At 44.7% G+C, this 143,699-nt stretch overlaps 2 protein-coding genes and 2 long non-coding RNA genes across 4 annotated transcripts; 2 read left to right on the top strand and 2 right to left on the bottom strand.

Annotated features, from left to right (window-relative positions):
• The first annotated feature begins 17,888 nt into the window (after positions 1-17,888).
• LOC143676666 (olfactory receptor 6B2) lies at positions 17,889-18,815 on the top strand. The gene has a single exon (XM_077152086.1). The coding sequence runs from the start codon at positions 17,889-17,891 to the stop codon at positions 18,813-18,815; it is 927 nt and encodes a 308-aa protein (XP_077008201.1).
• Positions 18,816-49,417: 30,602 nt separating this feature from the next.
• On the top strand, positions 49,418-107,925 carry NDUFA10 (NADH:ubiquinone oxidoreductase subunit A10). The gene is made up of 10 exons (XM_077155617.1): positions 49,418-49,581; positions 55,073-55,241; positions 56,104-56,319; positions 58,284-58,370; positions 59,791-59,912; positions 62,207-62,286; positions 65,552-65,606; positions 67,466-67,551; positions 70,947-71,055; positions 107,495-107,925. Exons 1-10 carry the CDS (start codon positions 49,507-49,509, stop codon positions 107,561-107,563), a joined length of 1,068 nt encoding a protein of 355 aa, XP_077011732.1. The 5' UTR covers positions 49,418-49,506; the 3' UTR covers positions 107,564-107,925.
• On the bottom strand, positions 65,510-69,062 carry LOC143678323 (uncharacterized). Its single transcript, XR_013173149.1, has 3 exons — positions 68,156-69,062; positions 65,983-66,032; positions 65,510-65,890 (listed from the first exon to the last, which is right to left on the bottom strand). It is a non-coding gene; the product is annotated as an uncharacterized LOC143678323 (long non-coding RNA).
• Positions 107,926-111,995: 4,070 nt separating the features above from the next.
• On the bottom strand, positions 111,996-125,701 carry LOC143678321 (uncharacterized). Its single transcript, XR_013173148.1, has 3 exons — positions 125,617-125,701; positions 115,204-115,388; positions 111,996-113,995 (listed from the first exon to the last, which is right to left on the bottom strand). It is a non-coding gene; the product is annotated as an uncharacterized LOC143678321 (long non-coding RNA).
• Between the last annotated feature and the right edge of the window lie 17,998 nt (positions 125,702-143,699).

Below are 143,699 nucleotides of genomic sequence, written 5' to 3'. Positions count from 1 at the left end.
TGCATGTGGAAATCCAGTTCTCCAAGCACCATTTAATGAAGAGGCTGCTCTGTCCCTGGAGAGTTGGCTTGACTTCCTTAGCAAAGATTAATTGTCCATAGATGAGAGGGTTTACATCTGAACACACTGTTCGATTCCATTGGTAAGTATATCTGTCTTTATGGCAATACCATGCTATTTTGACCTCTATAGCTTCATAATATGCTTTAAAGTTAGGTAGTGTGAGACTTCCCACTTTACTTTTCTTTCTTAAGATATTTTTAGCTATTTGGGGCATACTGCCCTTCAAAATAAACTTGTTTATGGTTTTTCCATTTCTGCAAAATAAGTTCTTGGGATTCTAATTGGTATTGCATTGAGTCTATAAATCAATTTGGTTAGAATTGACATTTTAACATATTTAGTCTTCCAATCCATAAGCAAGGTATGCTCTTCCATTTATTTAGGTCTTCAATGATTTCTTTTAGCAATTTCTTATGGTTTTCTGTCTATAGGTCTTTTGTAACCTTAGCTAAGTTTATTCCTGAATATTTTCTTCTTTTGGTTGTTATTGTATGTAGAATTTTTTACTTGATTTCCTCCTCAGATTGCTCATTACTAGTTTATAGAAACCGTACTGATTTTGGGGTGTTTATCTTGTACCCTTCCACTTTATTGTACTCATTTGTTAGCTCTAGTAGCTTTGCTGTAGATTATTTGGGATTTTTCAACATATAGCATCATATCATCTGCAAAGGGTGAGTTTTATCTCTTCCTTTCAATTTGGATGTCTTCTATCTCTTTTTCTTGTCTAATTGCTCTGGCTAGATCTCCCAGCACAATGTTGAATAGCAGTGGTGACAGTGGGTGTCATGGTCAGGTTCATGTGTCAACTTGGCCAAGTTGTGGTACCTGTTCATCTGATTGGGCAAGCGCTGGCCTGTCTGCTGCAATGAGGACATTTCATAGAATTAAATCATGATCACACCAGCTGCATCCACAGCTGATTCCATTTGTAATCAGCAAAGGGAAGTGTCTTCTGCAATGTGATGCTTAATCTAATCACCAGAAGCCTTTTAAGGAGATTCAGAAGAGACAGGCTCTTTTTCTGCTTCAGCTGGCAAGCCTCTCCTGTGGAGCTTGTTCAGACTCTCTATCAGAATCATTGGTTTCACAGCGTGCTGTGTAGATTTTGGACTCTGCGTTCCCATGGTCACGTGAGACACTTTTATAAATTTTATATTTGTGAGTGTTCCTGTTGATTCTGTTTCTCTAGAGAATCCTAACTAATACAGTGGGCAATCTTGTCTTGTCCCTGCTCTTAGGGGGAAAGCTTTCAGTCTTTCCCCATTGATGGTAGCTTTGGATTTTTCATATATTCCCTTTGTCATGTTGAGGAAGTCCCTTTCTATTCTTATCCTTTGAAGCGTTTTCATCAATAAAGGATATTGAACTTTGTCAAATGCCTTTTCTGCACAAATTGAGGTGATTATGTGTTTTTTCTGCTTTGACTAGTTGATATGATGTTACATTAATTGATTTTCTTATGTTGAACCATCCTGGCATACCTGGAATATATCCCACTTGGTCATGGTGTATAATTATTTTAATGTGCTGTTGGATTTGATTTGCAAGCATTTTGTTGAGGAATTTGGCATCTTTATTCATTAAAGAGATTGTAGTGTACTATTTTTTTTTCTTGTAGTGTCTTTGTCTGGCTTTGGTATTATGGTGTTGTTGGCTTCATAGATTGTCTTAGGTAGATTTCCCTCCTATTCAATTTTTTTTTTGAAGAGTTTGGGCAGGAGTCACTAATTCTTTCTTGAATGCTTGGTAGAATTTACATGGGAAGCCATTCTGGGCTTTTTTTTTTGGTGTGGGAGTTTCTTGATGATTGATTCTATCTCTGTACTTATGATTGGCTTGTTGAGGTCATTTATTCTTCTCAAATCAACATAGGTTGTTCATGCCTTCCTAGGAATTTGTCCATTTCATCTATGTTGTCTAGCATATTAGCATATAGTTGCTCATGGTATCTTCTCATTACCTCCTTTATTTCTGTGGGGTCACAGAGGTTATATCTCCTCTTCCATTTCCATTTTATTTATTTGTGTTCTAATTTGGTAGCTGCCAGAATGCATAAACCAGAAATGGAATGGCTTTTAAAAGGGGGAATTTAATAAGTCGCAAGTTTACAGTTCTAAGGCCAAGATAATATCTCAATTACAGCAAGTCTATAGAAATGTCCAATCAAAGGCATCCATCCAGGGAAAGATACCTTGGTTCAAGAAGGCCAATGAAGTTCAGGGGTTCTCTCTCAAGTGAGAAGGCACATGGCAAACAGTCAGGGCTTCTTTCTCATCTGGAAGAGCACATGGTGAACACAGCGTCATCTGCTAGCTTTCTCACATGGCTTCCTGTTTCATGAAGTTCCCCGGGAGGCATTTTCCTTCTTCATTGCCAAAGGTCACTGGCTCGTGGACTCTCTGCTTTGTGGTGTTACATCATTCTCTACTCTCTCCGAATCTCCTTCATTCTCCAAAATGTTTCCTCTTTTATAGGATTCCAGAAACTTATCAAGATCCGCCCAAATGGATGGAGACACGTCGTCACCTAATCCAGCTTAATAACCAGTCTTGAGTAAATCACATCTCCAGGGAGATGATCTGATTACAGTTTAAAACATACAGTTATTGAATAGGGAATGGGATTTTGATTAAAACATGGCTTTCCTAGGGGACATGCATCCTTTCAAACCAGCACATTCCACCCTCTGGACCCTAAAAAAGACATGTTTTCCCCATATACAAAATACATTCATTCCATAACAATATCAGAGAACCTTAAACCATTTCAGTAGCAATACAAATGAAATACAAAGTTAGAAACAGTACAAACTACTATCAAAGTTAGTTACAGGCATGATCTGTTCTAAAGCGAAGTTATCTTGTCTTTGGATCTATAAAAACTCAAAACAAATTACTTGCTGCCAAAATACAAAGGAGGGACAGTCATAGGATACATACACACATTTCCATAGGGAAGAAGAAACATAGGGGTCACAGGACCCAAGCAGTTTTGAAAACCTGCAGGGCAAAATCTATTAGATTTTAAAGTCTGAGAGTCATTTATCTTCGGGGCTTTTGAAAGCAGCAGTCCCACCCTTTCCAAGGGCCTACACAGAGGCCTGCCTCTCTCCAAATACAACCTTGGAGGACATTGGGGAGACCACCTTTTTCTCACCTCCACCCTCTCCAAGCATTGGGGCTGCAAATGGGCTCTCTGCCATCTCTGGGGCATATGCTCAACCCCTCTATGTGGTGGCAGCCAGGCTCTCCCCAAGCCCTAAGGAATGTGCTTCAGTGTCTCCAAGGCCTGAGGTGGCATGACTCTTCCACTACAATAAGGTGGAAGGACTGTCCTCTTCCTTCGGGGCAATCTCACTCTCTCCATGGGCTTGGGTGGGTCTGCTCTCCTGGCCTGAGTCTTCTTGACTTCAGACCTCAGCCTCCATGGTTTTTGCCTCTGAAGTTATTTTTCCTCCAATGTGTCCCTTCTCTGAACCCCCCAGTACAGACTGGCAGTGGCTCTGTTTATACACGCCCATAGCACTCTTGTTGGCTTTCTGTGCAGTAGCTTCAGATCATGCCCATCAGACATAAGGAGTTTCCACAAATCCTTCCTGGATAACTCCATGTCTGATCCCCACTTCTCTGAAATGGCTGGCTGGTTCCACAGTTGGTTAAATCCTCATGCAGGGCACTATTCTCTGCAGTCTTTCTTTCTGGTGGCCCAGAATTTTCCAGGACATCAATTTCTGGTTTCTTTGTACTCAAGAGTTCAGTTTTCAACTTATCTCTTTCTTGTCACATTTCACTATAAGCTGTGAGTAGAAACCAGGCTGCGCTTTCCACATTTAATTTGAAGATCTCATCTCCTAAATATCCAAGTTCATGGCTTTTAAAATCTGCCTTCCAGCCAAAGCCAGTAGTCAACTTTGCCAGATTATCTGCCATTTTAAAACAAGGGCCACCTTCCTTTGAGTCTATAACATGTGCCTCATTTCTATCTAGAATCTGGTCAGAGGTATCTTTAGAGTTCACGTTTCTACCAACAGTTTCTTCAAAGCATTCTTGGCCTTCTCTATCAGGCTTCTCACAACTCCTCCAGATTCTTCCCCTTATCCATTTAAAAAGCCGTTTCAACATGTTTGGTATCTGCAAACCACAGCAGCACTCCATTCCTCTGATAAAATCTGTTCTAGTTTGCTAGCTGCTGGAATGCAATATACCAGAAACAGAATGGTTTTTAAAAAGGGGAATTTAATACATTGCTAGTTTGCACTTCTAAGTTTGAGAAATAGTCCCAATTAAAACAAGTCTATAGAAATGTCCAATCAAAGGCATCCCTCCAGGGAAAGATACCTTGGTTTATGAAGGCCGATGAACTTCAGGGTTTCTTTCTCAACTGAGAAGGCACAGGGCAAACACAGCCAGGGCTTCTCTCTCAGCTGAAAGGGCACATGGCAAACATGGTGTCATCTGCTAGCTTTCTCTCCTGGCTTCTGGTTTCATGAAGCTCCCCAGGAGGTATTTCCTTCTTCATCGTGGACTCTCTGCTTTGTGGTGCTGCATCATTCTCTACTCTCTCCGAATCTCTTCCATTCTCTAAAATGTTTCCTCTTTTATAGGACTCCAGAAACTTATCAAGACCCACCTAAATGGGTGAAGACATGTCATCACTTAATCCAGCTTAACAACCACTCTTAACTAAATCACATCATCCAGGGAGATGATCTGATTACAGTTTCAAACATACAGTATTGAATAGGGAATGGGATTTTGATTAAAACATGGCTTTTCTAGGAAACATATATCCTTTCAAACCAGCACAATTTGCAACTTGTCTCTTTTTTTCTCAGCCTAGCTAAGGTCCCATTGATTTTATTGATTTTCTCAAAGAAACAATATCAGGTTTTGTTGATTTTCTCAATTGTTTCATGTTCTCAATTTCATTTATTTCTGCTTTAATCTTTATTATTTCTTTCCTTTTGCTTGCTTTGATGTTAGTTCATTGTTCTTTCTCTAGTTTTCTAGGTGAACAGGTAATTCCTCAATTTTTGCTCTTTCTTCTTCTTTTTAAACTTCTTTTATTGTATAGTATAGCATATGTGCAAAGCAAAGAAATAAAAAACAGTAATTGTCAAAGTACTCTTCAACAAGAAGTTACAGGACAGATCCCACAGTTTGTCATGGACTACCATACAATCCTCTCAGATTTTTCCTTCTAGCTGCTCCAAAATATAGGAGGCTAGAAGGCTTAAGTACTTTTTAATCATCACAATTGACTTTTTTCTTCTGTTTTTCATGAAAAATAACACATATACAAAAAAAGTTACAAATTTCAAAGCACAACACCACAATTAGTTGTAGAATATATTTCTGAGTTTGACGGAGGTTACAATTCCACAATTTTAGGTTTTTACTTCTTGCTGCTCTAAAATACTGTAGACTAATGGATATGAATTTAGTGATTCATCATTCACATTCATTTGTTAAATCTTATCTTCTCTGTATAACTCCACCATCACCTTTGATATTTCCATCCCTCTCTTTAGGAGTGTTTAGGCTTTGTCAATACTAAATTTGTCATAATGGAAGGATCTGTCACTAATATGGGGTAGGGAGATGGAATTATCTGATGGGATGGAATTATTGATCCCTTGGTGCCAGGTCTAGATTCATCCCTGAGAGTCATCTCTCACATCGCCAGGGAGACTTTCACCCCAGATGTCATGGCCCACATGGGGGGAGGGCAATGATTTTACTTGCAGAGTTGGGCTTAGAGAGAGTGAGGCCACATCCGAACAACAAAAATAGTCCTCCAGAAGTAACTCTTAGACATGCCTACAGGTAGTCTAAGCTTCTCTGCTACCTACATAAGCTTCACAAGAGTAATCCTCATGATCAAGGGCATGGCCTATTGATTTGGGTGTCCCTAAAGTTTGACACAGTATCAGGGGATTCCCTGATGGTAAGGTTTAATAGTTCCATATTCTTTCTCCCATTCCTCAGGGGACTTTGCCAGTACTTTTCTATTATATGCTTAATATACTCTAGAGTGTATCCAGACATTACAATAATCTATACAGGATTAAAGGACCTGTTTCTTATTCTGAGCTTCCTGTGTTTCAGTTGTTCAAATGAGCTATACAGATAGGTTGAGTTAGATTATGCAATACAGAAAATTTCTGTTCCAGACCAAATAAACCTTTCTTCCATTGGTCTCAAGGAGTATGTGTGGTTCTAAAACATAGATACTGTCTTCCTTACCCTGATGTTCTGAATTACGTTAACTCCAACCTGTTCAGCTTCCTTCTTATCTCTAAATATCAGGTTATATAAATAAAACAGCCTCTCAAATCCCAGAAATAATAATCACCACTCTTGACTTAATGTGTCTGCTCTAAAAACTTACATCTAGGCCCCTGTTTTCTTATAAGAATTTTCTAAAGGTGACCATACCATTCTTGTTCTTTTGTTTCTGGCTGATTTTATCTCACCGAATGTCCTCCATGTTCATTTGCATCGTTGCATGCCTCACGACTTTGTTCCTTCTTGTAGCAGCACAACCTTCGTTCCTAAGTATACACCATCATTCGCCAATCTACTTCTTGTAAGTGCAGCCTTCAGCCACCTACATTCATGGGGCATCATGTAGAGGGCCCAAAGTCCACAGTCCATCAACATTCTCAATTTTAGATAATTCCATTGTTCCCAAGAGAAAGAAAACCAATAAACACACCCTCATCAAATAGGAAATCAAAACCTCCTCTTAACTCTTGTCCCTCCCCCCATTATTTGCATCTGCTGTTGCTGTGGTAGTGCTGATGGTTTCCTTTTAGACAAAGCTCATAGCATGCAATAGCAGTTTCCCCCCTGTACCCTGGACTTAAACACTCTGTACAGGAATCATATCTTTGAAGTAATTCTTGTAAGAAGTAATTCATATTTCTAGTGTTAATCAGTGGAACATAGGTCTATGCAACCCTTTTCAATCTTGTTCATCTTCAATGTGGTAATATTACTTATAGACCCACTAGGGAACCACCTTCAATCCTATCTTTTCCCTTACATTGGAGTTCAATGTCATTAGCTAATGGTTCACCCATCTCTAGCTTCTATGTATCTCTAAGTCCCCTATATTCCGTATTATAAGCCTCTGATTATACTTTTATGCTGATAATAAAGGTGGAATCATACAGTATCTACCCTTTTGTGTTTGGCTAATTTCACTCAGCATTATGTCCTCAAGGCTCATCTATCTTGTCATGTGCTTCAGGATGTCAATTTGTCTTACTGCTGCATAATATTCCATCATATGTATACACATTTTGTTGATCCACTTGTCTGTGATTGGGCATTTGGTTTGTTTTCAACTTTTGATGATTGTGAATAATGCTGCTATGAATACCAGTGTGCAAATGTCTGTTTGTATCATTGCTTTCAGCTCTTCTGGGTATATACCAAGTAGTGCTATTGCTGGGTCATAGGGAAACTCAATATTTAGTTTCCTAAGGAATGCCAAACAGTCTTCCATAGCAGCTGCACCATTATACTCCTACCAGTAGTGCAGAAGTGTCCCAGTTTCTCCGCATCCTCTCCAACATTTATAGTTTCCTGTTTGCTTAATAACAGCCATTCTTATAGGTGTGAGGTAGTAGCTCATTGTAGGCTTGATCTGCATTTCCCTTATATCCAGTGAAAGTGAGCATCTCTTCATGTGCTTTTGAGTCATCTGTATTTGCTCTTCAGAAAAATCCCTATCCTATCTTTAGCCCATTTTGTAATTAGATTGTTTGTTCTTTTGTTGTTGAATTGAGTTGTATGATTTCTTTGTATATACAGGAAATCAAACCTTTGTCTGATATGTGATTTCCAAATATTTGCTCCCATTTTGAGTTGGCTTCATCTTCATCTTTTTGACAGAGTCTTTTGAGGTGCAGAAGTGTTTGATTTTGAGGAGTTCCCATTTATCTATTTTTTGTTTTGTTGCTTGTGCTTTGGGTATAAAGTTTAGGAAGCTACCTCCTGTTGCTAGGTCTTGAAGATGTTTCCCTACATTTTCTTCTAGAAGTTTTATGGTGCTAGCTCTTATATTTAGGTGTCTGATCCACTTTGAGTTAATTTTTGTGCAGAGTATAAGATAGGGGTCCTTTTTCATTCTCTTGGCTTTTGATATCCAGTTCTTCCATGCCCAATTATTGAAAAGACTATTTTGTACCAGTTCAGAGAATTTGGGGGCCTTGTCAAAATTCAGTTGGCCATAGATTTGGTGGTCTATTTCTGCACTCTCGATTTGATTCCATTGGTCAATGCTTCTATTTTTGTGCTGGTACCATGCTGTTTTGACCATTGTGGATTTATAATAAGTTTTAAAGTCAGAAAGTGTTAATCCTCCCACTTTGTTCTTCTTTTTTTAGGATGCTTTTAGCTATTCGGGGTCTCTTTCCCTTTCCAGATGAACTTGGTAGTTAGCTTTTCCAAATTGTCAAAGTAGGTTGTTGGAATTTTGATTGGTACTGTGTTGAACCTGTAGATCAATTTGAGGAGAATTGACATCTTAACTATATTTAGCCTTCCTGTCCTTGAACAGGGAATGTCTTTCCACCTATTTAGATCTCCGTTGATTTCTTTTAGCAATGTTATGTAGTTTTCTGTGTACAAGTCTTTTACATCCCTAGTTAATTTCATTCCTAAGTGCTTGATTCTTTTAGTTGCTATTTTGAATGGAATTTTTTCCTTAACTGACCCCTCAACTAGCTCATTGCTTGTGTATAGAAATATTACTGATATTTGCACATTAATTTTGTGTCCCACCACGTTGCTGAATTTGTTTATTAGCTCATGTAACTTTGCTGTAGATTTCTAAGGATCTTCCAAGTATAGTATCATATCATCAGCAAATAATGAGAGTTTTACTTCTTCCTTTCCTATTTGGATGCCTTTTATTTCTTTGTCCTGCCTGATTGCTCTAGATAGAACTTCTAGCACAATGTTGAATAATAGTTGTGACAGTGGGCATCCTTGTCTGGTACTTGATCTTAGGGAGAAGGCTTTCTGTCTCTCTCCATTGAGTATGATGCTGGCTATTGGTTTTTCATATATTCCTTTATCATATTGAGGTAGTTACCTTTGATTCCTATCTTTTGGAGTGTTTTTATCAAAAAAAAGGATGATAAATTTTGTTGAATGCTTTTTCAGCATCAATCAAGAGATGGTCATGTGATTGTTCCCTTTCAATTTGTTAATGTGCTATTTACATTAATTGAGTTTCTTGCATTGAATCATCCTTGCATTCCTGGTATAAGCCCCACTTGGTCATGATGTATAATTCTTTTAATGTGTTGTTGGATTCAATTTGCTAACATTTTATTGAGAATTTTTGCATCTGTGTTCAGTAAGGAAATTGGCCTATAGTTTTCCTTTCTTATGGCATCTTTACCTGGTTTCAGTATTAAAAAGATAATAGCTTCATAAAATGAGTTAGGTCAAGTTCCTTTTTCCTTAATTTTTTGGAAAAGTTTGAGCAGGATTCGTATTAGTTCTTTTTTTGAATGTTTGATAAAATTCTCCCGTGAAGCCATATAGCCCTGGGCTTTTCTTTGTAGGAAGATTTTTCATGACTGGTTGAATCTATTTACTTGTGATTGGTTTGTGAGATCTTATATTTCTTCCTGAGTCAGTGTAGCTTGTTTGTGTGTTTCCAGGAATCTGTCTGTTTTATCTTGGTTGTCTAGTTAGTTGATGTACAGTTGTTCATAGTATCCTCTTATGATTTCTTTTATTTCTTCAGGGTCTGTGGTAATACATCCCTTCTCATTTCCAATTTTGTTTATTTGCATCCTCTCTCTTTTCTTCTTTGTCAGTCTTGCTAGTGGCCTATAACTTTTATTGATTTTCTCAAAGAACCTACTTTTGATTTCACTGATTCTTTCTATTGTTCTTTTGCTCTCCCATTCATTTATCTCTGCTTTAATCTTTGTTATTTCTCTTCCTCTATTTGCTTTGGGGTTAGTTTGCTGTTTTTTCTCAAGTTCCTCCGGACCTACTATTAAGTCCTTGATTTTTGCTCTTTCTGTTTTTCAGTATAGGCATTTAGGGCAACATATTTCCCACTCAGCACAGCCTTTGCCACATCCCATAAGTTCTGAGAAGTTGTATTCTCATTTTAGTCATCTCCAGATAGCTACTGATTTCTCTAGCAATTTTTTCTCTGACTCACTGGTTGTTTAAGAGTGTGTTATATTTGCGAATGTTGTCATTCTTTGGTGGCTATTGAGACCCAGCCTCATCCCATTGTGATCAGAGAAAATGCTTTGAATAATTTAAATGTTTTTAAATTTATAAAGATCTGTTTTGTGCCCCAGCATATGATCTATCCTGGAGAATGTTCCATGAACACTAGGGAAGAATGTATGTCCATGTGCTTTAGGGTGCAATGACCTTAGATCTGTTAGGTCTAATGCATTTATGAAGTTATTTAACTTCTCTATTTCCTTGTTGATCTTCTGTCTGGTTGTTCTATCTATAGAGGAGAGTGGTGTATTGAAGTATCCTATCAGTATTGTTGAAACATCTATTGCTCCCTTCAGTTTTGCCAATATCTGTCTCATGTACTTTGGAGCTCCTTGATGGGAGCATAAACATTTATGATTGTTGTATCTTCTTAGTGAATTCGTCCCTTAATTAGTATATAGTGTCTTTCTTTGTCTCTTATGATGTCTTTACATTCAAAGTCTATTTTATCCAATATTAGTATTGCTACTCCTGCTTTTTTTTAGTTACAACTTGTGTGGAAATTTTTTTCCATCCTTTCGTTTTCAGTCTACTTCTATCCTGTGTCTAAGATGAGTCTCTTATAAGCAGCTGGATTATGTTTTTTAATCCATATTGCCAATCTGCATCCTTTAATTGATAAATTTAGTCCATTAACATTCAGAGTTATGACTGAAAAGGTGTTTCTTGAATCCACCATCTCATTTTTTTTGTCAGATCTGTATACTATTTTTCCTCTTTCTCTTTGTATTCTTTAAATTACCCTTAGTGCTACTCTTCAATTCCGTGCCCTCCTCCAGACCTCCCTCTCCTATCTTTTATTTTTTTTTCAGCTGGCAGAACTCCTTTTAGTATTCCTCGTAGAGCCAGTCTCTTGTTGACAAATTCTTTCAGGACATTTTTCCTGTGAAAGCTTTAATCTCTCCCTCAGTTTTGAAGGAGAATTTGGCTGGGTACAGAATTCTTGGCTGGAAGTCTTTCTGTTTCAGGATCTTGAATGTATCTTGCCATTACCTTCTCGTCTCCATGGGACCAGTTGAGTAGTCTGAACTTGGTCTTATTTGGTTTCCCTTGTATGTAGTAGATTGTTTTTCTCTTGCCACTTTCAGAATTTTCTGCTTCTCTTCAACATTTGACAGACTGATTAGTAGGTGTCTTGGGGAAGGCCTATTTGGATTTATTCTGTTTGAAGTTTGATGGGCTTCTTTGACTTGTTTCCCCCATTATATCCTCAAATACTTTTTTCTAGCCCTTTACTCCTCTCTTCTTCTGGGACACCAGTGATTCTTATATTTGTGTGCTTTGCTTTGTTTATCATTTCCCTGAGATCCAATTCAAATTTTTCCATCTGTTTTGCCATTTACTGTTTTGAGTCTTGAAAGTCAGTTATCCTGTCCTCTATATTACTTATTCTTTCTTTTGTCCCTTCAAATATGGTGTTGTGTGCCTCTACTATGTTTTTTATTTGGTCAACAGAGTCTTTAATCTCTGTGATATCTGCTATTTTTCTATTTATTCTTTCAAATTCTTCTTTATGCTCCTCTACTGTCTTCTTGATCTCCTTTGTGTCATTTGCTATCACACTTATTTTATAAAGTAGAGTTATATGAACATCTTTGATTAGTTGTTCCAATGTCTGTGTTTCTTCTGGTGTTTTAGTTTGGTCATTAGACAGGCCTATATCTGTCTGCATTGTGATATGCTTAGTGATCTTCTGCTGTCTTCATGGCATGAAAATATCTTGATTGATTTACTTTGGGAGTTGATTTCTTTCAGTAGTCTAAGACCTTGTGTTTGCAAGATGGTTGTACAGCAGGGAGCATAACCCTGATCTGCACTGGTCTGAGGCATGGGGCCTTTTGTGTACATGTGTAGAGCTGTGGCAGCAGGTGGGTGTTATGCCTTTGTGGATTGGGGGTACATGTGACCCAGCTGCACAGGTCAATACTTTCTCAGAGCTGGGAAGTGAGGTTGAGGGCTGTGTGCCTGCGTAGTTCTAGGTCTGCTGTAAACTCAGGTTCCCAGAGCTGAATGATATGATTGGGGGCCTGTGTGAATGCATGGGCCTGGGAGTGCTGTAAAGGGATGCACTGAGCTCAGGGAGGGCAGGGTGAGGCTGTGCAACACTATGGGGGTGGGGGTAGCTCAGGTATAGAGGTTAATGCTTGCAGCCTTTATGCATTGGCAACAGCCTACAGAAAGGGGGAGGTAGTGCTTGGGAGGGGTGCAGGAGAGGTGGGTTGGGCTGCAATTGGGGTGAGGGTGTGGGGAAGGTATGTGCACTGGGGGATGGTGGGTTGAGGGCACCTGCAGTGTGGGGAATGGGAGCTGGTGATGGGGTTTGTGTGCTTGGGGTATGGGGTGAGTCACCAGTCATGGAGCTGCACTGGTGAGGGTAGTGTGCCTAAGGAACATGGCCTGGCTTACTTCCTAGTCCCCAGCCCTCGTCCATGCACTTCTGTGGGCTCTGCACCTCTGTGTCAGGCTCCAGCTTTCTGCCTCTCAGTTTCTTGGCTTCTGCAACTAGGGACACCCTATGTGGTACAGAAGGCTCTCCCAGGTCAGCTGCACTCCTAAATCACCACCTCAGTAGCCCTCCTGTCCCTTTTTTAACTTTTCCTTGGAGCTGAAATAATCTCGAGCTATTCTATTCAGCCATCTTCCTGGAAGTCTCTTTCTTCTTTTTTAATATATGCATTTCAGGCAATAAATTTTCCTCTTAGTACGTGCTTGCTGCATCCCATAAATTTTGATATGTTTTATTCTCATTTTCATTTACCTCAAGATATTTACTCTTTTCTCTTGTAATTTCTTCCTTGACCGTTTAAGAGTGTGTTGTTTAGCCTCCACATATTTGTGAATTATCTGGCCTTCTGCCTGTTATTGATGTCCAACTTCATTCTGTTATGATCTAAGAAAGTGTTTTGTATGATTTCAATCATTTTAACTTATTGAGACTTGCTTTGTGATCCAGTATATGGTCTATCCTTGAGAATGATCCATGAGCATTTGAGAAAAATGTGTATCCTGTTATTGTGGGTGTAATGTTCTGTAAATGGCTGTAAATTCTAGTTCATTTATTGTATTATTCAAATTCTGTTTCTCTACTAATCCTCTGTCTAGATGTTTTATCCATTGATGACGACTGGGAATTGAAATCCCCAAGTATTATGGAAAGGTTGTCTGTTTCTTCCTTCAGTGTTATCAGTGTTTGCCTCATATATTTTGGAGCATTCTGGGTTGGTGCATAAATTTTTATGATTGTTATGTCTTCTTGTTGAGTAGTTCCTTTTATTAATGCATACTGTGCTGGTTTGGAAGGATTTATGGACCTTAGAAAAACCATGTTTTAATCCTAATCAATCCTGTGGAACAACCATTGCTCTTAATCCCTATTCAGTACTATAGGTTGGAAACTTGATTGAGTTGTCTCCACGGAGACTGATTCAATTAACTGTGGGTATTAAACTTGATTAGATGGAGATGTGTCTCCACCCATTATAAGTGGGTCTTGATTAGTTTACTGGAATCCTATAAAAGAAAAAGCATTTTGGAGAAAGCTTCAGAATGCTGCAGAGCCAGAGTCCACCAGCCAATGACTTTAGGAGATGAAGAAGAAAAAGGCCTCCTGGGGAGCTTCATGAAATAAGAAATCAGAAGAGAAAGCTAGCAGACTTCACCATGTGTCCTTCCAGCTAAGAGAGAAACCCTGAATGTCATTGGCCTTCTTGAATCTAGGTATCTTTCCCTGGATGCCTAGGATGGACATTTCTATAGACTTGTTTTATTTGGGACATTTTCTCAGCCTTAAAATAGTAAACTAGCAACTTATTAAATTCCCCATTTCAAAATCCGTTCTGTTTCTGCTATATTGCATTCCAGCAGCTAGCAAGCTAGAACACATGGTGTCCTTCTTGGTCTCTTTTAATTGTTCTACATTTGAAGTCTAATTTGTCAGATATTTGGATAGCTACTCCTGCTCTTTTCTGATTGTTGTTTGCTTGAAATATCTTTTCCTAATCTTTTACTTTCGATGTATTTTTTGTCCTTGTTCTAAAATGAGTCTCCTATATACAGCATATAGATGGTTCCTATTTTTAAATATATTCAGCCAGACTGTGTCTTTAGATTGGGGAGTTTAATCCATTAACATATAATGTTATTACTGTAAAGGCAGTACTTTTGTTTACCATTTTGCCTTTTGCATTTTCTATGTCGTATCTAATTTTTTTCTCTTTTTGACTTTACTGATGGTCTTCATTTCTCCATTCTTCTCCAGACCTCTCTCTCCTGCCTATTCTTATTTGCCTGTAGTGGTCTCTTTAGTTTTTCTTGAAGAGCTGGTCTCTTAGTCACAAATCTCTCAGTGATTGTTTGTCTGAAAATATTTTAATCTCCTCCTCATTTTTGAAAGACAGTTTTTCTGGATATAGAATTATTGGTTGATTATTGAAAAAAAAAAACAGAAAATGCCAATATTGGAGAGGATGTGGGGAAAGAGGCACAGTTATCCACCGTTGGTGGGAATGTGAAATGGTACAACTGCTATGGAAGGCAGTTTGACAGTTCTTCAGGAAGCTAAGTATAGAATCACCATATGATCCAGCAATACCACTACTAGGTATCTATTCAGATGACACAAGGGCAAGGACACAAATGGACATTTGCACACCAATGTTTATAGCATCATTATTTACAATTGCCAAGAAATATAAACATCCCAAATGTCCATCAACAGATGAGTGGCTAAACAAGATCTGGCATATACATACAATGGACTTTACGAAGCTGTAAGACAGAATAAAGTCATGAAGCATGTAACAACGTGGATGGGCCTTTACATTATGCTGAGTGAAATTAGCCAGAAACAAAAGGACAAATACTGTATGGTCTCACTGATATGAAGTAATATTACTGAATAAACTTGGGCAATTTCAGTTAAGAACACAAGTTATCAAGAGATAATAATAAGATAAAGATTGGATAATTGGTCCTGAAGGGATACAGATTGAGCAACAGGACTGATTGTAAAAATTCATAAATGGATAGCACAATTCTGCCTGATTGTAGCACAATAATGTAAGTAAGCTAAATGAAGCTGAATGTGGGAATGATAGAGGGAGAAAAGCTGGGGGCACATATGAAACCAGAAGGAAAGGTAGATGATAAAGACTGAAATTGTATAATTTAGGAATGCCTAGAGTATACTATGATAGTGGTTAAATGTACAAATTTAAAATGTTTTTTCCATGAGGAAAATAAAAGAATTCTTGGCTGACAGTTTTTCTCTTTTAGAATCTTAAATATATCATACCACTGCCTTCTCACCTCCATGGTTTCTGCTGAGACATCCACACATACTCTTATTGGGCTTCCCTTGTGTATGATGGATGTCTTTTCTCTTGCTGCTTTCAAAATCCTCTCCTTCCCTTTCTGTTTGGGGTATGCTGCATTTTGTGGATCTGTAATTTTATGACTTTCATAAGAGATGAGAAATTTTCAGTGCAATTTCCTACATTTGTCTTTCTCCTCCTTTTCCCTTCTCTTCTCCTTCTTAGACACACATAACACATATATTCATGCACTTCACATTGTCATTCAATTCCCTGAGACCCTGCTCATATTTTTGCATTTATTTCCCTACATTTTCATTTGTGTGTTGGATTTTAGGTGTCCAATCCTCTAGTTCACTAATCCTTTCTTCTGCCTCTTCAAATCTATTGTAGGTTTCCATTTTTTTCATCTCTTCTATTGTGCCTTTCATTCCCATAGTTCTGTGATTTGTTTTTTCAAACTTTTGATGTCTTCTTTTAGTTTGTCCAGTGTCTTCTTTATATCCCCATTCAACTCATTGATTTGATTTTTGATGATATTTTCCACATTTGTTTTAATGTCCTGAATTAGTTGTTTAAACTCCTGTACCTCCTTTGAATTGTTGGTTTGTTCCTTCCACTAGGCCATATCTTGTTTTCCTAGTATGACTCATTATTTTTTTGCTGGTGTCTAGGCATTTGATATCCTTAATTAGTTTATTCTAGAGGTTGTTTTCACTCTTTTACCTAAGGTTTTCTTATTCGAGGACGTTGTTCTTTATCAATTCTTTCACATTCAGTTCAACTTATTCTAGACCTCTAGCGTAGGTTCTGTTTCACTGATCAGAATTTTTCAGTTCTTGTTTCTCTTTTTCTTTCCCTGCTTATATGGAGCCTTTTTTTCTTCTTTGAGGAGGGCCTCCTCAGATATTATAGACCCCAGTCAGATTTTCCCAGAACAGACTGGCCTATGTCTCCGGAGGAAAGAGTCACCAGCATCAGCTTTCCCTGAGGTTGAGACCCAACAGATGGTCAGACTTTCCTATGAAGCCTCTAGATTCTGTGCCATTCCTGCCCTGCCCAGCATGTGACACTTCTCTGCCTATGACTTCCTACCAATGTAAAGTGATGTGGTGCCTTTAGTTTCAGCAGACTCTCCCTGCTGGGGCATGGTTGGGACAGAGGAGGGGCTGTAAGTTGTCATTAATTGCTTCAGTTTTCCAGTCCCTGGGGCCTGAATTCCTTGAAGGAGGGATTCCACTTGAGCTGGGCCCCACCTTTCCTTAGGGAAGATACACCTTTAGGGAATTAACTCCTTTCACCTACTAGTTACTGTGTCTCTCAGACAAGCTTCATTCCACCCTTGCCTGGGGCAGAGCTGGAGCCTGAGGAGCCTTCCAGTTCTATTTGATGAGCTGTTTAGGAGCAGAAAAAAAAAAGGAAACCCCCCCAAAAAAGTCTTTTCAGAGTCAGATTCTTGTTCCTCGGATTTGTCAATCAAAAGCTTAATTGGTACATGGCTCTCTATATATCCAGGCTCTATGTGCCCCATTTTCTTGTAGTCCAGCCCTTTTTCAGCATTTTGTGCTATCCAACTCAAAAAGCTTCTGTTTGTTTGTTTCCATCAGCCCCACCCCCTCTCTGCCAGGGTAAAAACTCCTGGTTCCTTTATTGCTTAGTCCATGTTTATCTGTGCTGGGGGCCTATTTTCAGAAGTCAGACTTTGTTAATGAATTTCGCAAGTGGAGCTAGGATGATCTAAGCCCTTTCTACTAGTAAAGTCTGTTTCCCTTGCCTCAGGGAACCAGTCTGCCATGCCCATGGGAGAGGGATGACAGCCTCCATGGCTTTGGGGTTAGAGTTCTCTGTAGGGTCTCAGCCAGTCCACCTGGTCTAGACTGGTGTACACTGTGTATCCAGTCACTGATGTCCCCCAGCAGTTGTTCTGTACTATTCCTGGTTATTTACTACCTACTCTGGAGGGTGAACTAAATTCCATACTCACTAAGCCTCCATCTTACCCTGCTTCCTTCTTTTTTACCACTTTGAAGATGCCTTGATCTTGTTCAATGTTAGCTTGATTACCATAAATATTTGCTGTTTCTCCGAGTTCTGAGAAAGATGCTTCTTACAGCTTTTGCTTGAGTTTTCAAAGGGTCAGGCCTTGGAGCTCCTACACCACCATTTTCACCGCTGTCACTCAAGCTTTTTCTCTTGGGCAATAATATTTTGCAGACCTGCAGCTTCCAAAGAACAAAGAATGAGGGGAGAGAATATCACCAAGGTCAGCACCTTCATCCTGGTAGGCTTCCCCACGGCCCCCAGGCTGCAGTACGTGCTCTTCCTCCTCTTCCTGCTCATGTACCTCTTTGTTCTGGTGGAGAACCTGGCCATCATCCTGACCATCTGGACCAGCCACGCCCTCCATCGGCCAATGTACTACTTTCTATGCTCCCTGTCTTTCTTGGAGATCTGGTATGTATCTGACATCCTCCCCAAGATGCTGGACGGGCTCCTCCTGCAGTGGAAACGCATCTCCTTTGTAGGATGCATGACTCAGCTCTACTTCTTTAGCTCCCTGGTGTGCACTGAGTGTGTGCTCTTGGCTTCCATGGCCTACGACCGCTACGTGGCCATCTGCCATCCCCTGCGCTATGCCATCATCATGTCCACTGGCCTCTGTGTTCAGCTTGTGAGTTTTTCCTTTGTGAGTGGCTTCACTATCTCTATGATCAAGGTCTACTTTATTTCCAGTGCCAAGTTCTGTGGCTCCAACGTCCTGAACCACTTCTTCTGTGACATCTCCCCCATCCTCAAGCTGGCCTGCACAGACTTCTCAACTGCGGAACTGGTGGATTTCATCCTGGGCTTCATCATCCTGGTTTTCCCTCTCGTGGCCACTATGCTGTCCTATGTACACATCGTGCTGGCCGTCCTGCACATCCCCTCTGCCACTGGCCGCTGGAGAGCCTTCTCCACCTGCGCATCCCACCTCACAGTGGTCACCATCTTCTACACGGCCATGATCTTCATGTATGTCCGACCCCAGGCCATCGATTCCCGCAGCTCTAACAAGCTCATCTCCGCTGTTTACACTGTGCTCACTCCAGTCATAAACCCTCTGATCTACTGCCTGAGGAACAAAGAATTTAAGGATGCCTTGAAAAAGGCTTTGGGCTTAAGTTGAGCTCCTCAGTAGAACAATTGACTGTTCTAGAATCTAGTTTGTGATGATGATAAAATGGCATCATACATGGTAACTTAAACTTTTAAAGGTAGTTAACATACATACAGAACTGTGCCCTAGTAATAAACATTCATCTGCATATGTTTTCCCAAAAAGACTTCGTGTGACCAGCACCAGCTGCTCCCCTCACTTGCCCTCCAGTCACCATCCTGATCCCCTGCTCACCACTCTCCTGATTTCTAATAGGAGTTTACTAGTTTTCTTGTTTTGAGGATTTTATATGTGGAAGCATAATGTATTCATGCTTTCATGTTCAGCTTCTTTTATTTAACATCATGCTTGGATGTTATTAATGTTTCTACTTATAGCAATAATCCATGCAGTCTCATTAGTGTATAATAATCTGTTGCATAAATATATCACTTTCAGTTATATAACATACTGGTGATATATGATTTTTCAGGCTTTGTACTTAAGTATAGCATCACTGTAGCAGGTTTGTATATGGTCAGCTTTAGTACAAATTGCAAAACCATTTTCCAAAGTGGAATGCCTATGGGCAGTGTGTGAGAATTCCAGTAGCTTTGTATCCTTACCAACACTTGGTATTATCAGTGGTTTTCCATTTAGCCATCCTACTGAGGTTGAAAAGGAATCTCAGTGTGACTTTACTCTGCATTCTCTGGATGACAAATTGAGGTTGAGCATCTTTTAAAAATAGTATTTAGTGGCTCATTGTCTGCTTGGAATTGTCTACCGTCTTTTTCTAAATTGCTCATTCAAGTCTTTTGCCCTTTTTATATTGGTTCTCTTTCTCTTTTTGAGTCCTTATATCTTTGTGGTTATATTTGAAAATGTTCTCCTGTTTCATGGGCTTGCCCTTTCTTTCTCTCAGATTTGTCTTCTTGATGAAGGGAAGTTCTTTACTGTAATGATGTCCAATTTGACCATATTTTCACTTATAGTTAGTTTTTAATTTTTTCTATTTAAGAAAAGTTTGTCTACACCAAGGAGACAAAGACACTCTCCTGCTTCATTCTAGAAGCTTTAATGTTTTACCTTTTATATTCCAGTTTACAATGATCTGAAATAATTTTTATTCATAGTTTGTAATATGGGTCAGAATTCATTCTTTTCTATATGGATATCATATTGGCCCAGTGTCATTTATTGAAATGAACATATTCTCCTTTCTGCAACATCAGCTTCTTCATAAACCAAATGGTGGTATATACCTGTATATCTCTTCTTGGGCTCATATTCTTTTTCATTGTCTATTCCTGTACCAACATGACCCTAATGTAATTATTATAGTTTAGTCATAAATCTTGATATTTGTTTCTCCACCCTGTTCCTTTTTTCATGATTGCCTTGCTTATTCTTATGCCTTTGTATTTTCATATATATTTTAGTATCAACTCATTAATCTGAAAATGAAAACAGAAAAACTTGTTGGGATTTATATTATAGATTGCATTAAATCTATAGAAACATTTGGGGTAACTACAATATTTTCCACTTTTGAACCTTTAAATCTAAGAAAAGTTATACCCAACTATTCATTTCTGACTTCTTCAATAGGTCAATGCTGTTTCATAGTTTTCAAAGTGAGATCTTTCACATTTGTCTGAGGTTTTTAATTTTTTGAATTCTAACACAATTGTATCTTAAATATTTTTTTTTGAATTTTAACATTTTTTATTGTGAGATGAACATATATACAAAAAAGCAATATGATTTTAACAAGTAGCTATAGAAAAGATTTCAAAGTTTGTTATCGGTTACAGTGCCACAATTTCAGGTTTTACCTTCTAGCTGCTCCAAGACACTGGAGACTAAACAAAATAACAAAATAGTGATAGTCATAGACATTAATTAAATCCTAAATTCTCTGTTATATCTCCTCCTTCTCCTTTGATCCTTCTCCCAATCTTTAGGGATCTTTGTGCTATGCTTATTCTAAATTTTCATGTTCAAAAGGGGTGTCAACAGTATGGGTTGGGGGATGGAATTGGTCGATTTTCTTGGAGAGACTGGCACTTCTGGCTTTCAGGAATTATCTGGCCTGGGAACAAATGAATGTTTTAGGTTTCTGAAAAGTAAACAGTGCATGAAACTTTTGTAGAATCATAAATAGAGCCCTGGGTCTTTGTTCTAGTTTGTTAGCTGCTGGAATGCAATATACCAGAAACAGAATGGCTTTTAAAATGGGGAATTTAATAAGTTGCAAGTTTACATGTTCTAAACTGTGAAAACGTCCAAATTAAAACAAAGCTATAGAACTGTCCAAACTAAGGCATCAGGGAAAAATACCTTGGTTCAAGAAGGCCGAGAAGTTCAGGGTTTCTCTCTTAAGTGGAAAGGCACATGGTGAACACATTCAGGGTTTCTCTCTTGGCTGGAAGGGTGCATGGTGAACACAGCATCATCTGCTAGCTTCCTCTCCAGCTCCCCAGGAGGCGTTTTCCTTCTTCATCTCCCAAACTCACTGGCTGGTGGGCTCTCTTCTTTGTGATGCTGTGGTGTTCTCTGCTCTCTCGGAATCTCCAGCTTTCTCCAAAATGTTTCCTCTTTTGTAGGATTTCAGTAAACTAATCAAGACCCACCTGGATGAGGTGGAGACCCGTCTCCACCTCATCCAGTTACAACCACTCTTGATTGAGTCACATCTCCAAGGAGATGATCTAATTGTAGTTTCAAACATACAGTACTGAATAGGGATTAGAAGAAATGGCTGGATTTATAAAATGGGATTAGGATTAAAACATGGCTTTTCTAGGAAACATACATCCTTTCAAACTTGCACAGTCTTCTTTAGGATTAACAAGAATGATATTGATTTGGGTTTGGCAAACCATAGCAATTAGGAATATCTAGTTGAAGCTTGCAAAGAGTAGCCTCCAGAATAGCCTCTTGACTCCATTTGAACTCTCTTAGCCAATAATACATTATTTTGTTATGTTTCTTTTCCCCATTTTGTTCTGGAGGACATTGTTGATCCCATGGTGCCAGGGCCAGGCTCATCTCTGGGAGTCATACCTCCCTTTGTCAGGGACTTTCACACCTGGATGTCATGCCCCATGTGGTGGGAGGGCAATGATTTTCTTTGCAGAGTTGGGCTTAGAGAGAAAGACTGCATTTGAGCTACAAAAGAGGTTTCCTAGAAGTAGCTCTTTAAAATGATTATAGGTAGTCTTATTTTCTCCACTACAAAAATAAGCTTCATAAGGGTAAGCCTCACAATCAAGGGCTTGGCTTATGTTCTTCGGAGTCCTTAATGTTTGAGAGAGTACTAGGGGTTTCCCCTTTATCTCCAGTTCTTCAAGAAACTCTACCAGTACTTTAAAAATATATATTTTTATTAAGTAAAACAAATAATGCACTTAGAAGCACCAAAAATGGATATCTTAGTTTATTTAACCTTAGGCATATTTAAATAAAGTATCCAAATAATCATTGTAAGACCTGTGTTTGCATAGTAAGTTTCATAAAGCAATTTAAAATTAAGGCTGTTGCCTTAATTTTTGTTGCTGAATTCTACAAATTCAGATGGCAGAGTTCTTAAATTCTAAATAGTAATCACTAACTTAAATACTACTTGATTAACTATCAAAACTGTGAATGTTCTTGTCATGGTTAGGTTCATGTGTCAACTTGGCCAAGTGGTGGTACCTGTTTGTCTGGTTGGGCAAGTGCTGGCCTGTCTGTTGCTATAAGAACGTTTCATAGAATTAAATCATGATCACATCGGCTACATCCATAGCTGATTCCATTTGTAATCAGCCAAGGGGAGTGTCTTCTGCAATGAGTGATGCTCAGTCTAATCACTGGATGCCTTTTAAGGAGGATTCAGAAGAGACAGCTTCTATTCCTGCTTTGGCTGGTGAGCCTCACCTGTGGAGTTCATCCAGACCCTCCATCGGAGTGGTCAGCTTCACAGCCTGCCCTGTGGAATTTGGACTCTGCATTCCTGCAGTCACGTGACATGCTTTTATACATTTTATATTTGTGAGTGTTCTCTGTTGATTCTGTTCCTCTAGAGAACCCTGACTAATACATCTTGGTACCAGGAGTGGTTCTTAAGAAACAGAATCTTAAAAATGGGTTTTTATGAATGGTTTTCTACTTGTACTGAACTCAAAGACACTAAAGACTCTGATTCCCATAATCAGACACTCCCAATCCATGGAGTGAGTTGGCAAAAGAGAAAGTCAAAATATCACTCTTTGATTCTCCTAATGCTTCACTTGTATGAAGTCAGGCTCTCGGGGATAATGTTTTTGACACCTTTACAGAGTTTTGTAGGAATAAGAGATATAGAGATGTTGGTTGGTTGTTGTTAGATACACTGGCTACATTAAGGAGTGAAAGGGATGGGCTTAAGCCTTCAAATGAGAAGCTTAAGCACCGTCTGACAGATGCAGACGTTTCTGAGTATCCTGAAGGAAAATCTTCTTTCCTGTAGCTGTAGACTTGAGATCTCTGAAAATCAGACTCAGAATCTAATTGTTAGAGTAGCAACTTTACAATGTAAACTGAAATCTCAATCTTAAATGGTGTCTGCCATTAAAATGAGGGCATTGATTGGAAAGGAGTGGGACCCTGAAAAATGGGATGGTAACATATGGATTGATAGTGATGTCAGGGGTGAGGTTGAAACCCTAGATTATGCTGAGTTTTCGCTAGAAAACCCTGTAATAGTCTGCCTTGAGGACATAACTGCCCCACCTCCAGCCTGCCTTGAGGAGTTGACCACCCAACCTCCTCCTGAAGGGATTAGCCCTAGAGTGATTAATCCTGTTTCACCAGATGAAACTGCAAATGAAGGCCCTGAAGCAAATGGCTTGGAAGATATTTCTAATTCTTATCATGACCCACCCCCACCACCCCTCGTTTCTTCCAGACCTATAACTAGACTAAAGTCCTAACAGGCCCCTAAAGGTGAGGTACAAAGTATCACACATGAGGAGGTGTGTTATACTCCAAAAGAACTGTGTGAGTTTTCCAATTTATATAGACAGAAATCAGGGGAATATGTGTGGCAATGGATTTTAAGGGTGTGGGATAATGGTAGAAGGAATATAAGGCTGGATCAGGCTGAATTTATTGATATGGGCCCGCTAAGCAGAGATTCTGAATTCAATGTTATAACTCGAGGGGTTAGAAAAGGTATTAACAGTTTGCTTGGATGGTTGGTTGAAACATGGATCAAAAGGTGGCTGATATTACCTGAGGTTGAAATTCCAGAACTGCCCTGGTATAATCTAGATGAGGGGATCCAGAGGCTTAGAGAGATTGGAATGTTAGAGTGGATTTATCATGCAAAGCCTGCTCTTACACACCAGGAATGTCTGGAGGATGCACCTTTTACCAGAACAGTGAGAAATAAATTTGTGAGACTAGCACCATCATCCATGAAGAGCTCTGTAGTTGCACTTCTCTGTAGGTCAGATATTACTGTAGGAACTGCTGTCACTGAGCTGGAATCCTTAAACACAATTGGCAGAAATGGTCAGCAGAAAACAGATGGGTCTTGGAGGATGACAGTGGATTATCATAAGCTCAGCCAGGCGGTAATTCCAATTGTAGCTGCTGTTCCAGATGTGATATCATTGCTTGAGCAAATCAATACATTCCCTGGTACCTCGTATGCAGCTGTTGATCTGGCAAATGCTTTTTTCTCAATAACTGTTAGTAAGGACTACCAGAAACAGTTTGCTTTCAGCTGGCAAGGTCAGCAGTATACTTTCACTGTCCTACCTCAGGGGTATATCAACTCTCCAGCCCCATCTCATAATCTTATCCACAGGGACCTTGGTCTCTTGTCCCTCCCACAAGATATCACACTGGTCCATTATATTGATGATATCATGTTGATTGGACCTAGTGAGCAAGAAGTAGCAACTACTCTAGATTTACTGGTAAGGCATTTGCATGTCAGAGGATGGGAGATAAATCCAAAAAAAAATACAGGGGACTTCCACCTCAGTAAAATTTCTAGGTGTCCAGTGGTGTGGGGCATGTTGAGATATAGCTTCTAAGGTGAAGGATAAGTTGCTGCATCTGGCCCCTCCTATGACCAAAAATGAGGCACAATGCCTAGTTGGTCTTCTTGGATTTTGGCAACAACATATTCCTCATTTGGGTCTGCTGGCCCATTTATTGAGTGACCAGAAAAGTTGCTGATTTTGAGTGGGTACCTGAACAAGAGGAGGCTCTGCGACAGGTCCAGGCTGCTGTACAAGCTGCTCTGCCACCTGGGCCGTATGATCCAGCAGATCCAATGGTGCTGGAAGTGTCAGTGGCAAATAGAGATGCTGTCTAGAGCCTTTAGCAGGCCCTTATAGGAGAATCACAATGCAGACCCTTAGGATTTTGGAACAAAGCCTTACTGTTCTAGTTTGCTAGCTGCTGGAATGCAATATACCAGAAATGGAATGGCTTTTAAAAAGGGGAATTTAATGAGTTGCTAGTTTATAGTTCTAAGGCCGAGAAAACGTCCCAATTATAACAAGTCTATAGAAATGTCCAATCAAAGGCATCTAGGGAAAGATACCTTGGTTCAAGAAGGCTGATGAAGTTCAAGGTTTCTCTCTCAAGTGAGAAGGCACATGGCGAACACAGTCAGGGCTTCTCTCTCAGCTGGAAGGGCACATAGCAAACATGGCATCATCTGCTAGCTTACTCTCCTGGCTTCCTGTTTCATGAAGCTCCCCGGGAGGCGTTTTCCTTCTTCATCTCCAAAGGTTGCTGGTTCGTGGACTCTCTGCATCTCATGGCTACATCATTCTGCTCTCTCCAAATCTCTCATTCTCCTTTTATAGGACTTCAGAAACTAATCAAGACCCACTCAAATGGGTGGAGACATGTCATCCCCTAATCCAGTTTAACAACCATTCTTAACTAAATCACATCAACCAGGGAGATGACCTCATTACAGTTTCAAATATACAGTATTGCATAGGAAGTATTCTACCTTTAAGAAATGGGATTTATATTAAAACATGGCTTTTCTTAGGGGGCATACTTGCTTTCAAACCAGCACATTTACCATCTGCTGCAGATACTCCCCTTTTGAGAAACAGCTTCTGGCCTGCTACTGGACCTTAGTGGGGTCTGAACACTTAACCTAGGGCCACCAAGTTACCATGAGACCTGAGTTGTCTATTATGAGCTGGGTGTTGTCTGACCCACCAAGCCATAAAGTTGAGCATATGTAGCAACACTCCATCATAAACTGGAACTGGTGTATACAAGATAGAGGCAGAGCAGGTCCTGAAGGCACAAGTAAGTTACATGAGGGAGTGACCCAAATGCCCATGGTCTCCACTCCTGCCACATTACCTTCTCTTTCCCAGACCAAAGCTGTGGACTCTTGGGGATTTCCTTACAGTGAATTGACTGACAAGAGAAAACTTGGGCCTGGTTTACAGATGGTTCAGTGCAATATGCAGGTACCACCCAAAAGTGGACAGCTGCAGCACTAAAACCCCTTTCTGGGGTGTCCTTGAAGGACAGTGGGAAGGGGAAATCTCCCAGTGGGCAGAACTTTGAGCAGTGCACCTGGTTGTTCATTTTACTTGGAAGGAGAACTGGCCAGAGGTGCATTTGTATACTGACTCATAGGCTGTTGCTACTGGGTTGGAGGTATGGTCAGCGACTCAGAAGGAGCATGACTGGAAAATTGGTGACAAAGAGATCTGGGGAAGAAGTATGTGGATAGACCTTTCTGAGTGGGCTAAAAACTTGAAAATATTTGTATCCCATGTGAATGCACACCAGAGGATGACTTCAGCAGAGGAAGGTTTTAATAATCAAGTGGATAAGATGACCCGTTCTGTGGATACCAGTCAGCCTCTTTCCCCAGCAACTCCTGTCATTGCCCAATGGGCTCATGAACAACGTGGCCATGGTGGTAGGGATGGAGGTTATGCATGGGCTCAGCAACATGGACTTCCACTCACCAAGACTGACCTGGCTACAACCACTTCTGAGTGCCCAATCTGCCAGCAGCAGAGACCCACACTTAGCCCCCGATATGACACCATTCCCTGAGGTGACCAGCTGGCTACATGGTGGCTGATTGATTACATTGGACCATTCCCTTCATGGAAAGGGCAGCGATTTGTTCTAACTGGAATACACACATACTCTGGATATGGGTTTGCTTTCCCTGCATGCAATGCTTCTGCCAAAACTACCATCTGTGGGCTTACAGAATGCCTTATCATCATGGTATTCCACACAGCATTGCTTCTGATCAGGGAACACACTTACCAGCAAATGAAGTGTGGGAATGGGCACATGTTCATGGAACTCTCTGGTCTTACCATGTTCCCCATCATCCAGAAGCAGCTGGATTGATAGAACAGTGGAATGGTCTTTTGAAAACTCAATTTCGGTGCCAACTAGGTGGCAATGCCTTGAAGGGCTTAGGTGATGTTCTCCAGGAAGCTGTGTATGCTCTGAATCAGCATCCGCTGTATGGTGCTGTTTCTCCCATACCAGGATTCATCGGTCCAGGAACAAAGAGGTAGAAATGGGAGTGGCCCCACTCACTATTACCCCTAGTAATCCACTAGGAAAATTTTGCTTCCTGTCCCTGCCACCCTGAGCTCTGCTGGTCTACAGGTTTTAGTTCCAAAGGGGGAGTGCTTCCACCAGGAGAAACAATGATTCCATTGAACTGGAATCTAAGACTGCCACCTGGTCACTCTGAGCTACTCATGCCCCTGGATCAACAAGCCAAGAAGGGGATTACATTATTGTCTGGGGTGATTGACCCTGGCCATCAGGGGGAAATAGGACTGCAACTACACAATGGAAGTAAAGAAGAGTTTTCCTGGAATATAGGAGATCCCCTAGGGCGTCTTTTAGTACTACCATGCCCTGTGATTAAAATCAATGGAAACCTCCTGCAACCCAATCCAGGCAGGGCTACCAATGGCTCTGAAACTTCAGGACTGAAGGTTTGGGTCACTCCACCAGGCAAAGAACCACAGCCAGCTGAAGTGCTTGCTGAGGGTAAAGGGAACATGGAATGGGTAGTGGAAGAAGGTAGTGATAAATATGAACTACGACCACGTGATCAGTTACAGAAATGAGGACTGTAATGCCGTTTTGTTCATGTTATACTATTTAAGTTGTAAGATATCAAGTTTAAGAATGAATATTACCCAAGGACTTTGCACCATATTCTGGAGAGATTTAATGTGTTTCCAGTTATATGCAGGACAGTTGAGTATTGTTAGGTGAAAAAAAATGTCTTTTTTGTTTTCTATTTCGAAATTAGGTATGGTTTAATGTGATGAATATAGCTGTCAAGCTGACAAGGGGTGGACTGTCATGATCAAGTTCATGTGTCAACTTGGGCAGGTAATGGTACCTGTTTGTCTGGTTGGGCAAGTGCTGGCCTCTCTGTTGCTATGAGGACATTTCACAGAATTGTATCATGATCATATTGGCTGCATCCACAGCTAATTCCATTTGTAATCAGCCAAGGGGAGTATCATCTTTAATGAGTGATGCTTAATCTAATGACTGGAAGCCTTTTAAGGAGGAGTTTGAACAGGACTGGTGATAGTTCTTTTTGGAATGTTTGATAAAATTCCCCTGTGAAGCAGTCTGGCCCTGGGTTTAATTTAAATTTTTTTTGTAGGAGGATTTTTGATGACTGATTGAATCTCTTTACTTGTAATTGGTTTGTTGAGAACTTCTATTTCGTCTTGCATGAATGTGGATTTTTCATGTTTCTAGGAATTTATCCATTTCATCTAGGTTGTCTAGTTCATTGGTGTATTATTGCCCATAATAATCTCTTATGATTTTTAAAATTTCTTCAGGATGCACAGGAATGGCCTCCTCTCATTTCTGATTTTGTTTATTTGCATCCTGTCTTTATCAGCCTCGCAGGGGGTCCATCAATTTTATTCATTTTCTCAAAAACCCAGTTTTTGGTTTCACTGATTCTTTCTGTTATTTTTGTTGTTGTTGTTGCTCTCCAGTTCATTTATTTTTGCTTTAGTCTTTGTTATTTCTCTTCATCTATTTGCTTTGAGGCTAGTTTGTTGTTCTTTCTCTAGTTCTTCTAGGTGAGCAGTTAAGTCCTTGATTTTTACTTGTTATTCTTTTTAAATGTAGGCATTTAGCAAGCACAATAACTTTCTGTCTCAGCATTGTCTTTGCCACACCCCATAAGTCCTAATATGTTTTATTCTCATTTTTATTCATCTCCAGATATTTACCAACTTTTCTAGCAATTTCTTCTTTGACCCACTGATTATTTAAGAGTGTGTTGTTTAATCTCTGTGTATTTGTGAGAGTTCTGGTTCTTTGGTGGTAAAATTTAAATTAAACCCAGGGCCAGCTTCATTCTTTTGTGGTCAGAGAAAGTGCCTGGAATAATTTCAATTTTATTAAATTTCTAAAGACCTGTTTTGTATCCCAGCATAGGATCTATCCTGGAGAATGTTCCATAAGCACTAGAGAAGAATGTATATTCTGTTGTTTTGGAGTGTAACAATCTATATATGTTTATTATGTCTGAATTCTTTATCACATTAAGTTCTCTATTTCCTTGTTGGTCCTCTGTCTGGTTTTCTATCTATAAAAGAGAGTGGTGTATTGAAGTCACCCACTATTATTGTTGAAACATCTATTGCTCCCCCCAGTTTTGCCAATGTTTGCCTCGTACACTTTGGAGCTCTGTGATTGGGAGCATAAACATTTATAATTTTTATTTCCGCTTGGTGAATTGTCCCTTTTATTAATATGTAGTGTCCTTTCTTGTCTCTTATGACATCTTTACATTTAAAGTCTTTTTATCTGTTGTTAGTATAGCTAACCTGCTTTTGTTGGTTACAGCTTGCATAGAGAAACTATTTCCATCCTTTCATATTCAATTCATTTTATCCTTGGGTCTAAGATGTGTCTTTAGTAAGCAGCATATAGATAGATCATGTTTTTTTAATCCATTCTGCAAATATGTACCTTTAAATTGGTGAGTTTAGTTCATTAACATTCAAAGTTATTACTGTAAGAGCAATTCTTGAGTCTACCACCTTATCCTTTAATTTTGTTTGTCAGATCTATATATTCCTTTCCCTCTCTCAAATTTATTCTGATACTCTTCAATTCTGTGCCCTCCTCCAGACCTTCCTCTCCTTACTCTTTTGACCTGACAGAACTCCCTTTAGTATTTCTTGTAGGGCAGGCCTCTTGTTGACAAATTCTCTTAGCCTTTGTTTGTCTGAGAAGATTTTAATCACTACAGAATTTTTGGTGGGAAGTCCTTCTCATTCAGGACCTTAAATCTATCATACCACTGCCTTCTCACCTACATGGTACCTGTTGAGTAGTTCAAACTCAGTCTTATAAGGTTTCCGTTGTTTGTAATGAACTGCTTTTCTCTTGCTGCTTTCAAGAATTTCTGTTCTCGTCAACACTTGACAATCTGATTAGTATGTATCTTGGCATAGACCTGTGCCATTTTGAAAGGATTATGTACCCTAGAAAGGCCATATTTTAATCCTGATTCATCTCATGGAGGCAGCCATTTCTTTTAATCCCTGTACAGCACAAAGTTGGGGACAGGATTAGTGTATCTCCACGGAGATATGACACACCCAATTGTGGGTATTAACCTTTGATTGGAGGGAAATGTGACTCCACCCACTCCAGGAGGGTCTTGATTAGTTTACCAGAATCCTTTAAAAGAGGAAACATTTTGGAGAGAGCCACAAGAACCACAAGAGCCCATGCAGCCAGAGACCTTTGGAGATGAAAAAGGAAAACGTCCCTGGGGAAGCGTCATGAAAGAAAAAGCCTGGAGAGAAAGCTAATAGATGTTGCCATGCTCACTATGTGCCTTTCCAGTTGAGAGAGAAACCCTGAACTTCATCAGCCTTCTTAAACCAAGGTATCTTTCCTTGGATGCCTTAGATTGAATGTTTCCATAGCTTTGCTTTAATTTGGACATTTTCACAGGCTTAGAATAGTAAACTTGTAACTTAATAAATTCCCCCTTTTAAAAGCTGTTCAGTTTCTGGTATATCACATTCTGGCAGTTGGCAAACTAGGACAAGGCCTATTTGGATTTATTCTATTTGGGGTTCATTGGGTTCCTTATTTATTTTATTATGGTTGCAACTAACCCCATTATCTCTTCAACCAACCTTCCTATCCCTTTGCTCTTCTCTCCTCCTTCTGAGACACCAATGATTCTTATATTTGTGTTCTTTATGTTGTCAATCATTTCCTTGAAATCCCATTCCACATGTTCCATCTTTCTTGCCATTTGTTCTTTTTTGCACTCGACTCCTGTCTTCTAGCTCACTTATTCTTTCTTCCAGTTTTTCAAATCTGCTGCAGCATATGTCTAATATATTTTTTATTTGGCCTACAGTATTTGTCTCAGTGAGATCTTCTATTTTTCTATTTATTCTTTCAAGTTCTTCTTTATGCTCTACTAGTGTCTTATTGATCTCCTTTATGTACCAATAAGACACGTATCCTTTATTCATATCCTTATGAACATCTTTGATTAGTTGCTCCAAATTCTGTCTCCCCTCTGGTGTTTCAATTTTGTCATTTGCAGGGGCCATATCTGCCTGAATCTTCGAATCTTCATGTGCTTTGTGATTTTCTGTGGCATTTTGGGCATTTGATTATCTTGATAAAATTATTTTGCAAGTTGGTTTCCTTTGCTCATCCAAGGTTTTGTATTTGCCTAGGTTTTGACTGACTTTCCTATTTTCCACTTGGTTTGTCAGTAATTTCCAACCAAACCAAGGCCTGGATCTCACGGAGGGGATGTACCTCTGCATGAGACTTCCTGATAGATTGTGCTTTTGAACCACCTCTTCCCCCAGGCCTGCTTATCCCTGACCTTGGCAGCAGCTGGCTGAGCAAGATGGAAACATGGAATTCCAGCCAGGGCCACTGATCTCTGTGTGTGCTGAGAGCCACCAGCCCAGGGCTGGGAGGTGAGCAGTGTGTACCTCAGCAGAGAATCCACTTATGGGTCTGATGGGCCTGGAGTCCTCTAGGCTCCCATTTTGGATGAATTTGGGCCATGGGGCTGGCTATATCTGTTCCCCCTGCCTACAGCCAGCCTAGAATTGCTGGTGTGTGGTCCCAGTGCTGGGAGGGGCAACTGATCCTGGTGCTGGAAAGGGCAGCTGTTTATGGCACCTGGGGGGTGACTTGCTGGGAAGTCTGGTGTGGGCAACTGTTTGTGGCTCCAAGAGTGGGCAGCTGTTCATGGCTCTTGGGGGGGAGGTGGTGGTGGTAGGTGATCAAGGTGCCTTGGGGATAGGAGGTTGTTCATGGTGCCCAGTGTGATGGCTGGTTATGGCAGATGGCTGGGGGCTTTTCCAGGTTCCCCACTGGAGCTCCCAGCTACAGAAGTGTGTGGGAAGTTCTCCCCAGCTAGCTGCAGTGATAGGCAGGAATGGAGGGGTGGTCCATGCCTTTGGACCCATACTTCCACACGTGCTGCCTTTTGCCCCCGGTGGGGTCATACCCAAACTCACTCTCTCCATTCTGTCCATCTTAATTTCTCCACTATTTTGTCCTGGACCTTCCCATATAATGTGGAAGAACTACTCTGGTCACTCACACTCTGGAGCTGCAGTCCCAATCTTTTTTCTTTGTCCATTCTCTCATTTTTCCATGGAGTAAGGAAGAACTCAGCCTCTTCTAGTTTGCAATCTTCTTGGAAGCTCCCACCCAAAAGCTCTATTTAAAAATTTTTCTTAGTCTCTATTTCTTGTTGTTGGTATGCAGAATGTATATTTGATACATCCTTTTGAAATAACTATAGATTTACAGGAAATTGCAAACAAATATACAGAGAGATTTCATGCACCCTTAATTCAGTTTTCCCCAATGATAACATCTTACATAACTATGATATAATATCAATACCAGGAAATTGACATTGGTACAATCCACAGAGCTTATGCAGATTTACTTGCACTCACTTATGTATGTGTGTGTGTGAGTGTGAGTAGCTCTATACAAATCATGAGCAGCTTCATGAAGTGCCCCATAATCTGGAGAATATTTCATCACTACAAGACTTCCTTATGGTGCCCTTTATAGCCACACCCACCCATTTCCCCCTCTTTCCTACCTCTGGCAACCATTAATTGGTTTTCTATCTCTCTTTTTCTTTATTTCAAGAATACTATACAAGTGGAATCAAATAGTATGTAATCTTTGACATGCTTTTTTTTTTTTGCACTCAGCATAATTCCCTTGAGGTCCGTCCAAGTTGCTGTTGTGTGTTTCAATAGTTCATTCATTTTTATTGCTGAGTAGTATCCATGGCAGGATATATCACAGTTTATTTAAACATTCAGCTGTTGAATGACAATTGGGTAGTTTCTACCTTTTAGATATTGGAAATGAAGCTACTATGAACATTCATGTACATGTTTTGTGTGAACTTAAGTTTTCATTTCTCTGAGTTAAAAACTCATTAGTACAATTGCTGGGTTTTTTGGTGTTTTACTTTCTGAGGCTGTTTAAAGCAGATATCAAGAAATAGGTTGGCTTAAACAATAGGAATTTATTGGCGTATAGCTTAAGGCCAAGAAAATGTCCAAATCAAGGTATCATCAAGGTTATGCCTTCTTCCAAGGAATAGCTACCAGTGACCACTGGCTCCTCAGTCCTGGCTCATGGTGGCATCTGCTGGTCTTTCCTTTCTCTTCTGGGTTCCATTGTTTTCAGCTTCTTTCTTCTTCTCCTCCCCCTCCTCCCCCTTCTTCCTCTCTCTCTCTCTCCCATTCATAAAGGACTCCATAATAGGGTTAGTACTCATTCTGAATGAGGTGGGCCATGCCTTAACTAAAATAAGCTCATCAAAAGTCCTATTTACAATGGGTATAAACACACAGGGATAGATTAGATTTAAGAACATCTTTCTCTAGGGTACGTTCAGCTTCAAATCATCAACTGAACACCCCAGGGAAAAAACGGACATTGACATAAGTCTCACACCTTATATAAAATATTAACTCAAACTAGATCACTGACTTAAATGTGAAAAATATAACTACAAACTTTCAGGGAAAAAAAAACATAGGAGAAAAACTTCAGGACCTAGAACTAAGAAAAAAAATATTTACACTTGACATCAAAAGTGCAATCCATAAAAGGAACAATTTACACTTCTAGTCAATAAAATAAAAAACTTTCACTTATGAGAGCCCCTCTAAGGGGATTAAAAAAACAAGCTATAGACTGGAAGACAATATTTGCAAATCACAAATCTAGCTTATATCTACAATGTATACAGAACTCTAGAGCTGAATATTAGAATTAAACAATCCAATTAGAAAACGTACAAAAATAAACAAATATATCACTGAAAAGATTAAACAGATGGCAAATAAGCACAAGAATGAATACTCAACATTGTTAGCCATTGTAGAACCAAAATGAAATATTTATATGCATCATTAGAAAAGATAAATGAAAAACTATGACAGTGCAAAATGCTGGAAAGGTTGCAGGGAAATAGATTGCTTGAATACTGCTGGTAGGAATGTCAAATTGTATAGCCACTCTGGAAAAGAGTTTTGCAGCTTCTTTTTACACTAAAAATTGACTTACCATATGTGATGGTTTGACACTGTATGTACCCCATTTATTTGTTGAAAGGGCGATACTTCTCTTCCTTTGATCAATTGTATGTGCATCTTCATCAAATATCAGTTTTTTTATCTGGATCCTCTGTTCTGTCCAATTATTCATGTGTCTATCCATCCACCAACACCTGTCTTGATTAACACACTTGTGTAATAGGCATTAATATTAGAAAACCATTTCTTACACCTTACTATTCTTTTTCAAGCTTACTTTGGATATTCTGGGGTCTTTCCATTTCCACGTAAATTTTACAATAAGTTTATCTATGTCTACAAAAAAATTTGTGGGTATTTTGGAAGGAATTGTATTAAATGTACCAATAAGTTTGGAGGGAATTGACACCATTATTAAATTGAGTCTTCCAATCCATGAATATGGTATGTCTCTCCAAATATTGAGGTCTTCTCTGATTTCTTTCATCAGTGTTTCTAGTTTTCAGCATACAGACTCTAAATATGTATTTTTAGGTATATTGTATTTTCTTTGAAACAATTGTAAATGGTATTGTATTTTTTATTTTGGTTTCCACATGTTAGTTGATAGTATAGCATATAGAAAGGTGTTGCTTTTTTTTTTTTTTGCATGATGTATGGCGGAGGTCACATTTCATTCTTTTTCCATGTGAGTATCCCCTTATTGCAACACCATTTATTGAATTTTCGTTTGCTTGGGTTTTTTTTTGGAAGTGCATGGGCTGGGAATTGAACCCAGGTCTCCCACATGGCAGGTGAGAATTCTAACCCTAACTACCCCAGAAAGGTGGTTGCTTTTTGTGTGTTGATCTTGTACCCTGCAACCTTGCTGAATGCACTAAATAGTTCTAGTTTTTTTTTTAATTTTATATTTATTTAATGGGAATTTATGTTTCTTGTTCTTTTATTTTTAATTGAGAAATATGCATACATGTATAGTCCAAACATATTATACAATCAATGGCTCACAATATCATCACATAGTTATGTATTGTTCACCATGATCACTTTTAGAACATTTGTATCACATAAGTCAAATATCTTTGCTTTCTCCTTTATTTTATCCCCTTTATCATATGACATAAGCTGTTTCATTCATGATATAGTATTTAAGTTGTAATATATCAAGTTTAAGAGTGATTATTACCCAAGAACTTGGACCCTATCTGCAGAGATTTAATGCATTTCTGGTTGTACATGGGACCACTGAGCATTACTAGGTGTTCTAGTTTGCTAGCTGCTGGAATGCAAAACACCAGAGATGGACTGTCTTTCAATAAAAGGGGATTTATTTAGTTAACATATAGTTCTTCAGAGGAAAGGCAGCTAACTTTCAACTGTGGTTCTTTCTTATGTGGGAAGGCACAAAGCAATCTCTGCTGGCCTTCTCTCCGGGCCTCTGGGTTCCAACAATTTTCCCCGGGGTGATTCCTTTCTGCATTTCCAAAGGCCTGGGCTGAGCTGCGAGTACTGAGATGAGGTATGCTTAGCTGTTTGGGCTGTGCTACATTGAGCTCTCCCATTTAAGCACCAGCCAGTTAAATCAAACATCATTCATTGCAGCAGGTATGCCTCCTAGCTGACTTCAGGTGTAATCAGCAACAGATGAGGTTCACATACCATTGGCTCAAGTCCACAGCAATAGAACTAGGCACCTTCACCTAGCCAAGTTGACATCTGAACCTAACTACCACATTAGGTGAGGAAAATAATGTGTCTGTTATTGTTTTGTATTTAGAAATTAAGTATGGTTTAAAGTGATGTGTATAGCTGCAAATTTGACAAGGTGTGGTGTATTAGTTAGGGTTCTCTAGAGAAACAGAATCAACAGGGAACACTTGCAAATATAAAATTTATAAAAGTGTCTCACGTGACCGCAGGAACGCAGAGTCCAAAATCCACAGGGCAGGCTGTGAAGCCGACGACTCCGATGGAGGGTCTGGATGAACTCTGCAGGAGAGGCTCACCAGCTGAAGCAGGAATGGGGGTCTGTCTCCTCTGAGTTCTCCTTAAAAGGCTTCTGGTGATTAGATTTATCATCACTAATTGTAGAAGACACTCCCCTTTGGCTGATTACAAATGGAATCAGCTGTGGATGCAGCTGATGTGATCATGACCTAATCCTATGAAATGTCCTCATTGCAACAGAGAGACCAGTACTTGCCCAATTAGATAAACAGCTACCACAACTTGGCCAAGTTGACACATGCCCCTAACCATGACAGATGGGCTGTCATGGTCAAGTTCATGTGTCAATTTGGCCAGGTGGTGGTGCCCAGTTGTCTGGTCTGTTGCTATGAGAACATTTCATGGACTTAAATCATGACCATATTGACTGCATCCACAGCTAAGGAGGGAGTGTCTTCTGCAATAAGTGATGCTTAATCTAATCACCAGAAGATAATCACTCTTCTTGCTTCAGGCAGCCAGCATCTCCTGAGAGTTCATTGAGGACTTTCATTGGAGCTGCCAGCTCATGGCCTTCCCTACAGATCTTGAATTCTTACATCCCGATGGTTGCCCAGCCAACCTCTCCTGTCAGTTCATTGAGGATCTTTATTGGAGCTGCCAGCTCATGGCCTGCCCTACAGACCTTGGACTATACTTCCCCATGGTTATGTGAGATACTTTTATACATTTTATATTTACAGCTAACTTCTGCTGATTCTGTTTTTCTAGAGACCTCCAGCTAATACAGGGACTCGCAGTTCTGTGTGGGATCTCAGCCCTTCTACCTGGTCCAGGCTGGTGTACACTGTGTGTCCAGTCACTCATGTTCCCCCAGCAGTTATGCTGTACCATTCCTGGCTATTTACTAAGTGCTCTTGAGGATGAACTAAATTCCACAACTCACTATGCCACTATCTGCCATGCCCTGTTTTCTCTAGGAGATTTTAAAAAATAAATTTTGGGTGATTTCAGATAGATAATAATTGTGTCATGTGCAAATAGAGACACTATTATATTTTCCTTTCCAACCTGAAAGCTGTATATATATATATATATATATATATATATATTGATCAGGCTAGATGTTCTTGCACTAAGTTGAATAAGATTGGTGAAAGCACATATTTTGCTTTGTCTCTGATTGCAAGGGGAAAGCATTCAGATTTGCACCATTAAGTATTATGTTAGCTGTAGGATTTTTGTACTTGCTCACTATCATTTTAAGCTAGTTCCCCAATATTGTTTTCTGAACATTTTTATCATCAGTGAGTGTTGGATTTCATCAGATGCTTCTTCTGCAACTAGTGATAAGATCATTAATTTTTCTTCTTTAGCCTCTTCATAAGGTGGATTACATTAATTGATTATTTTTGAATGTAGAACTAGCCTGTCATCCCTCAAATAAATCTCATTTGAATATGGCCTATTATCCATTTTATATGTTTCTGGATTCTATTTGCCAATACTTTGTTGATGATTTTTGTGTCCAAGTTGATGACAGATATTTTTCTATAATTTCCTATTTTTAATACTGCCTTTGATTTTGGTTTTGGGAAGTGTTCCTTCCTTTTCCATAATCTTGAGGAGATTGTGTAAAATTGGTGTTAAATTTCCTCTTTAAATGTTTGGCAAAATTTCCCAGTGAAACTATCTGGATGTGAACTACCTTTTGGAGGTCTTAATTACATATCCAACTGCTTTAATGGTTATAAGACCATTCAGTTTATCAAGTAATTATTTATATTAAGGTTTAAGTCTTCTCTTTTATTATTTCCTTTTATTTGTTTCCTCTGGTTTTTGTTCCTTTGTTTCTTTTTTCTTGCTTTTGGGTGGATACCTTGTATGTTTTCATAATTCCATGGCTCAGTCAAGGGAACTCATGAAAACTTTGGAGAACACAGGGAATTTGGATCCACTGATCAAATAAATACCCTAAATCAATTCAAGGAGATGAAGGAAATGTGGCTAAAGAGATAAAGGTTATTTAGAAGACACTGGGTGATCATAAATAAGAATTTAAAAGTATGAAAAAAACTTATAGGAATGAAAGACACAATAGAAGATATTATAAATACACTAGAGGGCATACCACAGCACATTTGAACAGGTAGAAGAAAGAATCAGCGAACTGGAAAATAATACAGTCAAAATATTACTGACAGAATAATAGATAGAAAAGAAGAATGGAAAAAACTTAGCAGTCTCGGGAAATTGAATGACAGCATGATGCACACATCATATATATCATGGGTGTCTCAGAAGGAGAACAGAGAAGAAAAAGGGCAGAAAGAATATTTGAGGTAATAACTGCTGAAAATTTCCCAAGTGTTATGAAAGACATAAATATACATGTCCAAGAAGTACAATGTACTCCAAACAGAATCTATCATAATAGACCTACATCAAGACACTTATGAATCAGAATGTCAAATGCCAAAGATAAGGAGAGAATCTTGAAAGCAGCAAGAGAGAAATGATTTGTAATACACAAGGAAATCACAATTTGTAACACACACCATGTAAAAAAAAAATTATCTAGCAATAAATTTAACCAAGGACATAAAGGACTTGTGCACAGAAAACTACAAAACATTGCTAAAAGACATGGAAAAATAATGAAATGTGACACCACCATACAGCATACAAAAAAAAAATTGCTAAAAGAAATAAAAGAAGACCTAAATAAATGGAAGGACATTCTATGTTCATTGATTGGAAGGCTAAATATCATAAAGATGTCAATTCTACCCAAATTGATTTTCAGATTCAACACAATTCCCATCAAGATTCCAAAACCCTACTTTGCAGACATGGAAAAGCTAATTATCAAATTTATTTGGAAGGGTAGGGTATTCCAACTAGCAAAAACATCTTGAGAAAGAAGAATGAAATGGGAGGACTCATGCTTCAAACTTTAAAACATATTTTAAAATCACATTGGTCAAAATATCATTGTACTGGCATAAAGATAGATATGTTGATCAGTGGAATTGAACTGAGAGTTCAGAAATGTACCCTAAGATCTATAGTCAATTGTTATTTGACATGGTTTCCATGTCCACTCAACTGGGACAGAATAGTTTCTGTTGAAAATAGTTTCTTCAACAAATGGAGCTGGGATAACTGAATATCCACATCCAAAAGAATGAAAGAGGACCACTATCTCACACCATATAGAACAATTAACTCAAAGTGGATCAAAGACCTAAATTATAAGAGCTAGGACCATAAAACTCCTAGAAGAAAATATAGGGAAGCATCTTCAAGATCTTGTGATAGGAAATGTTTCCTTATACTCTACACCAAAGCACAACCAACAAAATTAAAAATAGATAAAATGAGGCCTCCTCAAAATTGAATATTTTTGTGCTTCAAAGGACTGTTAAGAAAGTGAAAAGGCAGCTTACTCAATGAGAGAAAATATTTGGAAACCGCATATCCAATCAGAGTTTAACATCCAGAATATATAAAGAAACACTACAACTCAACAATAAAAGAAAACAAGCAACACAATGAAAAAATGGGCAAAAGACATGAACAGACATTTTTCCTAAGAGGAAATACAAATGTCTAAAAAGCACATAAAAAGATGCTCAACATCACTAGCTATTAGGGAAGCAGAAATGAAAACCATGAGATATCATTTCGCCCTCATTTGAATGGCTGATATTAACAAAAGGAAAATAAAATGTTTTGGCGAGGATGCAGAGGAATGCTCATTTCCTGCTGGTGGGAATTTGAAATGGTGCAGCCACTGTGGAAGACAATTTAGCATTCCTCAGGAAGCTAGGTACAGAACCGCCATATGAGCCTGCTATTCTGCTACCAGATATACCCAGAAGATCTGAAAGCAGGGAAGTGGAACAGACATTTGCACAGAGACGTTCACGGCAGCATTACTCACAATTACCAAAGCAACCCAAGTGTCCATCACCCGATGAATGGATAACAAATGTGGTGTATACATACAACGGAGTGTTATTCAGGTCTAAGAAGGAATGAAGTCCTGATTCATGCAACAGCCTGGATTAACCTTGAGGCATTATGTTTTGTGAAATAAGACAGACACAAAAGGATAAATATTATATGACCTCACTGATATGAACTCATTATAATAAGCAAACAGATAAAATCTAGAATAAAAGCAAAGAAATAGAATGAGGGTAGAGAATGGGGGCTGATGCTTAATTTGTGTAGAATTTCTCATTAGGTTGATTGCAAATGTTTGGAAATGGACAGTGGGACAGTAGCACATTATTGAGAGTGTAATTAACAGCACTGAATTATACGTGTGAATGTGGTTGAAAAGGGAAGTTTGGGGTCATGTATATGACTTGAAGAAAAGCTAGAGGATAAACTATGGAACCGTGTAGCACAGTGAATGCTGTGGTGGATGATGACTATACATAATAGTACAAATGTAAGAATATTCATTCACGAGCTAGAACGAATGTGCATCACTATTACCAAGTGTTAAAAATAGGGTGGTGTGATGGTTCAGTTCTGGTGTCAACTTGGCCAAATGATTATGCCCAGTTGTCTGGTCAGGCAAGCACTGACCTGACCATTGCTACAAGGATATTTCATGGCTGGTTGATAAACTGGAAGGCTGTTGCATTTAGTCATCATTCAGTTGATTGAATCTGTGACTGACTATATCTGCAATCAACTAAGGTGTGCCCCCGCAATGAGATAATCCAATCAGTTAAAAGCTTTTAAGAAGAAGAGAGACTCTTTTACTGCTTCTTCAGCCAGCAGTAAAAGCCACTCCCGTGGAGGTCGTCCAGACCCTTCATCTGAGCCACTAGCTTCATAGCCTGCCATACAAATTTTGGACTCCTCCATTCCCACAGTTATATGAGACCCCTTTAAAAATCTCATATTCACAGACCTCTCCTGTTGGTTGTTTCTCTAGAGAACCCTAACACATCTTGTTACTAGGAGTGGTTCTTAAGAAACAGAATATTAAAAATGGTTTTTACAATAGGTTTTCTACTCTGACTATACTCAGAGGCACCATGACTCTGTTTCCAACAGTCAAGTTGGCACTGACAGTTTATGGGTTCGTTGATAAAAGAGATATTCAAAATGTCACCATTAGGAAGTGGGGGAGTTCCAGGAAGATGGCAGAATAGGACAGGTCAAGTTCACCCCGCCTCCAAGGAGCAGCTAGAGAAGGGATGAGGTGACTGAGATGGCAACTCCAGGGTGTAAGTGACCCGGGAGGGTCTTTACACCTCACAGGGAGGCCCTGGTGGCAAAAGCCAAAGAAATGAGAAGCAGAGAACTGTCCTGTTGGTGCAAACAACCCAATGTGCCCCTTTCCAAACAGAAGCCAGGAGCCCTCAGAAGTGTATGCACAGGGAGACGGGTACCAGGAGTTAAGCCAAGCTGCATTCCTTGAATGCACTACCCTCACCAGCACAGCCCTGCGATCTGTAACCCCTGACTCACTGTAGGAGCCAATTAAAACAAGACCTGCAGAATTTGTTGGGAGCAGCTGGCCTCAGGATGGCAGCAGTAAACTGTGGAGATTGTTATGTAGAGCAGTCTGGGAGGAAGAGAATGTTTACCCCAAATGGTTATGTTAAGTATGAAGGAAGAGAGCACTGAAAAATAAGCTCTCTGTTCTTTCAAGAAATGCATGCATGCCTTTTGTCACCCTGCAGTATATAACCAGGATCTAATTAAGAATAAAATTGTCTGATGTCTGTTGTTTGTTAAAGTTAAGCTTCAGACCCCCTCAACCCATCTGTCTCCTTCCTTCCTCCCTTCCTCCCTCCCTCCCTCCCTCCCTCCCTCCCTTCCTTCCTTCCTTTCTTTCTCGTCACTCCTTAATATCCTTCCAGCTCCGTTTCATAGGAAGCAAAAACTCACCCCACACCCCACACACCTGGACCCTTTCACCTGATGCCCATCCCCCCTCCAAGTGCCTCTGCAAGCCATCAACACCACCCCTAGCATACCCACCCCACACCCCCTCCCCAAGCATGCACACATCTGCAGAGCCCAACCCACCTCTCCCGTGCAAGAGCACTCTCATCTCGCCCTGCCCCTCCGGAGACACCCTTCCCCCTCCCCGCACCCTGAAGGCTGTCCACAGTGCAGAAAGGCTGCGGGCACTTACCTCCATACTCAGGTCACACCCGCCCCCACCCCAGACAGTTGTGCAACCCCACCCCACCGCCGCTGAGCTCTGCACGTGTGTACATCAGTTTACAGCACTCCTACATCCACGCATGTGCATGCCCCCTGTCATGCGCCCAGCTCTGGGAAAGCACTGACTTGCACAGCTGGACCACATCTGCCCCCAGCCCATGCAGTTGCAACTCTGGCCCGCTGCCCTGAGCTCTGAGCAAGTGCACACCGGGGCCCACTCTCAAGACCAGCGCTCTCCAGGGCCCCGCCCCCAGACCCCTGCACCCACATAGCCACATCCTCCCCAGCATTGGTGCACCGACCTCTTGACCTCTAACCCCAACACCCTGCCTCACATATATACACACTTGCCCCACCCTCTGGCACAATCGCCCTGCTCCCACACCTGGCAGCTGCTCACGGGCGAATCTGTGCTACGTAGGCCTCGCCCTGCACATGAGTGACCACTTCCTCCAACCCTCTCCACATCTGGCACCCGTGCCAGGGCACCACCCACCAGCACCACACCCCCACCCCACATCCTGCAACCCCTGTGATCTGTGCCCACCCCATACCCTCCCACTGCCACACCCAAGGGCTCTGCGCCTTCCCCTTGCACAAGGACACACCGCACCCTGCACCCTCCCTCGTGCCCCGGCCTCTGTGCCACCTACCCGACAGGCTGATACCCACGACCCCACACCCTGATACCCACGACCCCACAGGCTGAGACCCACGACCCCACACCCTGATACCCACGACCCCACAGGCTGATACCCACGACCCCACAGGCTGAGACCCACGACCCCCACACCCTGATATCCACGACCCCACAGGCTGAGATCCACGATCCCACATGCTGATACCCACCCCACACCCTTATACCCACGACCCCACACCCTGATACCCATGACCCCACGACCCTGAAACCCACGACCCCACACCCTGATACCCACGACCCCACACGCTGATACCCATGACCGCACGCTCCACACTCCCACCCACATCCTGTCCGCACACCAGCCACCGTGCGTCCACACAGCCTCCCCATCCGCCTCCCGCCTTCTCTACCCGTATTCCCCGCTCTGCACCTGCCTCTGTGCCCAGCGCCCGCCTGACCTGCACGTGTAGGGAGCTGCACGCGCAGGGAGCTGCATGCATAGGCCGTCCGCTGCACCGCCGCAGTCGGTCCTCCCGGGAGCACGGAGAGCGGGGCCTGTGGCCTGGGGCTCCCGGCACGGCGGCAGCGCAGTCATCTTTGGTCCGTCCCTCCCACGGGAACATGTGCGGCACCCAGGGCTCACCTCGCCTTGTCCCTCGTCAGACGTCAGGGCTTCCACGGCAGCGTCCGCGAGAAGACCCCGTCCCCCTCCCAAGGCCAGAAAGTGCAGAGGCCCTGCCAGGAGCTTCCAGGCCCCCCCGGCCACCAGTGAGGACCCCCGGCGCCGGGCCACGGAGCTGATCCCCAAGACCCGGGGCAAGGCTCGTTCCGCCTGCAGTAATAGTTGAGGTTTTTCTCGTTTCCTTTTTCTCTGCTATAGAGTGATTAATCAATGGCTCAAACGGAAATCCGATAGATTATAAATCTTAATGTTCTATGGGTGTCCATTCCTTAAATGTAACTCAAACGTCGTGATTCCATTTTATTGTAATTATGGTATTTTTGCTGTTAATAAATCTAAAATAAAAAGAAATCAATAATTTTGTCATTTCTTATAACTTTTTTTTCTCTTTTGGTTTTATTGCTATTATTTCAGGGATTATGCAGTATCTCAAATGGAGACTTGGTGGGATTATGATTTTGAGGATATGGTTTATAAATGTACATTATACAAACGTGAATCTTATTATTGAATTGTTTACACTTTAGGTGATTTCAGGATAGTGCGAGTATAAAATTCTTGTCACTGCAGTTTAAAGTGGCTCTGTTGATCCAGAAACACCAGTTTTTGTTTCTCTCATAAAGCACTTTTGAATTTATGCTCATTTGGTTTCACAGCTGTAGCTAAGCAATTGTACCATTGCTTGAATTGAAGCTTGATAGAATTTCTGATTCTCAGGATAGAAATTTATGGCTGGAGCTCATCTGGAAGCACATTCCCCAAATTCACTGTTTTTCCTTCCCGGTTTCTGACAGCGTAAGGACAGGATTGGGGTGGCGGCCTCAGCACCTTCACAGAACCTGCAGGAGTCCAGCTGACAGCCTCACAGCGAAGAGACCTGAAATGCAGTTCACTGCTGGTTTAATACGTTTTTGGTGTTAAAAGAAGCAATTTGGGAAATATTACATATGGCAAAGCATTTCTTCACTGTTTCTCATGAATGTTAGGGTGCTGACGGCTCCAAGACCACCCTGCCTGTGGCCCTGCCTCTCTGCCGCAGAGCTGGACAAGGACCCCTGGGGCAGAGGGGATGTGGAAGCGCAGGGCAGGCAGCTCCTAGCTACAGCGGTAGAGGAAGGGCCAGGAGAGAGAACGCCCATGGTTCCAAATGCCGGGAATATTCAAGAAACTAGAGCAGTGATGTCTAATATTTCATTTAGTGTTAATATTTTTCCTACAGTAATCTCTCTCCTGCTTTCATAAAGTTGTTAAAATCAAGACCTTTGTTTTCAGACCTGAGATAAAGGACTGCATCTTCACCAGGGTACAGTTGGGAAAGACAACTGCAGCATGGAGGTAAGATGCAAATGATGGGGATTAAGCGAGATGAGAAAAGTAGACAGGGAATCACCCTCACCTCTGTGCTGCGCTACCTGGAAGCCTTCTCAGACACAATGGAAAGGACTCTGGGCTTCCTAAAGATGCGGAATTATTTAGGTATTAAAGTAGCGATTCCACAGGGCTGGAGGACTCAGGGCATTCTGGTGACACCTGCTGCTGAAGGTACGGTCACCGGACTCAGTACACAGCTGTGGTGCGCCTGTGGCCGCAGGCGCCAGGCGTGGGTCTGTGGATTCCGCAGTGAAGGACACGGACATGGTTCCTGCCCCCAGGAAATGAAGGGCCTCGAGCAGTATATCTGGACCAGGTATACCTAAATAGCAGGAAACTCGTTAAGCAGATTCCAGGGCACATCTCAGATGGACAAAATCAGATCTGTTGGCCTTGGGGACAGGAAGCTGCATACTCGACAAGCTGTAATTCTCATAAACAACTGAAATTTGATAACATTTGTTGCATGACCACTGCTTCACAATTCCATGGTAATTCTGGAAAGTTGAAAACCAAACGAGAGTTCAATGAAAAGAAAATTTAAGGATTTAAGCAAAGAAAGGAAGAAAATAAACTCCTGAAGAACATGACCTTCCCCAAACCTTTCTAAATGGCAGGCACAGGTGAAAGGAATCTTGCAATAGAGTGTGACCAGAGCTAACTTAAGAGGCCGGGAAGGCACTGAATGGTTTTGACATATGGAATATTATGTTTTTGTTTTCAAGATTTTTAAGTTTAATGTTGTCTTTCTCTGATTTTTTCCCCCCAGGACAGGGCACACATAAAATCTACATATGTGTAGCTTCCAAAGAAGTTTTGCAGGTTCTTAAGTCATTTTAAAAAGGTGAACCCCAGAAACGTCAAAATAAGGGACCCTGTGGTACCCAGGCAAAACTAGCCAAGCTGCATCTGCCCAGCCTCCCACGCGGGCTGTGAACAACCCGTCTGCCCTGCACCATGACACCGGCTAGAATGGGGAGCCTGTGTGATCCTGAGACCAGAAATTGAACTTGGAAAGGGTGATCCTGGGACGGGAGACAGGACTCAGGAGAGGGACCCTGGACAGAAAAGGCACCTGGACAGGGGTGGGGACTTGTGGTGGGAGCCTGGGCAGGTGGATGGGACTCGGTGCGGGTGGCCTGAACGGGGAGGCGGGTTGACTGACAGGGAAGGGGACCCTGGACAGGGAGAGGGGACTCGGGGAGAGAACCCTGGACCAGGGGTGGGCCTTGTTGGGTGTGCTGGTTTGAAAGGAAATATGCCCCCTAGAAAAGCCATGTTTTAATCAAAATCCCATTTCATGAAGGTAGAATAATCCCTATTCAATACTGTATGTTTGAAACTGTAATCAGATCATCTCCCTGGATGATGTGATTTAGTCAAGAGTGGCTGTTAAACTGGATTAGGTGACGACATGTCTTCACCCATTTGGATGGATATTGATTGGTTTATGGAACCTATAAAAGAGGAAACAGTTTGGAGAATGAGATTCAGAGAGAGCAGAGAATGCTGCAGCACCACGAAGCAGAGAGTCCACCAGCCAGAGACCTTTGAAGATGAAGAAGGAAAATGCCTTCCGGGGAGCTTCTTGAAACAGGAAACCAGGAGAAACTAGCAGATGATGCCGTGTTTGCCACGTGCCCTTCCAGATGAGAGAGGAACCCTGACTGTGTTCACCACATGCCTTCTCACTTGAGAGAAAAACCCTTGAACTTCATCGGCCTCCCTGAACCACAGCATCTTTCCTTGGATGCCTTAGATTGGACATTTCTCTAGACTTGCTTTAACTGGGACATTTTCTTGGCCTTTGAACTGTAAACTAGCAACTTATTAAATTCCGCTTTTTAAAGCCATTCCATTTCTGATATATTGCATCCCGGCAGCTAGCCCAAACTAGAGCAGTGGGTGTGACTGTAACCACTTCCGCTCTGGCAATGGTGCCAGCTGAGCCCGCATCCAAGTGTGACAGTCTCGGAACCAACAGAATTTAGACAAGAGGGCCAGTAGGAATAAGCAATAAAGTTTATTTAAAGGGAAGTTTACCAAAAAGACAGTACCCTTGGAGAGGTTAACCTGGACATGCCCAAAGGAGGGGCACACTGAGTGGAATGGGCCAGCTCCTTCTATAGGAAAGTTTTACCACTGGCAGGTTTCCATAGCAACCTTTGAATACTACCTGCCTTCTTTGTTCTAGGAAATCGGAGGGTCAGTGGGGTCCCCAGAAAGGGAGACAGCTATCAGAACTCATTGTTTGTTGTCACATACCTAAAATTTGTCCTTGGGCAAATGATTAACAACCTTTAAGACCCTATGTTTCCTTTTATTAGTTAGCTCTGGGCTCAGACCTTGACAAGTTTTTCTGGTTTGGTGACATTTGGGGGCTTTAGGGAACTTTCTGTCCGAAGTTTGCAACTCTGTATTAGTTCCTTTGCCACTAGATAAGAAGTAAAGGTCTTGGAGTTGTGTTAAGGCTTTCAGGGCTGTTCTAGTTTGCTAGCTGCCGGAATGCAACACACCAGAGACGGATTGGCTTTTAATAAAGGGGATTTATTTTGTTAGTTCTTCAGAGGAAAGGCAGCTAACTTTCCACTGAGGTTCTTTCTTACATGGGAAGGATCAGGGTGATCTCTGCTGGTCTTCTCTCCAGGCCCCTGGGTTCCAACAACTTTCCCCGGGATGACTTCTTTCTGCATCTCCAAAGGCCTGGGCTGAGCTGCAAGTGCTGAGATGAGGAATGCCGAGCTGCTTGGGCTGTACTACGTTGTGTTCTCTCATTTAAGCACCAGCCAATTAAGTCAAACATCATTCATTGCAGCAGGCCCACCTCCTAGCCGACTGCAGATGTAAATCAGCAACAGATGAGGTTCACGTACCATTGGCTCATGTTCACAACAACAGAACTAGGTGCCGTCACCTGGCCAAGTTGACAACTGAATCTAACTACAAGGGCTGACTAGAAACCCGGGAGCTCCAGGACCCTTTCATCTCACTTACAGCGCTGGGCAGAGTGAATGTTATGGGGCGCACCGAAAGAGAAACCACACAATTCAAAACTGCAAGCCAATTTGGAGTCCTCGTTAGCCAGCTGGGGACTGCCTCAGAAACCTCCAAGAAGGACGATTCAGAGGGCAGCCCCCAGAGGTTTTCAAGGTGAGGTTATAAAGCCTAAAATCATGCTGTGGTTTGCAACTGCTAGCAAGCAAGTGAAATCACAGAAGCAGAAAAATGCCCTTAGGTGTTGCCAAAATACATCTCCTTCCCTCAGTTCCTTAACATTGGTAATTGTTTAACTCTTGGGGACATTCTGCCCCAATCCTGTGTGGACTTCCCCTGCTTGGGCCTGATTGATTGCTCCTGGCCCTCCACAGTGAAGAGACAGTGAGGGCTACCAGGCGGGGTGCAGGGATGGTTGGAAGGGACTGCGAGCACGGGCGTGGCGGGCACGCTGGGCCAAGGGCTGGGACTCAAAGGTGACCCCGCGCAGGGAGAGCAGAAGTGAGGACCCCTGGGCTGGGCGATGGGTTCGGCCAGGGTGAGGATGTGCGTCCCGCGGCCAGGCCGGCCCCCACCTGGGCGCTCACCGCAGCCCGCGAAGGAAGGGTCTCCGCCCCGTGGCCCGGCCCGCACTCCGCCCGCGCCCAGCAGGACACGGCGCCTCCCTCCCGGGTGCTTCTTCCTCCCGCCCAGTCCCAGGCCACCTTCCCGGCTCCGACGGCTCAGCAGGAGAAGACGCGCTCCCAGCGCGGCACTTCGGAGAGCGGTTCCGGCCGGCTGGGGACACGGGGCCGGGAGCGCCACGGTCACACGCGGTCGGCATCACGCCCGCCACGAGCGCGGCTGCCGGGTGTCCCGCGGGCGGCCTCGGAACTCGGGCGGCGAGAGGGCCGTCCTCCCACGGCGGTGAGCGTCGCCAGCGCTTTTCCCGCCGCCACGGGGGCCAGGCCGGGGCTGGGTGCCGGCGCGCGGAAGACGAGGTAGACCGACCTGCGGTCCCCGAGCAGCTGGCGCCTGGGCCAGGACCTCACCCGGCCTCTCGGGAGACACGCAGGCCCCAAGCCCCACACAGGCGCCGCGCGGGCAACCGGACGTGACGTCACGGCGGCGCGCCGACCTTTCGTGAGGGACGCCGTCCCGAAGGTCCCGACAGGCGCCGCGCGGGCACCCCCAGCCGTGACGTCACAGAGGCGCGCCGGCCGCAGGAGAGGTCCCCGTCGCTAGCGCGTCCCCTCGGGTCCTTGAGCCGCTGTGGCCCGCATAACCATGGCCCTGAGGCTCCTGAGACTGGGCTCCGCCGCCGCGTCGGCGCGGGGCCTCGCTCCGGGCATCCAGCGCGTGGTGAGGGGCAGAGGGCGGGGGCCTGTGGACTAACGTGGGTGGGGTGTGGGCCTGTCCTCCTTTGGGCACGGCGCCTTCTTCAGGCCCCCGGGTCTCTGGTCGGCTGTCCCCAGGGTCTCTTTCTGGGGACCCCACTGAGCGCCGATGTCTTTAGGCATGGATAGATCTCAGGGTGGCCGGGGTCTTCTCCAGGCCCTTTAATCGCAGCTCCAACGAGAGCGCTAGGGCGCGGCGGTGGATCGGTCAGATCTTGTCCTGGTGTGGGAGGCCAACTGCAGGTACCATGCCCTAGTGCTGTTGTTGCAGAGACGTGCCAGCAGGTGTGGCAGGAGCTCTCAAGAGGCGGGAGGCACGCGTGCTCATTCAGTAATGTATGCAGCAGCTCTGTCAAACGTCGGCTAAGGGCCAGGCGCTGAGAGGATGTAATGTTGAGTACCTTGGAAGAGAAGGCGTTTGGGTTAGATTAGGAATTGGGAGACCCCTCTCCCCCACCATGGTGGAGAGCAGTGGGATGATGTTGCATGAGGAGGGAACAGGAGATGAAAGCACTATGTCTAGAAACATTAAGAAGTAGTTCATAAGATTGTAGCTGGATCGTAGTGCTTTTGCTTGCTAGTGGCCAGAAGTACATTGGTGTTAGATTGTAAAGGGACTTGACCTCCCAGCTAAGAATTTTCGTCAGCAAAGAAGTAGTCATGTTCTTAACAAAAAGTCATATAACTGGTTTAAGAATACAAGCTGAAAAAGAGGAGAGAGAATGAAAAAACTCATTTTCAAGTATGTGTTAGTGACAGTGAGATTCTGTAAGAGACATGGTGATATTTTGCTGTAATCCACACACTGTATAGACTCACCTAGAACTGTGTTCACTTCTGGGTGCTATGCTCTAAAGGGGATGTAGATCAGAGGAAAATGAGTACGATGCTGAAAGAAATAAAAATTATTGCCTAACAGTTCTTAAGGCTATTAGTTCAAAAGCAAGGTGTAGGCAGGGCTGTGCCCCCTCTGAAGGCTTTAGGGAAGGGTCCTTGCTTGCCTTTTCTTGAGTTTTTAGTGACTGTCTTCTCTGTCTTTGTCTTTATTTCCTTCTATAAAGACACCAGTCATATTGGATTAGGGCCCAGACTAAACCATTTTGACTCATATTAACTAATCACATCTTCAAAGACCTTATTTCCAAATAAGGACACATTCGTGGGACCAGGAGTTAGGACTTAGACATATTTTGGGGGACACCATTCAACCCATAACAATTATGGAAAGTTAGTTATTTTGTGCAAGTCCAGAGAGCCAAAGAACATGATTAATGTGGGAAATTGTAGGAAAGACTTTTTGATGAATAAGCACTTTGTAAAGATTTGGAAGTGGGGAAATGGTTGATTGCTTGCTTCAAACATTTATGGTGCATCTGCTTTGTACCAGAGCAGAGCTTGTTGTGAATACAGATGGGGAAAGATGTGACACATGGGTCAGAGGTAGCTTACAGGAAAAAGTGATTATTTTCTGGGGTGCAGGTTACCTATGTGATTTACACCCCTTACTGTCCTGACCTCATCTCCTATTCTTCCCAGGTCCACTCTCTCAGCCACACTGGCCATCTTCCTGATCCCTGAAGGCACCAGGCTTGTCCTGTCTCAGAGCATTTGCATGCCCCTTTGCTGTGCTTGAAAGACCTTCCTCCAGTTGTCCATTTGGCCAGTCTCACCACCTTTCAGTTTTTGTCAAATGTCACCCTCTTGGCAAGGAAACCACTTCCACTCATTTTAACATTACGAGTCATCCCATTTGCCTTGCTTCCCTCTGCTTTTTCTCCACAGCACTCATATAGTATACTATATAATTTACTTACTTAGTTTTTGTCTGTCTTTTTTTGTTGAACTCAATGTGAATTTTGTCTGTTTAACTCACTGCAATATTTCTGTGTCTAGGTAGGTGTCTAGCATATAGCAGACCCTTAATAAATGCCTTAAAAATGAATGACACAAAAGTAAACTAAGGATTCAGGAACTGAGTTTGTTCTCATGGGGGTGTATAGAGGATGTACTGTCATTTACTAGCCTGTTCTCCTGTTGATGGGTCTTTGGATGATTACCATTTGCTACTGCAGGCATTAAACCTGTGAGTATTTCGATAAATACCTTTTCCTTTGTATTTTTTCATGAATGTGTGTAGGTGGTTTTATTGGCAAAAATGGGATCATAGGATGCATTCCTTCTCCCTCTCTTTAGCACCTGAAGTCTGTACTTTATGTGGTTGTCCTGACTTTTTCCTTAAGGTCCTTTTTCTGTTCCAGGACTCCAGCCAGGGCACCAATCACACTTAGAACTCATGTCTCTTTAGGCACCCCTGGCTGTGACAATTTTTCACACTTTCCTTGTTTTTAATGACCCTGATGGTTTTGAGGGGAACTGGTTAGGTGCTTTGTAAAGTGTCCTTTAATAAGATTTGTTGGCTACTTTTTTCGTTATTAAACTTGGATAATATGTTTTTGGAGGAAGGCCTCAGAGGGAAAGTACCTTTTGCATCACATCATATCACGGTTCATACTATAAATATGACAACGCTATCCATGGGACTTTGATTTCCTGTCTGAGATAGTGTTAAGTTTTTTCACTGTAAAGCCACTTTTTTTTCCCTCCCTTTCCGTGTTATACTCTTTGGAAAGAAGTTAGTAAGCACAGCTTACACTTAAGGAGTAGGGAGTTTTGCTCCACTACCTTGAGGGTGGAGTGTCTAAATTGTTTGTGCTGGAAATAAATCTGTTTCTCATTTATTTATATGAACATCCAGTTATTATTTACATTAGTATGGACTCATGGATATTTATTTTATACTTTGGGATAATCCAATACTACTTCATTTTATTGCTCAATTGTTCCAGCTTTGGCCATTGGGAGCTCTTTTATTTGGCTCCTGAATCCCTTTGTATTTTGTTTAATTTTCTGGAGCACTTCCTTAACTTTCTGGCACTATAGGATGCTCCACTTTCATATTGTATATATTCTGCTTGAGTCCTAGAATCAGCCATTTCTCCAAAGAGCTCTGGTTTCTTTCTGGGAGAATGGTATTAGAAACCAAGATCTGGCTGCAAGATGCGTTTATGGCTACTGGGGTGTTATTGCTTTGAGGCCCTTTCACCTGACAGCAAGAAGATATGTTAACTTGTATATATTCTCGTATCTGTAGATATTTATGTGTGTAACCATGTGCAGGTATATTAAGCGAAACATGAATTCATACTGACATCTACATCTCCAATCTATTATCACATGGATTATTCCAACCTCCTGCCCTTGCTTATCTGTAACCTCCCACTCTGACAGTGAGAAACCTGGCTCATATTGTCTGCCATCCACTTGCTTAATTGTTCACTTCCAGTAGCATATACAGTGGTATCACAACTGTTAACCTGTACCCCTGTGGGAGACATCTTTATCAGCTAAAGTGCTTATGTAAAGTTCCTTTTTCCTTGAGTCTTACAGACTCCACTCATTTCCCAAAGTTAGTCTCTACCTGTGCCCTTCAGGAAAGTTGTTTCATACATTTGTAACACAGTTTGATTGTTTTTTTCACATTTTGCATTGCATCCTAGGATCTCACGCCCTCCTAAATGATTTTTTTTTAATTGCATACATTAAGTTTCACTTTTTGGGTAAAGTTTTATGGGTTTCGACAAATGCATAATACAGTATCATGTAGTGTAGTTTCACTACCCTAATAAGTCTTCCACACTTCACTTATTCATCTCTCCTCCCTTACCCCAGAAACCACTTTTTTTTTTATGTTTTTATATTTTTGCCTTTTCTAAACTGTCATATAACTGGACTCATACAATATGTGCCTTTTTTAGACTATCTTCTTTTTACTTAGCAATATGCGTTTAAGATACATACTTATCTTTTCCTAGCCTGATAGCTCATTTCTTTTTATCACCAAATAATCCATTGAATAGATGTTTGCTTATCCATTTGCCTATTGCTTTCAGTTTTTGGTGATTGTAAATGAAGCTGCTATAACCATTTGTGTGCAGGTCGTTTTTGTGGATATAAGTTTTCATATCAGTTGGCTAGTACCTAGGAGCATGAATGCTGGCTCATATGGTAAGACTTGTTTAGCTTAATCTATGAAACCAGTCGTCCAGAGGGGCTGTACCGTTTTGCATTCCCAGCAGCCAACAGTGAGAGTTTCTGTTGCTCTCAGTCCTTGTTAGGACTGGTGTTGTTAGGACTCTGCATTTTAGCCGGTCGAAAGGTATGTGGTCGTTTCTCACTATTTTAATTTGTAATTCTCTACTGACAAATGATGTTGAGCATCTTTTCAATTGTTTGCCATCTGTATATCATCTTTGATGAGATTTGTTCTTAGTTTTTGCCTATTCTTTAAACTTGGATTGTTGTTTGCACAGATCCATGCATGTTCCCTGGATTCCTGATGTGGATAGGCCGAGTATCTTTAGATTTACATTGCTGTTAGCTTCTGTTCCAACATGCGCATGTGCATTTTAAAAAATATTTGAATCTTGAAGAAGTCTTTTCTCCTGTTAATTGTTTTTGTGACAAAGTTGAACATTTTTCATATGGTTATTGGTTATTAATACTTTTTCAGTAAACTGAGCATTCCTATTCTTTGTCTTATTGATTTGTTTGAACTTTGTACACATTAAGGTTCCTTTTCCATTATATATGTTGAAAAGGTTTATCTCAATTGTTTGCCTCTTTTTATTTTTATTTTTGCCATTATGGCTTATCCCAAGAAAGACATGACCAGATGAGTTCTGGCTTCAGTGCAGACTGGATCAGGGATGCAAGGAGACATTAGGGTGTTACAGAATCAGTGCGGTGGGGTAGGGACATGATCTTGTGCTCCCGAGATACCTAGGAGTTAGCTCATAGGGTTTTTGAGTGATTATGGACTTGGAGCAAGGAGGAGAAGATCAAAGATGACCCATGTTTGCTTTATTTTGTTTGGTGGATTGCACACAGGGAACATGTAAGAGAGAGCAGATTCGGGGTCAGGATACAGATGTTAAATTTCAGTTTTAGGCCTGTTAACTTTCAGGCATCTTTAGGACATCCAGATAGAGCTGTTTATTAGGCAGTAGGATAGCTTGGTCAAGTCAGGGGAAATCCTGGATAAAAGAAATGATTTTCATTCCTCTCCTTCCTACCAGCACCTGCCCTTCTACTCCTGCTTCCTTCTACTCATCCTTTTCTTTCTTTTTTTTTTTTTTTGACATAGTAGAGATATTGTGTTTCAAGGGCAGTTCCAGGTTCTGGGGACTTATCAGTGAACAAAACAAATGGTACACATGCCCTCATGGAGCTTACACTGGGGATGGGGAGGTGGGAGATGGACAATTAAAGAAATAGGGGTCATAGTATGTAGATACTATGTCAATGGTATTATCACCAAGGTTTCTCAGAGTTTTTAGCTAGGATGTGTGAACACCTGTGGTAACAGGAATGCTTACATACAGCCATTGTTTTTTCAGGACGGAATTCATACAAGCCTACAGAGCAACCTGCAGTACGGTCCTTTGTCCTTCATACTTGGAGAAAGAACATCTAAAAAATTGACAGAACGCAGCAAAGTAATAACTGTAGATGGCAATATTTGTTCTGGGAAAGGCAAACTTGCAAAAGAATTAGCAGAAAAACTAGGTATGAACTTACATCATGCAGAATTTGTTCTCAGATATGTGATTGATTATTATAATTTGATTTTGTTTACTCTTTTTTTATTTTTATTTATTAATTAAAAAAATTAACAATAAACAAACAAAAACATTAACATATCATTCCATTCTAGATTTTGTTTTACTCTTGGCCTGGTAGAACTGGGCCTGATGGTGAGTTGTTTAAATTGATTAAATATTTATTGAAAGGCTGTTTTTAATCTTTCAGCTTAGGAATTTTTTTTTTTTTTTTTTGAGTAATCCATGCTGCTTGTCATCTTGGACTTTTATCTTGATGGTGTCTACAGAGCACTTGCACATGAGTGGTCTTATTTGGTCTTTGTAACAGCCCTCTTTATTATTATTGTTGTCATCTTATAGGTGGGCAAACTTAGAGAAGCTGATGTCACACAGCTAGTTAGTGACAAGGCTGGAATTAGAATTGTGTTTCCTAAGTCCTAGTGCAGATGTTTGTCCACTGCTCCCTCCAGTGGTCCTTAACAGACCAGTACTCACCTCTGAGGACGAGGCCTCCAGGGCTGTGGGCAGCTCCCCTTCTCAAGGAGGCATTCCTGCAAGGGCACAGTGGGACAAGGTACAGTGTGGCCCTTGTGGCTCCATGTCCACTCCCTCCAGGTGCATTATGCCTACCAGTTCCCTTTGTAGGTGATGGACATGGCAATAGGGCACCTTTCTCCAGGTCACTGATCAGACAGCACTTGTGGTAGTGTCAGATGGAGTTTTGTGTGACTGCCCAGCATCTCCATGTTTTTCCTCTAGTCTGTGCTGCTTGCTGATGGGAAATGAGTGGTCCACATCACACTTCCTCTGGTTATTTCTCTTCTCAGGTTTAAAGCACTTTCCTGAAGCAGGTATACACTATGTAGACAGTACCACAGGAGATGGAAAGCAACTGGACATAGAGCTTAGTGGCAACTGCAGTTTGGAGAAATTTTATGATGATCCAAAAAGTAATGATGGAAACAGTTACCGCCTGCAGTCTTGGTTGTATGCCAGCCGCCTGCTGCAGTACGCGGATGCCTTGGAGCACCTGCTGAGCACAGGTCAGTACTTGTGGAGCATGGCCGTAAGGCGCCTTCTGCATTTGAACCCTGCTCTGGAGTTCAGCCATTTAGCAAGAGACCATATAGCAAGGGACCATATAGCAAGAGAGGGTGTGTCCCGAGAAGTTGTCTGAGGTGGGAAGAAATGGGCAGGGACTGTTCTTGGACAGCCAACTGCAGAGTCCGTGGGTTCAGGCAGGAGGGTTGAGGAAGCGGCTAGGGGAGGTGAAGCAGGAGGGCACTGGGTAGGAGCACAGGACATGATGCAGAGCAAGGTCAGAGTCCAGATGGGCCGCTTTGTCCTTTGGGAACCAGCAGTGTGTGAAACTTGGTCCTCTCCTCAAAGTTTCCTTGGAGGTCACCAAGTATCCTGCCAGTTTTTCGCCAAAGCCAAGCTGTGCCATGGAGGTCCTGAATTCACGGATGGAAGCAAAGAGCATGCATGTGTGTGTGGGAGAGGGGACAACTGATTTATTTTGGGGGCTTCTTGTCCACCATCTGTGCCAGTGTTGCCTCTCCTGGTTGACCAGCAGAGCTCCCTAGACCGCTTAGTCACAAGCAAGCTCCGCTGCCACTGGGGAGTCTCCTCCTGGAGTCTGAGTGTGATCTCTGTATGCCCCTTACAGGGGGTTCTGGTTATCATCTCTCATTTCTGGCACTTTACTAATGATGCTTTTGTTCTTACATTCATGTAAACTCTGATTTTGGCTAGTATTGCTCCTAAGAAAAAATACGTTGTACTTTTCACTGTACTGGGATCCAATTCAAAGGAACCAATTTCCACCAAAAAAGCTGAGTGCCTATGGTAGCTTGTAGTTCACACTGCCATTTGGGCTTGTTCCAGATTACTTTTGGACAGGACCTCCACCATATCTTATGCCTCTCCATTTCTTAAAATTAAAAAGATACATTGTACTTGCTAAATGAAAACTTATTTGTCCCTTCTGTAACACTGATTTATTCTTAGATACCGATTGAGCACCCGCTGGATGCGGGCACTTTTCTTGCAGCAAGGGGTCACACTGTAGGCGGGGCATGAGCCCTCACGGAACTCACATTGTAGTAGGGGAGAGGAAGTTTCTGCATGGAAATCAGGTAGATGGCATGGCAGGCAATGAGTGTTAGGCACTGTGAAGAGTAGGGAAGGGGTAGGTTGGGGCCACTGTCCTTGACAGGGTAGTCTGGGAAAACCTCTGTGGAGGAAGTCTGACTGCAGTGAGACCAGCTGGGAAACATGGGGGGCCAGGTGGGCCCAGCACGCAGGAGTGTGCTTCGTGTGGGTCTGTGACCATCTGTGGTCAGCACAGCAAGCTGACGAGCAGACGGAGCAGGGTTGGGGAAGTGGTCTGGGCAGGACAGGAGGGCTTTGAAGGCCACAGGAGGGACTTCAGTATTTCCCTGAAGGAGAATGGCCATATGTTTGCCCAGAGGAGTAGCACCACCTGACTCGAGTTTTGAAAATGTCACTCCCTGTTGTATGAGAATGGACTGGGGCAGGGGTGGAAGCAGGGGGTGTCAGTGGCTATTGCATGATCCAGACCTGAGTGGCCACACTGGGCACTAAGAAGGTCAGGGTGGCAGTGGAGTGATGTGGTTGGAGACAGAACTGGTGGGATTTGTTGGTGAGTGGGGGAGTGGAGGGTGACTGAGCGCAGCAGCTGGCGAAGAGCAGGATTGGGGCAGGCATGGCAGGGTGTCGCATCTGTGGCTTCCAGAGAAACATGCTCTCAACTAACTGGACACTCTGGTTGTGCTACCTGAATGAAACTGTTATATTGTTAAAAAGTATCATAATTTTTGAAAAAGATTTCCCACTTATAAGTGTATATCTGTTCTCTTGAACATATTGGTATAATACAGAATTGTAAATAACTTTTTTCACCCTTTCTAAACTGAAATGACTACTTTCCAGTGCTTCTGTGCTGTGTCTGATTCTTCATTTCTGCTCACCTGTTTTCATACAGGACAGGGAGTCGTCCTGGAACGCTCCATCTTTAGTGACTTTGTTTTCTTGGAGGCAATGTACAGCCAGGGATTCATCCGAAAGCCGTGTAAGTTACTGTCTCAGACACGCACTCCTGGGTGTGCCATGCACTTTGTAAAGTCTCTCGTAAAGACTCGTACTGCTTCATAAAGTGACTGTTAGATAGATGAATGAGTGCCATTGTTTCTGAATTTCCGCAGAACAAATCATCTTAAAGAATTTAATGAGGGCTTTCCCTTTTTAAGGTGTGTTTCTTGGTCTCACATCCACCTGTGAGAGCAGACGTCCTGGGTCCTTCAACACACCTGGCTTAACCGATAACTCCCGCACAACCTTCCCTCAGGAAGCTTCGCCTGCCACTCTGCCCAATACTTAAACTGTTTTTCTTTGCTATCTGGATTTAATTTTACTGAAGTATTCTATTTCTAGTTTATTGTTTTTTTATGTGATCAGAATGTTTTATTTTTTTCGTCCCTGCACCTGCATCACTGCCAACATTATCTCCTTTCTTTCTTCGGAACCCATGTTGCTGTGCTCATGTTTTCAGGGGCATTAGCATTGTGTTGGAATGTTACTGAAAGTCTAAGTGGCAAACAGAAAATATTGAAAACTTCTCTGGTTACAAGTAGACTGACCCTGGGAGTAATGAAAGTCCTGTCCAGATGGAGTCGGCTGGTCTGTGGCTGAATGGATTAGTGTTCCCTACTTCTGTTGGTTCCCGAGGGTGGTTCCCACCTGTGGGCTTGGGCAGGTGAAGCAGTGGGAAGGTGAGGTCTGGAGAGAAGAGTGAGAACTGTTGGGTAATGAATGGGGAGCGTGAGGCCAATCAAGTGATTCTGAGGCTGAGGCTAGCTGCCCCTTGCTCATGTGACCTGCTCCTTAGGGAGTGGTCCCTCTGTGTGCCTGCAGCCAAAGCATGTGGTCAGAGCCCTTGCTTCTGACTGAGATACTGAGCATCTCCAGACGTTAAAGTTAGATACTCTGAGGGTAGTTTAGATCAGTCATCCAGCATTTCCAGAGTGCCAGCTGTGCCAGGCTCTGTCTGAGGTCAGGGATATAAAGATACGTAACACAAGGTTACCCAGTCCTGGGGTGGCAGCACAGGGGCTTTAAACAATTTAGGTGGTTAGTTACACTCCATTTCTGGCCCTTTGAGTGCTATGAAGGCCAGGGTTTCAATTCTAGTGTTTCATTTTATGTAAGTTGCCTGATTTCTCAGAACCTGATACTTTTGGTCTGTAAGAATGGGGCTGAGAAGCACTGTTTGCAACATTGCCATGGATATTAAAATGCTTGCTGTGTGTGAAATACCCATGGCACCCAGCATGCAGTGGCAGGGCATGTGTGCAGTCGGTGCCAACACCGTTAACTGTTGCATGAGCTGCTACTGGTTTGTGGGCCTGAGAGCAGCCGCTACCTTGTGCCCTCGTTTGGGGCCTGCTGGGCCTCTCAGGGATACCGGATGACCTGCGCACTTCTGTTGTCAGGTGTGGACCACTACTACGAGGTGAAGAGGATCACGAGCTGCGAGTACTTACCTCCCCACGTGGTCATCTTCGTCGATGTGCCTGTTCCAGAGATTCAGAGTCGAATTCAGAAGAAGGGAGATGTAATTCAGCTCTTAAATCCAAGGATGGTCTTCTTTGCATGTGTCTCCATTACCTTTTAAACATCAGTCAGCACGTAGAGGTCATCTTTACACTAGGGAACTGATTCCTGCCCGTCTTCTCCGGAAGGGCAGTGCCCATGGGGGCCAGCTGCGTGGGAGCCCCTGGGAGCCTGGGTTGAAGGAGGGTCCATGGGTCAGTCCAGTGCTGCCCCTAGTGAGTAGCTGCCCTGCTTTCTGCCAGCAGCCCCCCTTCTCCTGCAGCCGTCCCACCTTGTCCCCTGTCCTGTAACCCGAACCACTTTTGTGAAGATGGGTAGGATCTTCTTACAGGACTTCCCTCTGCCATGTTTGCGTTTATTCTCTAGGGGAATTTTCATATCTTATTATTTTCCTACAAATTAGCTAAAAAATGATTTCTTATATCCTCTCAGTTCTCCATTCCCCATCTTTTTAACTCAAATTGTGCCTCTCTCTTCCTCTCTTTCCTACTTGATTCTGGAACTGTAGAGCTGTGGTCTTGATGGGAATCCATTTAATCCTCTTGTTGTTTTAGCTGAGACTTAATGAGGTGGCGTAGAAACCCCACACCTTGTGGGGGCCACAGTATGGCCCTCAGCGGCCGTGCAGGTGGAGGCACTGGGGACGAGGGTAACAAGGTCCTACTCTTTATAATTTTTTCAAGAAAAGTATTAGAATACTGTCACCAGGTAAAATTACTGCTTCGTGTAAGAAAAGAGATTTTTAACGTCAAAAAGATGTTATGTTGTCAGTAAGTGTGTGCTCTCACTTTGGCTGTTGTCTCGGTGCGGGCTGATGCCTGTGCCTCTGCGGCTCGGCCTTCCGGGATGACCGACATCGTTATCGGAAATATCCAAGAAACATTTTTTCTAAAGGCAAAATTATTGATTGCTAAATACTTTAACGTTTGTGGGTAAGAGTTCTGAGACTTGATGTTTTTGTGTTGCATGTTGTATGTTCGTAGTGTGAAGGAGTCCCTTTTTGATCAGTGAGCATTTGATCTCGTTTTACTTGGACTGCATCTCATGATAGAGATTTCTACTCTTATCACCTATTTTGGTTGCACTTTGCTGATTTATTCCTCATTGTCTCCATACCAGGCATTTTGGGGAAAACAAAGATTAAGAGAGATGAGTTCTGCCCTTAGGCCAAGTCCCGGTTAGAGTTTTTCCCCCATGGAAAAATGTGACCCATTTTTTGACACAGTGGCCTGTATATTACTTTCCTGGGTGCCTGTTCTTATTGTTGGAATTTTTGTAGGCGTTTAGTAATTCTTTTTTGAGTAATTTTTTAACTTTTGAGATATAATTTATGCTCCATAAAATTCACCCATTTTGAATGTAATGCAATGATTTTTAGTGAATTTACCAAGTTCTACAAAATCATCATCCAGTTTTTAAATATTTTCATCAACTTTTAGTTAAAACAATAGGCATAATCATTTCCTTTTCTCTTTCTTACCTGCTTTCCTCACAAATATTTATTGAGTGTCCACTTTGCCAGATACTGGTGGTGCTTGGAACATCTGAATGAGCGAAGGGGCTGAAGTCCTTGCCCTTTTTTTTTTTAACATGGGCAGGCACCAGGAATCAAACCCGGGTCCTCTGGCATGGCAGGCAAGCATTCTTGCCTGCTGAGCCACCGTGGCCTGCCCTCCTTGCCCTTTTGAACTTGTAATCCAGTGGAGGAGGCATATTGTGAGCAAGGGACTAACTAAGAAATACACCACATAGAGGTCAATGTCAGGAAAACAGTAAATTAGGGTAAGAAGGTAGCTTAGTCAACTTCTGGTGATAAGGGAGGTGAGAGACGGAGAGAGTAGGAGAGGTGGTTGGGGAAGAGGCTGGCAGAGCAGGGGAGTGGGGAAGTTGGAGGGAACTGGGCAGTAGGTGGAGCAGCATGCGAGAGCCGGGCCACTTCTTTTCCCTGTCCTCCTTAATAGTTGTTCATGCCCACATTTGAGCCCATGCCAGGCACAGGCCAGACAGGTGACGCAGCTTTACGAAAAGGTGTTCTTTCTTGCTTATTCTAAAATTGTGTCTTAGATGTAGCTGGAAAAAAAGTCATGCCACGGGTTGTCCCGGCATTATGGCAGAATGTGAGTAATTCTAACAGAAATGGAGGCCCCTTTGTTTCACTCTCAAGTGTCCACAATGCCCAGCATGAGCGGTCCTAAGAAAATAGTGTTTATGGACTTTTTTCATGTTTGTACACTAAGCACAGGTAAAAGGAAAAGAAGTCTTAAGTTTCATAGTTACTTTTCTGTTTCTTTTCAGCCACACGAAATGAAGATCACATCTGCCTATCTCCAGGACATTGAGAATGCATACAAGAAAACTTTCCTTCCTGAAATGAGGTGAGCCAAGCACCAGCTTTATTTGTGTGAGTGTAACTTGTGGAGCATTGTGATTGCACACCGGTTTAGATCTAGGTCCCTGTGTCCCAGCAGGCCAGAGTTTGCTCTCTCTTTTCCTGGGTGGGTATTGCCTGGGATGATTCCATCTGCTATTTCAAGCAAGTGCCACAGCAGACACTGAATTTTGATTTGTGTTTTTTTGTTTGTTTGTTTGTTTGCTTATTTTGTTAGTCCTTTTTTTTAATTAAAAATTTTTTTGATGTTAAAAGTAACTCCAGCTAGATTCTATGGCAGGCTTTAGCATTAGAGAACTCATATTTTTTGCTTCAGGTGACAATTAACATTCGTGTTATTTAGAGGAATTGCTTGATAGTGCTCAGTGTATCCTTAGAGAAAGCTCCTGAAGGATTAAGTGCATTTAATTGATATCCCTGAAAGGTGTTTGGATGAGTTGTAAACAATATGCAGACCTTTTTTCTTTCTTCCCTCCCTTTCCTTTCTCTCTCCTTTCTTTACTGAATACTGGTGTTTGAGGCAGTGCAGATTTACTTGACAGGATTGATGGCTGCGGTTGGATAAGTTCTGAAGGTCTCATTCTTGTTTGTTGATTTCTCTTGAGTGTCTTTGTGCTGCTTATGAATGCAAAAAGAGCATTGCAGCCTTTTGTAAAATATTTATTATTCTAGTTTACTAGCTGCTGGAATGCAAGACACCAGAGACGCACTGGCTTTTCATAAAAGGGGGTTCATTTTGTTAGTTCTTCAGAGGAAAGGCAGCTAACTTTCATCTGAGGTTCTTTCTTACGTGGGAAGGCACAGGATGGTCTCTGCTGGCCTTCTCTCCAGGCCTCTGGGTTCCAACAGCTTTCCCCGGGGGGATTCCTTTCTGTATCTCCAAAGGCCTGGGCTGAGCTGTGAGTGCTGAGATGAGGTATGCTGAGCTGCTTGGGCTGTGCTACGTTGAGCTCTCTCATTTAAGCACCAGCCAGTTAAATCAAACATCATTCATTGCAGCAGGCACGCCTCCTAGCCGACCGCAGATGTAATCAGCAACAGATGAGGTTCACAAGCCATTGGCTCATGTCCACAGCAACAGAACTAGGTGCCTTCACCTGGCCAAGTTGACAACTGAATCTAAGTACCACATTTATATTGTGAGATTTTAAGAGGTGAAGTAAATAAACTTTCATAGGAATATGTATTTTCTGACTTTGTTAGTATTTATGACCAGAATCCTAGGGGTGCACATTATTTATCCTCATTATCTTGATTATGAAAGTATCGTAGAGAAATATGAACTATGAGAAATATAAACTATAGTGTGGGTTATCAGACATTAATCTGTTCATTTATTCAACAAATATTTATATTCAGTTCAGTAAATACTGACTGTCAGTGTTAGCTGGAGATGCCTTAGTTGCTAAGACAGGACTGGTAGGGTAGACCTCTGAGGAAGGGACTGAGACAGAAGTGTGCAGGAGAGCACTGGTGAAGATAAGGTGGTTATGTAGTAACTCAACATTTAGTGCAGTTTTTTAAGTCTCTTAAGTATCTGCTTGTTAAGATTATTCTAAGGCAGATGAGGGCCTGGGAAAGGCTCTCAAGTTGGGTCTGTAGGTGGCTTTTGGCAGTGATGGGGCCTGGAGCTCCTTGAGGGCAGGAGCCATCGCTCTATCATTTCCCGCTCCCCTCCCCCCAAGGCAGCCACACAGGGCGGTGCTGCCAACGCCTGCTCAGTTGTGTGTGTTCCAAGTGCCTGTCACACATTTTCCTGATCTCTTATGACCGCTCTTGTGGGTTTTCATCTCTTAGCATCCTCTGTGAAGTAATTACTGTCATTTGCCTCTGCCCTTCGTCGAAATGTCAAATCGTTTGGGACTTTTCATGTTGCTGTGTGAGGTAGAGGTGTTTCAGTGCTTTCCCCATTCCCTTAATCTGCAAGGAGTGTTTAAAACCTTTGTCTGCTCTATACTTTAGTTTTGTACTGACTTGTGAGACTTGGCAAAGAAAATTTATCTCCCTTTGCCACTTTGTATCTATGGAGGCAGAGGATTTTCTTTTCATGACAAGAAGCAATAAAGACAGACCTGTAATTGGTGTTACTTTTTACTTCCAACTATAGTGGCAAATGCAATAAGTTTATTTTTCCTAACTTTATGGAGTAATCATTCATTGCTCTTACAGTTTTGCACCACTTACATTTACCTTGATAGTGAATGAGAAATACAGGGATCTAGTTGCAGAAGGAAACTTGTTATTCAGTTGGAAGACTTTGAATTACATAGTATAGGCTTATGTAGAACAGAGGGATTGTCAAATAATTATAGTGCTGAAAACTTTTTTCTTTTTTTACACTTGGACATTAGTAGAAGCTAGTAGTCATGACACTAACTCAGTCTCTTGAAGATGAGTAGCAGAATTGGTAAAGTTAATGCCATTTGTAGTAGGTCATGTTGAATTTCAGATAGCTTACTCCATGCAGATGGCCTCTGGAGAGCATTGTGGGTGCAGGTAGCTCCCCCTGGGTGATTTGGGGGTGATGGCAAAGGCAGCCTCCTTCATCTGATAAGATAGAGACTTACTGGCCTGCTGCCCTCCAGTCATCTCCTGGCTGGGCAGCCGGGTCTCTAAATGGTCAGTGTGTACATGGGGAGAAAATTGGCAAAAGTTTGAAAAGTGTAATTTGTTGCACTTCTTTTAGGGTCTAAGTCACAGTTTTTCTGTGTCTGGAGTAAGGACCGAGGGAACTGAGTTGCTGCTCCAATGTTGCATAGCTCAGATGGTTAATTTGAGGGTTTCGCTAGTCTCCCAGATTCTAAATTCTGGCAGCTTAAGTCATGTGTGCGCCCTATCCTGCCCCACCACATGTCTCAGTAGGCCTCGGTTTCGCTGGTACTTTGTGGTGAAGAGAGATGCAGATGCTGGTGATTTTTGTGGTATCAGCGGGATATGACCTGTATGCCTTTTCCCCCTTGGACTCTGGTCATTGTGAGCTCCCATGCCCTTGGGGTTGGGGGACCAGTGTAATCAGAGAAGTAGAAATTAGGAAACAAAGTACTAGAGTTGGCATCAAGCCAGGAGCACATTCCACTCCTTTTCACATTTCCCCTCAAGAAGTGAAGCTGTAATGAGTCATTATGTGCCCGTCACAGAGCACCAGTTTTAACATTTACAGCAGGAGATGCTTAATGTCATATTCATTTGTATATTAACTTTAAGTTTGGAAAAGTTTGTATTGAATTTCATCTTGCTTTTTCTTCTTACAGAGAAAAATGTGAGATTTTACAGTACAGTGCAAGGGACGCTCAAGATGCAGAAAAGGTAATGAGAGTAGTTGAAAAGTTTATAATTATTGTTGAATTTGATTCACTTTTAAAGTTCTTGCAAATCACATCATCCATTCAGTGTCCATGGTTCTCAGAAATAATCTGTATTTTGTTATTTGAAGGCAGCTCCAAGTGAACCTGCCAGCCGCATACCCCACTGGGTAGGTCTGTCTGGTCATGAGTCCTTGATTTTCTTCTGAATAATTCAGTTTCTGTGATCTCTAAATAATAGAATGGTGGAGCTGCAAAACAGCCTTGGGATCTTCTCTTCCAGCCTTTCTGTATAACAGACGGCAAATTGAAAGTTGGATTAACTTTAACTAATGGGAAAAACTTAGTATTGTAAAGATGTCAGTTTACCCCATAATCACCTGAGCATTTTGTGAAATTCCAATCCAGCTCACTGGGATTTTCAGGAGACCTTAGTGAGTAATAGTAAAAAAAAAAATTGAAAAAGAATAATGAAGGAACATAAGCCCTCACAGAACCATAAACATACTACAAATGTATAGTCAAAATGAAAAAAAATTTGATGTTAATACAAGAATTAATAAATAGCTTAATGAAACTAAATACAGAGTTGAGAAACAGGTGTGTGTGTGTGTGTGCATTGGCGGGAGCTGGGGCGCCTCACAGATTCATAAACATACTGCAAATGTATAGTAATGAAAAAAAATGTGATGCTAATACAGGAATTAGTAAATAGCTTAATGAAACTAGAGAGTCCAGAAGCAGGAATGTGTGTGGGCATCTGTGGGGGCTGGGCAGGTATGACTTAGAGTCAGTGCTTCAGAGGGTATTACAAGAATGAAATAGAGGGAAATGGATTATTTTTTACATGCTTTTGAGAGAATTGACCATCATTTGGTTAAAAAAAGGTAGTTTCCTATTTATTTTCTGTATAAACATAAACTACAAGGTATTACTAAAAAACAAAAGAATGGCAGAATGTGTAAAAATTCTGTAAGAAAATCTGGGTCTTGTGACCTGAGGTGAGGTTAGGTACTGTCGTGTCAGGACAAGCATTGCGGTTTTGGCCCTGTTAGTAAATAGGGGCTTCAGCCGGCAGTGCGGGGTGGGGTGGGGGCACACAGCGCGTTCACAGCTGCAGGCCCCATTAAGTAGAGTAACACTCCAGACCCCGTTCTCCCAGTCTGTAGGATTCCAGGTAGACTTGGTCCATTCTACTCTGATTAAGTAAATTGCATCTCATTTCCTTCCCTACCTGCGGTTTCTGTGATGTTAATTTGTTTTGTTTTTAGATTTTTGTACCCTTTGACAGAATGTTTGGATAGCACACATCTTAGAAAAAAACAATGTATTTTATCTCTAAGATTACGTAGTTATTTGAGTATATTATTGAAGGTACTAAAATTCTTGAAACTTAAAGAGGTCCCCCAGTTTGGCATATGTTTTTGAGAGAAAATGAGTATGAAAAAAGACCACCAGCATGGAAGGCATGACTGAACAGATGGTGGTCTTTGGGGCTAGGAAAGTTAGATGTGTTGGGACTCTCAGGAACTGTTTATTTTCTTCTTCTTTTGTTCTTTGCAGAGCCAGGTCTTGCCTTCTAGAATGAATTGACTTGGGAAGAAATGAGTAATCTGTGATAAGTGCTGGCTTTTGCCCTCTGGTCTTGATCTTGCAAAGTCATTTCAGTACCACTGTGACCTCAGGGGAGTAGGTGGGCAGGGAATTATCATGTTGAAGGATAAACATGAGTCCCATCATATTCATTGAATTCTGGCATGATTATTCCTACCAAGTAATTGTAGTTCATAACATATTAAAGTGTTGTTTCATTTAAACATCTAAAATGAAGCTCCATTTATGTGGGGATGTTTTCTGTTTTAGGTGGTAGAAGACATTGAATACCTCAAGTACGACAAAGGGCCTTGGCTTGAGCAAGACGATCGTACCCTCCACAACCTGCGCATGCTGTGAGCTGGGGGGGCACTGCCGAGGGAGGCGGGGGGCGGGGGGGGGGAGCTGGGGGTTAAGTATCCTACATGGGTCTACACACTTGCTGTAGAAACTTTCTTATTTTTTTTTTTCACTTTTTGAAATGTAACCTTTTATTACTTAGTTTGATGCAGAACAGTTTTTCTTTTCAACTTACATAATTTTTTAAAATAATTACGTTTCAAGTTAGCTGTTAATAGTGCAAAACAATACTTAGGTGTATTTACTTTTCCCTTCTAATGAGGTCTTTTGGTCTGAGAGTTAATTAGTTGATTTTAATTGACATCTTAAATTAAATCCTGATTTTAGTAGTTATTTAGTTATGTGATTAACAGTGTGAGAGAAGTATCCTATGATTTCCCCCCAAAGTATACAAATTATACCATTTAAGTATGTTAATTTAGTTTACTATCAATAGTCTTCTCTTTATTTGCTACTCTGTCCAACTGCCCCCACGCATCTTTCATAGCAGTAATAATGGTAATTATATTTGTTTTCATTTCAATACCATTTCTTAACCTGGGAGACTCAAGTGAAAATTATGCAATTTTCTCAGATAATTATTTGAAACATGTCACTTACCAGTTCACTTCATTTTGTCCAGGACCTGATCAAATTACTGGTTTCCCGCATTTTTGTACCATCTCAGTTTTGTGTTTCTTGTATGATTTTCTGTGTCTGTTTAAACTAAGTAAGTCATTGTATTTTTCAGTCTTGGTAGCATCTCCTGCCAAGGCCCCTGCCCTGTTAGCCTGTCTGATTTCAGCTCTGCCTCCCAGGGCTGGGCTCCTACTCTGCCCTCCTGGTCCTGCTTCTCCAGAGTCTGCCCTCCTGACCATCCTTGCTTTGCATCATCACAGACAATTCTTTTTTGGGGATTCCTGGAAAATGTCTTTTAATGTAAAATTCCTGTCTTTTAATGATAAAAACTAAGCACTGTGAGTTTGGTATCAAAATTATAGTACCGCAAACAAAACTTTGTAATTTTGTAGAAACTAAAAAATACGCTTTTGAACATAATTTGAGGAGAGAGTACAAACATTCTTGTAATTGGGAAACAGTTTGAGCCATAAAACGTAGGTTACTATTTTATTTTCCTTTCCCACTCTTGTTATAAAACGCGGACATAGCGCCTCATTGTAAGAATATTTGCAAATCAAATGATTGTATGTTTTTAGCTTCTACTTTGGGCCTTTTGGCTTATAATGTTAAAGGGCATATATTCTTAGTCAGTTTTTAAATTATCCTTAATAACACTAAATGCTCTGTGACCAGACTGTTTTCCTTTATCACTCTTCATTTCCTGAGTCATAAAAGGCTTCCTGTTGTCTCCATTCTCTTATCTTCAATCAGATTGTATCTGCTGTTTATTAGAGGGCAAGACTTTTGGGTTTTACTAGCTAAGCCCATGGTGCTGGACTGAAAGAGAAGTTTAGCTAAGTTTAAACACATTATAGAGCACTGGCAGTACATCATCTTTCAATCTTCAAAGAAGTTTGAAGCATGTTTACCTGTTAAGTAATTGGTCCTTTGTGCGGTCACGTGTACACTGCGTTTCCGCCGGTCAGACGCAGGTGGCGCCGCTGCTCTATCTGCCCCGCGGTGGCTCTGGCTCAGGCCGGGAAGGCCGTTCATTTCCCAGCATTGTCTCCTGCGTTCACATTACAGAAGAGCGCAGATCAATCTCTCCACCCCCCACCGCCTTAATGTTTGTTCAACACTTAAACTATGACCTTATTTTTCATTGGTTGTTCATTGTGGGATCACTTTAAGAAATTAGCCTTTTGTTTTATAATAGGTATAGTCTAATTCTGTTTGTATTAAAAATAAAAAGGTGTGCGCTTTGGTAGTGACAAACGCGTAGACTACAGGTGAAGGGTACCTAAGGAAAGTTGGTGGCGTTTACCTCTGAAGAGGGACTTCTATGGAGAGGAGATGTGGCTGGGAGAGGGGCGAAATGTTGAAGATTTGCTTCGGTACTGTTTGAAAGTTTTTAAAACACCCATATTCCATGACTAACAACAATAACAAAATGCACTCTTATGAAATATAAAAACTTTATGCCCTTTAAAGACTTTCTGATTTGCTTCCTTGAATTTCACTTGGCAAGTAAAGCCAGCTTAATATTAAAACTGAGAAAAGAAATCTCTGAATATGTATGTACATTTCAGCCATCGAATGCATAACTATATGTAAATTCTTATAAATACACTTAGGAAAGCAAAGGCAATTATCCTGGCAGCATTTCCTTGGAATGTTATTTGGGTTGTTGGATTATTCGTCCTTGTATTGTTGATGAGGCTAATACTGGTGACCTCAGCCACTTGTTTCCCACCTGCCATGGGTCCTCAGTTCCCCACAGCCCCTTCGACGAGCACACGTGGACTACGTGGGCTCAGACTTGAATTGGGGTGTCCTGTCTGGGGTGTGGAGTTGAATGGGGACGCTGTGGGAAACAGCTCTTTTTTTTTTTTCGCTTTGTAAGCCTGGGCTCTTTCTTGCAAAGTCTGGCTGAGAGCCACATACATTTAAAGAATTTCCATTGAAGCTATTAAAAACAAGAAACATCTACTGCCTGTATAGATCACTAATGGGAAAGTGGCCATTTAAAAGAATTGTTTTCTTTGTTTGAGTCCTTAAGAAAAAGACTTTATTTTAATTTTTCTTTCTAAAAGCTTAAAAAATGCTTTACCTGTTCAAGTATAGTGGTTATATTCAGACTAAATCTAATATGAAATAAGCAAATTGTAACAAATTATAAATATATCAGCATTCGGCAGAATACATTGGTGTAACAAAGTGAGAATCCTATGATGTGTACTTTCCGGTGCCAGGAAGAGTAGAGCGTTAGGGTTTCTAAGCGCAGCACTGCTTCCCGCGTGTCCTCTCCTGGTCCTGGTTCCTCAGAGCGCCGAGGCCCAGGCTGCCAGCCTGCAAGGCTTTCCTCCTCAGGGTCCCCCCAGCTCTCATTAGTTTGGCGAGTCTTTAGTGAGGGCATACTATGTATACAGTGCTGTAATCCAGCCGTTTATTTAGTGCTCTTTATTCCTGCCATCCCTGTGTTTAAAGCCCACTTCTGCTCCTTTTTTTGTGATTCCAAAATTGTATCTACCCAAAAGATAGTCCTGTGGCCACTGAGGCTTCTAAGACTGTGCCTCTGGTTCTGAAAGAAAGTTCTAAGGGGCGCTCCAAACCCGGCTAGTGGTCCTTGAGGTGAAGGCTTTGCTTTTGAGGTGTCTGCTGGGAGGAAATAGCATTAATTTGAATACATGAATTTTTTATATGGATGTTAAAGAATAAGATCAGCCTTATAGTTTGCTTGGTATTCATGTTGATGGTTTGGTGTGATCATATTTTTCTTACTATTTTTTAGGGTTCAGAATAAATTTCAAGTGCTGCATTATACCACCATTCCTGTCTATCTCCCAGAAATCACTGTCGGAGCTCACCAGACTGACCGTCTCTTCCAGAAGTTCCAGGAGGTAAGACTGACCGGGGACCAAAGCAGCAGATAATGGTTAAAATCACTTGCAGTCATTTACCTGTATTTGTTGTTTTGTTTTCAGTGAAAGGGCTTCTTTTTCATTGACGTGCTCTTCCTTCTCCCTTGCTCCCATCACTGTCTGTGAAGCTGGGGCAGGGTCTCAAGTGGCAGGTGCCTGCACAGCGAGTGCCCTGGGCCGCGTGTCCTTTGCAGGCACATCACCTTGATGAAAGAACAGCCTCAGTTCTTTAGCTCTTATTTAAATGTCTTCAATGTCAGATTTTCCTCCTGGCAATGCCTTACTTTTGTGGGAGCGCTCCTGCCGCCGCAGAGGACCCTCAGTTTTGTGGGAGCGTTCCTGCCGCCGTGGAGGACCTGGGGAGAATGGGAGCTGTGGGGAGGCTGGCGGTCTGCTTGCGGTGGGCAGCCTGCTCTATCAATCTTCTTGTTTAACTTCCACACCTTTTTACTGAATTCTTTGTTTTCAAAATGGCGTAGAGAATAATTTCAGGTAGGGTTCATGACCTCATAGGGCTTTTATAATAAAGTTTTATAGCTTGGGGTGCCAAGGGAGCAGTTAAGGCCAGGTTTCCATGGGCAGCTATAGGTCGGCAGCTGTGGGCACAGAGCATGCAGGAAACAGAACTTCAAGGCATGCCTTCATCTCTCAGAGAAGCTCACATTTTAATTAAATGTTTTTGCCTTATTGTAATTTTACAAGTGGATGTTTGCAAATTACCTGAAGTAGTGATAGGACTTCTGAGGACATCCCATTTCTCTCTGACTTGAGCTTGATGTTTTCTTTGAAATAAGTTCTTTGGTTTTTGTTTTTTAAACTGATTTTAAACAATGTAGAAGTTTTTGAAGTTACCTAAAACTTTAAAGATAACACTTAAAGGAACATACAGTAAGCATTTCTGCGCGTTTCTTTCCATCCTTTTCATGTGTATACATGTACCTGTAATTCTTACTCTCTTTTTGTGGGGGTCCTGCAGGCCCACAGCCCCAGTCAGTGTCCCACGTTGTGGGCAGCTTCTCATCATGGCAGCTCCTCATTCACTGCTCCTATGTGAGCCAGAAACCCCAAACTTGCTAGTTGCTCCCTCTTTCCAAGTCCCATTGAGTCTGTCTTACAAATGGCTCCGTTTTCTTTCTTACTGTCACACCTACTCCCTTAGTCTGACGCACCATCATCTATTACCTAAATGTGGACAGCATCTTCCTCTCTGGTCTCCTCTAGGTCTGGTCTCTCTCCCTCCAGCCCCTTTTCTGTCATGCAGAAGCTGTTTGCTGGAATGCAAAACACACAATGTTGGTCCCCTGCTTAAAATCCTTTTGTGATTCTCATTACTGTCGGACAAGTTCATGTTCTTTAATATGTGTATTCTGGCTCCTGGAAGCATCTGCTCTCCTCTCAACCTAGAGTGGTTTGTGATCTCACACCATTGTGCCCAGCATGATTTCAGGTGAGGCATGGACAAGGAATTTAAAAATAAATAATGGATAAGTTGTCTAACGAGAACATTATGCCCTTTAAATTGTTTTTGTAATTCTTCTCATTACAAAAATACTGAGTTTGTAATAATATGTCTTTAACGTTGCTGTTATGTTTGATAATCTCCCTTTTAAACAAAGAAACAACTGAACATAGGCTCAGAAATTTTGCAATCACTGATAATCTGGTTAGAGTAACATAGCTTTGTTTTTATAGTTTTTTTTTAAGCTTCTTATTCACAATGAATATTACTGGTTTTCCACTTGTATTATTACTATAAAATTTCCTTTTAAAATAAACTTGCATGAAAAAAGGCAGTCCATTTTTTTTAACCTAAGTGATGGTTTTACAGGTGTGAACAGGGTGGTGGGAGAGGCTGTGTGTGGCCTCAGGCTGGGTGCACATGTGGTCCAGGCTGCCCACTTCCAGGTCTTGAGGGCACAGGTGTTTTCCTCTTCTCCGCTCATTTGCCTCATTGCTCGTTGGTTCATTTATTCACTCCAGCAAATGTTAATCAACTGTTGACTGTGCCAGACTGTTCTAGGCCCTGGGGTGGGCTGAGGATGGGGTATCCAGGTGGAAGGAAACTGAAGGTGAACAGAAGGCCAAAGGGAGGATTTGCTAAATGTTGGTGACAGGGCTGTGGAGCCCTCGCCAGACCAGGGACCGGCCGCTGGGAGGCTCAGGGAAGCCCCTGGCACTGAGTGAGGGAGCAGCGGGGTGGAGGGCACCTGGGAGAGCCCAAGGGCAGATGCACAGGTCCTCAAGGGCAGGCATTTCTGGCATATTCAGAACTGGGCTGGGGCCCTCCAGCAGGAGCAGAGTAGGGGTTGGCCACCGGGAAGGGAGATGCGGGTTGTCGCGTGACTGTGTAGCTTTTACGGTGTGCCGGTGTGGTTCTGGAGACCTTGTCACGGACACTCCCTTTATCTGGCAAATGGGCAGATGAGGAAAATAAAGACTGACAAATACTAGGGGCACTAAGGGATACAGGATGATTTGAGTGTTCTTTTTATTTATATTTTTAATTTTTGGAATAATGAAAATGTTCTAAAATTGATTGTGGTGATGAATGCACAGCTATATGACAATATTGTGAATCATTGACTGTACTCTTTGGATGATTGTATGGTATGTGAATATATCAAAAAAATTGCAGAGAGAGAAAAGTAGGTTTCTGGAGTGTGTGGTGCTCCCTTAGGGTGCTTGGAGGGCCTGGCTTTTCCTCAGAGCCATGGCTGACATGCTTTCTCCTAGGAATATTCTGGGTTCAAATTTGAGAATATTGTGTAGTTTTTTTTGTTTGCTTATTTTTTTTCTTTTTGTATGGGCAGACACTGGAAAACGAACCAGCATCTCCGGCATGGTGGGCAAGAACTCTGCCTGCTGAGCCACCATTTAGTTTACTTTTAGTGAACATTAAAGAGAACCTAACATTGGGCTTGTGATTTTAATTAAATGTTTAGAAATGTTGAAATTCTCAGTCCGTATTTAAATGATTGAGGAAATCTAATTTTTTAAATTCATAAGCTTTTTAAAAAAGCTTTATTTTTTAGAATAGTTTTAGATATGACACAAAAGTATCCTGAAGATTGTCGAGTTCCCCTCCTGCCTGCACCCAGTGCCCTGATTAATAGGTCTCCCGCAGCGCAGTCTGCGATGCGCCCTGTTCCTGAAGGCCCGTCTCTTCAAGTTCCTCATTTTACCCGCGCCTCGTCCCGCCCGGGCCCACCAGGCATCTCGTCGCCGTGCCTCCTTCGCTCCTCTGTGCTGTGGCTCTTTGTCAGACTGCCTTGGTCTTTGATGGCCTGCACAGTTCTGGGGAGGACTGGTCCGGACCTCTGCAGAATGGCCCTTGGTCGGGGTTGTCACAGTGGGCTGGGATTTGGGAGGAAGACCACATGGTGCCGTGTCTCTGTCACCAGGCGCATCAGAGGTGCGCGCTGTCGACCTCAGGGGACCGTGGCCTGGTGCCCTGCTTGTAGGTTGGGTGTCAGCTGGGCAGACACGCTCCCCTCTCCAGAGTCCCTGTGGGGAGCCAAAGCTCCACATTTGTCAGCTGAATAAGAATTGTGTAAATATTTAGAGGGACTTTTTTAAAAGGAAATTCAGTTGCTAAATATGATAAATTGGATTTCAATAGAGTACAAGTAATAGTGACCATTTATCTTCATGCACAGAATTCCCTTTGGGCATTGGAGACCTGAGCAACAATTACCACCAAATGTCCCTTAGAAATAGCATGATGAGGGCTATAAAGACGAATACATAAAGCCTTCTGTAGGCTTCATATGCAGCTGTTTAATTTCTGGGAAGATCTACAGCTTTTGAAAGAAGGTCCCTAGCTAGCTCGCAGAGCTGCTTTCCGGAAGGACGTGAGGCTGTCTCCCTCCCACCGAGCCCGCTCAGGACACTGCGCTGGACTTTGGACCTGACCAGAGCAGCCTTATAGCTGTTAGCACATGATCTAGTATAGAATGCTTTGTTTTCAGGCCTTTTATTGCTGTCCTCTATCTCCTGACATCCCTCCCACCAGAGAAGGAATAACTGTTCCCTCCAGGTTCCTCAGAAGCAGGGCTAGGAGAGCTTTAAATTGTAGCGAGAGGCACAAGGTGGAAAGGACAGTGATTTCTTTTCATGTGGCTGTCTCATCATGGGTCTCCACTGACAGGCTGTGCCTGTAGAAGTTTTTATCGGATGTTAAGGAGCCCCCACCACTAAAGTCTTTGCTTTAAGACACATTTGAAAAAAACAAAACAAAAAAACAATCCCTAACTATAAAACTTATTTTTCACACAATTTTTCCTCCTTTAGAAATAACTCAGTGTTAAAGTCAGGTACTAATGGTGTAATATGAAGCAAATTTCCAAATGTAGTTTACCCTTAATGATGTTTATGAAAATTACATTTTTCCTTCTCATTCCTGTCTGTTTCAGCCGGAAGTGGTAGATATGACTTCAGAGAGTGGAGAATGGGTGGGCTCAGTGCGCACCTAGGGCAGGAGCCCAGGCGGGTGGGGGTTCACTTCAGTTCACTGAGGTGGACGGGAATCCTGTGCTGTCCTGCCACAACTGCTGGGCATGGGTGGGCGGGTCAGCTGGTTCTCACTTGTGCCGGGTTTAAGGTTCAGAGGTTTAGTGAAAATGAAAAAACAATTTTGAATTGCTGATCAAATTAAATTTGAATTTCCGTTATCTGGAATTATATGTTATAATTATAAGAAATAGTAAATAAAGATGATCTGAAAAGGATTTACATCTGGTAAAAAAACAGGGCACTGTGGCTATGTCTTCCATGTGGAAGTTGGCTTCTCCCCGCCCCACCTGGCAGAGAAGAAGCTCAGGTCTCATCCGAGGAGGGGCAGAGGCGGGAGATGGTTCCACTGCCAGTGGGTCGGGCGGAACTTGAGCCAGCGGCATTCCCAGCCTGTTCGGCAGAGAAGGCAACTCTTAGAGTGAGAGCAAAACCAGCTTCTTCTCAGATTCTTTCAGATAATCTTCAGGGACTTCAGACACACTACATTAATAAATTACGGATACTGTGGTAGACATAGGAAAGGAACTTGAAAAATATAGTGACAGAGGCAAACTCTGCATTTCACTGAGGACTGAGCCTTCAAACATATGTTAAATATCAAGTTCAAGCTTTGATGTCTTCTTAGGTCTTATGACTGTCATTTAAGTCTTTATCATCAGACAAACATCAGGGTTTAATCATTCGTGTGTGTTTGCGTGTTTTAAAATGTAGCCAGGTTAATATACATTTATACCCCTGGCTTTATTTTGAAAAGGCTGTAGCTCTTAATACACTACCACCAGCGCCCTCTCCACTCACACACTAGTCCACAAACTTTAATTGCATTCTGCATTGAGAAATGTTTATATTTTTCAGTTTAATGAGTGCAATCACCACATCATTGCTTGATTTTTATTTACGTTATATAAAAGCTAATTCAAGGAATAGTACATGCTTATTGACAATTGTGATATGTTCCTTCAATGGCTGATTCATGTTCTTTGCTTGATTTTCAACTTTCTTCCACTTTGTATATTTTATTTTCCTTTTTATTATAGATATTAAATTCAATATGGTTATTATCAGTTGTTTTCCACATTGTTATATTTTGTTTTATATATTTCCCCCAATTTTCTGTTGCATTTTACACTGGAATCATGGAAATCTTCATTATATATATGTATGTCATTTTTATGTTGAAAAAAGATAAAAAATAAAAATAAAGAAAATAAACACACTGAAAAAAGAGATTTAGGTTTTGCTATAAGTATGTTGCATTACACGTAAGTGACTAAATAAAGTAATGATCAGCCTTTCAATAACAAAAAACTGGGGGAAAATGAACAAAAGCTGCATGTCCGTGCACGTGGAGCTGGGGAACCCACCTGCCATTCCATCATGGGTTCGAGAGCATACCATTCTCAGAGAGCAGAGAGGAAGTACTCAGCCAGTGTCTGGTTGGCATACGTCTGCCAAGGTGGCACCACGGCAGAGGGGACATTTTCTCGCTGGTCATCAGATATAGTTGACGGTCATTGGTTTGCTCCATGCGGGCAAGAGAGCAGTTTGGGGACATTTCAGAAGAGGAAAGATTGTCCAGTGCTGGAGGCCTGTTCTTGGTCTCTTCTTTCCTTAAATAAGGGGTTTGACTGAGCGCTTTCTGAAGGTGATAGACTTTAGAAGCTGATGGCCTTGGTAGAAGCTTCTGACTTTCTAGGAAGTTTTTAAAAAAATGATGAAACTGTGATTGTGCCCAATCCCGCCCACAAAATAAGCACACCTTGTAATTTCTTGAGGGACTTAAAGTATATTTGTACTGAGCTTTTGTCAACAGCGAGACCACATGGAAGGGCAGTGTTTGCAAATTGTGATACATCCATTACCTGTATGTATTTTATAGTAGATAATGAACTCATTGCTGTTCTTGGTTGGAAATTATTCGGTAGCACTTCTGGTTCTTGGAAAAAGGAATGTGCTTTGACTTTTTGTTTTTAAAATTAAATATTATCTTCATTTTTGTTTTAGGGTCTTTCTGATCTTTCTGCATTTGATGTTTTGCAGTTTAACCAAGATGGGTCTAGGTATCAATTTTTTTTTACCTTATGCCAATGCTTTCTGATGCTTGTTAATAAGATCTTATTCTTCGCTTAAATTTTCAATTGCTTACGTTTCTTTAAACATTTTAGATGTAGTTGTTTTTATTCTGTGTCTAGTAATGTTAGATTAGAAGACTGTTCTGGCATATAATGTTCCGTCTGGTCTTTGCCTGTAGTGGCCTCCTTCAGTGCTCTGGAGACTGGATACGAAGCTCAGGTCTGTGAGGTTTTTTCTGGGCACCTGATGAGGGCGAGTCTCTCCTAAGTAGGATGGCCAGATCAGGTACAGGATGCCCAGTTGAGGTGAATTTCACATAAACAACAGACACTTCTCTAGTATAAATATGTCCCTATTTTCCATGTAACCAGGCCTCCTGTATTTTTATCTGCTGACTCTGCAGTCTTCCCCTGAAAAAGATTGTTTGCTGCCACCAGACCCACCAGTCCATTTGGAGCAGGGCTCGCTTTAAGTGACCTGTGGCTCGTGGCCTCCCTGGACCTGCAGGTAGTGTGCCTTTGAAACCCCGGACTGCGTGAGGACGGGCTTCTAGGTGTGTGTTTTCAAGCAAGTGCTGTTCCCGCCACGCAGACTGCAGTCTCGTGCCCTTTTTGGGTCCTGCCCACCTCACATCACAGGTGTAGCTCTTCAGAAGCCCTGTCTTACTGAGGAGCCTCAGGCACAGCTCCCCCTTCCGTGGGCAAAGGCTTTGTGTTGGTCTCTGAACATCTCCTAGCACGCTCCCAGGGCAGCGGAGCCTTCAGCTAACCACTCTGGTTTCCAACTCACTCAGCGTTTTTAGCCTCTTGTAATTTCTTGCAGAGCTCAGCAGTGCATTTAAAAGCATTTCTAGAGGTTTTATATCAAGAGGTTTTTCAGACTATCAAGGCTGCTGTTCGGATGGAAATGAAAGACTTCTCGTTTGGCCTTTATAATCTGAAAGCCTCTTTTGGTGCTGGTTCTCCCTATACCCATTCTTGAGAGGAACTGAATTCGAAGTTCTGTATATTTATATGCTCAGTAGGTATTTGCCCAGGGATCAATCCCCCAGGATGGAAAATTCATTAAATGCCCAACCCTCAAGGCAGGCAAGGGAAACCTGTACGATGGAGAATCCTTTTCTTCTGTTATAATCAGAAAATCCTATTTAGGCATCTTGTACTCTCAGAGATAGAAGGAACGACATTTTCCCTTAACATCCTAATGCTTGCTGGTCAGCCTGACTTTACACACACATACACACATAAACCCTAGACATTGTCATCTCAGTATTTTTCCATTTATTCAGTTATCACACGGCAAATAATTTCTTTTGCTGGGCACTGTTCTAAGCATCGGGGCTACATCATAAAGAAAACAAAGTCCTGCTCTCAAGGAGATTACATTCTTGTATGGGGAGAACAGATAATTAAATATACAGCAGGACATCTAAGTGCTATGGAAAAAAATGAAGCTAAGATGGGAGCTGTTCTATAGAGAGAGGTTGTGCAGTGAGACCCGAGACCTCCTTCAGGGAGGAAAAGCAAGGGCAGAAATTTTGAGGTGGGAGCATGCTTGGCACTTTCTTGAAATAGACTCCAATGTGGTGAGAGGGAATGGAGTGTGAAGGAGGAGGAGGCAGGTGGAGCTGGAGGTGAGTTAGGAAGGCCCAGATCAAAGAGGGACAGTAGGCCGTGCTGTAGGGCCTTGGAGTGACCTCTCTGTGGGATTGGGAGGTGCTGAAGACTTTGGGTTGAACTCTCAGTGAGGTGGTAAGGCACTAGAGTATTTTGCAAGTGACTTAATTGAATTGCATGTTGAAATTATTGTTCTGCTTTTCATGTTGAATATTGATTATAGGGGCCTAGGAAGAAGGCAGAAGAATAATCAGGAAGCTATTTCCATAGTCCGGGTGAGAAGACGATGCTAACGTGGACTGAAATGAAAATAGTGGAGGCAGTGAGATGCTGTAGGATTCTAATATTGCAAGATTTTTGACCTGAGCAATGGAATTGCCAGTAATTTATATAGCAAGGAATGAAGAAGGAAGAGGTTTTAGGGAAAATCAGAGGCTTGGTTTTGGACATACTAAGTTTGAGAAATCTACTTGGTGATATTGAGTAAACAGTTGACGAGTCTATGAGTCTGCAGTTCAGGGGCAAAGTCATGGCTACTAATCAACAGAAAGTCCAGAGGAAGACGGAAAGGAGAAAAGAGACGAGGCTGAAGGACTAAGGTCCCAGACTTGTGCTTGGAGGGTAGGGAGGTGAAGTAGCTGCAAAGGAATTTGAGAAGGAATGGCCAGTCATGTAGGAGGAAGGCTAAGAGAGTGGTGTCCCCGGAGGCTGAGTGAAGAGTTCTGAGAGAGTGATCAACTGTGTTTCACATTGCTGTGAGATCCTCCAGGCACTGCTATAGCAGCATTTCACCACATTTTACATGTTGTGTTTTTGTTTTTGTTCAGTTTACACTACTTTCTGATATCCGTCTTGATTTCTTCCTTGACCCCTGAGTTATTTCAAAGTGTTATTGAGTGTTTGATTTATTAATTATTTTGAGAAGATTATTAAGATCTCCAACTATAATTGTGGTTTGTCTGTTTCTCCTTGTAGTTCTGTCATTTTTGCTTCATATATTTTGCAGCTCTCTTATTGGGTGAATAAATATTTAAAGTTGCTATATCCTCTTAACAAATGGACCTTCATTATAAAATGACCTTCTTTATCCCTAGTAATCTGAAAGCTATTCTGCCTGATTTTAATAATAATTATATATAATGCCACTCTACTTTCTTTGGTGAGTGTTTGTATGATATATTATCATCCATTCTTTTACTTTTAAGCTGCCTTTATATGTAAAGTATGTTTCTTATAGGCAGCATATATTAGGGATGGATTTCATATCTAGTCTGACAACTTGTGCCTTTTAGTTGGGGTGTTTAGACTATTTATATTTAATATAATTATTAATGTATTTAGATTTAAATTTCTCATCTTGATGATTGTTTTCTGTTTATCCCATCTGTTCTTTCTTCCCTTTCCCTGTGTTTTCTGACTTCTTTTGGATTAATTATAGTTTATGATTACATTTTGTCCTCTTAGTCTTTTATTTTGTATGCTGTATGGCAGGGTCACATTTCATTCTTTTTCCATGTGAGTATCCCGTTATTGCAGCACCATGTGTTGAGTTTCTGTTTGAATGTTTTCTTTCTTTGCTTGTTTGTTTTTTGGGAAGTACATGGGCTGGGAATTGAACCTGTGTCTCCTGCATGGCAGGCGAGAATTCTACCGCTGAGCTACCCTTGCACCCCCTCTTAGTCTTTTAGTATAACTCTTACTATTTTCCTGACTGTTTTAGCATATGTAGTTTGTATCTAACTTATCACAGTTTCCTTCAGGTGATATTACGCTGCTTCTCATACAGTGTAAGAGCAAGTAATAGAACCGCTCCTCGTCCCTTTGCCAGGTGTTTGCTTTTACCTGTGTATACAACCTCACTCTACAGTGTTGTTTTTGTGTGACCCGTCAGCTACCTTTTAAAGAGATTTAAATGAGAGAGAAAGTTCCCACGTGTCTTCCCATATAGTTACTGGTGTAGCACTCTTCATCATTTGCGTTGATCCATATTTCTATCTGATTTCATCTTCCTTTTTTGAGAAGGACTTTGTGCAGGTCTCCTGGTGGTGAAGACTTTCAGCTTTTGTTTGTGTGAAAAAGCCCTTACTGCACTTTTGTTTTTGAAAGCTATTTTTGCTAAATATAGAATTCTGGGCTGGCAGATTTTTCTATTTCAGATGTTATTTCACTATCTCGTTTGCATTGTTTCCAGTGAGAAATCTGATCATTCTTTTGTTCCTCTGGACACAAAGTCATGTTTCTCTGGTTGCTTTTATCACTGGTTTTAAGTAATTTGATTATTATATGCTTGCTGTAGTTTTACTCATGTTTTTGTGCTTGGAATTCCGAGTTTCTTGGGTGTGTGTTTATATTTCTTACCAAATTTGGAAAACTTCCTTCAAATAATTTTTTTGTCTTCTCTCTCTCTCTCTCCCTCTCTCCCCCCTCCCTTCCTCCCTAACCCTAACCTGAGGTCCCACAGGTCACTGATCTCATATTAATTTTTTTAAGTTCTTTTTGTCTCTGTTTAATTTTTAATAGTTTCTATTATTGTGTCTTCAAATTCCCTGTTCTTTTTTAATGTCTAATCTGCCATTACTCCTAAAGAAGTGTATTTTTTATCTTGCATATTGAAATTTTCTTATCTAGAAATTTGATTTGGGTCTTTTCTTATTTTTCATGTCTCAACATAACTTTTTAAAACTGTGCAAAGCCATTCTAATAATTCTTTTAATCTTGCCTGCTCATTGTTAGTTCAAGATTGGTTTTTGATTGCTTGATTTGTCTCCTCATCATGGGTTGTGTCTTCCTGCTTCTTTGGCATACTTGGCCATTTTTCCAGATAGTGTGGATTTTACCTTGTGTACTGGGTATTTTTGTATTCCTATAAGTGTTTCTGACTGTTCTTCCATAACGCAGTTAAGTTACTTGGGCATGATTTTATTCTTTCAGATGTGCTTTAAAAATTTGTTAGGCAGGACCAAAGAAGCTTTTGATCTCAGGCTAATTTTGCCCCCCAGCTGTGTTTTCTGACAATACCCTAGGTGTGTGAGGTTTCCAGCCTGGCTGGTGGGAACAGGCACTATTCCTTGCCTTGTGTGAGAGTCAGGTACCTGTCTCTTCAGTCGTTTTGGGTGTTTTTCCTGTGTGTGCACGGATCGGTACTCTGCTGAACACAGGAGGGGACCCTCTGCAGACTTCTGGACTTTTCTTGGTACAGATCTCTCTTTTCTGCAAACTGTAACTGCCTTTGTCCCCCTGGTCTCCCAGCTCATCTTCTCAATCCATGGAGCCCACTGGACTCCATCTGGGTTTTTTCTCCCTGTACCGTGGTCTGGAAACTCAAGGAGGCAGCCGGGGCAATTGTAGGGCTCACCTGTTCGTTTACTGTCTGTAAGAGATCATTGTACTTTGCTTCCTGAGTTGCAGTATCTTGAAAACTTGTGTTTCAGTTGTTTTTTGGTTGTTTTAAGAAGAAGGTAAATCTAGTCCCAATTGCACCATCTTGACTAGAAGTAGAAATCTTCTATGGCACTGAATTCTAGTGTAATTATTATTATATACATGTTCTTACCTTTAATTGGTTCTTAATTTTCTAGCTTTTGAAGCTAGAAACATTGATTATCTAACTCTTTCTAAAAATACACTATGTAAGTGTGTGTGTGTATATCGATAGATAGATAGATGTTGGGGATCTTATTTAGGCTCAACCTAAACTTCAGACTCCCAGGACTACGACAGACCACATGCAGTACTGGCTACTCAGAAGGACGGGACACTGAAGCCAGCAGGGCAGCATCGCAGGCTTTCTTTTCTACTGATGAATCTGCAGCAATCACACAACACAGCTCAGGTGCAAGCAGAGAGGATTCATGTTAGTGGACTAAGGAGCCACTTAAAAATCTCATACTGGAGAGAGCTAAGACCTCCATAGATATGCATCCAGGGTCTCTTACAAGGAACCAGAAGCTATGGCAAGCCCGTTAGGAATTTTCAATTCTCCTAGTCAGAGCAATATAATTGGCATGCCATTTTAATCTAGTTATCAAGAAAACAGAGTAAGGGAGTTAATTAAAGGTCGAATTCTTAGGCAAAAAGGGAAAGAGTTTTGTTGATCCTTTGTCCAGAGGCTGTTTTATTCCTTTGACATACGACTTTAGCTTATGTCCTACAAACTTTAATAAGTGTAGCTCAATGCATTTTAATTTCACTCTGATTTATCCCTTGAGCCATGACTTAGAGAGCAAATTTTGTTATATATACCTTTCAGATTATGAAATTTCATTATTATGAATTGTTTTTATGGCTACTAATTATTCTTGTCTTAAAAATCTATTTTTTCTCATTAGTCTGGTTAGACAAGTTTTCTTTTAGCTGGTATTTGCAGAGTGTGCTGGTTTGAAACTTATTATGTAATGCAGAAAAACCACGTTCTTCTAACCCTAATCCAGTCTTGTGGGGGCAGACCTATTGTTTGGGTGGGATCTTTTTGATTAAGTTGTTCCCGTGGAGCTATTTCCCACCCAGTTGTGGCTAGGGCCTTTTGATTAAGTGGTTTCCGTGGAGATGTCTCCATGCATTCAAAGTGAGTCTTCATCTGCTTACTAGCGTCCTTTGAGAAGAAACCATTTTGGAAAGAGCTCAGAGCTGACACAGCAGAGACATTTGGAGATGCAGAAAGGAAATGCCTTTGGGGAAGCGGTTTGAAACCCAAAGCCAAAGGGCCCTCAGATACCAGCCACATGCCCTCCGAGGTATTCCGGATGCTGTCGGCCTTCCTTGAATCAAGGTTATCTTTCTCTGGATGCCTTTGTTTGTACATTTTATGACCTTAGAACTATAAAATTGTAAACTGGAACTTGTAAGCTTTATAAAAGCCAACCCATTCTGGATATGGCATTAGCAAACTAGAACATATAGTATATATATTTTTACCTTTGTACTTTCATTCTTTCTATATTTTTATATTTAAGGTGGTTGTGTTTTGCACACCATACAATTGAGTTTTGATTATTTTGTTTCCCAGTCATTACAATCATTGTCTTAATTTTAACTGGTGTATTTAGTCCATTTATATTTATTAGAATAACTAACATATTTATTTAAAGCTGCCATTTTACTACTTGTTTTCTGTTTGTTCTTTGTCTCTTTTTCCTTTCTTGCCTTTTTGACTATTCAAGTAGTGTTTATTCAGTTTTTTCACGTTTTAGCATGTCATTCTTTTTACTATTCTTTTAATAGTTTTACTGCATACTATACCATGCATCCTTAACTTATTAGGAACCTTAACTTATTATCCTTACATTAATAATTTTACTACAACTGAAAAATGCAAAGACATTAGAACACTTCAAATTCATTTTCCTCTCTTCTGCTTTTAGTGCAGTTGTTGTCTTAAGGATACCTTCTTGTACCCCGAGACTGATACATTCCAGAAAGCTCAAGGTCGGTGGGTCCCAGTGAACCTGGAGGCAGATGGCAGTGAAAGACAGCTCACCCCTTCTCAGGCCCTGAGCCCTGCTAGTTGCTGGGATGTGGAGCCCTTGAATTGCCAGGAATTTGGTCTCACATGGTGCACAGACCTTGCCAGGAGGAGCACTGGTAAACTTCCAGGAAGTAGAAGCCAGACTGTGGCCCAGATGCTAATTCACCTCTCCCGTTTCTGAGGTCCTCATTAATCAAGAGCATTAGTACCCTTGCCTTACGCAGATTGGTTCTTGCTCCTTAGGTTTTCAAAACTTAAACTTTTGTTGAAGCATTCAAAGCCTATGTGGGTAGTCAAGGGAGAGGTTGTTGGGTGGCACAGGGAGGAAGTGTGGTTTGAGAGGGGGTGAGAAGCGGGTTTCTAAGGTGCTGGTGGTCTCTTCACTTGGGGCTGGGATGGGTGGGTGTTTGTCTTGTTGCTCCTCTTTTACATGGTGTGTTGGTTTGCAAGCTGTCATAATGTGATATACCAGAACGGGAATGGTTTTTAAAAAGGCAAATTTATTAAGTTACAGAAGTGAAAGTGTCCAAATTAATCACCCACAAGAGGTTACCTTAATTCAAGGAAGGCCAATGGGTCAGGAACCCCTCTGTCAGCTGGGCAGTCACCAGCTTTTGCTGGTCCCTTGCTCCTGGGCTCCGTTGCTTTCAGCCTCTCTGTCCCTGTGGGGGCTCCTCACTTGGCTTCTCCGGGGCTGGGTTTCCTCTCTTGTCTTCCCTTGGCTCTCTCTAGGTTCTGCTTGGTTAAAACCTCATGGTGACATCTGCTGGGCTCCAAGCATCTCCAGACATCCATGTGTCTGTTCTCCTTGGGTCTGCTTCTGTGTCCGCTCTGCTGTGATGTTCCTGTCGGCTCTGAGACTTCTGTCCTTTCTCCAGGCTCTGTCCTTTCTCTCAGCTCTTTCGTTTCTGGTGACTCTAAAACTTTTTCCAAAATGGTTCCCTTTTAAAGGGCTCCAGTAACCAACCCCACCTTGCATGAATGGAGATACATCTTCTTGGAAACCATCTTATCAAAAGTTACCACCTACAGTTGGGTGGGTCACATCTCCATGGAAACTATCAAAAACCTCCCACCCAGCAATATTGAATGAGGATTAAAGAATTTGGCTTTTCTGGGATGCACTGCAGATTCAAACCAGCACAGATGGGAAGAGAGGAGGTGGGACAGGCACAGACACCACCCAGCAGTCACCGCAGAGTGGATTAGAGGAATGAAGGAGTAGCTGGGCACCATGTGAGGTCACGGGAGGGTTTTCACTTGGGAAATTGCTCTTTATGACAAATGTACTTTGGTATTGGCTTTAGGGGCTTCAGGCACACTTATTTATATCCTTTATTAACCCTTATACTTAATTTAATCTGCTGATTTATTGAATGAGCTCAGGGGGAGTTACTCATTAGAGGACTTTCCAGGGGGTAATTGAACCCCAGGAAAGCCTGTCCAACCTCACTTTGAGCACTCCTGTAACACTTACTTGGTGTTTTATATGTTGGAATAAAGCTGTTATTCTAATTTTCATCTAGGCAGAGAGTTTCACATCATTTAAGTTATATTTTTCATTAGAGCTCAAATTCTTTCATAGGCAGAAACTTATTTCATGGGTTTCTAAAGCATAGGAACCAGTGGGAAAAGAAAATTCTTCCCCAGCTGATCTTTTACAGGTCGCACGTCCATGCCTGTTTCAACAGACTTTCTTTTAATGACTCACCTTTATCAAGTCATTTCAAAGCATTTCAAATTTAGTTCTAATAGAATGGCAGCTCTTTCTTTTTAGACTCATACTTAGTTTTCATTAAATTTAATTGAATTCTGCCGTACAGCAACAAGTACAACTGGCCTGTTTGGGGCCGTTCACCTGACGCCACCATGGATGAGAGTGTACATGCCCGCAGGTGAAGGAGAGCAGAGGCCTGTTTCCTGGGCATGCCTCCCCGGCAGGTAGGCCCTCCTCCCTCGGGGTGCATTGGCAGGGCTCATTCAGCTGAGAGGGTTGAGTGGAGGCTGCCTAGGGAGCTTTCTGCCAATGAGAGGAAGAGGAACTGGTAAAAAAGGGTGAGCTAGTCAGAGTGCTAGGAGGTAAGCCAGACAGTTGTGGGCCCTGAGCACCAGCAGAGAAGACAGGTGGCATCCATTCCAAATGCTGCAGGACAGTCAGGAGTGGTGGGGGTTGAGCAGTCTCAGGCCGTTGGGTTTCATGTCTGCATTATTGGCGAACCTTGAGAGGACAGTCTCAGTAGAGAGGTAGGAATTGGTTTTTTCACCTAGTGTTAGCACCTTATTTTGTTTTGTTTTTAAGGCTAGGCCAAGCTCAGTATGTTTATAGACAAAAGGGAAGATGCCCAGAGAAGGTGCCAAGGGGAAAGTGCAGGAGAGCGAGAGATCCTTTGATGGAGGGGGGACTCCAGAGGCAGGGAGTAGTCTCCAGACCTGTGGGCTTAGGGTATCACAGTGTCACTAAGCAAGACACTGGCCCACTGTCTGAAGAAGTCAAGGAAGTCTTCACAGGTCATCCAGGCCAGAAATAGAAGCAGGAGTCTGTAGTGGAAGAGGGCGTTTGAGGGGAAGCTGGGAACTCGTTTTATAAGGCCTCAAACTTAGTGAAGTAGGAGGCAGACCACCTTCAGAGGAGGAAGATGCAGGGGCAGAGTGCGCCCTGAGGATGAACTGATCTGTTTTCGTAGGAGACACTCCCCCAGTGAATGTGCTACTGTGGGAAACCGACGTAGAACCTGCCTGGCAGGTAGTTGTGGGGACCAGTGAGTGGGCTTGCTGGTGGTCCAGAGCAGCGCCTGGCATGGAGCGACTCATCCTAGCCATCCTGGTCCTTCCTCAGCAAGCACTGGTGCTGTGACAGGGCCAGCCTCAGGCGGTGGATGGGGGCTGTTTGCTTGGAGCACATTTCATGACACAGGAGAGGCACACTGTGTTCAGCGTTGTGGCGTGCACCTGATGGAAACCGCAGGTACCATTGCTACTGAGCCTCTGTGCAGTGGGCTCTTCTGGAGGTCGACTGGCTGTTACAGCCTAAGAGCCATTGAACATAAAGGACCCAGACTGGCACACAGTGGCTTTTATCGCCGTTAATCTGTATCATCTGTGTAAGGACATCAAATACCTTTTCTGGTCTCTTGGAAGCCTGTTCTTTCCAGTTAACTGCACCCTTGTATGGAGACTTGAGGAATATCAACAGGGGAAGGTTAGAAATAGTGCTAACTTGTCTCAGAAGGGGCAGTGTGTAATGCGGAAGTGACCATGAGAGGGCTCTTTGAATCCTGGGTGACTGGCTGCCTGCATGTCTGTGTTGAGGGACAATCAACTGGGAAGAAAGCAGGAGCAGGGCAGGGTGAGCCAGCAGCCTACGGGCTACACAGTCTAGGCTTTCTGCCTCTCATCTTCCCTTGTCCCTATGCCTGTTTCCAGTAGGAGCTCAGGGACACCACCCAGGGTGAAGCATCCCCAGCGCCTCGTGTAGCAGTTCACACGGTCGGCACTGAGTCCCAGGGCAAGGAAGGACTCTAAGGTTATGGGGTCCAGCCAGCTTGTTTTGCTTCTTGGGGCTTCTTGGCCTTTCTTTTTACACTTGCTTAACCTTCTATATAAGAGGTACATAACCCGTATTCAGGATACGGCATTCTGAATCAGTTAGGGCCCCTGGAAGTTCCTCATACCCTGGGACCTGATTTTATGGAGGGGACCAAGCCTGTTTTTCCTGGAACATCCTCATGGAGCCACTGTCAGCTTTTATAGCCTCTGAATCGGGCTTCTGGCTTCTGGCTTTGCATGTGGAATCCTAATCCATTTCTATAGCGATAACCACTAGTCTCTCCACGGTGCAATTAAATGACCTTCGCCTTTTGGTGGGAGCCCACACCTCTTCTGATTCCTCTGGTCCTCACTGCACTGAGGCTGCAGGACAGGTAAGACTTGGTCTCTGTCCTCCAGACACTCACTGACCAGCCGTGGAAATGGCAGACATGTGAACACAGGTTATTGCCAAGTTCCCAAGTACTCTGGGACTAGAGAAAGGAGCCTGGTTCATGGTGGTGGTTAGCGTGTTCGAGGTTTTGGGAATTTCAAAACTTTACAGGATGTAGAAGTTTACCCAGAGGAAAAAGGGTGTTAGAGGGCAGCTGAAGAAAAGGGCGCAGCACTTGCCAAGGCTAGAAGCCTGAAAGAGCGTGGCAGATGAGGGCCATGGTGGCAGGTTTAGAGGAGTGTGCTACGTGAGGGCAGAGGAGAGGGGCTGAGGTCAGGAAGCAGGGCCGAGCCGGGTGGGGGGTTCGCAAGGATGGCCTAGAGCCGTGGTGTGCAAGTGCAGCAGCAAGTGTATCACATCCAGGCATACAATCACGGCCCGAACGCTGGTCGGGAAGGACTTTGTCAGTGTTGATGCAACAATGAAGAAATGTCCCAGAGTAGAGTTTGAGTGAGGGTTTAAGATTTCCAAGACTTTGATGAGTAATAGGCTTTCTTCAGAATAACTCACTCACTACAACCAACCGTGTGAGGTGAGCTTTACAGCTGGGAAACGAGGTGAGGCCTGGAGGAATGAGGCCACTTGCTAAGGAACCCACAGCTGAGCGGAAGAGGTGGAGGACAGAGGCAGTGGAGAAGACATTTTCCTGGCTGGTGAGTGGCTTCTTTTGGGGCACAGCAAAAGATACGGCCCAGTGGGGCCAGTTCCCGGAGGACCGCGGGGGTCTCCCAGTGGGCAGTAGCAAGTGCCTCTGGTTTGGCTGTCTTGGGCTGCAAGATGGAGGTTGAGGAGAGGCTGGTGGCAGTGAGCTCTGTTTGGAGGGGGATTGTAGGATGGATTCGAGTGCCACAGGCATGAACAGGATTCTAGGGGAAGGGAGGAGAGGTGAGAGGAGGCTGCTTTTGCTGATTGTCACACTGGCCACAGTGCCAGCGGACTTAGATTAGGCACCTACTGTGTACTGAGCTCTGTGCTGCTCCCTTCTGAGGATTATCCTCCTTCATCCTCAGGATATACAGGCACTGCTTTTATTATCCCTTTTTGCAGACAAGCAGCCAAGGTTGTGCAGCTTGGAGAGCCGAGAGGGCTCACCTCTGGGCAGGCCTGGTGCGGTTGTGCGGGCGCTTGCTGCTGACCGTGCTGCCTACCCACTCGGGGCTCTGCCTGGCCTTCCTGAGCATAGGCCCTGCCACAAGCACCGCGCTCAGACTGGGGCTCAGAGATCTGTAGGTGATGGTTTGTATGGAGCATGTTTCCCATTTAACTTACTGTTGGTACCACAAGGACATAGACTATAGAAGAGAGACCTTTTAGGGGAGAATAAATTCTCATATGAAGAGAAAGATAGATTTTTCTGGTTTGATTCTGATGTTTGATCTCGTGGTCATGGGGTTTCATCAGTCCTGCCGCTGGCCTTGCAGGAATCCTGGTGGCGTCCAGATGGCAGATGCCCACCAGTGCCCCAGGTGATTCCTACATACTGAGGCCTCAGCCGCAGGCATCTGAGGTTTCAGCCAAGTAATGTTTCCAGATGGGACAGTTACCTGGAGTCTGAGCAGCATTTATTAACACAATTTCCATTCACATTCCCCCCCCAACCCCATATCTTGTAACTGAAATTGGCCCTATAAATGTTAGTGAAAATGCCGAACCTATGTATGAAAGTCATTTTTCAAACAGTGTATCAAGTCATTTTTTATTTCTGTATTTGCCCTTCCTTGGAGTAGAAAAATGGTAAATTGGTTTCCACTTTACCTTTAAATGTAAGCAGCCAGATGCTATTAAGATACCACACTCCTCCAGGGATCTGGTCCTGTCCTGGAGTCTCCAGGACACCAGCCTCTTCTCTTTTCCCACCTCTGCTGTTTTATTTCTTTACTATCTCAACTCGTTCTCGTTTTCAGTATCAAGTTCTCTGTTACCATTTTTTAAAATAGAGATGTGTATTGGCTTTAATATGTTAGCACTGTGTGTTCTGACCTTTGTGAGAGTCACTTTCATGAAGCCGGGCTTGCAGTAAACAGAAAAGCACCAGGACCAGTTTATCTAATAATGCCTCCTCTGTACCCTCTGCCTTCGTGTCCTGGGGCCGCTGTGACAGCACCACGACGAGGTGGCATAAAGCAGCAGAGATGCATTCCTGCACAGCCTTGGGGGCCGATGTCTAAAGTCAGGTGTCAGCAGAGCCAGGCTTCCCCTGAAGTCTGTAGGGGAGAACCTGTTCCTGCCTCTCTCTTGGCTTCTTGCGGTGGCCAGCAGTCTCTGGTGGCCCTTGGCTTGTGGCATGGCTCAGTCTCTGCAGTCTGCCTCTGTTGTTACATGACCATCTTCTCTGTGTCTTCTCCCCTTCTCTAGGGACACTTGCCATATTGGATCAAAGGCTCACCCAACTCCATTGTGCCCTTGTTTTATCTTGCCTAGTTCCAGCTGTTATGACTCTTTTTCCAAATAAGGCCGCATTCGGAGGTAGTAGGGATTGAGACTTCAGTTTTTTAGGGGCAAAACAGTTCCCCCAAAAGGCAGAGTTAGAGCTGAAAAATAAGCTAAGATTTGCCTTACTTCTGTGTCTCTCTACCTGCTCCATGGAAAGTAAATAATACTTGAAATTTAGCATTAAATATATGCGTTCCCATGTATTTGTATTTCTATGGATGGAAAACTACTAATGAATCATTTTGAGAAGAAAATTAGCAAACAAAATGAACTTTTTAGTCATTGCATGGATTTGTTTGTAATTTCTGAGTGGGGTATCCATGAACTTAAGGTATTAAGTGTTATGATATCTTGCATGCAGACTGAAAACCAAGCATGCTCTTCTTTTTCTATGTGTTGAATTATTACCTTCATTTATTTTATGACTTTTAGAAAGCACACTATTTTCAGGTATTTAAACAAATGGTTTTTAGGAGTGTTTCTCTTCTATTTTACACAGCTGATTAGAGTTATAGGAGATTTAGACAAAATGTATTTTTTGGCAATGAATATGACAGCTAAATATGGATATGTTTGTTCTAGGTTATGGTGTTTGTTAAAAATAGAAGGTATTTATTTTTTAAGTTAAAAGATGTTTTTGAAAATTAGCTTCAATTTTGTTACACTTGATTTATGCTTAACAGCAAAGGAAATGGAGGGAAATTGTATATCACAAAAATGACTTTCATGAATGTATTGTACAAGGCTTTTTAAAATTAATGAAAAATTCTAAGCAAGACCCGTTTGCATTTGTGTGTAATAATAGCAAATGAAAGTTGGAAATTGGAAATCCCCAAATCACCAAATCACTCCTCAACTTTTTAATAGTTTTAAGCTCCTCAGAGCATCTGGAGAGAGCAGAGTTATTCATACCTAATCTACCCTATTTCCCACCCCAGTGAAGGGAAGCAAATGCAAAATAGGCAGAGCGTCATTCAGTCTTTTTTTTTTTTTTAATTTACCTATTTACAGTAATACCACAAAGGATTTGGTGCTGGTATTAGTATGTACTTTTAGTCCACCAGGAAAACTCAGCTAAAAAACTATGAGCACGTTGCATGTTTCTGATGATATGAAAGTTATCTAAAGTGTGTTTAAAGGCAACATACATATATATATATACCTACCAGAACAGACGAGTTCACAAATGACATGCTGTGGAAACGCACCAGCGGGCATGGTGACTCCCTGTAGGCAGCTTTACCAGGTTTCTGTGGGCTCGTGGGCCACATCCTAACATGCTCCCTGGGATCTCACAGCTGGAAACCTAAGCAGCATGCCTTATAATTTATACTCATTGACAGATAATGGGAAATTAAAAGGAATAAGTGGAATTCAGTAAACCTAATAAAAATAGCATGTGATTGAGAGAAGACAGAGCTATTATAATATTTTCAAAAGCACACTGAGGTGCCTTTTAATGCAAGTAATATGTAGATAGTATAGTAGAAAAAAGATAATTGGATTTGATAATTAACATGTCAAGGCTCAAGCTGTAGCCTGCCACTTCCTAGCCAAGTGACCTTGGGCAGGTCTCTTAACATCTCCATTTAAAATAGAGACAGTGCCTGTTTGCTTACCTCAGAGCTGTCAGAATCATGTGGAGTCATACTAATAAAAGGACTTTGTACATTGTCCACTAAATAAGTATGAGTGTGCATGATCATGTTGGTCTGTACTTTAAGATGAGTGCCAAAAGGAAATACAAAAGATCAGGGGAATTATAAGAAGAATAAGCTTAATTTTTCTTTGAGTCAGGAAAGGCTTTATGGAGACAGGGGCACTGTTTCCATGGCAGGACGTTGGGAGGGAGAGACAGGTCAGGAAAGCATTTCCAGAAGAGTCACTAGCATAGGTATTAAATAGTGACAAGAAATGGCATATAGCAAGTCAGTTGCTGTTTTTAAGAAATATCTGTCTGGTGACCTTTGCGGATCCACAGATTTATCTGATGGAGAAATGCTTGTTCGGAGGTTGGCTTTCTCCCAATGATGTGTTTTCTGAAGGCATTCTTCCGTCAAGTTCATTGTAGCTACTCAATGATTTCTTCTACTTAAAGATTGTTTTTATAAAGCACCAATTTTTCGTTAAGGTATTTCTGTCATAGGAGTAATTCTCTCTATGATAAGTAAGTGGCTAGAGCTGTAAGAATAAGAATTGCAAAAACTAAGTTATTGGCACAGAAAAGATCTTCCATAAAAATGAATGAATTATTTCTGTTCTTATTAGTGAGTTTTCATGGAGGAGCTTTCGTAATTTGGAGCTAGGTGTCCTTTAGCTGAGTGACTTATTTTATCTCACCTTCAACCCTATAGCAAGTGAGGTTCAAATTTATATATTTTTCATCTTTTCCTATCTGCTTTTGGATTAGTTGATTATTTTCTATAACTCCATTTTATCTTTTTTGACTCAACTGCACCTCTTTCACTTTTTGTGTTTGCTCTAGAATTTAACAATATGCATCTTTAATTTGTCACCCACAAATAATCAGATACTATACCTCCTTACATGTAAGGTATGTACCTTTTAAGAGTAGACTTCACTTCCCACCTCCTCTGTCCTTTGTGCTATTATTTTTATACATTTTAGTTCTATACATTTTATAAGCCTCAGAATGTGCTATTACTAGTTGGGCTTTAAACAGTTACATTTTAAAGAAATTTGAAAACTATTTTCATTTTTCACATTTTCTCCTGTAAGTATCATTTCTGATGTATAGACCCAGATTTCCACCTGGCATCATTTTCCTTCTGCCTATATGAAATCCTTTTAATAGTCCTTATAGTCAGTCTGGTGGTGATGAATTCGATTAGCTGTTGTTTGTCTTTAGAAATATATCTGAACTTTTGAAAGACATTTAAATTGGCTATAGAATTCTAGGTTGACAGCTTTTTCTTTCAATAAAGATATTCTGTTTTCTCCTATCTTGCATCGATTCTTATAAGAAGTCATTAGTTATTCTTGTCTTTGTTCCTTGTACATAATGGACCTTTTTTCCTCTGGCTGCTTTTAAGATTTTTTTCTTTCCCTCTTAGTCACTGGTTTTCAACAACTTAATTAGGATGTGCCTTGGTGTGATTTTCTTTGGCTTATCCTGCTCACTATTTATTGAACTTTTGGAAGATAAGGGCTTATAGTTTTCATCACATTTGGAAAATGTTGGATCATTATTTCTTCAGAACTTTTTCTGCCTCCTCTTTTTTTAACATATATATCACACAAAATTTCCCATTTTAGCCACTTTTAAGTGTACACTTCAGGGGTATTAATTACATTCACAATGTACTGTCATCAACCTTCTCCATTACGACGATATTTTCACGACCCCAGACAGAAGCTCTGTACCTACTGTGTGATAACTCCCCACTGTCCCCTCTCCCTGGGCCCTGGTAATGTCTACTCTACTTTCTGTTCCTATTAATTCGCTTATTTTAGATTTTTACATAAATGGATTCATACAATATTTGCCCTTTTGATTCTGACTTATTACACTCAACTTAATGCTTTCAAGGTTCACCCATGTTGTAGCATGCATCAGAACTTCATCCCTTTTACAACTGAATTGTATGTGTATACATTTTATTTATCTATTCATCTGTCAGCGGACATTTGGACTGTTTCCACCTTTTGACAGTTGTGCATAGAGCTGCTATGAACACTGGTGTGTGAGTCTCTTTGAGTCCCTGCTTTCAGTGCTTTTAAGCATGTAGCCAGATGTGAAATTGCCACCCAGCCCCTATTTGGGACCCTAAGGAAACATGTTAAATGACTTGAAAATATCCCAAAAGTCAGTGGGGTCCTGACCATTTGTTTTCATTCTTTTTCACTCCCTGCCTTCTGTTGGGTTGTTTCTATTGTTGGGTCTATAACTTCTCTCCTCTCCTCTTCTCTGGCATCTACTATGCTGATAACCCCATTGTGTAGTTTGGTTCATCCAGAAGCCAAAATGGGAATAAATGTTGAGATTTGTTGGGGGAAATACCATTGAACGATAGAAGGAGAGAACCAGAAAAGAGAGCCTGACACCTATAACAGGGCACGGAGAGGAAGAAGGATTGGGGAAGAAGAGTCCAAGAAAGACTTAGCCAGGTTGACGGAATTCCTAGAGCCAAGTCGCCTTTGGGGAAGTCCGATATCCCGTAGGATCGGCTGACGTCAGAACCCGCGCTGCTCTCAGTCACGGGTTAAGGGCAGCACAAGGAAAATGTGGTCTCAGACGATACAGCAGGGGCTGTGGGGAGGCCCGTGGGGGCTCTCGGTTGTTTATTCCCCCCACAGCAGGAGGTGTGAGCAGCATATGTCGATGGCCACCACACTTTCCAGTGGAATTCTGAGCTCGGATATCTCTTTTTTTAATCTCTAGATGGTCTCTGGTTCCTTTTATGTTTTCCAGTTCTCTCATTTTAATTTTTCTTTTAATTCCTTGAGCATATCAACTGTATTTATAACTATTCCTTTTTTTCCTAATGACAAATCAAATTTGTCATTTCTGAGGCTGGCTGATTTTTCTCCTGGTTTTGGGTTGTACTTTCTTCCATCTTCACATGTCTGGACACTTTTAATTGCTTGCCATCCATTGTAAATTGTATGTGTTTGAGTGCTAGATTTTGTTCTATTTCTTTAATGAGTTTGTTCTGGTAGACAGTTCAGTTACTGGTGAGTCAGGTTAAGCCTTTTGAAGCTTGACATTTAAGCTTTTTTGGTGAGTCTAGAGTAGCCTTTCTTCTGGGAAAGGTTACAGCCCCCATGATAGCACAACAGCAGCCGCAGAGAACACTAAACAAGTGGGTGCCACTCCAGTGAAACTTCACCTGCAGAAAGATGCTGTGGGCCAGGCCGAGCCTGTGGGTCTTGGTTGCTGACCAGCCCCGAGCCCCCATGCGAAGGCAGCAGCCTCCCAGCCTAGACCAGTTTTCCTGCACTAGCAAACCCGAGCATGGCTTGGTTGCTGTGTCAGCATCCTTCTCTCTGTTTACAGTTTATTGTTTTCCCTTAAGCAAGCAGTTCCATTTCTAGGAATTTATGCTCAGCACACAGATGTGGAGGGCACATCAGAGTGTTTTTTGTAGCAGGGAAGAAGCAGAGCAGGAGGAGATAGGGGTCACAGCCCGTGATCCCCCAGAGGCTGGCTATCACCCAGCTGAGAGGCAGGCTCTGGAGCCAGTCGACCTCGGTTCAAATTCTGTGTCCGTGAAGGTACTAGCTGAGCCCTTGGCAGGTTCCTTAGCCTCTCTCCTTGTTAAAGGAGGAAGTGTGTGCATGTTCTGTAAAATTCAGACAGACTGATAAGAGTACCTCTTACCCTGGTCCCTTTACCACCCATTTCCCTGTGCTGGCGGCAGCCCTCTTTTAAGTTTTATGTGTCCTTCCTGGGTACGTCAGCCTTTTGTGTCTGTGGAGAGACAAAAGTATCTGACAGGCTGCTGGTGGCCGTGAACCAGGAGGGCCAGTAATGTCACAGTGCCCTTTGGTTTGAATGCTAGTTTAGATGAAGCCTGACTCCCTGACACATTTCACATAACTAAATATTTGGGAGGAGATGCAAATAGCTTCGCATATGCCACAGTACTGTTAAATTTCCTACAGGCGTATAAGCTCAGAATGGTGCCAGTGGGAACAGGGCAAGATGCAGTCCACTCGGTTTTGCCCAAAGAAGAATGCAGATGCACAGACCGCCCCACACCTTCACACTGTGGTCATGAAAAGGCCTAGGCTGCTCGGAAGGTGGGGAGGCTGGAGCCCTGGAGAGGGGCCCTGGGGCCTCCTTCAGGAGAGCTGCCCCTCTGTGTGGGCCCCTCAGTTGGTCCTGTGCAGTCAGTGCTGCCTGGCAGCCGTCAGGGAGGGGTCAGCGCCCATCGCAGTGCACCGGGGAAGGCCTACCCACGCACTGCTCTGAAGACCTTCCTGGGCCTAAAGCGCCAGTGACCTTGGCGTGTGAGGCCCTGGAGGTGGTGGTTGTGCGTGTCGCGATTACGAATGAAAGGAACCAATGAAAGGAGGGTGCTCAGCCATTCAGCTCTGGGAGAACACATTCAATGCCCATGCTTGAACTTTGCTATTTTTTAAAAATTTGCTTGTACCTTTAATAAATATACTGTTTAAACATTTAATGGGGAGTAGAAAAGGTGGGGAAATAGCCTCCAGAAAGCATTAAATTTATACCTAAGAACCATGAATAAGCTTAAAATCATCCTCCTGTAGTACATTCAAAGTAGAATTTCTGAAGAAATGAGCATTGGAAGGATTTTTATTCCCCACTTTAGTTGCTCTTCTTTCTTTCCTTAAGGAGTCTTATTCGCTGACCCTATATACATTCAGCAGTTTCTCCAACTTCTAATAAATAGAATTTTTTTTAAGTGGATGTGTAGTCTGCTACTGAGATTGTATGACTTTACCATTTAAACATTTATAAACACTTTTAAGAACATGTCTAGTAATGAATATGCAGGTCCAGAAAAGCTCTGCTTTTGAGACTGAAAGAGTCGGCACTGCAGTGGGGTTCCCTAGCTTGGGAGGTCTGTGTGGGAAACTGCTTTCTCTGGGGTTTTGGGGTGCATCTCTTGGGTGATAATGTGAGCTAGGCTTTGTTGGCCCGAGGTTTATTTTAAATCAGCAGAGGCAGACATGAAAGCTGATTGGCATCCTTCCCTGATGCATGTGCCCGGTGGAAGCCCTCCCTGATGTCAAAGGCCAGTGAAAGGCCACCCCAAGATGTCCAGAGAGTAGGTTTTATGAGGCAGTTAATGGGCTCAGCAGGTTTCATATTCTTCAGGTTTAATTCTGTCCTCTGGTTTAAAAGGTTCCTCTTGGTTCGATTTGCCAAGATTAACGCAGACTGTCACATGTCCATCTGTCCCCAGTAGGGGCTGCTGTTAGCAGACTGCGTGGCTGCTCCTGTGTGTGGTAAAATCTTAAAGGACAACTTTAATTTAGAAACCCTGCGATGCTGATTGAAGATGTGTGGGTTGCAGGGGGCGTTGGTGAAACTTGAAAACATTTCAACTGATTCCCACCCCCCCCACCACCACACAGACAAATGGGGATTTGTTTTCATTGAGGAAAACATACATGCAGTAACATGCACAGAGGGCTCTGATGGCCACTGTCTAGTATCAGTGAATTTTTTTTCCTTTTTTTTGTAAGAGCAGTTGTAGGTTTACAGAAAAATAATGCATGTAGTATAGCATTATACCCTTCTCACATCCAGGTTTCCCTGTTATTAACATTTTGCTGCTGTTTAGCACCTTTGTCATAATCGATGAAACAATATCATTATATTAGCAATAGTCCATACTTTACATTAGGGTTCGCTCTTTGTATTGCATACTTCTGTTGGTTTTCTTTTTGCTTTTATTCTGGTAGCATATATATAACCCGAAATTTGCCATTTTATCCAAATGTACAGTTCAGTGGTGTTAGCTACATTCACAGCGTTGTGCCAGCGTCACCACCATCCATCCCCAAACCTTTTCCATCACACTGAACAGAGACTCCATACCAATTAAGGTTTTTTGTTTGTTTGTTTTTTACATGAGAAAGCCTGTAGATGAAATAGAAGGTAGAGCACAGGAAATGATAGATACAGAAAAAATCATGTGACTGTTTATTGGTTCACTATTGATACCAAGTAAGTGTAACACCCCACTCCCCACTCACATCCCCACCTGTACTCTTCCTAGAGAACCTGAACTCTTGTTCCTGACTCTGAATTTGCATATTCTAATTATTTCATTTACATGAGATCATACAATATTTGTCCTTTTATGTCTGGCTTATTTCATTTAATATGAAATCTTCAAGGTTCACCATTGTTGTAGCATGCAACAAAACTTCATTCTTTTATATGACTGAATAATATGCCATTATATTTCCTATGCCACTCTTTGTTTATCCATTTGACTGTTCACGGACAAAGTTGGGTTGCTTCCACCTTTGGCAATTGTGAATAATGTCGCTTTAAACCAAGTGCACTTGGCACCCTTGTAAAGATCAATTGGCCATAGATATGAGGGTTTATTTCTGAACTCTGTATTTGATTCCATGGTTTCTATGTCTGTTCTTGTGCCAGTACCACACTGTTTTGATTTCTCTAGCTTTGTAAGAAGTTTTAAAATTTGGAAGTGTGAATCCTCCAACTTTGTTCTCTCTATCAAGATGTCTTTGACTTTGGGGTCCTTACCCTCTCGTATGAATTTGAGATTTGCTTGTCCATTCCTGCAAAGAAGGATGTTTGAATTTTGACTGGGATTGTATTGAATGTGTACATCAATTGGAGTGGAATTGACATCTTAACAGTATTTTTCCATGAATACGGAATTTGGGTCTTTAATTTCTCTCAACAATGTTTTGTAGTTTTCCCTGTACAAGTCCTTTATATTCTTGGTTAAATTTATTCCCAGATATTTGATTCTTTTAGTTACTATCTGTGCTACTTTGCTAGCTGCCAGAATGCAATGTACCAGAAACGGAACAGCTTTTAAAAAAGGAAAGTTAAAAAGTTGCTAGTTTGTAGTAAGTTGCTAGGGTTCTAAGGCTGTAAAATTGTCCCAATTAAAACAAGTCTATAGAAATGTCCAATCTAAGGCATCCAGGGAAAGATACCTTGGTTCAAGAAGGCTGATGACATTCAGGATCTCTCTCTCACTGGAAGGGCACATGGCGAACTTGGCAGCGTGTGCTGGCTTTCTCTCCAGCCTCTTCATGAAGCTCCCTTGGAGTCGTTTTCCTCCTGCATCTCCAAAGATCACTGACTGGTTGACTCTGTGGTTCTCTCATCCTCTGTCATGGTTCTCAGGCTCTCTCCTCTTCTCAAAAGAAGCTGTCTCCAAACTGTCTTCTCTTTTATAGGATTCCAGTAAACTAATCAAGACCCAGGTAGAATGGGTGGAGACACGTCTCCGTCTACTCAAGTTTAATACCCACAATTGATGGAGTCACATCTTCATAGACATAACCCAATCAAGTTTCCAACCTATAGTACGACTAGCGATTAGAAGAAAAAACATTGCTCTCACAAGGTTGATGAGGATTAAAACATGGCTTTTCTAGGGTACATAAATCCTTTCAGAATGGCACACTATTTTAAATGGAATTTTTTTTCTTGATTTCCTCTTCAGATTGTTCATTAATACTGTATAGAAACGCCACTGATTTTTGCATGTTGGTCTTGTACCTTTCACTTTATTGAATTCATTTATTGGTTCTAGTAGCTTGTTGGATGTTTTAGTATTTTTTTATGTATATATATGATCATATTATCTGCAAATAGGGAAAATTTTAATTTTTTCCTTTCCAATTTGGATGCCTTTTATTTCTTTTTTCTTGCCTCATTGCTCTGGCTAAATGTTGAATTACAGTAGTGATGGTGGGCACCCCTGTCTTGTTCCTATCTTAGGGGTAAGCTGTCGGTCATTTTAGCTGTGTTTTTTTCATATGTGCCTTTCATCACATTTAGGATATTTCCTTCTATTCCTAGTTTTCTGAGTGTTTATATCAGGAAAGGGTGCTGGATTTTGTTTAAAAAGCATGCCTTTTCTGTGTCAGTTGAGATGATCATGTATTTTGCTTTGTTTTTTTTCCTTTGTTCAGTTGATGTAGAATATTATATTATTTAATTTTCATATGTTAAAGCACTGTTGCATTCCTGGAATAAGTCCCAATTGATCAAGCTGTATAATTCTTTTAATGTCCCATAGATTCAGTTTGCTAGAATTTTTTGAGGATTTTTGCATCTATATTCATGAGGATATTGGACTAATTTTCTTTTTTTTGTGGCTTTGGTATTAGGGTGATACTGGTCTTATAAAATAAGTTAAGAAGTGTCCTCTGCTCTTTTATTTTGAGGAGTTTGAGCAAGTTTGGTGTTAATTCTGAGAATGATATGATTTCCACTTATTTATGACTTTTCCCTCTATTATTGATTTCTAGCTTCATTCACTTTTGGTCAGAGATGATTCGTCGTATGATTTCAATCTTTTAAATTTTATTGAGACTTATTTTGTGGCCTAATAATATAGTCTATCCGGGGAGTAAGCCACATTCAAGAAGAATGGGTATTTTGCTGTTATTGTGAGACGTACTCTCTGTAGTCTGTTTGGTCTGGTGGGTTTATAAGTGTTGTTCCGGCCCTTCATTTCCTTACTGATCCTCTGTCTAGATTACTACTCAGTCTCCTGTTGTTAATGTCTCTTCAAACCTGTCCATCTCTGCTTTGTAATGCCAGGGCTCTGCTGTTAGATACATATATGTTTGTATCTTATTGAATTGACCCCTTTATCAGTATACAGTGTCCTTTGTCCCTTCTGTTTCTGACTTCAAGTTTTTTCCTGTCTGATATTAGTATAGCTACCTCAGCGCTCTTTTGGTTACTATTTACATGGTGTATTTTTTCCATCCTTTCCTTTTCAGCCTGTTGTGTCTTTGAACTTCAGGTGAGTCTCTTGTAGATAGCATACTTTTGGGTCATGGTCGTGTATCCATTCTGCCACTCTGTACTTTTAGACCAGAGAATTTAATCCATTTTCATTTAAAGTGGCTACTGATAATGCTGGAGTTCTTCTGCCATTTTGCTGTTTGGTCCTTTAAGTCTCCTACCTTTTTCATCCTTCTGTTCTCCATTATTGCCTGCTTTCATGTTTTTAAATATTTTTTTGTAGTCAACCATTTTGAGTCTCTTCATTTTCTTCTCTGTATACTCCTCAGATATTTTCTTTGTGGTTACTATGTGGCTAAAATTCAATATCCTAAATCTGTAACCATCACATTTGATTTTATAGCTGCAATAGCAGAGTCCAGTGTTGTTCCTATACCCCTCTATCTCCATACCTTTTTTGTGGTACTTATTACAAATTATATATTATGTGTCTCAAACTAGATGTATCATTATTTTGCATTTTAGAACCTGTAAGAAATAAAAAGTGGGGTTGCGTACCAAAAATACAGTCCACTAATAGTACTGGCATTTATGATTCCTCGTGTGGTTAGCTTTCCTGGAGACCCTCATTTCTTCACAGTCCTTTGTGAGCTGTCTGGCGTCTGTTCTTCCGTCTGAAGAGCCTCCTTGGGTGGTGTTTGTAGGGCAGGTCTCCACACCGCCTCCACGTCTATTATCTGCGAGGATCTTAATCTCGCCCTTGTTTTGAAAGATACTTTTGCTGGATGTAAAACTCTTGGGTGGCAGTTTTCTTAAACACAGTAAATATCTCATCCCTTCTTGCCGCCATGGTTTCTGATAAAAAATCGGTGTTTAATCTTATTGGGGCTCCTTCTTTGTGACACACTGCTTCTCTCCTGCAGCTTTTCCCCTAGGAAATGTTTATTTCAGTTAACTGTGGTCTTCAATTCCAGTATTCTGTTCACTTCCTTTTGATAGATTCTGTATCTTGATTGAGATTGTCATTTTGTTATGTCGTTTTCCTGTTATCCTTTAGTTCTTTCTCTGTTTTCCCCCTTAGTGCTTTTCATAGAGAAGACCGTTTTTTTAAACTCTGTCTTGTATGTCCAAAGACTGTTCTTTATTGATATTTTCTGAAATTTTATCTTAGTCCTTTGGATGGACCATTATTTCCTCTGTTTGTCTTATAATCTTCTGTTGCACATTGTATCTTTTAATATTTCAGTGTGTCAACCCTGGAATTTAATCCCTGAGTTGTTGTTTTTCTTAAGATTGTATCTATCTTGTGATAGGACAGAGGTTTCCTTGAGTGCCAGGTACTAACAAAAACCAGCAAACCAACACAGAAACACCTTTCACAGATTTGCACATTGGCCTCTGTTGGCTGGTGCGCTCCTTCAGGGGTTAGTTTCCTTCCAAGATCACCCAAGGTGCAAGTGCAGGGTCCCGCTGCCTTCTCTGAGCGAGGGTGTTGTCCTGGGTGTGGTCTTGTGGCCTTAGGGGTTCCCCCATTTGCAGGAATTGAAGTGCCCCTTTCCTCCGTCTATCCCAGGGCCTCTCACACTTGTTCTCAGTTTTCTTCTCCCACCACTCGTCAGTCTCTTTAGCTTGGCTTTCTTCTGTCCAGTAAGCCTTGTTGTACAGATGTCTCCTCTTCGCCAGTGGGCACTGGACAAGCTCATCAATACCTATGGTCCCCTCTCTCACTTTCTGAGGAATGGCCTGAGGTCTTGAACTTGAGCACACACTGCCTTTTAAGCTGCAGGCCTCTCGTCACGAACTGCCCTTGGGTCATCTGCACCTGGTAACCATGGGCTGCACCTGGTGTGCATTCCTGCCACCTTCCCGGGTCTTCGGTCCTCCTCCTTTCCTGTATGCCACCCCGGACCATCTTCGTTTCCTGGCCCTCAGCACCCTGGAAGCCATTTGCAGGTGCCAGTGCTGTTTCCCCAGTGCAGGGACTATCCTGCCACTGCCCTGGCCTCGTGACCTCCTTATGCCAAAGTCGTGGTCAGAGTCAGGCCGCCCAAAGTGCAGTTTCACTCCTGACTGACCGTCTCCTCCCGCCCACCCCCAGCTCCCATGGGGCCTTGTGTGGACCTCCCGTGGCCCATGCAGCGGCACTGAGTCCTCTCCACAGGGCATCCCTTGCTGTCCTCTGAGACGTCCCCTGTCTTTGCCAGACGACCACACACGCTCCCTGTGGGCCTCGATAGTGCACGCCCTGCACTCTCCAGGGTTTGCGGTGGGGGGCGCCCTGCCCAGGCCCTTCCTGAGAATCCACACTCCTGGAGAACCTAGGTATTTTCTCCTTTCTTTCATATTCCAAGAAGATTTCCCGTACCTAAATGAAACCATCATTGACACAGTATCCCAGGCCAGAGAGCCAGGGCTAGGCTGTACTTCTCTCTTTGACTTTTCACCAGCGCCCTACTTGGAATGATCTCTGAGTCATCCATTGCTCTCTGTCTCCAGCCACCTATGAGTTAGGGAGCCTCAGATCAAACCTGTGGAAAGGGAAAGGGAGGTATTGGCTTAAGCAGCTGAAAAGGCGGAGGGGGGTCCGGGCCTCAAAGAATATCAGCAGAGCTCTGTCTTCTTTTTTTTTTCTCTAAGACTAACTAGGCTTAGAAATGAAGTTAAGAGCCTCTCCCAGTGCTGCTTTGCATTAGGTACTTATGAGTTGAGAGATAGCCGTGTCATTTTTGGTGGTATCAGTACATTATCACCATCTTTGCTAGGTCAGTTAAGAGTGCATTTTGGTGATTTATGATAGAGACCAAGTTGTTACTTTGTGGCTGGCTCTTGAATACCTTTTGCTGCTTAGAATAAAGGAGAACTTGATTTTTTAAAATTTAGAATCTAAGAGCAAAATTTGGAAGATGTTGTGGGTAAGCAGGTAGTGTGTACAAATTCAGATTGTCCATATCGATTTGAAAGTATAAAAAAAGAAAATGCAATGTTTTGTTCACACTTACTATAATGTGATGAAACAGTGCTTGGATTTTTCCCTGGTCACAGAGCAGAGCTTCTGTCAGGTTTTTAGATGTAGTGCATCCTCAGCTCCTTAGCTGGTGGGGGGGGGGGTCGTTCAGCTGGAACAGGTGCTTCCTTTCTGATCTCATCGCCACAGCCCTGCCTTTCATCTTGGTTTCCGTAGCATCTACTTTTTGTTGATGGGAACATTTTGTTGTTGTGTTAAACGTTCCCTTGTTTGCCCCACTGGTCCACACCCTGCCCTTTGCCTCCCTGTTCTGTGCCCTGGGATGCTGGCTGTGGGGTGGCCCTCTCGCTTCCAGCTGGTTTATAGCTAGTGGGAGGCCCTGGCAGGAGAGGAGGAAAGCAGGGGCTGGGATCTCACCCTCCCAGTGCTGGCGTGGCCGAGCTGCAGCGCCCGTGGGCCTTCTCCCACAGCTGCAGCTTCTCTGGATTCCAGGAGCTGTCCCTCCCGTGGCCCCTCTGGGCCTGGAGGCTGTAGCGGCTCCCTGTGGTCCTCAGTCCTGGTGGCCTCTGCCCTCCTTTATTGGGGTCCTTCACCCAGCCCACACCTATTTTTTAAGTCCCTTTATTATATGTCCTGTAATGCCCCCCTTCTGAGTGTGCTGTTCCCTGCCCTGGTTCATTTGTCAGGGGGGTTATTATGTAAATTTAATGTTTCGGCATGGGTAAACAAGGTGGCAGGCTCCTGGGATTTGTAGGGTGGGAAAGGATGCTGGAGGATGTAGTATATGGCAGAAATGGCACACATCATTTGGGGGAAATGCCTTCTTCATCACCATACATTAGAAACAATGCAAATTAAAATTCCAACCTTACAACCGATGTTAAAATAAATTCTAGATGGATCGAAGGGTTAAATGTTAGAAGGAAATGCAGAATAAGCACCATGCAAGACCCTGAAACAATGGTAAGCGTGGGTTTGTAAACATAGCAGTGTCTCTGTAAGGGAGCCTAAGAAAACTTAAAGTGCCAGGCTCCCATTTTGACAGGTGTCTGTGCTGGGTATAGGTGTGGGTTGTTTATGTAAAATGGAGAAGGTGCCAGACCTGTACTTCGAGGTGCAGGCCCGGGACGACTGCAGCCACGCAGGTGCAGACAACACTGTCTGGGAGAGCGAGACGCCAGCTAAAGCCTGGGGGGTGCCCGACACGCAGCCCTGCCCAGGTGCTGAGCGTCTCTCCCCTGGGCTGGGCACACCTTGTTAATATGGGAGGACCAGAAGGTGGCCTGAGTGTGGAGGCCAGGCCACGCGGGCCCAACAGACCCTCCCATCCCTCTGAGGCTGCCCATTAGGGACTGTCTTGGGGCACGAGCCCCACTGCCCCTTCCTCTGTGGTGTGTCATTTGGAAGTCCTACCCCTTCCTCTTGGGTGATTGGGAAACCACATTAGGAAACTAATGTGTAAAATGGATCTAACCGTACTCCGTGGGTGAAAGGATTGATGAGATTTAAATGAGAATAATGGTGGGAGAAAGGGTTTTACCAAAGTTAATTGTTGAGTCTTGTGTTTCTTAGGGTTCCTGTTAGAGGGTCAGACTTGGAGCAGTGGGTGACGCCTCTGTCCTGGATGCGTGCTCCTTGGCCCTTAGACTCCGGTTCCACTGCTGACTGGTGCCAGGGGGCACCTCACTCCGGTCCTGCTGTCTCTTCAGTGAGAGGATTTGGGGAGGGAACCCCACACCCTGTCCAGCCCTCCATGAAATGATGCTCCCTGCCTGGCACTAAGACGGCTCAGAACGCTGTGCTCTCCAGCACCAGTTCGGCTTGTGGTTCCGAGCTGAGGGGTGTGAATAATAAAACTCGTGGAAGTACTTGTTCAAGGAGGCAACTCTTATTTGACTTTACCATGCCATCTTCAGTGCCCCCTGTTTTAGTGTCCTGCTCAGGCCAGGGGCTGGACAGCAGGTGTGCTGTTCTCTCAGGTTCTGGAGGCAGCAGTAGGAGGTTAAGCTGCGCAGGGCTGTGCACCTGCTCATCCCCTCGCCTGGGGGCTGCCTGTAGACCTGGTGCTCTGGGCTTGCAGCACATCACTCCGGCCCTCCTGTCGCCACGTGCCCTCCGTTAAGACCCCAGGCCCTGGGCTGGGGCCACCTAACCCAGGATCGCTGCCTCCAGCCCGTGGTATTTCCAAATAAGGTTTTGGGAAGAGCTTTTTATTTTTTTCTAATTGATTTGGGAGAATTTGGTGAATTACATACATGAAATCTCAAGGGACATTTGCAGCACTACACTCACAGTTTCTATAGCCTTCTTCATGTTTTGCCTAAGGGACCTCTTGCATCTATGCCCCGCCAAGTCCCTCAGCCGTGAGATGTGTGCAGGGAGACTGAGTCTCGGTCTTTGACCAGAGATGCCCGGCAGAGGGTGTTCCCCTGCTGTGTCCTGTGTGGGGATGGGGAGGCGCTGCTTGGCCCCAGGAATGGAATGTGGGCACAGTGGGCAGGCTGCTAGCAAGGCGTTGGCCTGCTTTGCGCTGCTGTAGCCAGTGACCGAGGGTCAGGAGGGCCATCTCCCCAGTGACCAAGGGTCAGGGCAGCCATTTCTCTGGTGACTGAGGGTCAGGGCGGCCGTCTCCCTGGTGCTGGAGGCTTGGGGTGCTTTTCAGTCGTGGTGAAGGCACGTGAATGGGCTTGGTGTTTCCTAGCCCACCCTCCCCAGCCCCGCTCTTACCGCTGCACCCTCCTGGATCATTGAGAAACCGCTGTCTTATTCTTTCATTTGTGTCTCCCTCCTCCAGTTGGAGGCTTCCTGAGGCCATGATTATGTTTTGTTTTGGTTCTTGCTGGTATCCCTTATGTTTAGAGTGGACAGAGCCGAGTAACATTTGCAGATTAAATGCCTGAGCGGGAGAAGGGAGAGCCCACGGGGCAGTGTCAGCAGATTATAACAATGGCTTTCCCTTCCTCAGCTGCCTGGCCGAAAGTACCAACCCGGCTACAATGCGGAAGTTGGGGACAAGTGGATCTGGCTGAAATGAACAGGCCACCGTGCTGTGGGCGGAAGAAGCTCCCATCTGCCTGACCCCGCCGTGGGCTCCACAGAGCTTAAGAAAAGTGAAAGACCTGACAGCTCCTTAGAAGAAGAAGCCTAGTGGAAACCTGTCTGCACTGTAGTGTTAGCTGAGCTGGAGTAAGCAGTGCCCATTTTAAAGGATTTAGGATTTATGGTTTTATTTTGAATGATCGTAAGTATCACTGCGGAAACAAATGCGTCAGCTATGAAAGACCCATTATTACTAGAAGAGAGTCATTCCTTTCCTTTGTGCTCTGTATCATTAAGATTTTGTACCTTGTCTCTTCAGACGTCAAGAAATAAAGTTTCTGGGACCTCTCCCCATTATCCATTTGCATGCGTGTGTATACACACATCATATACACATGCACACATGTCGATATGCACACATGTCATACACACATGAATACCCTTGCATGCACACACGTCATATACACATGTATAACGCACACACATATACGTGCATACACACGTCGGTTTGATTGGATGTGGTTTAGTTTATTCAGACACATGGTACAGTTGAAAGTTTTTCTGAAGTGTTGATTCTGTCCGTCTTAGCAATTTATCACATTAGAGCAAAAAGAAAAATAGTAAAGATAAAACACAAAAAGGAGGAAGAAAATCATTGTCAATTTTTAGAGCAAGGAATTTGTTTTAAAATAAATTTTATAGAAGTCTTATGTAATAACCATCATCAGCTGAGCTCCCAGCTCCTTCTTCTGAAAAGAGATTAGAGCTATAAATCTTGATGGGAAATAATGCAAAATAATGTAATTACTGTCTTCATTTCCCTAAAGATCAAGTTGTTCACCAAAAATGAGTAATGAGAAAGAAAATCATTTTTCTTTATTCACCTCTATTGACATTACAAAACAAAAGTAAAATTAAAGTTTTCTTGCAAGCAACTTGTAGAGTTCAGAGATGTGTTTCAGGAGCTAAGCCATGGTGCTCTGCTGTGCAGTTCAGCAGGTCCTAGCCACATGTAGTATTCAAATCAAATGCTTTTGACATGTATGTATTCGTTAGGGTTCTCTAGAGAAACAGAATCAACAGGGAGCACTCGCAAATATAAAATGTATAAAAGTGTCTCACATGACCGTGGGAACGTAGAGTCCAAAATCTGCAGAGTAGGCTGTGAAGCCGACAATTCCAATGGAGGGTCTGGACGAACCCCACAGGAGAGGCTCAGCAGCCAAAATAGGAAGCGCCTGCCTCTTCTGAATCCTCCTTATAAGGCTTTCAGTGATTAGGTTAAGCATCACTCATTGCAGAAGACACGCCCCCTGGCTGATTACAAATGGAATCAGCTGTGGATGCAGCTGACACGCTCATGACCTAATCCTATGAAATGTCCTCATTGCAGCAGACAGACCAGCACTTTCCCAACCACCACTTGGCCAAGTTGACACATGAACCTGACCATGACAATGTAGTTCCTCGGTTGTACATGGAACACGTGTACCTGGCCACATTTGTTCTGGCCACATTTCAATAGCTCGTAGGTGGCCACATTTCAATCACCATAGGTGGTGATCTTGGGGATGGGCAGTACAGGGAAGAAGGGCTTCATCACTGCAGAAAGTTCTTGTGAGCAGCCCTGCTCACCAGGCTTAAGGGTGCACACTTTCTTCCAGGGTTGTAAGGATCGGTACTAGTTTCCCTGTGGGTGTGTGTTGGTGTCCAAGCTAAGGGACTGAAGCTTAAGTTAACTCCTTAGCCCTGAAATGAGAGTGCAACTGAGACTGGTCACTAGGCCAGCCAAGCAGTGGTCACAGTGCCCACAAGCCCATTATGGGGAGGAGGAAAGAGGCGACTTGGAGTTTCCAGTCTTCTGCTGCGATGAGCCCCGACGACTGTTCCGCCAGGTCGTCAGCAACCAGAGGGCGTGGCCTCCCGTGTGGGCAAGAGTGCTTCTGTGAGACACAGATCCTTGCTAGTGCCCTTAGACCCTGAGACACTCACTGATACAAGTCTGTGTCTGAGCCCAGGCCGTGTCCTTCCCTTGGCGGATTGTGAAGTTTATAATGTGTAGCACTGAGGAAGTTAATCTACATGATTTTCAGGTGTTTTCTTTTATATGACTGCTGGTCAGAGAAAGGCAAGGAAGCATTGTTCAGTCTTGTCTTCCCATGAAATTGGATAAGAGTTTAGCAGACACCTCTCATCTGCCTATTTCAGAACAGTACATGATTTAGTTTCACAAAAATGCTTATAGTCCTTAAGGGGGAGAGGGGAAACCTAGGGCTGAAATAAAACTCCACATTTTCAGATAGTTTGTGTTGGACTATGCATGCTTTGAGGATCAGGAACTAAATATGGTGTGGTGGCAATGTGGTATTACGTCAGTACTTTGTCTTATAGGTCTAAGAGCTTTGTGTACGTTACCACTGTGTAACCAAATGGCTTTTAAGAACATTCCGCTTCTTAAAGGAAATCACCTAAGTTGCTTACCTCCACCTGGCCAGGCCTGGCCCATAACAGTGGGCAGCCAGTATGTGGCCACAGCCTTCCCTTCTCACGCTGTGCTCACTGGTGGCCTTGTGGGCAGGCTTCCAGCACACCACTTCAGCCTGACTCAGCAACGAGACCCCTGGCTTCAGAAAGCAGGTTGTTTACAAGACTTCCAGTCACATGGTTTTAGTTTAATTTCAGGTATTGCTGTAAAACAACAGACATGAAAGAAGCAATTGTCTTGCTCGACATTTGTCCCTCTTTTTCAAAAGTCCAGTGTCAACTAGTGAAAGATGGCTTTGAATCTTTCTGTGTCCTGTTTACCAGTTAGGCATTGTGGTTTCGTTGTTCTTAGCAATGTCAAAACAAAGAAGTAAGCAGGCAGCTGCTTTTTGTAAGAAAGCACGGTGCATGCTCAAACTGGGTACAAATCTGTATGATTTGGGGGTTTGGCAGAGTAGGAGTGGAGCGAAAGCAGCAATTACTGTCATGCATTTGGGCCTTGAGAAGAAAAGCGTGTGTAGGCAGCAGCCACTGTGGCTGGTCAGAATTAGATGAATGGAAGCACGTGCCCAAGTAATTTTGGATTTACATCTGGATATAAAAAAAGCCGGAAAACTGTTCGCTTTGGTCTAGGAAAATCACGATCCTGAAGATGCACAGGAGGCAGCTTTCAGCAGAGACAGCCTTTGCTGGGGATCATTTCAGACTTGACTTTTCAGAGGAAAGTACATGTTAAACAGAGTGACCTATCAGTGACTTGCACGCACCTGTGGCACACTCACAAGTCTTCTGCGGGGTGGCCTGTTCTGGGTGACAGTGCCTGCGAGTCTTGATGGAGACTCACATTAGGCAGGAATCGCTTGCCACAGAGCTCCACAGTAAACTCATCCCCCAAAAGTGTGCCTGGCCTGGACCTGCTCCCTGACACAGTGGTCACTGGGTCACACAAGGCCTAAGTCCCTGCACGAGGCTTGTTCAGGGATCTCTCTAACAGGAAGCCGGTGGGCGCCATCAAAGAGTTACCTTTAAACACGTAAGTGGATGTGTTCATTTGTGTGTGCCTTGGCTTAGTGTCTGAAATCTCCTAACTTGAAAGAACCATTATTTTCATAAGAGAGATTTTTTTCAAAAGTGAATGCTTCTTGTGCAGGCCAGCAGGCAGAGTTCTCGCCTGCCCTGTCCCACTGTAGACCCAGGTTTGATTCCCAGTGCCTGGCCATGCAAAAAAAATGGTGAATGCTTCTAAAATACTGAAACTCCCTAGTCAATTGTTAGTTGCATTTTGGAAAGTACTCAGTGTGGTATCGCTTCATGGAGCACACATTTTAATGAAGCTATGTGTTCTGTTATATTAAAAATCCTGGTTTTTATTTTTGAAAAGGCATTTTCCTCTGGTGTGTCACATGGTAATTAGGCCTTTCCCAGGCAAGGCTCTCAGCCCTGGGAAGAGGGCCAGGAAGAGAGCAGAAGTAGGAGCTGCATCTCAGGACCAGCTTGGGCTGACACTTGAGGTGCAGCCATTTGAAGGGAGAAGCTCTTAGGGGCTGTGAGACTGAAGTCACCCACACAGGCGATGTCAGGCCTGAATGCCGGACAGTCCAACATAGGAGTCAGGGAGGTGAAACCAAAGGAGCTGCTGGGAAGGTAGGAGGAAGAGCAGCAGACAGTAGGCTCTGGAAGGCGAGTCTGGGCAGTAGGTGGTGACCCGGGCAGGGGCACTAGGCCAAGAGGACGAGAACACAGATGGCTGTTGTGCATTGTGATGGTGCTGTGGGGGCACGAGCTGTGCAGGTAGAGTTGGGGTGCACCTCTACGGGGTGCGTTCGAGAGTAGAAATTAAACAGCAAAGGAAGAAATGAAGAGTTTTCTGATGTTGAGCTCCATTATAAAGTCGCCCTCTGTGCTAGTTCAGAAGTGTTGTATACCCCAGAAAAGCCACATCCTTTAATCCTGATTGTGTTTCATAGGGTGGAAACCCTTTGGTTTGATTTCCTCCGTGGAGGTGTGCCATGCCCAGTTGTGAGTGTGGCCTTTAGATTAAATGGAAAAATGACTCCACCCATTCATGGTGGGTCTTGATTAGTTTATTGGAGACATTTTGGAGAACGCTTAGAGCCGTGAGACCCAGACATTTGGAGATGCAGAAAGAAAATGCCCCAGGGAAGCTGCTGAAACCAGAAGCCAAAGACCCCAGCAGACGCCAGCCCCAAGCCTGCCCAGCTGTCAGAGGTGTTCTGGACCCTTCAGCCTTTCTTGAGTCAAGCCATCTTTTCCTGGATGCTTTAGTTTAGACATTTGTATAGCCTTAGAATGGTAAACTTGCAATTTAATACATTCCCTTTATAAAAGCCAACCCATTTCTGGTATATTGCTTTTCAGCAGCTTTTAACAAACCAAAACACCCCCACCCCCGTACAAAAAAAAAAAAAAAAAAACTAGTTCATACACTGGATTTTTGTTTGGCTGGTTATTTGTTGTTTATTTTGTTTTGTTTTTGACTTTTTCATGTTTTCTTATCAAGCCTTCCTGTGTTGCTGGGGGAGCACAGATGGAAAACTGGCTGTGACTCACTAAACAAGAAAGCATTATTTTCACCTCTGCATCCTCTCCTGGAGGTGGGAAAAAAAGGGTTATCGTTGCTAAAGATTCATTCCTTCAGATTCTAACAAGAATGCTGTGATGGCTGGAAGCTATGTACCCCAAAAAAGCATGTTCTTCTGTGGGTGTGGCACAACCCAATGAGAGTGGGTCTTAATTCTGTTACTGGAATCCTTTAGAAGCAGAATGAAATTCAGGCAGGGGAGACAGAAAGAGAGCCACCGAGGGAGCAGCCAGAAGCTGAGCGTCAGGAGGAAGAGAACAGACCAGCTGCCCCGCTCAGAGCCCAGGACCAGGCTCCCTGCAGCTGCCCCACAACGCCTGTCTTGGGGAAGAAGGCATTGATTGCCTTGGCAATGCTTTGATTTCCTCTCAGTTTGGACTTCTCTTTGCTTCAAAATTGAGTGATTAAATTTCGATTGTTTAAGCCAACCCTGTTGCATGGTATTTGCTTGAGCAGCCACAGAAACAAGCATGCCACAGCTCGAAATAAAGATCATCTTTCTTGCTCTGATATGGCAGCGTAGAGAACTTTTTGAACTGGAGGGCTGACGGGTTATCTAGACACTCTTGAAGCATAAGTGAGGCCAGGGGACCCAGTCCTTCGTGCTGCTTCAGCGCCCCACTTTGCTCTCAGAGAAAGTGCTCCTGCAAAGCGTAGCCCGTCGCTGTGGGTCTGCCACAGCCTGCCGCAACGAGGATCAAGCAGCAAAGGTTCCAGCTTTGGCCTCTTCCCGCTTGTGGTGGGGGCCGCTTGCTGGCTCTCCTGGGGTAGTCACCCCATGAGTGGAAACGCCAGGCTTTGTTCGAATTCTGTGCATCTTGCGTGGGGTCCTGGAGATAAATCAGTCCCCGCCTTGAGCGGTAGGTGCCCGGGTTCTGGAGGCTCAGCATGGGCAGATCTTGAGCACCCGGTGGACATGGTCAGCACTGCTCCAGCCGGTGGCTCCAGAGTCAGGCTTCCCGTGGCCGCCCGGAGCTGGTGTGCCCAGGATGGCCCTGGCAGGCGGCCCCGTTCCCTGTCTTGCCCTTGGGGACCGGCCCTGTCGCCCTCCCTGCCCTGTGGGAACACCCAGCCTGCGGCGGCGTCTGCCCTCAGCTGTTCTGCCTTTCCCACTGTTTGCCACGGAGGTTGGAGTCACGCCGGCTCGGAGTCTGCAGAGCCCTGGGCGCTGGCCTTTGGTGTGCAGCTGGCACCGCCCCCCAGAGCCCTTCTCAGCCCTCCTCGGCCCTGAGGAGAGGTATCAGGTCTCGTCTTCCCCCTGAACTTCTGGGCTTCGAGGCTCCTCTCACAGCAGCTCTCACATCTGCATCTGTGGTGCTTGTCTACTTGATAGGAATGAAGCTTTTGGGGTAGATAAATGTGGTCCATCATTTCTTAGGAAATAAAATGCAAGGAGAGGGGCGGGCCGCGGTGGCTCAGCGGGCAAGAGTGCTTGCCTGCCGTGCCGGAGGACCCCGGTTCGATTCCCGGCCCCAGCCCATGTAAAAAAAAAAAACAAACAAACAAACAAAATATAATAAAACAAGAAAATGTTTAAAAATGTTTCCCTTTCTTCCATCCTTCCTTCCTTTCCTCCCTCTCTCTTTAAAAAAAAAAAAAAAAAAAAAAATGCAAGGAGAGCTTGCTGCACACCAGCCAGAGCCCAAACTCAAACCCCTCCTGTGAAGGGGGCGTGAACCTTGCTGATAGGGGGGAATTCGGGTTCAGACAGATTTCCCCCTGTGGGAGAGGGCCCTCCTGCATGGCGGCTCTTGGGACCCTAGCCGGGCGGCTACTGCCTGCGGTGCCCTGCGGCTGGGGACACGTCGGCTGATTGCAGCCGGCTATAGCCAGCTGTCACCAGTTTTATATTCATGACAGCAAAACAAGAAACAAGAATCGAGCGCTAATTTTAGCCTGATGAGAGATGACTTGAAGAATCCCAAACATCTTACTGCACTAAGCAGCCCTCCGCATCGGGCAGGCCGGAGGTGTTTGCCCATCAATGGGGCGCACGTCACCTCTGAGGGGCGCCCGGTCACCGTTACCTGGTGTCTCCCTGCCCTCCTTCTTAAAGGCAGCCTCCCCTGTGCCCTGTGCCCTGTGCCCTGCGCCAGCCTCCCGGTGTGCAGACCCAAGGGACAGCCCAGCAGGTGCCCCGTGCGGAGGAGAGAAAGGGGGCAGCCGTCCCCTTGCAGGCCCAGGTCCCTTTTCCCCATCGAGCCGCCGCGGTGTGTGGGCCTCTTGCTGGACGCAGCCCACTGCGCTCGCTCAGGAAGCCTGGGGTCCCCGCCGGGGCACTGAGGAGCTATCTGCCTGCTCCAGCTCAAGGGGCGGTGGATCCCCGCGCCCGTGGCGTTTTCCAGCACCGAGAGCTCTGCGGAAGCCGCCGGGAGGCGGAGGGTCCTGGGCCGCAGGGCGCGGCTGAGAGGGCTCAGGGCCTTGGTGCGCTGGGAGCCCTGCGGTCCCACCATGCCCCGCCCTGCCCGTCTTCCCCGCTTCCCTGACCCACGACCTCCTGCCCTTCTCGTAGGACCCTTGGATGACATGGGTGCCAGGCCTGGGCATACCTGCTGAGACCCTGCAGCCATGTAGGGTGCATGTCCATGGGTTCTGCGGTCAGGACCTGGACGCGTTTGGGGCCCATTTAATTGTCCACCTCCAGTTCCCACCTCAGAAGAAATGGGGAGGCCCTTTCCGGACGGTGTGTGGCTGCAGGGGCTGGCGATGGGGCTTGTGGGGCTGGCAGACAGGCCTGTGTTTGGAGAAAGCAGATAGCGCCAGGGCAGCGGCGTGGGGACCAACCTTCCTGTCCCTGGCAGCCACTGCGTCCTCCCCTTACTGGCCCTGCACCTCCTGCAGGGTCACTCCCCAGGCCAGGCTGGCCCTGCCCACGTGCACCCCCACTGGAGGGGAGGCCGGCGTGGAGCCCGCGTCGAGTCCTGGGCAGTGGACGTCCCAGCTCCTTGCTTCCTCGCCTCCTGATGGAATTAAACGAGAATAAATCCCTCCCTGGCACCTGGGCACAGCCCGTGGCCCGAGCGGTGTCATGGCCAGGCTCACGGCTGCGACCTGCCTATCAGCCCCACCATTTCCTGGGGGCAGCCAGGGAGCGGCCCGGCTGTGGCCTCCCAATCCGTGCACTCTGCCCATGGGGCACCACCAGCCTTGTCATCTCCTCCAGCGCCTCCACCCCGTCACGCTCTCCCGGTGCCCTCCACTCCGGTCTGTGCCCGGAGCCCTAACCTCTGCCCCTGGTCGAGCCCTTCACTCCCCAGGCCTCGATGCAGCTTTCCCCTTGCAGGCCCCCTGCTGCCCAATCCTGCTGGACAGCCCATCCCAGAATCCTGGCTTCTCCCCCCTGCCATCTCCCGTTTCCGGTGGGATGTTGTGGGCAATGTGGACTGAGTGGGCACGAGCCTCTGGGGACACTGGTGGGCACCGCCTCTCCATCCGTGGCTGCTACCCCTGGGGCTTGCCTGTATGTCACAGGGGCTGACATGGCAGGGAATAGCCGTGTGGCCCTCAGAGCTTCCGCTGACCCACCCTGGGTCGTCTGGGAGTGAGGGTGGGGGTGGGCTTTCAGGGCACATCCCGAGAGGCAGGGAGCAGGGCTGCCCTGGGGTGGGTTCTCCCTACTCCTGGCGTCCTTGGAAGAGGCGAGTCCAGAGCGGCGGGAAGGGCACAGCCTGGGAACTTCCAGCACTGCCCCCCAAGGGACAGTGGGACAGCTGCCCACAGAGCCTCGCTCTGACCGCCTGCCTCACCCTGCACCCTACCTAACGGGCAGCTGGGGCCACAGTGGCGCACGGGCCACTGTCCGCCTCTCAGCAGATGCTGTGTCCTCCCCAGCCCCCTGCTCCCCCCCAGGCCCGGCTGCAGACAAGTCTGAGATTCACACTCAGGTTTGCTCGACCTCAAAGCCTGTGCTCCCAGGACATTGCTCCCTGCCGCCGTCCCTACCTGTGGGGACCCTGCTTCCAGTTTCCCCCAGAACTTGGAGGCCAAATGGACAAATGCTCTCAGCGCCCTCCTGGCCCACATCCGCAGGTGTGTCTGACACAGATGGCGGGGTGCCACTGCATGGCCAAGGCCACGGCCACCAGCTCCTCTCCCCCCACCCTCCATCCCTTCTGACCACGCAGGAGCCCCCTCCCCACACGGCTTGGGGCCTCCTGTCAGTCACATGGTTCCCATCAGGGCTCAGGAACCAGGCCGCAGGCCCAACGGACCCACCTGATTTTGTGAGTAAAGTCTTTCTGACACTCACCCACCATCCACGGTCCTTCTGAGGCTGCTCTCCCTGCAGCACAGCGTGGGGCTTGTGGAGGGGACACAGTGTGGCCACAGAGATGGGATACTCATCCACCCTTTGCAGAAAGTCCCTGCCCCCCCCCAGGTGTGGTCATCCCGGGGCCCCTTTGATGCTGGGACTGAGGCTGGGGTGCCGTGAGGTTGGTGGGTGGTGGCAGTGGTGGGGGGCGGCAGAGTTGGGGGGAGGTGGGCCCTCCCGGACCGGCCGCAACCCGTTAACCACAGGGAGCCCCCAGAGGTGAGGGGTCAGCACAGGCGTGCTTCTCCCTGTCAGGGTGCCAGCTGAGGCCGCCCCTCCGTGGGGGTCTTGTACAGAGCTGGGACTGCAACCAAGAGAGAGTGGGGTTCAGGCCCCCTTGGCCTAGCCCAGGGCGCGGCCTCTGCGTCTGCTCCATGCATGCCGCTTCCAGCCAGGGCTGCGTGTGCAGTGGGGTGCCGAGGAGCTTTGTGGACAGCTGCAGAAAGACTTCTGGCTTTGGGGTGGTGACTTGGGGCAGCCCTGGGGCTTGGTGGCTAGAGCGTCCCAGGACTCCAGTGACCCCTGCCTTGACGGGGCCTGTGTCCTGTCCATGGAGCCTGGGGCCCGCGAGCCCCCGACCACCTGCCTGGCCTAGACAGCTGCCTCCTGGGACCCCCGGGGGTTCTCGGGAGTTTCTAGTCCTCTGCCAATGACCCCAAGGAGTTGCGGCCCCACATCTGTGCTCAGAAGAGGTAGGTGATGAGGCCCGGAGATGGGCCTAGGATCCCCCACAGGCGAACCTGAGCCCCTGCTGCCCACTGTCCACTTACTTGGGTGGCCCTCCCCCCACCACACAGTTAATCCTGTCCAGAGGCTGAGGAGCCCAGAGGTTCGGCCCTGCATGCTGCCACCAGGGAGTGGCGGGCCGCGCGCCTCCCAAGCCCTCCACTGCCAGGGCAGGCCTGGGTTTGCGGGACTGAGCAGCTGTTCTTGGTTCTGGCAGGCAGTCCTGATGGAGAGGAGCCCCTCCACACAGGGGCAGCGCCCACCCCACCTCGTCAGTGCCCACGAGGCAGAGTCCCTGGTCCCACTGGGCCAGCTGGCAGGACTGCAGGAGGGTGGGCGGCTTGGCCTGGGCTCTCAGCCGGGAGCAGGGAAGCGGCCGGGGCATGGCCATCCTTGGCCACCTGTGTACAGTGATGGGAGGGCCAGCTGGTCCAGCAAGGGGTTGCCCCTCCCAGGAACCTGGTGCTGGCCGGCCACCCCCTCTCTGGGCTCTGCATCCTCAAACGACCGGCGCCCCCTCGGGACCTGGGCTGAGCCACACGTGGTCACAGACCTCGTAGGTGCACCATGAGGCCCAGGACCTGCTGGACAGAGCAGATGGCCAGCCCTGAGGGCGTTGGCCTGGGCAGCTGGGAGCCTGGGCCCCTTGTCCCGGCTCGGCTACAGTGTCTTGGATGGTGCCCTGGCCTGAGCACTAACGCAGGGGCCTCTGGTCCACCTCCAGGCCCGGCTCCAGTGGGGCTGCTGCAGAGCACACAGCTGGGCGGGGAGGAGGTGGTCAGCGGCTGCTGGGCAGTGTCCCAGCTCCCCACACCCGCCCGCACCTCCTCACCTGCTGACAGCTGTAAGGAGGCCCCATATGCTGGGCACCAGGAGGGGGCGTGGTGACCAGGCTGGGGAGGGACACCCAGCCATCTCGCTGGACAGACGGCCCATGGCAAGGCAGTACAGGCATGAGGAGAGCCATGGGAGAGGGACCCGGCTCCTCAGGCCGGAGGGGAGCTGGCCAGGAGGCAGGAGGCTGGGTGGTGTGGAGGCTGGGGCATGGTGGAGGCCGGGTGGAGGTGGTGACCAGATGGTTGTGGTGACCGGGCAGAGGTGGAGGTGGAGGCCGGGTGGTGGTGGTGACTGGGTGGTGGGGCAGCACTTTACAGCCTGGCCCGTGGGCGTCTGCTGGCAGAACCAGAGGCATGGGCTCCAGTGCACCCACCCTGGCCCTGGCCAGCTGGCCCCTGCCCCACAGCCTCTTCCCAGGCCCAGCCCATCAGAGAAAGAGGCTCAGGTCGGGTCACAGCCAGGTCTTGCCTGCCCGGGAGCTGCACCCCCTGGGCCCACCGGAGTCGACCAGGATGCAGGAGTCTCGGAAACAAGCGTGAAGGGAGGAAATGCGCTGGCAGAGAAAGTAGCATGACACGCACGCAAAGTTGCAGGTGAGCCAAGAAGCCCATGGGGTGGCGGCCACGCTGCAAGTGTTGGGGGCCTGGGGGAAGCCGGTCAGCAGGGCAAATGGCAGGCAGAAGGGTCGGCTGGGAGGTGGGGTTCCCTGAGGGGCTCCCAAAGGGTCTGGGCCGAGGTGACCAGGTCAGCAAGGAAAAGCAGAGGCAGCGCCCGAGTACTTCTCGGGTCCCGAGCACGAGGGGAGGCGCCGCTCTTGACCCCGGGCCAAGCGCGAGGCGGCCGCAGAGAAGGAGGCACGGCATGGTCCCCGTCCCAAGGCCCTGCCAGGCGGCCCCACCCGTCAAGGGTGCCGAGCACAAAGCCCGGGGCCCTGGCCCGGCAGGCATGGCCATCGCTGTCGTGCCTGGCTTTGCACAGCCTTCGGGCTCAGCTGTCCCCAGCTGCCTTCACTCCCGAAAGGCGCGGCGGGTCCTCGTGGGAACTTCCCAGGCAGAGCCGGGGAAGTGAGACTGCAGCTCTGGGAAATGGGAGAAGGAAGGGCTGCCCCTCCCCGAGGGCGCAGGGGTGTCCAAGCCTGTGGGAGTGGCCTCTCTGCCCTGCAGTGGGTGGGCCTGGGCCAGAACTTTCCACAGGGTCCCAGGAGGAAGAGAACAGCCTGGACTTGCCACACACGCCCCCAGCCCCACTCAGTCCCTCTGTCCCCACCACCCCGCAGGTTTTCCAGAAGCAAATTAGCTCTGAAGGGAAAGCAGACTATTTCCAGGTTTTGTGGGAAAAGCGTTAACTCTCTTCGCCAGCAGGGTCAGAATATCCAGAAGACTGGGCGCTGCTGCTCAAACCTGAACAGGACGGGAGCATGGAGAAGAGGCAGTGCACAAACATGCCCTCGAAAAATGAATGGTCAAATGCATAAGGAAAGGTCACAGCATGCAAAAGACAAACGAAGAGCCCAATATAGAAAAAACATCACCATTGGAAAGAAAGAAATTCTTTATGCCTATAATTTGCCTGAATAGTTTGATAAGGACAATCAATTGATTATCAATCAATCACATGAATAAGGAAGAAAAATAAGACTCCAGACCTCAGGAAAGAAATCAAAGACCAAAATTGTATCAATAAAATTGTGATAAATAAATTAGAAAGATTAAGAGATAAAATAGGTAAGGCTGAAATCAAATCATTAACAAAAAGAAATGGTTCTCAAAGTGTGGTCCAGGCCCAGTAGTCCAGCAGCATCTGGGGACGCGTTAGAAACTCGCACCCAGGCCCCAGGCCTGCTGAATCTGACCCTAGGGGAGAGGGAGGCAGCAGAAAGGGCTTCAACAAGCCCCCAGGATCCTGGGGCCAAAGTGGGGGAGTCACTGACCCCCCTCCAAGCTTCAGACACTCAGACGAAAGAAGATAAGTAAGACACAAAGATTAAAGAATTAGATTTTTATTAGGAACTTTCAATTTATAAACTTAATTTATATTGAGAATAGAGATTCCAACATAAGGATAATTGGTGTTCATTTACTTTCTGCTGTTGAAAACGAGCAATTCCAACAAATGGAATAGAAAAAAAATAATGTTCAGAGATAAAATACAAAAAAATAAAATTCACTGAAATAAAGAAACAACTGGCTGTGCCTGTTGAAAGCTCACCCTATGTGCAAACACACACCCATGCAAAGATTCTGACTGCTCAACAAGCAGATATTCCCAGCTGGAATTCTACTCTTCAAGGCCAAAGGAAGCCAGGCATGTAGGCAGGGAAAAAAGTTGCCAAGACGGGGGAAAATTAGATCAGTGCCAGAGTTTTCCACAACCACATGGAAAGTCAAAATGCAACGGGGGATGGGCACTCAGCCTTGAGGGAAGCAGTACATGAGCCGGGGCCCACTAGGGCACATGCACGAGCTGTCGTTCTAGCACCAGGGCACACCCACGCACTGTTGTTCTAGCACTAGGGCACACGCAGCCTCCGTGAGCCACGGCACAGCTCAGGCTCCTGCAGCGAGAGCCACCAAGGAGAAGGGTCAAAATGTAGACCCCAGCAATGGAAGCCTTAGTGAGAGCTGTCACAGCACATCATCCACTGAAGCGGAAATGCAGTAGCAGTGACTGGGAACCACGAATACAGAACAGAAAAGTTAATTCTAGAAACATGGACAACACCCAAATAAGCAGAACCTGAAAGACTGGGAGAAGGAAATGGAAGGCACCCATGTCCTGGAGCTGAAATGCCGCCAAGCTTCCACATGAGTTTGAAACCTCTTAATCTTAGAGAAATATTAAGGAGACTGTATTTGTTGTGGTGCATAAGCATTTCAGGTTTAGAAAATCCATCAATTTTACTTCCATTAACTTTCCGCTGTTTAAAACCAAAATTAAACTAATTAAATATAATATTAATAGGCATCTTTAAATGTAGCATCCATGGTAAGTTTTCATTTTGGAAAAGTGAACCTATCTTTCCCCTTGTACACGTGATGCTCACTTGTGTAGCTGAAGGTCCCTCTGCAGAGAGGCATCTGGAATTTTTCCCCTTTCTTCCTTGAACATCTTCTTGCTTGGTCGTGCGTTGAGATGACTGCAACCCCGCATTCTTAGCACGCCGCCATGACCAGCGACGCACGTCCCCCCCTCTCTGTTGATATCTTTACCTTTACCCTCTTCGTTCTTGTTCCCCTCAACAGAAGCAACCATTTTCTTGGGCTTAATATATCTTTTTTGTTTGCATATGTTCCTGCATCGTGCATTGCTGTATTATACACATTTTTTAAATGTATGTAAACGGCTCTGGGCTCTATATGTCTGTTTCTCATTTTATTTACTCAACCGGATGTTGTTGAGATCCTCTCTTGCAGCTGTGCACACATCTGGCTTGGCTGTGGCCGATGCTTCGTGGTATTCTGCCACATTGTCTCAGTTTCCCCTTCTACAGTGGTGGACGCCCAAACTTCCTGAAATGCTGCAAAAATCTTGCACATTTAGAAAAAAATGTGTGCCTAAGTGGAAAATCATGTGTTGTCTGGAGGCCACTCTTTGAGCTAATCTGTTCTAGTCTTTCATTGTCATTGCACTATTTTATAACTCTGTTGAAGTTCTGGGTAACTGACAGCAATGCAGAATAAGTCTTATAGATGTACAAATTCTGTCCTGCTTAGTAGAAATCCAGTTGGCACCTTTCTTTTCCAGTGGAAAACTCAGTTTTTCCTCCATTTGTCCAGTCATTTAAATATTCCTGATCTGTAAATGTGTCTGTTCTTTGGATTCTCTTTTGAACCTGTTGCCAGTTATAACATATATCTGATTCTCTCATCGATTAATAAGTAGAATAAAGCCTCTAAAACATTCCTTTTATATCTCCAAAGTCATGATTTTACTTTTTTCTAAAGGTTATCTTTTTACACACATCCTCTCAGGGATCTGTGTGAGAATTTAATTTGGAAATATACCAGATATCAAAACTGCTGGATGGGCAGCAATTACGGGGCCCTGGGATGTTCCCCCATGTCCTGTCTCCTTCCTTGCAGGAGCTCCCTGAGTGCCTGCAGGCATCTTATCCCCGGGCGGTCTGTGGGACTCGCTCCAGTCCCTGGGCGGAGAGTGGGGTGACAGGCCTCATCCCAGGCCACAGCCGAGGGCAGCCGCAACACAGCTCTTCTCCCTGACGTGGTGACTGCCCCGTTCAGCCTGCTGTCTGCTCCTGTAAACAAAGTTTTATGGAGACACAGCCAAATCCATGCATTTGCATCTTGCCTAGACCAGCAGTCGCGCAGTTGAGGCACCTCCCCTGGCCCGCAGAGCTGGAGGCATCTGCCATCCGGCCTCACAGAGACATGTGCTGCCCCGGCTTGGATGGGAGCAGGAGGTGTTTGTGGGCTGTGGCCACAATCGGGGTGGTGTGGCTGTGATCCGGGTGGAGGGGCCACGATCTGGGTGGCATGGCTGCATCTGGGTGGTGTGGCTGCATTTGGTTGGTGTGGCTCATCCAGGTGGCGTGGCTGTGATTTGGGTGGCATGGCACCTCCTGGCTGATGCTGGCTCAGCTTGCCCAGGTGTCTGGGGCACAGACCCCCCCCGCCAGGTCAGCATCACCCCGCTTCCTGGCAGGGTGCAGTTTTCTGTTTCTTCTCTTTGGCAGGGATGGTTGTGCCACTGAGGTGGAGGAGTTCTTTTTCTAAGGAATTTGAGATGTTACAAATATCTCCTCCCATTTCTTGAATTTGTCTGCCTGGTTCAAATCCTTTATCATGGGCTTGTTTAAATTTTACAAAAATAATGGGATTTTTCTTTTTTGTTGCTTTTGGGGGGGGGAGATTTTTCTTAAAAACTGCAAAAAACAAACAAGTGTGGCAGATGAGATACCCTTTAAGTGAGGGCACAAACGTTGGAACAAGTCAACAGCTGCTCTGGGCAGCTGACCCTGGCAGCAAGCTTCCTGGGACGCATGAGCTTGGCGCATCCAGAGTCATTACATATTCGCTCATCTGCTCCCGTCCCGCGGCGCTCCACCTGCACCTTCCCAAATACACCGTGCTGGCCGGTGCCCTGCGCGGCTTTGCACCCATCACCTCCTTGGTGAGTCGCCAGAAGAGGCTGGGCCGGCAAGGCTGGGGCTCCCAGGCCGCGGCCAGGTGCGCTGAGAAGCCCTGAACCCCCACAGCTGCCGCGGGTCTGCTCCCTCGGGAACCAGCCAGAGATATGGAAATCCCTCCCGGGAGGACACAACGCCAGCAGCTGGGGCGCGGACTGTCCACGGCCCCCACCATCTGGATGTGGGGACCTCACCTGCGTCTACCTAAGAGCTCTGTAAAATAGTCGTCCACGAGAAAAACCTTTCCACGTGGCAATATTTCTTCCAGCTTCGCGGCTGAGCAGGAGCCACCTGCCCACGCGAGACTCCGACCGCCAGGCTGTATGCGTCGGGTCACTGCACAGGCCTCCGAACTGACGCTGGGACGTGCGTCGCCGTTCCGTCTCTCCTGCGCCATTGGCACGTCCCTCGCCCTCCACCCCCCCCCCCCCCCGCCGGGCCCCCAGGCACCTCGTCTAACTAGGGTTTCACCTCTGGGCAGCACCCACAGTGCTCAGAGCTGCGTAAAGCAGCCGGGGCTTGGCAGCAGGGCTGAAAGGCGCTCGCGAGGAGAGCCCAGCGCGCAGGGACCCGCATCGCGCACACAGAGGGGGCCGCCAGCCTGCCCGCTGAGCCCCGTGCCCAGGAGAGGGGTGTCACGGCAACTGAGAACCCAGGCGTGTCTACACGGGCAGCCCCAGGCGCGTCCTGCTCCGGCCAGCCCCGGAGGCCCAAGCCTCCCAGTCCTCACACAACCTGCCGGCTGTCCTGTCCTGACCCCACCTTACAGGTGGGGAGACTGAGTCCCTGAGGGGCAGAGGGGCCCCGCCGGGGAGTGAGGAGCCGGTGGTCACTCCCACAGTCGGCTCAGGTCCCTTCACCAGGGCCGCGCTGGTCCCATTGGGGCTCAGCAGACAACCTGGGACATGGCAGGGACCCTGGGCGAGCGGGCTCTGAGCTCGAGGGACCCAAAAGGGACCCAGCGGGGGGTTTGTTGACTCACGGCCCCCACTGAGACGCAGCGGCCCCCCAGAAAACAGCCTGGGGGTTTCTCAAAAAGCTAAACACAGACTTGCCATTTCCACGTCCACCCAAAAGAAATGAAAACGTGCGCCCGCACGCAAGGTACTACAGAGACAGTGTTCCTAACAGCCGAAGAGGGGGAAACAGCAGATGTCCGTCCACAGACGGAGGGACAGACAGCGCGGGCTGCGTATCCGCCCAACAGAGGCTGCCATTCGCCCCTGAGAAGGAGGGAACAGCCGAAACTGCCGCTGCGCGGGCCTGGATGGAGCTGGTCGGGAAAAAACCCGAGTTACAGGATCTGCTTGGGGCAAACAGGGGCAAGCGGACCTCAGGGTGGCACGGGGGGACCTTAGGGTGGCACGAGTGTTCCAGAGTTGGCTGCAATGGTGGGTGCACAACTCCATCAATTTACTAAAAATTGAAATGCAAACTTAAAATGGGGAAATTTCATGGCATATAAGGTGTGCCTCAATAAAGTTGTGAAAAGAGTTGCTAAAAAAAAAGTTAGCAGGCTCAAGGCTGCAAGTTACTGACTTTGTCTTAGTTTGCAGCTGAGTGCGAGTCGCCCTCCAGCCTCCTCCCTGCAGGCGAGCCTCAGTTTCCCCTTCGTGCCTCTCTCCTCCCTGCGGTGGTTTGGAGCTGGTGGTGGGGCTCCTGGCCCCTGAGCAGTGGTTTGTGCCGAGGGCCATGAGACCTCGTTCCGGACGGCGTGCTGCCCGGCCTCAGGAAGGGGATGCCAGAGGAGGTTGCCCTCCCCGCAGCGTCCACGCGCCCAGCCCGCCCACGCCCACGAGGAATACAGCTTTTGGGTCCCTGGCTCGCGAAGCTTGTTGCTGGCGTCAGCATGTGTAGGTGTCCGGTTCCCGCTGCTGAAACGCCCTTCTCCCTCCCTCCCCTCTGCCTCGTGCGGGCAGTTCAGAACTGCCCCACACTCACCGCCCAGGCCGGGCCGGAGGTCGCTGACTCCGCATCCTCCTCCCTGCTGCGGTCCTGCCCGTGGGGCAGCCCCCTCCCAGGCTGGTGCTGGTGAGTGATCACCTCAGGGGGTCACTGCCTACCGCATAAAGGAGGAGGAGTCACGCTTGCGCCAGAAACGGCCATTAGGGGGCCTCACCTGCCGGAGATGAGCAATTACGTCTCACGTTTCCAGAGGGATCAGTCGGTCTGGGTGGACCACTGCAGAAGAGCACATGCCGGCTTGTGGGTGGCTGACTCCGTAGACTTGGCTATTCGGGCGCTCACTAGGTGTCCTTTCCTTCTTCCCGTGAGTGCCACAGAGACCCCCACCCCCACCCCCGAGGCGCCTGATGTTGCCAGCGCTTATTATTAGCATTTTAGCGGCGTCCTGGCTGTGCGCGGGGTGGGGACTTTGGCTTCCTCCCCAGCGTGGAGAGCAGGCCGTAGTGCTCTGGCTGCCCACCTCGACCTGCCCGTCCCGTAGTGGGCGAGGTTGCGCGGGGCCTCGCGTGCAGGACCCGGGTATTTCTCTCGGAGCTGGACGGAACCAAGGGGGCGGCAGCTGAAGGCGCAGCTGCCTGGAGGAGGCGGGAGGGCTTCCCGCTGGAGGCGGCGGGCGAGGGAGAGGGGCGCGTGGCGAGCCGAGGGACCCTGGCTGAGATGCAAGAGGCCTTTAACGAGAAGGAAAGTCAGTGCCGGTTATGTAACTCAGAGAGATGGACAGCACTGCCACCGTGCATTCTGGCTCGCGGAGAGAGCGCTGCCTTTGACTCACCTTTTCCTGTCCATGCAGGCTCGGGGGGACTGAGGAGAATAAATCCGTGTCTGCAGGTGCGCGGTGAGCTCCCTCCTTGTCTCACTCTGAACCTGACTTGCCTGAATCACGTTCCCACCCAGCGGCGGGTGTCCATGGGTGGCGCCGCAGTCCTTAAAGGGGGCCTCTGTGCTGTCTCCAGAATATTCTGCCCGGGCACTGCTGTCCCCTGGTGGGTGGTGGTCACAGCTCATGCGGCTTGGCCACCGTGGCTGTGCTGCGCTGGCCCCTCTTTGGGGAGCCTCGGGGAGCCCCGGGACACTGGGTGGGGGGGGCAGGGAGCACAATGAGACTCTTGTCTTTAGATGGGTGGCTGTCTGCTTTGAGAGCTTTGGGGAGAAACAAGTGAAGGTGGCAAGAATAGGGGGCCCGTGGCACGGTCTGGGGAGCAGACAAGGACAGGGCCGGGGGCAGTGGGCCCTTCACCCAGAAGCTTTTGCCCTGCGGTCAAACGCCCAGGCCTGTGTCCCCGCGGGGTCAGCCACTGTGGTAGTTAGATTCAGGTGTCAACTTGGCCAGGTGAAGGCACCTAGTTCTGTTGCTGTGGACATGAGCCAATGGTGTGTGAACCTCATCTGTTGCTGATTACATCTGCAGTCGGCTAGGGGTGTGCCTGCTGCAATGAATGATGTTTGACTTAATTGGCTGGTGCTTAAATGAGAGAGCACAACGTAGTACAGCCCAAGCAGCTCGGCATTCCTCATCTCAGCACTTGCAGCTCAGCCCAGGCCTTTGGAGATGCAGAAAGAAGTCATCCCGGGGAAAGTTGTTGGAACCCAGGGGCCTGGAGAGAAGACCAGCAGAGATCACCCTGATCCTTCCCATGTAAGAAAGAACCTCAGTGGAAAGTTAGCTGCCTTTCCTCTGAAGAACTAATGAAATAAATCCCCTTTTATTAAAAGCCAATCCGTCTCTGGTGTGTTGCATCCCGGCAGCTAGCAAACTAGAACATCCACCCTGCACCTCCTGGTCAGGAGGCGGCTGAGCCTGTTGGGGGGTCACTTCAGGGGATGCAGGTCAGAGGCAGGGGTGGGAGCAGAGCAGGGGGGATGTGGGGGAGCAGGGGGGATGTGGGGGAGCAGAGGTGGGTGGGAGCAGTGGGGGTGTCAGAGAAAAGGGGTGGAGCAGGGGGGTGGGAGCGAGGGGGTTGGAAGCAGCAGTGGATGGGTGGAAGCAGAGGGGGGTGGGAGCTGCGGAGGGGTGGGGGCAGAGGGGGGTGGGAGCAGAGTGTGGGGGTGGGTGGGAGCAGAGGGGGTTGGAACAGATGGGGGGGTGGGAGCAGCAGGCAGGAGCCCCCGAGCCGGGGGGTGGGGGGTGGGGGTGGAGGGCACGGGCCTGCTCCTTGCACAGGGCTGCGAGACCAGCGGGAGGAGGGGCCCGGTACCCGGGTAGGGGCCTCAGCTGGGGGGTGTGGGGTGGGGGGGTCTCCCTCCTGGGCCTCCAGACAGCGTCACCCACTCCATCTGGGAATTTTCAGAAAAGCAGGACCGACTCCACAAAATAAAGGTAGTTTCCAGCTCTCACATGCTGTTATTTTTCCCTCCGCTTCTTGTCCATGCACCCCTACTTTTGCCTCATGTCTTATAATCTCCTTCCCTGGTCCCTGGAGTCCGTGTACTCTTCACTCTCTGAGAACATAGCAGCAGTTTGTGTATACATTTTCTTCTGATCCTTGTGCCTTCGAAGCAGCTGTCTTGCCAGCCCTCTTTGCTGTATCTGCTTCCTTTCCATGTACGTTCAATCCTGGCCTCTGCGGAGACCCCTTTCCACTCAGGTTGGACGGGGGGCATGGCATTGGCACCTGCTGTTTTCCCACATGATGCGGCAGGCCCCTCTGGACTTCAGACCCTACCGACCTGGGCACTGCTGTTCGATGCGATGCTTTTACCTGTTCATTTTGAAATGATTACAGGTTCACAGAGAGCTGGGACCAGACAGACAGGCCACCTGTGCCTCGCCCGGTCCCCACAGGTGCAACATCCAACCAGGAAGCTGACACCGTTGGAGCCGTGCCCTCGTGAGATGCCACCCAATTCACCTGCCCGCCTGTGCGTGAGTGTGCAGGTCTGTGCAAGTGTGCCACATGTGCACATCTGTGCCGCTGCCATCACGAGACCCACCTGCCTCCTTTCCATCACCCGTGGCTCTGCCACGCCCCTTTGTGACCACTCTCCCCGTCCTGTGCTCCATCCCTGGCCCCGCGACCACAAGCTTCCCTCCACCTCCACCATCCATTCGTTTCCAGGGTGCCACGTGAGAGGCGGGCGCCTGCGGCCCATGGCTGGCTGGTCTGCGCTAGCTGACACCCTTGACAGCCGTCACGTGGATGCGTCAGGAGCTGCTCCTTTCACTGCTGAGGACACTCCGCTGTCTGGAGCTGCCACCGTTTGTCTAACCATTCACCCACTGAAAGAAAGGTAGGTTGTTTTCAAATTGTGGCAATTTCAATAAAGATGTTTTGCACATTTGTGTACAGGTTTTTTGTTGATATATGCTTTCATTTATCTAGTATAAAATGCCCAGGAATATGACAGCTGGATTGTGTGGTCCTAAGTGTATACTGAATTGTTTTGGGTTTTGTTATGAAACTCCAAAAATATTTTCCCGAGTGGCAGTGCTGCTTTACACCCCCTCCAACAATGTAGGGGAGCCCATCATCCTCATGGGCCTCTCGTACTGTCACTATTGTTTACTTCATTTGCTCTAACAGGGGGGCTGTTCGTCAGGGTTCTCTAGAGAAGAGAACCAGTAGGAGAGATCTGTAAATATGGGATTTATAAAGGGGTCTCCCTCAACAGTGCAGATGCAAGAGTCCAAAATCCACAGGGCAGGCCACGAGGCTGGCAGCTCCAATGAAGGGTCTCAGGGATCTCTACAGGAGCAGCTGCTGGCAGGAGAAATGAAAATTCTCTGTTTTCCCTTAAAGTCTTCAGCTGATTGGGTCAAATCCAACTGATTGATCCTCTCGCAGGTGGGAGACACACCTTAGTTGATCGCGGGTGTGATCAGCCACAGACACAATCAACCAACCGATGCATTGATAACCCACCTTCCAGTTTATCAATCTGCCACGGGATATTCTGCAGTAACGGTCAGGCCAGTGCTCACCTGGCCACATCACCTGGCCAAGGTGAAACCCGAACCCAACCCTCACGGAGCTGTTTGAGATCTCAGAGTGGGTTAATTTGTGTCTCCCTAGTGAGTTACAGCATGGAATATCTTTTCACATGCGAATTTGCTGCACAGCCTCTGATGAAATGTCTCTTTATGCCTTTTAGCCATTTTCTAATTGGATTGTTTGACGTTTTTTACTGCTGAGATTTGAGACCAGACGCAACTCTCTTGCCAGGTGGTCTCCCAGTCTGCGGCTTGTCCCTTCATTCCCTTGGTTGGGTCTTTCACAGAATACAAGTTTCAAATCTTCAAAAGGTCTTGTTTTCAACTTTTTTTCTTTTTAGATCATGCTTTTTGATTCAAATCTAAGGACTCTTCACCCAACCCTAGATCTTGAAGATTTTCTCTTATATTTTTTCTAAAAGTTTTACATTTTACATTTATATCTGTGAACTATTGTGAGTTAATTTTTATTTCAGATGGGAGACCTACGTATTGTTTAAATATTTGGCAAAATTCTCCAGTGAAACCCACCTGGGCCTGGGGAGTTCTTCAGAAGTTTTCCAATTTCAGATTTAAATTCTTTAATATTCATGAGACTGTTCAAATGACTTATTTCATATTGGGAAGTTGTGGTTTTTCAAGTAGTCCATCCATTTAATCTAGGTTGTGAAATTCACATGTTCAGAAGTGCTTGTAATATTTCATTAGTCTTACGATGGCTGTAGGGTCTGTAGTGTATCCTGTTTCATTACTGATGTTGGTAATTTATGTTTTGTTTCTCTTTGTCCTACTAGTGGTTAATCAATTTTATTGATCTTTTCAAAGAACTGAATTTTTGTTTTCTTAATTTTCTCTTTTCTTTTTCTGATTTCATGTTCATTGATTTCTGTACTTCCTTTCATTCTTTCCTTTCTTTTGGGCTTATTTTTTATTTTTCTCAAGTTCTTGAGCTAGAAACAAATTAATATCATACTTAGGTTATTGAGTTCATGATTTCAGAACTTTCCTGTTTTCTACATTCGGTAAATGTCCTTCTTGGTACTACTATAGCTGCATTCCACAAATTTTGATAGATTGCATTTTTATTTTCCTTTAGTTCTAAGAATTATTTTATGTATTTTTAGACCTTCTCTTAGACCCACATATTATTTAGAAATATGTTGTTTAATTTTCAAGTGTTGGGAAATTTTCCTCTTTCTGTTAATTTCTCCTTTAATTCCATTATAGTCAGAGAATAAACTCTGTATGATTGAAATTATTTTAAATTTGTTGTAGTTTGTCTTATGACCCAAGATATGGTCCATCTTAGTGAATTTCACAGGCATTTTAATAGAATGTGAATTCTGCCATTGTGGAGTGGAATGCTCTATACCTGTCAGATTCTGTGGGTGGGTAGCATTATCCAGCTGATTTTGTATCTTGTAGTTGTAGTGATTAAAATGTCCCAAACTATATTCATGGATTTGTCTATTTCTACTTACAGTTTCTGCACTGTGAATTTGGAAGCTCCATTGTTTGGTGCATATGAATTTTGTATTGCTATGCTTCCTTGTGTACTGATCCTTTCATCATTATCTAGCGCCCCTCTTTTTCCTAATAATTTTCTTTACTCTTAAGTCTACCTTATCTGGTAATTTATATAGCCATTCGTGCTTTACTTTCTGATTAATATTTGTACAGTACATGTGTGTTCATCCTTCTATGTATGTTGTAGACAATATAAACTTGTCTTATATTGTGTTTTAGCGTGTTTAGTTGTTTGCATTTTACAAGCCTGCAATACCTTTTTAATTGTGGTACTTAGACTAAGTTTGCCTTTTACATTTTTTCCTACTTTTCTTGCATCTGTTTCTTGTCTTTATGTTTCCATTTTCTTGCTTTCCAGAGTGTTAGTTGAACAGTTTTACAATTTCATTCTGCTTTATCTATGGTGTCTTTAAGTACATTGTTTCATAGAGTTTTTTAGTGATTACTTTATCATAGTACGATATACATGTATACCTTATCGTAGTCTACCAGTATAAATGTTTTACCATCTTGAGTTTATTGTAGAAATCTTGTTTAAATTTTTATCCCATTACCCTACATTATTTAAAAATAAAATTGTCTTAAATATTTCCTCTACATACATTACACACTATATCAGATGATGTTATAATTTGTGCTTCAACTGTCAAACATAATTTTGAAAATTAATGAGTGGAAGTATAGTCAATTTTACTTACCTCTATTTTTATCTGCCCCTTTATTGTTGCTTCTTTCTTGAAGTTCTGACCCATCTGTCATCACTTTCTTTCCGTTTGGAGAATGTCTTTTAAGAAGGTCTATTGGTGACAAATTCCTTTGGTTTTCTTTCATTTAAGAATTCGTTTATTTCTGCTTCATTCCTGAAGGCTGTTTTCACTGGAAACCGGACCAGGATTTGTAGTTCTCTTTTGGAAAATGTGGTGCCAATTCTTTCTGACATTCATGGTTTTCAGGATGAAGTCTGCTGAATTTCACACATTTTTCCTCCAGGTAATACCTACTTTCACCACTAGGGGAGTGAGTAACTAATTTGAGTGTTAAAAGGAGACATTTTACCAAGTTGGTAAAAACTTGCAATTACAAAAGAGGCATCAGGTGTCTCTGTAACTAGGCTAGTCTCATAGAAGTGATGGATAATAAAAGATGAGTGTAATTATTCACCATTATTTATTATTAGCATATTATGGATGTAATGTAGCCTGTTTATTCCCAAACCTCAGGACCCTTAAGTGAGAGCATGCACATAAATAAAGTCTAACGTCCACAAATCCCCTGGCCCAGGCCAGCCATGGTGACGCACTCATTCAGTGTCCTGAGAGCTGTCCCTGCCCCGCCAGGTCCCTAGGAGAGTCCAGCACAGAACTGCCCTGGCCCAAGGCCCGCTCTTTGCTTTGGGGCCCCTGGGGCTGGCCAGGGCCTCATTGCAGCAGGTTGCACAGAGGCAGCTTTGTGTCATTGCACCCACCTGGCAATGCTGGTGGCTGCTTGGCTGAGCCCCTTCATCAGTGAGGTGTCTTCTCGGCGCCCAGCTTGGCCGGCAGGGGCCCCAGACACACACTCGGGGATGCCTGGGATGGAGGAGCCTGGAGGAGAGATTTCAGGCTTCCAGGTGCCAGAACTCGAGGTGAGGGGTTCAGCTTGTGGGATGCGGCCCTCCCCATTCCCACTCCATGAGCTCCAGAGCACTCTTTGTCCCATAGACTGGACGTGGGACTCTTGGGTGCACCGTTACCCCACCCCCACCTCAGTGCCCCTCCTGGGGACCTGCCCGCTGCCTGGGCCACATTGGGTCTGCGCCTGCTCCCCATGGGCTGGGCTCTGTACCCTGGCACCCACTGGCTTAGGCCAGGCCCAGGTGGCACCCTGTTACCCTCGCAGGATGGTGGGCACAGCCTGGCGTGGGGCGGAGGCTATGGGTGAGCCAGAGCAGCTGTCCACAGACCCCTCTGAGGGGAATGTCCAGGCACTCCTGGGAGCCTGGTGCTGGCCCCTTCCCTAAGTGCCAAGGGCTGCGGCCAGGACCCCTCACACCTGAGTATTTGCGCCCTGGGCTGAGAAGCCAAGTTCTGGTGTCTCCAGGCCCAGAAACCATGTGGCTCTCCTCCTGCAGGCCTTTCCAGAACAAGTTCCTAAAATCTCAGCATCCTTTGATGACTATCACAGGGGCAGAGCTCATGCTTTGGGTGTACGGCCTAGGAAACCACCTCCTATTACAAGATTTATGGGATATTTCCCTACATTTTCTTCTAAAAGTTTTATCTTAGCTCTAATGTTTAGGTCTTTGACCCATTTCAAGTTAATTTTTATATAAGGTGTGTGATATGTATCCTCTTTGATTGTTCTGCGTATCTTTATCCTGTTCTTCAAGCACCATTTAATGAAGAGACTGCTTTGTCCCAGGTGAGTTGGCTTCACTGCCTTATCAAAGATCAATCACCCATAGATGAGAGGGTGAACACTCTCTGAACACTCTATTTGATTCCACTGATCAGTATAAGCTATCTTTATACCAGTGCCATGCTGTTTTGACCACTATAGCTTCGTAATATACCTTAAAGTCGGGTAGTGTGAGACCTCCGACTTCATTTTTTTTTCTCAGGATACTTTTAGCTATTCGGGGCACCCTGCCCTTCTGGGTAAATTTGATTTTGGTTTTTCTATTTCTGCAAAGCAATTTTAGGGGATTTTAATTGGTATTGCATTGAATCTATAAATAAGCTATCTGGCCCTGGACTTTTCTTTTTTGGGAGTCTCTTGATGGCTGATTCAATTTCTTTACTTGTGATTGGTTTGTTGAGGTTGTCTATTTCTTCTCAAGTCAATGTTGGTTGTTCATACCTTTCTAAAAAGTTGTCCATTTCATCTACTTGTCTAATTTATTAGCATATAGTTGCTCATAGCATCCTCTCATTACCGCCTTTATTTCTGTGGGGTCAGTGGTTATGTCTCCTCTTCCATCTCTGATTTTATTAATTTGCATCCTCTCTCTTTTTCTTTTTGTCAACCTTACTAAGGGTCTATCAATTTTATTGATTTTCTGAAAGACCCAACTTCTGGTTTTGTTGATTTCTCAATGGTCTTCATGTTCTCAGTTTCATTTATTTCTGCTCTAATCTTTGTTATTTCTTTCCTTTTGCTTGCTTTGAGGTTAGTTTACTATTCTTTTTACAGTTATTCCAAGTGAACAATTAATTCCTCAATTTTTGCTCTTTCTTCTTTTTTGATATAAGCATTTAAGGCAATAAATTTTCCTCTTAGCACTGCTTTTGCTGCATCCCATAAATTTTGATATGTTATATTTTCATTTTCATTTGCCTTGAGATATTTACTGATTTCTCTTGTAATTTCTTCCTTGACCCACTGGTTATTTAAGAGTGTGTTGCTTAGCCTCCATATATTTGTGAATTTTCTGGCCTCTGCTTGCTATTGATTTCCAACTTCATTCCTTTATGATCTGAGAAAGTATTGTGTATGATTTCAATCTTTTTAAATTTATTGAGTCTTGCTTTGTGACCCAGCATATGGTCTATCCTTGAGAATGATCCATGAGCACTTGAGAAAAAGGTGTATCCTGCTGTTGTGGGGTGTAATGTTCTATAAATATCTATTAAGTCTAATTCATTTATTGTATTATTCAAATTCTCTGTTTCTTTATGGATCCTCTGTCTAGATGTTCTATCCATTGATGAGAGTGGGGAATTGAAGTCTCCAAATATTATGGAAGATGTTTCTATTTCTCTTTTCAGTGCTTGCCTCATGTATTTTGGAGCACTCTGGCTTGGTGCATAAATATTTATGATTTGTTATATCTTCTTGTTGAATTGTTCATTTTATTAATACATGGTGTCCTTCTTTGTCTCTTTTAATTGTTTTAGACTTGAAGTCTATTTTTTCAGATATTAGTATAGCTACTCCTGCTCTTTTCTGATCATTGTTTGCCTGAAATATCTTTTCCCAACCTTTCACTTTCAACCCATGTTTGTCCTTGGGTCTATAATGCGTCTCCTGTATTCAGCATATAAATGGGTCCTGTTTTTTAATCCATTCTCCCAGTCCATGTCTTTTGATGGGGGAGTTTAATCCATTAACATTCAGTGTTATTACTGTAAGGGCAGTACTTTCTTCTACCATTTTGCCTTTTGGATTTTATATGTCATATCTATTTTTTTTCTCTTTTTATCTTTACTGATAGACTTCATTTCTACACTCTTCTCCACACCTCTCTTTCCTATCTACCTCTAGTGCTCCCTTTAGAATTTCTTGCAGAACTGGTCTTATCATCATGAATTATCTCAGTGATTTTTATCTGAAAATGTTTTAATTTCCCTCTCATTTTTGAAGGACAATTTTGCTGGATATAAAATTCTTGGTTGGCAGTTCTTCTCTTTTAGGATCTTAAATATATCATACTACTGCCTTCTTGCCTCTACAGTTTCTGCTGAGAAATCTATACATAGTCTTATTGGGCTTCCCTTGTATGTGATGGATTGCTTTTCTATTGATACTTTCAAAATCCTCTCTTTCTCTTTGACATTTGACAGTTTGATTAGTAAGTGTCTTGGAGTACATCTATTTGGATCTATTCTGTTTGGGGTATGCTGCCCTTCTTTTATTTGTAATTTTAAGTCTTTCATAAGAGTTGGGAAATTTTCAGTGATAATTTCCTCCATTAGTCTTTCTCCTTCTTTTCTCTTCTCTTCTCCTTCTGGGACACCCACAACATGTATATTTGCGTGCTTCATGTTGTCATTCAATTCCCTGAGTCTCTGCTCATATTTTTCCATTCTTTTCACTATATTTTCCTTTGTGTGTCAGATTTCAGATGTTCCATCTTCCAGTTTACCAATCCTTTCTTTTGCCTCTTCAAATCTAATGTTGTAGATTTCCATTGTTTTTTGCTTCTCTTCTACTGTGCCTTTCATTCCCATAAGTTTTTCAATTTGATTTCTCAAATTTTCCATTTCTTCTTTTTGTTCATCTATTGCCTTCTTTATATCCTCCTTTATATCGTCCCTCAACTTGTTGATTTGATTTTTGATGTTATTTTCCATGTCTGCTTGAATATCCTGAATTAGTTGTTTCAGCTCCTGTATCTCATTTGAAGTGTTGATTTGTTCCTTTGACTGGGCCATATCTTCAATTTTCCTAGTATGACTCATTATTTTTTGCTGGCATCTATACATTTAATTTCCTTAATTAGTTTATTCTGGAGATTGTTTTCACTCTTCTACCGAGGATTTTCTTGCTGGATGGCTTTGCTCTCTGACTGTTCTTTGACACTAACTTCAGCTTATTCTAGACATCTTGCTTAGGTTTTACTTAACAAATCAGAATTTTTCAGTTCTTGTTTTTCTGTTTCTTGCCCTGCCTATATGGAGACTTTTTTTTTAGGAGGGTCTTCTTAGGTACTATAGACCCCAGCCGGATTTTCCCAGACCAAACTGGCCTCCTATTAGGAGGAAAGAGTCACCTACATCTGTTTTCCCTGAGGGTGAGACCCAGCAGGTTGAAAGACTTTCCTGTGAAGTCTCTGAACTCTGTTTTTCTTATCCTGCCCAGTATGTGGTGCTTGTCTGCCTGTGGGTCCCACCAGCATAAGATGATGTGGGACCTTTAACTTTGGCAGACTCTCCCTGCTGGGGTCATGATGGAGACAGAGGAGAGGTTGTAGGCTGGTTTTAATGGCTTCACTTTTCCAGTCCCTGGAGTCTGAATTCCTTGAGGGAGGGATTCCACCTGAGCTGGGCCCCACCCCTCTCCTGGGGAAGGCATAGCCTCCAGGGAATTGCCTCCTTTCACCTGACCAACCTCTTTGCTGAGAAGTTTAATCCCACGCTTACCTTGGGCAGTTGGAGCCTGAGAAGCCTTGCAGTTGTATTTAATGAGCAACTAAGCAGTAGACACAAAGCAAAAAAAAAAAAAAAAATCCTTTTCAGAGCAGGACCCCTGTTCAAGAGCTCACATTGGTATGTTGCTCTGTGTATCTCCAGGTCCCATGTGCACACCCCCCTCCCCTTTTTTAGGGTCCAGCCCTTTTCAAGGATTTTCTGTTGTCCGATCTGAAAACCCTTTTTTTTTTCCCCTATCAGCCCTGCCCCCTCTGTGCCAGGGCAAAAACTCCTAGTACCTTTAGCTCTTGTTCAAGGCTTATCTGAGCTGGGGGCCTATTTTCAGCAGTCAGAATTTGTTAATTAATTCCACAAGTGGAGCTTGGCTGAGCTCAGCCCCTGTTGCAGGAACCAGCCTGTGGGGGAGGGGCCCTGGCCTCTGGGGCTTGGGGGAACTCTGTGTGGGGTCTTAGCCGGTCCAGTCATCCAGACTCGGGTATGCTGTGTGTCTGGTCACTGATGTCCACCAGCAGTTGCTCTGTCCTGTTCCTGCTATTTCCTTGCTGCTCTGGAGGACGAACCAAATTCCATACCTCACCAAGCTGCCATGTTGGAACCTCTCTCTGCAAATGGAGCTCCTCTGTAGGGCTCCTGCTCTCCACCTATAGCTCAGGAGAGAACACATTAAAAATAACCTGCAGCCCCAGCCCCACAGTAGATCTGTCTGCAGAAGCCTTTTGATTTTTCTCTCCCTTTGACTCTTCCTTCCCTTGAGGCTCTGCCTCCAAACTGTTCCACAGGTGCTGGACAGAGACCCTCGGTTCTGCTGCCCCCACACGCTGACCAGACCATCGCCTTCTGCTTTCTTCACAGGAACAGGGTCCTTTCGGAGGACACGGGTGGCTTTGCCAGCAACCCTGACAGCAGCTGCAACACTCAGGGGCCAGAGCAGGGCAGAGGGGCTGGGGGCTGGGGGCTGGAGGCTGGAGGCTGGGCAGAGGGGCTGGGGGCTGGTGGCAGGTGGCAGGTGGCTGGGGGCTGGAGGCTGGGCAGAGGGGCTGGGGGCTGGGGGCTGGGCAGAGGGCCTGGGGGCTGGTGGCTGGGCAGAGGGGCTGGGGGCTGGGGGCTGGGCAGAGGGGCTGGGGGCTGGGCAGAGGGGCTAGGGGCTGGGGTTTGGGGGCTGGTGGCTGGGGGCTGGGCAGAGGGGCTGGGGGCTGGTGGCTGGGCAGAGGGGCTGGGGGCTGGTGGCTGGGGGCTGGGCTGGGGGCTGGGCAGAGGGGCTGGTGGCTGGGGGCTGGGCAGAGGGGCTGGGGGCTGGGCAGAGGGGCTGGGGGCTGGGGGCTGGGCAGAGGGGCCGGGTCAGAGGGTCGGGTCTCCATGCTCACCCATGGCCTGAGTGTGCTTTCCTCAGCCTCAAGAACAGCCTCCTGCCAACATCCCTCTCCCAGTGGTGTGAGAATCAGAGAATGCACTAAATCAAGTGTTTGTGGGGAAGAGTGAAGTTTGGAAAGAGAGGCTGCAAGGGAGGAGCACCAGGTAAGAAGGGGTCACTTAGGTTTGCCGTGTGGAGTTTCTCCAATGCTGCACTGTCATGAAACTGGACCTGGGGGTCACAGGGACTGTTTGCTTGCAGTAATTAGAAATAAAAACTGCTGCTGGCCCCAAGGCGCAGTGCTGGTCACTGCTGATAGGGTGCCGAAATCCTTAGGACTGCATTTAGTTATGACCGCATTCATTCATTTATCCATTTGTTCAACAAATATCACAGACCTATTCGGTATCAGAAACTGTTCTGGGTGCTGGAAATAGAACAAAGCTGAGGAAACGGGTCTGTCCACATGGAGCTTTCCTTCTGGAAGGAGGCTAGAGCAGTGGCATATTAAGTGGTGCTAGTATGGTGACAAGGCTGGCAGGGGAAGGGGTTGGGGGTCAGCCAGGTGCACGGGGGGTGGGCAGTTTTTTTTTTTTTTTTTTTTTTTTTTTGGGTTGAGGAGTCAGGGAGAGGAGGGGCCCGGGTGGGAAATGCCATTCCGAGGTGGCCCGTTGGCAGTGGCCCAGGTGGACGCTGGCTTTTGTGGGTCCCTGCTGCCCTGCCCGGGCCTGGCCTCCCGCGCCCTCCAGGTCCTCCCCGACTGCCTCCCCCCGTGAGTGTCAGGCCTCAGCTGCTGCCGGCGACCTGGAGACCCAGCCCGGGCCTGGCCCACGCTTTGCCTGTCTGGCTGCCCGCCCTGGTCACACTCTGGCCTCGTGTTGTTCAGCGTCCGTGGTGGGCACTGGTTTCCTCTCGTGGCCCCAGCCCCCGCTGAGCCATCATGGCCCAGTCCTGCCTCTTACTGGCTATGATTGGAGGAGACCCGCGGCCCCGCCTCCTTTCCTTCCCTGCCAAGGGGTTGTAATGGGATTCGCCCCGGGCTGGGAGGCCCTGGGGGTGGCCAGGTGGGTGCACCCCTGGCTGCCGCTGGAAGAAGGCGCCATCCCCGCCCCTTTCCAATGAGGGCTGAAAACGGGGCTGTGCACCCCCAAATAACCCGGATGTCCCCTGATGAAGACCTAGGGTCCTCGGTAGAGGTCGAAGGCCGGGGTTGTCATGGGGATTTTCCAGAAACGGGGACAACTGAGCATTTCCAAACTCAGGGAGAGAAAGTGGAAACTGGAAGGTGACGGAGCAGTGGGGGCTCCAGCTGCTCGGCTCAGTCCTTCGTGGGGTCCAGCAGTCCCGCCCGGGCCTCTGGCTCAGGAAGGCAGCACAGGCCCTTCCCGCGTGGGGGCCTGGACACGAAGAGGCACAGCCAAAGTGGCAGGGGTGGCCGGATGGGAGGACGGGGGAAGCCCCTTGAGGGCCCCTCGGGGTCACAGCCTCTCCTGCCCCCTGGGCGCTGGCCCTGTGGGGAGCAGCCCTCCCTGTCCCCGGCGAGCCCCTTTCTGCACCATGGCAGGTGACACAGCCCGGCCGAAATCAGAGGTGCTGTGCACCCCGCGAGCCCCTCCTCCTCCCAGCGCCCTCCCCCCAGCCTGTGTAGGGACAGAGCTGCAGGGAGACGGGGCCCCCGGCAGAGAGCAGAGGCGGGCAGCTGGGGTGGAGTTCCTGGCATGGTAGTGGGGGCAGGAAGCAGGGAAGGAAGTGGGGGGCCGCGAGGAAATGGGGTTGCCTTCTGCAGGAGGTGGGTGTGGCTCTCCGGCAGCCCCTCGCCCTGACTGCTTGGCTTGCTGCTCTTTGGGCTCCACAAGCCCCCCACACAGAGCTCAGGGTCTCCTGGGCTATGGGGTGCTGGATGGCGCAGGCTCTGGGGGACTTTGGCTCCTTCTCCAGGCTTTGGTGGTGCTGCGTGTGTGTGTGTGTGTGTGTGTGTGCATCACCATGTGACTCAGTTTCTCTGGCTTGGTTTTGTTTTATTTTGGTAAACGGAAGTGCCTGAGGCCTTGCCCAGCCCAGGGCAACGTCACATCCTGATCTGGGAAGCCTAGTGTGTCCTGGTGGAGGGAAAACGTGGGGCTGCTATGTGAGTGGACAGATGAAGACACGTGTCCTCTTTGATAAGGGAAGGAGTGCATGGGGCCAGTGCTTCTCCCACCTGCCCACCTCGCTGCCCGTCAGGTGAGGACAGCTAGCCCACCGGTCAGAGCTGGGAAAGCTGACAAGGCCGCCTGCAGTGGAGGGGGCAAGGAGCAGGGGTCAGGGGGTGGGGGCAGGGGGCAGAGGGCACATTCCCACTGGACTGAGTAGGTCTGGTTTGGGTGACCAGGGAGGAATGGGTGGGGTGGAGCCTTACAAGGCCCCTGGCTTTCTCCGAGCCTGGCAGTTGCAAACAGGATTTCCCTGGGACTGAGTCGCCTCCGTTCTTCAGGCATCTCAGGGGCAGGAGGCGGGAGCCTGGAGAAGGCGGTGCTGGCCTGCCTGCCACCTTGGCAAGTAGGTGCAAATGTGTCTGTCTGTTTGGGAAACTACAAACATGAACATTTGTGTCTCACCCTGGTGGTGCTGGTCATTTCCATTGCACTATGTTCTAGTTTGCTAGCTGCTGGAATGCAGTATACCAGAAACAGAATGGCTTTTAAAAAGGGGAATTTAATAAGTTGCTGGTTTACAGTTCTAAGGCCTAGAAAATGTCCCAATTAAAACAGTCTATAGAAATGTCCAATCTAAGGCATCCAGGGAAATATATCTTGGTTCAAGAAGGTCGATGAAGTTCAGAGTTTCTCTCTCATCTGCAAAAGCACATGGTGAACACGGTCAGGGTTCCTCTCTCATCTGGAAGGGCACATGGTGAACACGGCATCATCTGCTAACTTTCTCTCCTGGCTTCCTGTTTCATGAAGCTCCTGGGGAGGCATTTTCCTTCTTCATCTCCAAAGATCACTGGCTGGTGGACTCTGCTTCTCGTGGCTGTGTCGTTCTGCTCTGTTCTCTCTGAATCTCTCATTCTCCAAAATGTTTCCTCTTTTATAGGACTCCAGAAACTAATCAAGACCCACCCAAATGGATGGAGACATGTTGCCACCTAATCCAATTTAACAACTACTCTTGATTCAGCTACATCTCCAGGGAGATGATCTAATTACAGATTCAAACATACAATATTGAATAGGGATTATTCTGCCTTTACAAAATGGGATTTTGATTAAAACATGGCTTTTCTAGGGGACATACATCCTTTCAAACCAGGACATTCCACCCTCCGGACCCTAAAAAAGACATGTTTTCCCCATATACAAAATACATTCATTTCATAACAATATCACAAATCCTTAAACCATTTTAGTAGCAATATACATGAAATACAAAGTTAGAAACATACAAACTCCATCAAAGTTAGTTACAAGCATGGTCTGTTCTAAGGCAAAATTATCTTCTGGCTCTGGACCTCTTTGAAAACTCATAACAAGTCATTTGCTGCCAACACACAAAGGAGGAGCAGTCATAGGATACATATGCACATTTCCATGGGGAGGAAGGAACACAGGGGTCACTGGACCCAAGCAGTTTGGAAAATCTGCAGGGCAAAGTTCATTAGATTTCAAAGTCTGAGAGTCTTTTATCCTCAGGGCTTTAGAAAGCGGCAGTCCCACCCTTTCCAAGGGCCTACACAGAAGTCTGCCTCTCTCCAAACACAACATTGGGGAATATTGGGGAGACCACCTTTTTCTCAGCTCCACCCTCCCCAAGCATTGGGGCTGCACCCAGGCTCTCTGCCATCTCTGGGGCACACACTCAACCCCTCCATGTGGTGGCAGCCAGGCTCTCCCCAAACCCCAAGGAATGTGCTTCACCCTCTCCAAAGCCTGAGGCAGCATGACTCTTCCACTGAGACAAGGTTGAAGGCCCATCCTCAGCCTTCGGGGCAAACTCACTCTTTCCATGGGCTTGGGTGGGTCTGCTCTCCTGGCCTGAGGCTTCTTGACTTCAGACCTCAGCCTCCCTGGTTTTGCCTCTGAAGTTATTTTTCCTCCAATGTGTCCCTTCTCTGAACCCCCAGTCCAGACTGGCAGCTGCTCTGTTTACACAGTCCCACAGCACTCTCGCTGGCTTTCTATGCAGTCGCCTTGGATCATGCCCATCAACATAAGGAATTTCCACAAATCCTTCCTGGTAACTCCATGTCTGATCCTGGCCTTCTCTGAAATGGCTGACTGCTTCCACATCTGGCCAAGGCCTCACATGGAGCACTATTCTCTGGGGTCTCCCTTTCAAGAAGCCCAGAATTCTCCAGAACATCAATTTCTGGTTTCTTTGTATCCAAGAGTTCAGTTTTCAGCTTATCTGTTTCCTGTCGCATTTCACTATAAGCTGTGAGGAGAACCAGGCTGCACTTTTGACATTTAATTTGGAGATCTCTTCTGCTAAATATCCAAGTTCATGGCTTTTAAAATCTGCCTTCCAGCCAAAGCCACTAGTCAATTTTGCTAGATTATCTGCCATTTTAAAACAAGGCTCATCTTCCTTCCAGTCTATAATAACACGTGCCCCATTTCTGTCTAAGTCTTTATCAGAAGTGTCTTTAGAGTCCACATTTCTACTAACAGTCTCTTCAAAGCATTCTAGGCCTTCTCTATCGAGCTCCTCATAACTTCTCCAGAATCTTCCCCTTATCCATTTAAAAAGCCATCCAACATGTTTGGTATTTGCAAACCGCAGCAGCGCCCCACTCTCAGTACCAAGATGTATTAGTTAGGGTTCTCTACAGAAACAGAATCAACAGGAAACACTCACAAATATAAAATTTATAGAAGTGTCCCACATGACTGTGGGAACACAGAGTCCAGAATCTGCAGGGCAGGCTGTGAAGCCGATGATTCCGATGGAGGGTCTGGACGAATTCCACAGGAGAGGCTCACCAACCAAAGCAGGAACAGAACCGTCTCTTCTGAATCCTCCTTAAAAGGCTTCCAGTGATTAGATTAAGCATCAGTTATTAAAGAAGACACTCCCCCTGGCTGATTACAAATGGAATCAGCTGTGGCTGCAGCCAATGTGATCATGATTTAATTCTATGCAATGACCTCATAGCAACAGACAGGCCAGCACTTGCCCAACCAGACAAGCAGATACCACCTCCTGGCCAAGTGGACACATGGACTGGACCAGGACACACTAATAGTAAGGTGTTGCTTTGCTTTTGTTAGGTTCTCCTAGTGCCCATCAGTTTTGGTTTGCATTTCCCCAGAGGCAGGCCCTAAGTCAAGATTCGAGTCCTGGTGATTCAGTTGGGAGGTGCAGCTGGGGTGAGGGTCAGCGAGGTGGGCAGGGGCGGTGGCCAGTCCTGGGCAGTGTGTAGTGT

The sequence above is a fragment of the Tamandua tetradactyla genome, chromosome 3 (assembly GCF_023851605.1).
Source record: "Tamandua tetradactyla isolate mTamTet1 chromosome 3, mTamTet1.pri, whole genome shotgun sequence".
Lineage (NCBI taxonomy): Eukaryota > Metazoa > Chordata > Mammalia > Pilosa > Myrmecophagidae > Tamandua > Tamandua tetradactyla.
Note: the sequence above shows the minus strand (reverse complement) of the source record. Positions and strands in the feature narration are given on the sequence as shown.

Bases quoted from the DNA above. Each gene is read 5' to 3' on its own strand.
- LOC143676666 (XM_077152086.1), top strand. From the start codon at position 17,889: ATGAGGGGAGAGAATATCACCAAGGTCAGCACCTTCATCCTGGTAGGC.
- NDUFA10 (XM_077155617.1), top strand. From the start codon at position 49,507: ATGGCCCTGAGGCTCCTGAGACTGGGCTCCGCCGCCGCGTCGGCGCGG. The intron at 67,552-70,946 runs GTGAGCTGGGGG...ACTATTTTTTAG, and splicing joins CTCCACAACCTGCGCATGCT to GGTTCAGAATAAATTTCAAG. The intron at 71,056-107,494 runs GTAAGACTGACC...TCCCTTCCTCAG, and splicing joins TCTTCCAGAAGTTCCAGGAG to CTGCCTGGCCGAAAGTACCA.